The 144,179-nt window shown below is 47.1% G+C and overlaps 1 protein-coding gene across 1 annotated transcript; it reads right to left on the reverse strand.

The window, feature by feature from the left end:
- Window positions 1-23,494: 23,494 nt before the first annotated feature.
- On the reverse strand, window positions 23,495-94,390 carry NUAK1 (NUAK family kinase 1). Its single transcript, XM_084880119.1, has 7 exons — window positions 93,648-94,390; window positions 61,532-61,652; window positions 46,878-47,029; window positions 45,406-45,471; window positions 33,585-33,704; window positions 30,988-31,120; window positions 23,495-28,155 (listed from the first exon to the last, which is right to left on the reverse strand). The coding sequence occupies exons 1-7, from the start codon at window positions 93,927-93,929 to the stop codon at window positions 27,002-27,004; spliced, it is 2,028 nt and encodes a 675-aa protein (XP_084736245.1). The 5' UTR covers window positions 93,930-94,390; the 3' UTR covers window positions 23,495-27,001.
- Between the last annotated feature and the right edge of the window lie 49,789 nt (window positions 94,391-144,179).

Raw genomic sequence — 144,179 nt, forward strand, 5'->3', positions numbered from 1 at the left:
TGTGGAGATGCAGCCGAGAGAAGGCGGGAGCCAGTGGAGAAAGTTCACTTGTGCCAAAACAGGAGAAGCAGATTATGCAGATAAAAAGCCAGAGCCGTTAGTCATTGAGATTGAGAATAAATCCCAAATAATACTCACAGACCTGACTTAGCACTATAATAAAAGAAATAACAAAAATGATGAAGTAAGACATCTATGATTGTAATGTATTTACATGAACTTATTCAAAAATATTTATTGTATTACTTGAACACTTACTCTTTACCAGTGTAGTATTGGTTCAAGGACAGAGCAATAGAGCAAAATAAATGGATAATCCCACCTACAAACGTATTAATGGGATAGGTTTCAGAGCTAGACCCATATATCTAGGACATACTCTAATGATAAGTGACAATATTTGGGGCCCCACTTCTAGCATCATGCAGGCGTTATACCAGAAGGGAGCATAGGAGAGTATTTTTACAACCTTGAGATGGGGCCAAGGCCTTTCTATGCAAGACACAAAACTCAGAAGTAAAAAAAAAAAAAAAAAAGCTGATTGATGTGAACATCAGAATTCCAAGCCCTGTCTAGTTAACACCAATATCAAGGGAAGTTCAAAGACAAAACACTCCAAACAACTCAAACCATGTTCCACAGAGAAATCATTTATAAATTCGGTAACATAATTTATCATACAGCCATTTTATGGAAACTTAAGCAGTAGTTATATATACACGGGTGTGAAAAAATTTCCAAGACATAGAGCTAAGTGTCAAAAATGAGTCATAGAACCGGCTAGATGGGTAGCTACCATTCCTGCTTTAAAAGTGTGTGTGTGAACATTGTAATAGAGCTTCGTAAAAAATGGACTGCACTCATCCACAATGAACTGTTAATGGTGGTTATCTCTGAGGAGGCCAATGAGGTCAAGAGGTGAATTTCACTTTTCACTGCATAAGCTTCTGCATTGTTGGGTTTTTTAAGAAAAATAATGCATTTGTGCTTTTCATTCATATGATATATGAGGCAAAGGAAGTTGTAACATTTGGAATCAGATAGGCTGTCCTCTTGGTTCCGATGTATATTACCTTGGTGACCTGTGGCCATTTGCTCAGTCAAAACGGGGCAACAACCCCTACATAGTATGAGTACCAATGTGGTGAGCACTAAATAATGTTAACTTATAACTACTGTTTATTGAGCACCTATATTATACCAGGCTTTTCCAATGCACTACTGCCTCTTAAATACACTCTCATACTGAGCTGTAGTAACAGCCTCACAACGCAGCTAATATTGTGTTTTGCTTATAAAGAAATTGAGGCCCAGAGAGGTGAAGTAACTTGCCCAAGGTCACAGAGCAAGTAAGTATCAGAGCTGAGGGAAAACCTGGGTCTTTTCACTCTAAGATCTACACTGGTCCTTCCCATGCTTGCCACCCACTCCAGGTGGTTCGCTTTTCTCCCTCAGAGGGGTGGTGCTTACAACTCGGCTATAGGCAATCCCCCCAGAATAAACCTTAGACCAGCACTAGTATTGCTCCCCGGGCCCAGACCCTGCAGTAATCGGACCAGGAATTATTGACTCACAGTCACAGCCTATTGCTCACAGACAGTGTCTGGAAGCACCGTCTCCCACTTCCTCTGAAAGAGATAAGGACAGCTATTTTAGCCTGAAATGTCATTGGTATAAACACACAGAGTAATAAATCTGAACTAGGGGGGGGGGGGAGAACCCCTAAAGAGCCATCAGAAACTTGTGTTATAAACCCCCCACCCTGCAACAGCCAGCTAGGATCCCCCATGTGGCAACCCCAGCCAAGGAGAAGAGAAGAAAGAGCTGGGAGCAGGTACCACATACAATAGGGGGCCTCATTAGAGTCTTCAGTGGCAGAAGCTGAACAGACATTTAAGACCAGGAATGGCTCACCGGAACACTGAAGTGTTTACAGGAGGGCACACAATCTGATTTCTCTCTGTGAGCCCCAACTGTTCAGTGAAGTCTAAACGCCTACAAATATTAACTAATTGCTTTTGAGGAATTATTATATGCTAAGAACTATTCTGGTGATCTCCACTAAATTAAGTAGATTAAAGCAACCCATTTAACAACTCCAGTATTATTCCCATTTTCCAGGTAAGAAAACTAAGGCACAGAGAAGTTATCTAAGTTGTCCAAGTTCCCAAAGCTAGTAGGGGCCAGGCCCTGGGCAGTCCGACTTCAGAGTCTATGCTCTTTTTTTTTTTTATTGATTTTTTACAGAGAGGAAGGGAGAGGGATAGAGAGCTAGAGACATCAATGAGAGAGAAACATCAACCAGCTGCTTCCTGCACACCCCCTACTGGGAATGTGCCCTCAACCAAGGTACATGCCCCTGACCGGAATCAAACCTGGGACCCTTCAGTCCGTAGGCTGATGCTCTATCCATTGAGCCACACCGGTTTCTGTGAGAGTCTATGCTCTTAACCATCTCTCTACACTGCCTCTCGAACACTTGGCATGGCGGAGGTTTTGCATTGAGATTCATGAAGGAGCTGGTCAGGACTGGAGAAAGACTTCTCTCCACACCACAACACATACCCAAGGCCTCCCCACCCCAATCGGTCCTGGACTGACACAGCCAGAAGAATGATAAGATCTAAGGTCCCTCTCCAATTACCATCATCCCTGACAACTGGCCCACAAGAATGTCCTGTGGGACCGGACTTTCCCCCACCATGAACCTTATCCCACCGCCCTTAACGAAGAGGATTTGTCATTTTAGCCACAATTTTCCCCTCTTCCCAGTGCCGGTAAAGAGCAGAATTTCTCTGGCCCCATCTCCGCACTGTCAGGAAGCTCCAACCACCATCAGATTCCCCAGTGTGTTCTGAGGGTCCCCAGGCTTGGTTGTGAAGATTAGAAATAACATCACTAAAATGTCTGAGATTTCACAGATGCTCAAATAAAAATGGTAGTGGCCCTGCAATGGTAAGCACAGAGAGAAATCCATTGCTATTTCATTTTATTATTTTTGTATTTTTATTGATTTCAGAGAGGAAGGAAAAGGGAGAGAGAGATAGAAACATCAATGATGAGAGAGAATCATTGATCGGCTGCCTCCTGTATGTCCCACACTGGGGATCAAACCCACAACTTGGGCATGTGCCCTGACCAGGAATTGAACCATGACTTCCTGGTTCATAGGTCAATGTTCAGCCACCAAGCCACACCAGCCGGGCCATTACAATTTTAATTAACTCTTGGAGAGAGCCTACTCCATGCCACACACTGGACTAGTGGCACCTGTCATGTGTGGTCATGGTGATCATTTTATGATCAGGACAGAGGATTGTTTATTCCCACTGGGCAAATGGATAGGGTTGTCCAATTTAGCAAATAAGAACATGGGGTGCTTGGTTAAATTTGAATTTCAGACAAACATTGAGTCATTTTTCAGTATACGTGTGTCTCATGCAATATTTGAGACATACTCCTGCTTTAAAAAAATGAAGCACAATGAAGTAACTGTGTTTTACATTGAAATGTGTAGTGTGCATTAATACAATAGATGCCAGGCATGGCCCAGTAAACGAAAGTAATAAAACAAAATTGCAGCCCGTGAGAACATTCTGGGTCAGGGGTCAGTCCTTCAGAAGGAAATTTGGTAATGAACATCAAAGGCCTTAGAAATATTCTAATTCTTTTACCTAGAAATTCATACGACTTTTGGCTATATTCACTAATTTTCTAAGTCTTTAATATATGTCATAATTTTTTGCACAGCAGGTTACAATTGCAAAACATCAGCACTTCTATCAGGACAAATAAAAAAGAAATTACATGAACTAATGTCTTTATGGTGATGATTAGGAATTATTATGGAATGAATTGTGCCACCCCACCCCACCCCAAAAAAATTATGTTGGAGGCCAAACATCTAGTACCTCAGAATCCTATATAAAAAAAGGGCAATATGCAAATTGACCCTAATGGCAAACCACCTACCTGGAACGACCAGTCGCTATGACACACACTGACCACCAGGGGGCAGATGCTCAATGCAGGAGCTGCCCCCTGGTGGTCAGTGCACTCCCACCAGGGAGCTCACTCTGCTAGAAGCCAGCTCATGGCTGGCCAGTGCAGCGATGGTGCCTGGAGCCTCTCCAGCGGCCTCAGCAGCACTAAGGATGTTCAACTAATGGCTTACGGAGCAGGGAGTGGGGAGCAGGCCTAACACCTTAGTCAGACACCCCATGAGGGGTCTCCGACTGTGAGAGGGTGCAAGCCAGGCTGAGAGACACCCTCCCAGTACACAAATTTTTGTGCACCGGGCCTGTAGTGTGATGTTATTTGGAGATAGTCTTTATAGAGCTAGGTACTCAGATTAAAATGAAGTTGTCAGGGTAGACCCTAATTCAGAATGACTAGTGACTTTATAAAACAGGGAAGTTTGCCGATACCGGTTTGGCTCAATGGATAGAACAACAGTCTGCGGACTGAAAGGTCCCAGGTTCGATTCCGGTTAAGGGCATGTACATTGCTTGTGGGCACAGCCCCAGTAGGGGGTGTGCAAGAGACAGCTGGTTGATGTTTCTCTCTCATCGATGCTTCTAGCTCTCTATCCCTCTCTCTTCCTCTCTGTAAAAAAAAATCAATAAAATATGTTTTTTAAAAAAACAGGGAAATTTGGATACACAGACAAATATAAAGAGAGAAGATAATGTGAAGCGACAGAGAAGATGGCCATCTACAAGCCAAGGAGAGAGGTCTGGGGAAGATCCTTTGTTCACAGCCCTCAGAAGAAACCACCCCACTCAGCCCAGTGTGGCTCAGTAGTTGAGCATCGACCTGTGAATCAGGAAGTCACAGTTCAATTTCCTGGTCAGGGCACATGCCCTGGTTGCTGGCTTGATCCCTAGTAGAGGGCGTCCTGGAGGCAGCTAATTATTGATTCTCTCTCATCATTGATGTTTCTATCTCTCTCTTTCCCTTCCTCTTTCTGAAATCAATAAAAACATATTTTAAAAGAAGTTGGAGGAAGAGAAGAAGGAGGAGGAGGAGGAGGAGAAGGAGGAGGAGGGGGAGGAGGAGGAAGAGGAAGAGAAGGAGAAGGAGGAGGAAGAAGAGGAGGAGGAAGAAGAGGAGGAGAAGGAGAGGGAGAGGGAGAGGGAGAGGGAGAGGGAGAGGGAGAGGGAGAGGGAGAGGGAGAGGGAGAGGGAGAGGGAGAGGGAGAGGGAGAGGGAGAGGGAGAGGGAGAGGGAGAAGGAGAGGGAGAGGGAGAGGGAGAGGGAGAGGGAGAAGGAGAAGGAGAAGAAGAAAGAACCAACCCTGATGACACCTCAGTTTGGGGCTTCTGGCCTCCAGATCTGTGAGGCAATAAACTCTGCATGTAGCCACTTGGTTTGTGGTGTCCTGTTAGAGCAGCCCTAGTAATCTAATCCAGGAACATTTTAGCTCGCTTTCAGAGTTTGGAATGAAACTGGTCATGAGTTTCTGTTTTTTTCTTCCTTTTTTTAAATTTGGCACATGGTTTGAAATCTGTCTACCAGCCTGAATTGTGGTGCATTAGAAAACTTTGCAGCAAAATCTATAGAAAAATATTAGAATGGCAAGCTATTCCTATCTATTGCTAAATGAAAAATAGTTTGGAATCAAACTGCCTCATTCAAATACTGGCTTCAGCACTCACTGCTGGACCACCTTCTGTAACCTCCATGGGACTCAGTTTTCTCATCTCTAAATTGGGCATGACCATGTTAATTCCTACCTCATAGTGTTATTATGAGGATTAAATTAGAATGTGTAAGACATTGGAATAACTCCTGCACATAGAAGTTCCTCTATAAATATTAGCTATTAACAGTTTGTAGTGTAATTTGATTCCATGTTTGTAAAAATCACTTACAGGCTTATATGTAATTTATTTCTATCGTATATCTATAAATATTTTCAAATCCTAGGTAAGTAATGGTGACTAATTCTGGTTGGTGATTTCCATTTACTTCCTTTTGTTCATATTTATTAACTATTCTACAAGAAATATATATTACACACATAACACATCTTTACAGTTTCTATTATTTCAGAAATGTGTTTTCTGACATTCCTAAAATTATATTGCAGCACTGTAACATATAAGGAGTTGACTGACAGCCAGTTAACAACAGAACATCTTTATCCCTGTGACCTGGGCTGGGGGTTTTGGTGTCAGGAAGAGATCCACAAGTTTGCCATTGGTAGGTTGGGCTCTTCTTCCTGTTCATGGCCACGCTGGCATGGGGAAAGGGGTGTGAATAAAAAGGAGAAGGACCCAAGTAGATCACAGCCCATGAACAGAAGGAAGACTCAATCTCTGTCAATAGGTGATCTGGCTTATGATGTGAGTCTACACTAGGAAGGTCTCAAGTATTCACTTACTCTCATTCTATTTGCACTCAAGAAACATTGATTAAGCACTTACACACAGCAGTGCCAGTGTTAAGGACAAAAAGATGACTCAGAGGTAGTCTCTGACCTCAGAAAGCTCAGAGTCCAATGCTGAAGACAAATGGCAGCTGCCAGGACAAGACGTAGAGCTAACACAATGACACGCAGGAACACAGAGACCCTGAAGAAGGCCAACCGAGCCTCAGAAACTGTGGGTAGAATTCTCTCGAGAGCTCCTCTAGAGCCTGCTGGTTGGATTCTGAGACTTCACCCTCACATCTAACCTCCAGTACCCCCAGTCCAGGGAAGAGTCGAACACTGCCCTGGAAATGTTGTTCTTTGACATTTATAAAACCAGCAGAGGAGATAAACCCAGACATCTGAGAATGAAAGCATTCCAGTTCCACAGAACGTAACTGTTCCATTTTTCATGCAGGTGCACCCCTGCCAGGTCCATAATAGCTAATAAAAAACAATTTGAAAAGTTCTTTGCAAATTCAATAAGAGGCATTGCAACAGATCCCATCCAACGTTGAGGGATAACGTAAATGTGCAATAGCAAGCAGTCATACCTGGATAGCTTTCTGTAAACTCACTCCAGCGCCTCAGGCCTCAGGCCAAGAAAACTGTGCTGCTTCATGTCATTCTCTCCCAAGGGCCCTGCCTTCCTGAACTGTCTCCATCCTCAAGCCCTGCACACCCTACTGTCCTCAAGACACAGCAAGACACAGGGAGGGGCTCTGAAGCTGAGGCGGGTCCGAAAAGAAGTCCAGAAGGAGTAGATTAATGAGTCCCAATCACCAACACTGTCATTACCGTGGTCATTTTCTCTTTCAGGAGATTTTCTTGAGCACCAACTACTGTAGCTCCGTGCTACCGGAGCTACAACATGAGTAACTTAGGCAGAAGACATATCGGCCCTCATGGAATTTTCATCCTCTTGGAAAAGAGGCAATGAAGTTTTTTCAGAAAATTTCAGGTAATGATAAATATTATCACACAGAGTGAGGTGGTAGAGAGGAGTTTGGACGAGGGAGAAGAAGATAAGCCGATGAAAGGTAGTACCCTTGGAAGTGAGAATTAAGTCATCAGGAGAAGCCAGAGTTCTCCACATAGAGGGAAGGGCACACCCAAAGACTCTGAGCTGGGAATGAGCTTGGCATGTTTGAGGAGCCTGAAGAAGATTGGCATGTTTGCACAATAAACCACAGGAACAGGACAGGAGGCGGTGAGAAACATGAGGGCCCCGATAGTTATTGGTGGGGAGCTCTCTGTGTTCCCACCTGTTGCTGGGGGAAGTAGGCTTCTTGCGATGTCAAGAGAAAAGGAATTTTGTGAGACCCACACGGAGGAATAGTGGCATTTATTTGTGTGGCTTTAAATCCCTGAGTTTCCAGTCCCACATGGGAGAAGTGTAGCTGTGTCCTTAGCAGAGCCAGGATGAAAGCCAACGCCCAGAGGTTCCATTCCATATTTGCACAGTCCAGTCCAGCATCAGGCTACCTTAGCATGTGTTCCAGCTCCAGTCTATCAGTCATTGTGTGTGAGATCTGAAGGGCTGTGGGTCATACGACTTCTAGGACCACATGGGTATGGAGGGAACACAGTGAATGCAAGGAAGCAGAAGCAAAGCAGAAGGAACAAGAGAGGAACCAGAAGAGAGAATTCCTTTGTCTGGGGATTTTAATTTTCTAACATTCTATGGGCTTGCGGTGGCTCTACCCTCTCTGGCTAATGATCCAAGTTCCAGGTGTGACTGAAAGGCATCTTCCCTCCATCACCCGACTTTGCTGTGTGTGCATCCACCTCTCCTTTGTTGGATCTGTTCCCCCGGTAATATGCAGGGAATAGACTAGTGGTTCCCAAAATGTCTCTAGACCTTGACAAATGTCCCCTGGGTGTGGGGGAGAGGATCATCCCAATTGTAAACCACTGATCTATACCAAAGCCATAAATGTCCAACTCATTGAATAATCTGTGGTAAAATGTGAAAACCAAAGACCCCAAAATTTTCAAGGACACAAGCAGTATGAAGTTTGGAGAATCCAATGGACAGCTTGGAAATACAAATTACATGATTGTGGCGAGAGCAGCAACAAAGGTAAAAATTAAAACAGCTTCTAGAGGCATTTTCATCATCATCATCATCATCATCATCATCATCATCATCACAAGGTAGCATGTATATTGTGTGCTACCAGGCACTTTTCACTTATGATCTCTCTTAAGTCTCACAACAGCCCCAGAAGAGGAACCTGTATTGGGGATAAACCTCAGGTAGATAAACAGAGGTCTAAGGAAGTTAAGTAACCTGCCCAAGGTCACAGCCAGCAAGGGGCAAGGAGAATGTCTGGGAATCAAAGATAGGTAGCTTGACTTCACAGCCCAGACTTTTAGCCATGATCATATACTGCGTTTGTATGAGATTCCATCAACTGAGTGCTGAATTTATTTGATAATAAATCATAGGTGATATCAAAGGAATTCCTGAAATAGACAGATAGGTGATAGATGATAGTTAGATAGATAGATAGATAGATAGATAGATAGATAGGCAGAATCAGAAATATGGAACCAGAAAAGGTCTAAGAATGTGGGTCCCATTCTGAAGACCAAGTCCGCCAACTCTGTTTCCCAGATGCTGATCAGAATCTGTGATTGGCCATCCATAAAATTCCTAAAGGCAATTTTATTACATAAGCAGACATATATGTCTGAATCATAAGTAGCAGGAAAAGAATATCCGTTATTATTTAAGAAATAGTTTGTTGAGAAGAAAATATCTTTCAAAACATGGGAAGAAGAGAAATAAGAAAAATGGTCCCAGCACAACCTCGTTGCTTTTGATGAAAGTGGGATAATGAAAGCCAACCTGGACAAGACTATAAAAGAAAACACTCAGTTTTCCTAACATCACAGTCCTGAGGATGCCATCAGAGGAAGATGTGCCCACACAAACAGTTTTTTCTAACTGTGTGCGGGTGGAACTTGCTAAAGACTTTCTTACTGTGGCAGACTAGTTGGCCAACCTTTCTAGATAGAGAAACATTCACATAGAGCCTCTTAAAATGAGCGTGTGACCAGCAGGGAGATTGGAGAAAGCAGAACAAAACCACCAGACTAGTTCATATGCTCAGACTTGGGCAAGAGGAGGAAGGCTGGAGTGGCCAGATCAGACAGACCATCCGCATGACTCATGGGCACGGGAGATGGATGTATGTAAATACGGACCACCGCCATGTGCTCATCTGCTGATCTCCCCTCCAAGATTATATAACCTCTTCTGTGTATCTGCTGTGCCCAGTACCTTTCTTGCCATGCGATAAGTACTCCATAAGTGGTTGTTGAATTCATTCATTTGTATGGGCTAAGGCATTAGTTAATAATGATCAATATGGATTTAAAGGACCAGAGTTCAAATCCTGACTCTTACTGGCAAACTTTGTGACCCCATCCAGGCTTCCTTGCCTTATCTGTAAAATGAGTCAATTCAAAAGTGAATACTCTATGCCATGTTGGTGGAAAGGTGAATGGTTACAGACATTTCAGAAAGCAACCTGTCAGCCCTGAGTGAAATTAAATGTGTGTGTGTGTGTGTGTGTGTGTGTGTCCTGCTGGATACATATAGCCCATGTTTATGGTAATGGGCATAGCCAGGGGAAGTAACACAGTTAACTATAATGAATGAAGCCTCTAGGATACAATGCAGCAGAAGCAACAAACTACACATCGTGGGTAAATTCCAAAGGTGCAGTGTTAACACACAAAATGAGCAAACAGCCAGAAACACATGAAAAGATCTAAAACCTAACTCATAAAAAGAAACAATGCAAAGTAAATCTATACTGATAAGCTGTTTCACATCTATTAGATTGTTAAAAATATAAAAATTTGCCAGGCCAGTGTGGTTCAGTGATTGAGTGTCAACCCATGAACCCAGGACATCATGATTCAATTCCCATAAGGGCATATGCCCAGATTGTGGCTTGATTCCCATTGGGGAGCATGTGGGAGAATCAATCAATAATTCTCTCTCATCATTATTTTCTCTCTCTCTCTCTCCCTCTCTCTCTCTCTCTCTCTCTCTCTCTCTCTCTCTCTCTCTCTCTTTCTCTCCTTCTCCCACTCCCTCTCCCTCTCCCTCATCTCTGAAATCAATAAAAACATATTGATTTTTATTTTTTTTTGGTTTCATGCTTGGCAGGACTGTGATTAACTGGCATCTCATATTTTACATCCCATCAATGCTCCACTCCTGGCAGAAGGAATTTGAAAATTTAGCATAAAGGAATGTAGCATTTGTCCTTTGATCCTATAAGTCTATTTCTAGGAATCCACATTGGAAATGAACCCCTTAAATACAGCACATGTGCAGGGTGGTTGACTGTGGCATTGTCTGTAATAATAAAAGAACAGAAGCACCCTAAATTTCCAGCAGTAGGAAGGGGGTTGAGGATATGATTGTGCACTGTCACAATGGAATACTGTACAACTGAGGGACATTGAAGAAGAGCTCTGTATACTGATTGGAGGTAACTCCAGGATATATTATTAAATGAAAGGAAAACAAGGTGTAGTATGCTTATTTATATAGGTACTACATTTTGCATAATAAGAAAGAGAAAGAAGAATATATGTACATATATGTATATGTTTATTTTTGTACCTCCCAGAAACAACCAGTACAAAGACCAACCAGAAATAAATAATAATGGTTACTCTTACGAACAAGGGGGCCAGAAATGGGATGGAGGAATAGGGATGGAAGGGCAATATCTCTGAGTGGAGTTTTTAATTTAGTTTCATCTTTTGAACGATGTGTGTTGCATACTCAAAAAATAAATTAAACCAAAAAGAGGGCAGAAAAGGCAAACCTCAAAATTGAAAACAAACTTTTGAACACAATATCCTAACTGTTTATCTTTAGTGGGATAGAGTCTGAGAACCACAATAAGAACACCAAAATTTTGCAGAGAAATCTCAAACTTCACTCAGTAGCTTTACTGTTAATAATATTTGTGTGTGTGTGTGTGTGTGTGTGTGTGTGTGTTTAAGACAACAAAACAAAACATAGTATAGAGTGAGAAAATGAGGAAAGAATAAGGTTTATGGCACAATACCACTTGTGAAAATTAAAAACACACATTGTGAATATTCACAAAGCCACACCTATACTGAAGGACATCTATCTCACGTTAGGATGAGGACCTACCTATTGTAGGGAGAGAGAATAGTCACAGGCTTAGGAAACAGGGGGGAGGGGAATAAAACGGAGAGAGTCTTTGCAGGGACGAATGATGATAATGTGCAACCACACATTTAGAAGCTTAAGAAACAACACCCGCTTGTTATCTCACAGCTCTGAGGTTCAGACGTCTGGCTTGACCTGGTTGAACTCTGCTTCTGGGACTGCTTCACGAGGCCGAAACCAAGGTGCCAACAGAGCTTCCTTTCTTTCTGGAAGCTCTGGGGAAGAGCTCACCTCCGAGCTCACTCAGAGTGTTGGCGGAATTCAGTTCCTTGCAGCTATAGGACTGAGGTTCCCATTTCCTTCACCTGTGGCCCCTCAGCCTTAAAGCCGGCAATAGCCATTGAATCCTCCAGGTGCTAAGAAGTTTCTGACTTTCCTTTCTGCCTTCTGTTGCTGGTTTAAGGGTTCCTGTGATTATACAGAGCCTTTCTGGTAATTTACCAAGGTAATTTCCCTCTCTTGAGGTAAATGGATTCTAACCTACTATATGACACTTATAAAGTCTTTTTGCCAATAGGGCTGGAATCATGTTGGGCTATAAGTATGCCCACCCTCCTCCCCAAAGCCACCCTGCAAAGCCTCAGATTTTTCTCCGAGCTAAGATTGTTGCTCTCACCTAGAAAATGTTTTGAAGGAAGGTTTAATCTGCGTTTTAGAAAGACTCGGGTGTCACTGAGAGGAAGGAGTGAAGAATCAGGGAGATCAGCTTGTGAGAGATGATGAGGGTGAAAACCAGGGCCATGGCTGTGAACGCAGGCCTGACACTGAGAGTGGCTGAGACACCAGCTGGGGGCAGAAGGAGGGCCAGCGGGAGGCGAGGCAGATAGCAAGGCCTCTCGCCCTGGGTTTCCATCCTGCCCATCTAGTGCCCTTAAGCAACATGGGCAATGGGTTTTGCTGGGTCAGAAGGAAGTGATTTTGATTTAAAGGCCTGGCATTCGAGAGACCTAAAGATCATCAAAGTGAAAATGCATCCCCAGCCCTGGGAGGAGGCGGAGGGAACTAGAGAAAGCTAAAGCCAAAGCAAGAAGCAATGAAAGCAAAGGAGGGAGAGGGAGGAGGAGGCTAGAGGGAGTGGGAAGTACAGGCAGGCGAGTGAGAAGCTTCGTAGACATCTGACAGCTCTGTTAGGGGACAGCGTGTGCTGGCTGCGCCCACGGCCACATGTGCTTTTACCTTCCCATCTGCTGCACAGTCAGACGTGTGGGCCTTGCTTCCAAAGCTCCAGGCTGTCATGCCTCCCAAGAGGCTCCAGCCCAGCACAGGCCTGCTCTCCTGATTTCACGGCGATAAAGCTGCTTTGGGACTTTATGGAACTCCAGATGGCACTCTGGGATCCCTGCCCACGGGCCTTATGCTTCCCAGAGGGTCCCTGCACCTGAATTCTCCTCCGTTCCTGCCTGCCATCACCAAATAACCCACCCAGCAGCCTCTTCCTCATTTCCCTCACACCCCCCCACCTTCTCCAATCTGGCCTTCCTTATGCCTGAGCTCCACAATCCAGTGGAAGAAATCATGACCCTGGAGGCCAACAGACCTGCATTAATACCTTAACCAGCTGTGTGGCCTCAAGCAAGTTACGTAATCTCACCAAGCCTCAGATTATTCACACGTGGAATAGAGTAAGTCAACCATTGTTGTGAGTCAATTGCCTAGTACCGTGGTCGGCAAACTGCAGCTCACGAGCCACATGAGGCTCATTGGCCCCTTGAGCATGGCTCTCCCACAAAATACCACGGCCTGGGCAAGTCTATTTTGAAGAAGTGGCATTAGGAGAATTTAAGTTTAAAAAATGTGGCTCTCAAAAAGAAATTTCAATCGTTGTATTGTTGATATTTGGCTCTGTTGATTCATGAGTTTGCCGACCACTGGCCTAGTACAGTGCCTGGCATTGTAAAGTAGAAACTCCATCCTCCAGCCTAGCGCACTTCTCAGAGGCAAGAAGGTGCAGCCAAAGACCCCTAGCAATAAGGGGGGAGCGTGGTGGCAGATATCCCAATTATCACAGGCCGTTCCAACCCAAAAACTACATCTGTGACCACTAGGGCTGGCCTGATTATGTCTCTGCCTGGTAAGTTCTACAGCACAATTCTGTTTCTGCACCTGTAATCTCACCGTCTGACCCTCCTAAAGGTTTGGTGCTCACCAAATAGCCTTCCATCATTTCTATTTCTGCATAGAAGAGCCAGAACTTGTATCTTGTGTTGGAAGCTAAGAACCCTGAACTGATGTAGCCATTGAAATGGCAGCCCCTTGGACCATGAACCATGTGTCTTGATCTTCACTGTAACCACTGAGTTTTGGTTGGCGTTTTATCCCTTGTTATTCTCAGAAACTGTCAGTCAAGAATCCCTCCATTGCGCCAAAACCAGTTTAGCTCAGTGGATAGAGCATCGGCCTACAGACTGAAAGGTCCCAGATTCGATTCCGGTCAAGGGTATATACCTTTATTGAGGGCACATCCCCAGTAGGAATGATGCAAGAGGCAGCTGATCGATGTTTCTCTCTCATCGATGTTTCTGCCTCTCTATCCCTCTCTCTTTCTCTCTGTGGAGAATCAATAAGATATATTTTTTAAAAAAAGAATCCCTCCGTTACAAGTGACAGACACCAAAATCCAACTACTTAAACCCCCACAGAAGGTACTAACTCATAAATGGCGATGTCTCGGGTTAGCATTTACTTTAGGGACAGCTGGACCCCAAGGTTCAAATGATGCCACAGTACCCATTTCATTTCCTTCCCTAGTTCTGCTTTTCTCTCTCATGGCTTCCTTCTCAGGCCACCTTTCTTATCACTTGGTACTGAAACAGGCCACCATCAGTATCTCTAGGTTTGCATCCTCCTCCTGGTAATTCCACAAAGAAGAGAAAGAGGAAGGGCACAAACCCCTTGCCCCCAACATCCACAGCGGCCACCCACGTGGGACTGATGGGCCCTGTTTGGGTTTTGGAGGGACCCTGGGGCCAATCTTTGGGTCCAGGAGAAAGAGAAATGCAACTAGTTAGAGTGGGTGGAGATCTCGGCCCTGCAGGGCAGAAGGTAATTACAGCGAGGAGATGCCCACTGGAGTCCCATTGCATGGGGAGGGGCAGTTCCCCAAATCAAGTGATGCAAGCAAGCAAAAAGAATAGAATTCTAGGTGGCAAGGAGTAGATATATTTTTTTAAAAGCTACTAGGCTTGTCCAGTGTGGCTCAGTAGTTGAACACTGACCTCTGAACCAGGAGGACATGGTTTGATTCCCAATCGGGGCTCATGCTGGGTTGTGGGCTTGATGCTCAGGGTGGGGTATGCAGGAGGCAGCCAATCAATGATTCTCTCTCACTCTCTGAAATCGTATAGCAGTTTAAAAAAAAAAAAAAAAAAAGCTAATAAAATTAAAACTAAAATAAGGAATAAGCAGTTCTCCTACAAATATTAATGCATTTATTTGTCTCCCTCCCTCTCTTCCTTCCTCCATCTTCTTCCTCTCTGTCTCACATACACACACAAGAAAAAGGTTTCAAACAGTCCCTAGGGCCCTAACAGGAAAATGGCCATAAGGATATACCTCAAGATTACTAGGGGATCGGTGGTAAGGTCTCTTATTACATTGAGTGAAAAAAGCAAAACGGTGAACTGAAGCATAAACTTCCTAATTGTGAGAACCATAATTGATGGGCAATAAACACCTCATTGTTCTCCAATAGACTGCAGCTTTAGGCAGCCTTCATTAAGTCACCTATTATGTAGACATGAAGAAAGTTAAGGAGGAGTGGGATGGACTGAGGCAGAACAGACTAAATGGGGGTGGGGGAGAGGAGGCAGCGGAGAGGTTGTTTCTGATGCCCCTTTGTATCTCACTTACCCGGATTCTAACATTGAACCACCACAGTGCGCCAAGTATCATATTCCCAAAAAATCTGCCAGACATTCCTGCCATTTCAGCTTTATTGAATTACTATGTAGTGCAGGCTTAGAAATATAAATCATGGAGAAGCAGGAAATGGGTTTATTTCATTAACCCGTTCTAGCCTTCATGCAAGGCCGGCTGCTGCCTCTCTTAGCGACAGCCCTGCTCCCTCACCCTGCAAATCCGCTGCCTGTTGCTTCCCAGAGCAGACTTAGCAATGGGATATCATTTTAACTCCTGCTTCTCCTGCAGAGGCATTTCTTTCTAATGCAGTTGCCCAGATGTAGTGCAGAAGGTTCAGATGAGAACATCTGTGTGTTCATTTGTCATTTCTTGGTCTTCCAGGCGGTAGTTGGCCAGACTTGCATTTCACTTTCATTCCAATCAACCCTCCACGAAGAAGAACCCGTCTCCGGGATTGGCAGCAAACATCTGGATGACATGCAAGGACCCAGATGACCTTTGGCACAAAAGCTTGGTGCTCAGTGGAGGGGCTGCACGTGCGAATGCTTAATGGACGGCATGAGGAATGAAGACAGAGATTATTCGGTCACAGCAATCCACTTCCCGTGCTTAGATGACAGAGCTGAATTAGAATCGGAAGCCCTGGAGTCAGGTGGCCTGAGTTCAGATTCAGGCCACGCACTTCTCAGCTGGAGGACGGGAGCCCGTGACTTCCTCTCTCCAAGCATCCATTTCCTCAGCAGTATTACTGTTTACCTCCAGGGCCTATTGAGCGGCAGCTTCTAGGAAAAGTGAGTTGGAGGAGGGACTATAACCTACAGAACCTCACTCAATTTTGTTATTATTATGACATTTCACCAAAGAAGGAAGGAGACATATTTAAGTGGCTTAGCTTGAGACCAAAGTTCAGAGTCTGTCCTTTCTGCCTTTCCTGTGAGAATGACTCTGCTTTCTCATCCTGGCCCATTTTCCAAGGGGCCTATGTTGTTCTCCTTTCTTACTCTCAACTAACACTTAATAAACCTCTTCTGGCCCTAGCTGGTTTGGCTCAGAGGATAGAGCTTTGGCCTGTGGACTGAAGGGTCCTAGGTTTGATTCTGATCAAGGTTATATGCCTGGATAGTGGGCTCGATTCCTAGTAGCAGCCATGCAGAAGGCAGCTGATCAATGACTTTCTCTCATCAATGATGTTTCTATCTCTCTACCTCTCTCTCTCTCTAAAATCAATAAAACTATATTTTTTAAAATAAAGCTCTTCTGAAACATTAATGGCTGGCTAAGATTGACCTGATAATGGTTTAATGTGTGGTTGCTCCCAGGAGTATTGGCATTTGTTTTAATAAGGAAGGGGGTCCTAACTTCTCTCTTAACCACTCAGATGCTCCACGAGGGTGTAAGGAGGCATCCTGAAGATGTCACTATCTGGGCCTTTCCCACATGATCATGAACATGAAGGTTTGGAGAATGAGCAAGAGGAGGATGAAGAAAATCTGTTGGGAGTTAGTTACTTCTCCCTCCCTGACATGAAGAAAAGGCTGGAACATGCGAGGGGCTCCACAAGTAATCTTGAGTGGATGAATAAATGATAGGATTAAATAAATGAGTGAACAGATGAATGTTCCCACACACTCTCCTTGAACCAGATGAGTACACTTTAACATGATTCTAAGAACACAATATGAAAATGCCTCCCTTTGCAGATGAGAAAAACGAAGTCCAAAATGAGAATACAACTGGATCAAGATCACAAGCACCAAGAATAAGGTCTCTGAACTCGGTATAGGCGTCTATGTTAGACTAAGACCCCTGACTTTCCTTGGCTTGAAAGGATGATTCCCAATTATTTATTAGGCACTGGGTCAGACAGCAAGGTCACCTACTGTAGGTAAAGGGTGAAGGCTGATCCAGCGGTCCATGCTAATCCATCAGTGCTCACACTTAAGGAATGAGTGTGAGGATAAAAACAAAGGTAAGCAAGATTCTAAGGGCAGGAAAAGGCAAACATAGTTCGGCAGGAAAGAACAAAGCACTGAGGGTCAGAACATTGGCCAGGAGCAATGTGGTTGACATTGGCTTTAGTGGCAGAATCATGAGTAAATTGGTCAGAATGGAAGATGCAAGGGCAGGAAAGGCTTTAGGTATAACACCAAAGCATCAATGTGCAACTACACTGGAACCTTAGAGGATGACTGGTCTCTTTTAATCTGTTCCTCCACTTTGGAATCCTTTTCTCAACAAAGGCAACATTATCTCACTATTTTGGATCCCCAATGGACCTGAGCGTGCAATTAGGAGGTGTTTTTCTAAAAGGGAGACAATTTTTCCAAAGCCGCCCCCCCGCCCCCCATGTCTCTTTACCTCATCATGATGCCCAGATATATGTGTTCATGAGAAGCCAGTCTAAGCATCAACTGCTGCCAGGGACCATGTGTACTTCCTAGGGACTAACCCACAACCATGGCCTCTTAGGTGCTGACCAGCGGGCCTAGTTCTGAGGTCTGCATCTGGCTTTCTGCTTTGCACACTTCCTTTTTCTGGACTCCAAAGCCTGATGCCTGAAACTTCTGGAATGCCCTCGGCACTGCTAAATCTGATGTTTTTCAGCGTCAGTGATTCACAAATTCCAATTTGCAGAACTTTCTCAGAAGAGCTATATTTTTGGAGCCGCTTTTCTCCAGCTGCCTCCAGAATGAACTGTTCCCCAGCCTCAGTCTTTCTTGACTGTGAGATGTTCCTATGAAGTTTAGTTTGGGACCATGCCCATGCCATCACCCTGCTCTGGGCTTTGAAGACGTGGCAATACTTTCCTTTTTTTATGTTCGAAGTTGCTGTTGCAATGCCTGACCCCAGGCAGGTCATGCAGCCGGGCCTGGCATCCTGTATTTCCATATGGCTCCAAGCAGTGGCTTTGAGCAATTAGCCCTCTAGAAGCAAAGTCCCCTGAGACCCAACAGCCCAGGAAATAGCATGTGGAGCCCTATTGGGGAATGAATGTAAATACACAGCTTTGGACAGAAGGAACCCAGACACTCAAGGTCTACTAGCCTTCTGCAGTGGTTCTCAATCTTTCTAATCCGCAACCCTTTAATACAGTTCCTCATGGTGTGGTGACCCCCAACCATAAAATTATTTTTGTTGCTACTTCATAACTATAATTTTGCTACTGTTATGAATCGTAATGTAAATATCTGTATTTTCCGATGGTCTTAGGCGATGGTCTTAGGCGACCCTGCTAGTTGAGAACCACTGCTATAGAGCCTAAGGCCAAGAGAAAACACAGATATTTACATTATGACTCATAACAGTAGCAAAATTACAGTTATGAAGTAGCATCGAAAATAATTTTATGGTTAGGGGTCACTACAACATGAGGAACTGTATTAAAGGGTCGCAGCATTAGACAGGTTGAGAACCACTGCCTGAGTTCTGAACCATAGCAGGTGCTCAGAATGAAGACTCGCTTCTCCTTCCTATTCCAGGAACTACAAACCCTGAATCAACTCCATTAATTCCATCTGCGGAGCCTGAATCTTAGAACATAAAACCACTGAGGTTCTGGGGGCCAGATGCTCTTTCCATATTTGTTTAGAGAGAGCATTGACTTGGGCCGGTGTCTTCATTCCTGATGGTGTCTGCTTAGCTCCTGCAGGAAAATGCCATTTCCATGAACAGGGATGGTAACAGGATGGGGCTTATGATCAAGGAGCCCAACTTGAAGAAGGACCATCTCAGGAGCACAACAGAGCAATTAAAAACTTAGGCTCAAAAGCCAGTCAGCCAGGCCTGTACTTGAATCCAACTCTACATTTAACAGTTGGGCAACTTGGGCAAGTTGCTGTACATTCCCAACCCTCAGTTTCCTCATCTGTAGAAAAGGGCACATGAGGAGCATTAAAAGAGATAGACACACTGCCTGCAGTTCAATAAGAACTCAGTTAAAATTAGCAATAATTATATTTAGGGATGCTGGGACCTTCCCATGGGAAGCAAACATCAGTTGTGCCAGACACTGTTATGTGTCCATCTTATTCTATTTTATTTTCCACTTTTTAAGTACTATAGACTTGAAGACTATCCATGAAGTTAGCTTGGGGTCAGGTGACTGAGTTCTGGCTGATGGGATCTGGACACAAGTGAGATACATCTCCTCCAGGCCTGATTCTTCAAAGCTCTTGTGCTTTCTCTCTCTGCTGCACAACTGGAAGTGAAGGACCCTCTGATGGCAGAACCACTAGATGGAAGAAGCTCAGATCACCAAGTGTCTGCATGGAGACCACACAACGCAGAGAGCTGCCCAAACTACATTGAACTTGGTGAGAGTAAGAAACACCATTTATCATATCGAGCCATTTCAGGGCTTATTGGTTACTTTGGCATAACATGGTTTATGTAGACAAAGTCACAAATGAAAACTAGCATGGGGAGCAGGTGAGGAACCGGTGATCAAAAAACAGTGGCTATTCCCAGCCAGGTAGAAATGGATAGTGTCAATTCTTCATCAGTAGAAAAAGATTGTCACAATTTAAAAACAAAATTGATGCCCTAACAGGTTTGGCTCAATGGATAGAGCGTCGGCCTGTGGACTGAAAGGTCCCAGGTTCGATTCCAGTCAAGAGCATGTACCTTGGTTGCGGGCACATCCCCAGTAGGAGGTGTGCAGGAGGCAGCTGATTGGTGTTTTCTTTCTCATCAATGTTTCTAATTCTCTATCCTCCTCCCTTCCTCTCTGTAAAAAAAAAATCAATGAGATATATATTTTTTTTAAATTGATTGCTAATTTTGCACACAGCTCCCTACCAGAACCAGACAATTGTGATAGCATGGGGCAGGTTTTATGACTTGGAAGCCTTAGTCTGCACTTCCTACGGCTCCACATCCATGTCCCAAACTTTGCAAGATTCTGTGGCTTAAAAACATCCTCGCCATAAATTTCAATAACTTGACAGTGGATTTCGGCAGTGGAAACATATTCTCATTTAATATGCACGTCATGGCATGTCTCTCGTCTGGGGACCACCTGTCAAAGGAAGCAGCCATTGGTAATTAAGGGTACACCAAGTATTAAATGATTACAGCCAGTCCACATGAGAACACGGCCACATCTGGTTAGCAAAACAATCACAATCCCTGGACCATGGTAGTCCTATGCCACTGGACCAGAAATTAACCCTGTAAATCTCTGTTTTGAAGACCCAAGGGCCTCTAGAGATACTGTGCCTGCTGCCTGGAACGTTCATTCTTCATATAGCTGGTTCTTTATCTTCAGACCTCTGCCCAAAAGTCACCTCTCCAGAGATGCCTTCCCGGAATACTCTTTCTACAAGAGATAACACTCCCTGGTTAATTCTTATAGCATTTATTACAATTCATAATTTGAAGGGGGAAGGGAGCTATTAACTTGATTATTATCTGTTTCTTCCACCAGATCCAAGTAGTCTTGAAATCCACCCTCTTGCCGGAAACCAATCATTGTCTCACTAATAGAAAGATGTAAAAGGCTGGTCAACCTTGAAGCTCTGAAAGGTCAGAGCCAACCACTCCCTATCTAACTGAGACAATGGTAACTGAGGCAACTTCCCCATCTTGTAATCATGTAAATCCTTACTGATATGATAATCTGCTTATTACCTGCCTAAAGGCTATGGGTGTCTCCCAAACCTGCTTAAGGGTAATGGATGTATCCCATAGCCTCAATAAAAGGGATACAAGGCCAGAGCCTAGTGGGGTAGTCTTCCCACTAGAGGTTGACTCCCGCCTGGCCCCCCATTTTCCCAAATTAACTCTTTTCCAGTCTCTCTCTTCATTTTAGTGTGCAGCCTCCTCCAGAAACCGGACCCTGAGTGGGCCCTGAACCACGCAGGTCCTGTTAAGGGATCCCACACCCTCTCTCTAGAATTCCAAATAGATGAGCTAATAAAGCCCTTATAGTGTGTAAAAAAAGTTTCAGCTGGGTTTTCTCATATTATAGCTGCTTTTACAAATATATTTCTTCTCTATAGCATTATATTGTGTCTTCCTGATGCTAGCTGTATAAATTTTAAATCTCCTATGTGTCCGGCGCTGTATTAGGTACTTTATTACATTTAATATCCACAATAACTCTGAAAGTTAGAGCTGATTTAATGTTATTTTGTAAATGCTGCCCAAAAGATGTAACTTTTTTTGTTGTTGTTGGCTCTGCATCCCTTCTACTGAGAGCTGCCCTCCCTCACTGTGCAATTCTGAAGGAGCTGTCATTCAAGTATACCACAGGGGTGGGCTCAGAATTCAGACTAGCCAATCAGGGCATCTCTCCACCTGGACTCCGTGACTGGGCCAGTGGGAAATACATGATCCCAGCAAAGCCAATCACAATCTTCCTTGGCACATAAATACTGGGATATTAAGATTCTCTCTCTGACTCCAGGATCACACACTAACAGGATCTTTAATCCTATTACTTCCAGGAGCTACCCTGTTTCCCCGAAAATAAGGCAGTGTCTTATATTGATTTTTTCTCCCAAAGTTACGCTAAGTCTTATTTTCAGAGGATGTCTTATCTTTCCATGCGCTAGGTCTTATTTTCGGAGGATGTCTTATTTTCGGTGAAACACGGGTATCTTGCTGCTATGCAGAGAAAGCCTGCCTAAGAACAAAATCCACATTTAGTGAGAGTGGAAAAGAGGCCAATGATATCACTTGAACCCCTGGATCCAGCTGTGCCTGAGACCTAACATGAAGCGGTAAATTTTTCTTATTACCTCACATGGTCTGAGTTGAGTTTCTGCCACCTCCCTTGACTGATGTAAGCGCCATGTAGAAGCTCAATGAATATTAATTCTCAAATTTCCCCCTTAAAGTGACCACTCCCAGTAACCTCACCAACTTATCCATTGACAGCAAGTCATCTGTGCTACTCCAGTCACCCCTCTATTCCTCACTACCCTTTATATGTCACATTGGGTCCAGCTCCAAGGCCATGCACATGCTAGTCTCTCTACGTGACTGCAGAAGTATGTCTTTCCAAAGGGACTCATTTTTAAGCAGACTTCCTCTTAGTCCCTTGCCCTGGAAATGACTGACAGGCCCATTTGCTAACAGGGGCAGGGACCACAGCAAGAATGAGCTTCCAAGCCAGGCAGATTGCCTTTAAAATGTCCAACGTCAGTGAATATTGCCCTGTAAAGAAGGACTATGGTTTCCCACCCATGTTGAGTTTTACATTCAAGGAAACTTGAATATAAAGTGAAAGTTGCCGTTTCTTTGGAAAGTTAAGACTTTCCTTGCATGGATCCCCTAACACTGCTCTTCCGTACAGAGCAGGACTCTCAAGGTTTGATTCCAGGACAGGGCATGATGTCATTTGGTCTTGTGACTGGGTTCCAGGAACGCCCCAATCTCCCTCATTCTTCATCCCTCTTCCCAAGAGCTTCCTGAAGGGTCTGTGAGCAGAAGGAACAATGAATGGCACAAAGGGACTCGGGTGCCACTTTTTTCAGGCAGAGCAGTGGCCTGCACCACTGGGAAGCATGGCCCATGGATCTGGACTCTGAGCAATCAGAGTAGGAATGTATCTGCCCTTAGAATAGAAGAAGGTGCCAAGGAGGGGGGAAGGCAGAGGAAGCTGAGGCTCAGCCCAGAGCGTGGCTGTTAACCTCTGATGCTGTCTCTAGTCCAGGTGGAAGGAATTGGGTCAGGAGTCTCCTTGGGAACCAGAAATGAGAACACGTCAATGTGAATGTTATCTGATAAGCCAGGATGGGTCGTAAAATCAAGGGAGGGGAAAGCCAGGCTACAAAAAGGGAAGAATGAAGCTGATATGCAAAGAGGAGCAGAAAAGAGAACCTGTCCTCAAAGACCCCACTCTCCACTGCCAACTGCTCTCCACCTTCTGAGAACTTCGAATAAATCCCCCATTTGTGCTTAAGCTTGAATGGTTTTCTGTCAGTTGTACCCATTCTATCACTTAGTTAACTAAACGAAAAACAAGCAAATAAAGAAGCGAAGTCTCAGTTCAGTTCATTGCAATTTATTTAATTTAAAAATAAAAACAGAAACAAACAAAAAAAAACAAAACAGAAATCAGTTTCCAATGAAAATACAAACACTTTGGGTGGTTATCCAGATTTTTTTTTTTTTTTTTTTTTCTGTTTTCCTTTTTTCTTTTTTCTTTCCCCCTGTAGGCTATTCTGGGCTCAAACCAATCAAATGAGTGAAAACCAATTTTGACTGGAGCCATCGAGCATGTTGCACCAATTAAATTACACCAATATATTATTATAATACCTTTGAAATGCCTTTCAGACCAATAAATAAGAAAAGACAAATTCAAATAAAAAAGTCAACTTTTTATTACCAAAACAAAACAAAAAAATAGAAATTAAATAAAAGTCACAACTTGGATTTTTTATTTTTTTTAATGTGCAGTCAAGTTTCTCTCTCTCTCTCTCTCTCTCTCTCGATTTTCTTCTAGGAATGATACCATGCCAGTTAATCCCTACAGAACATTTCCAGTTTGGCAATAAGCAGTCAGTCGATCATTCACATTTGTACTCAAGACAGCAGGCCTGGGCAAGCCTCACCTGAATCCCACCCTGAAAAGTGCTCCCTGTCATCTGAAGCAGCAGCACCTGACAACAGGGATGGGAATTCAGTGAGTTCTCAGCCTTTTCATTACCCCTGGGGTCTTGAAGCACTTCCTGAAAACTGATCATGCCTTTGAAATTTACCTGTAAAAAGAAGGATCACTCTACTCCTTTGGCAGATGTGTAAACTAAGACACTGAAAGGCCCAAGAGGCAAGGGAAGGACCGGGAGAGCTGACGTTGAACCTCCTTCCTGGTCCACCGGGTTGTGTCTCTCACTCGTGATTCCGTGGAAACGAATCAAGCACGACCTGCTTGGCCAGGGATTGGCAGGTAGGGGTGGTAGGACTTACTCAGAAAGCAGGGAAGTGGCTTTTCTGGCTTTTCCCTCTCTTCCAGGGTTTTCCTTAAAAAGCAGTCAACATCCCATCTAGCACCAGAGGATCTAGCAGAATGTCAGAACTAGGCAGGGCTTGAGAGACCAGCTAACCCACCCCTCGAGCTCTCACCGAAGAGGAAACTTAGTTCCAAAAACTCTGCAGGTGCCCAAGGCCACCAGCTCGTTAGCAGCACACCAGGACTCAACCTAGATTCTCGGGGTGGAGGACTGTCTTTGTCACAATCCAGTCTGGGTTTACGGACAACAGAGAACATACACGTGTGTTTCTCTTTGAGGGGGGTAGGGGAGGAGAATAGCTTTTCTGAATAGTGTCATTTTTATTTCAAGATTAGAAGGTTGGAAAATACTAAACCGAGGTAATCACTTGGCAAAAGGAAAAAACAGCAACACATCAAACGGTAGGTAGGTGATATACCTAAGTCATACTGACAGCTACCAACAAGGCCGGCTGCCATGCATGGGGACCAGCAGTGTGGCAGACAAGGGAACTCCCAAAAGGTTGTGGAAAATGAGATAAGAAAGAGTAGGGAGCTCAGAGGCTGCAGAATGCCCTCCATGCGCCCACACACCCTCCACACACTCTTTGCCACCTACAGAGGTTTTAGTGGTGTGTTTTTTTTTTTCCCCCTTTGAACCTTTATTGGAGCTCAGGAAGGAGGTGGAATTGAATGCAAGGAAACTGAGAAGCTTCCCACAATACATGACTCAGCTGGACCTGAAGGAACACAGGAGACAAAACCCCAGAGCTGGTGGCCAAGGAGAGAAATGCCGCCATCTCCTTAGGGAAAGGGTGGCTTTGTCCTAATGAAATGTTCTTCATGCTTTAGGTGAATTCTTTCTCATCTCCCCAGGAGCTATTATTGCCTGTTAGATTTCCCAAAAAGACTTCCAAAACCTAGTCCTCCTTGTGTCTCTAGGTGGCTGCCTGGAGTCAGCCAACTTGAAACAAGGGTTTCAATTCCCCCAGGCCAGTAGAATCTGAAGTCATCCCAAATGCAAAAATAAGACCATGAATTTCAAACCCAGAACCTGAAGATGTGGGAGTGACGTCTTGTCGCCTGCAATCTGAGTGTCTTTTCAAGGTGAGAGTCTTATCACACCGCTTCTCTGCCTCCTCCAGAACCACCTGGGCTTCCCGGGAAATGTCTCCTCTTCCACATGCTTCCTCCCAACCCACCCTGCTCTTTCAACACCTTATTCATTTGGATGGATGAAACATTCTTTTTTCTCCCAAAGCCTAGGAGTTCAAACCCATGACACAGAATACCTAGCTTTGGGGGAGAAACACCTTCTGCCTGACTTTCCTTTCTTCGTCCAAATATCCCACCTACACACTAACTCCCTACAAGCAAACTCACCTACTTCTGAGGATTCCACACGTGGTGGATGGGGAAACCGCCTGCTATAGCTAGACGGGGTCAATGGGTGAGCCAGTTACTCCTTTGGAGACTATAGACAGTGTCACATCCAATTCCGAGCATTCATGCAAATGAGAATGAACCCAAGAGGCAGCATTCCAGTTAATATTGAGATGTTATAGAAATTGACAGGTTGCCCCCTTATTGGTGTTGGGTCAGTTTCCAGTCATCTGTGCAAAAAAAAAGCACAGAGGGTCCCAAGATCTGTCATACACCAGTTTTAACCTTTGATGCCACCATCTTTTTTTCCCATCCACCTTTGGGAAGTTGTGCTGAAGAGCAAGATAGACATCAGAGAAGAAGCCAAAAAAGTCACCATGGGCTCTAAGTCCTTGGCCGAGTTCAGAGCATCCTCTCTCTGACCAAGGCCCTATCTTCCATTCAAGATAGAGTAGCAAATGAACAAGTGCCACTCCGGTAGCATTAAGAGATAACATAGACCCCACAGGATACCTTAACCTAATTCCCAGGGCTTAACCAGGTCAATGATGGCATGAGTGCTACTGCACCTCTTCTCATACCCATGGCAGCCATGACTAGTTGATCACAGCACTCCTTCCCATGTGCCTGGGCTACTCACACCAGCACAGCCAGCAGCCACTACCAATCAACCACCGATTCAAACTCAGGTTGCTGAAATCTACTTGCCAACCCCATGCAATCAGACCACACCACGCTTGCTAATGTGAGAGAAGGAGCAAGCTCTGAGCTCACCCAAAGCAGATGTCCCCAATCTCTCTCATGCCTCTTCCAGGAGCACTTGGATGACTTCTAGGGAAATGCTCCCTCTTCCATATGCTTCCTCCCCACCCTCTAAGTGCTGGCCAATGCCACCCTCCCCCACCACTGAATAGCTGGGCCTCTAGGAGGTACCATAAAGCTGATGCCAATTAGGACCCAAATTCTGACTGGCAGTTGACAGGACTGGCAGAGAGCCCACTTCTCCCTTTTAGGTGCCGGCGCAAGGTTGGCAACCTTGGCCAAGTGAGATGGCACCGATCCTTTTTCAGTCTATCATCGTGGCCAGCAAAGAGGTAACCAGCTCGTTAGCACAAGTCATTGCTTCCCTTCCTCCCTCGTACCCACCCCCAACCCGCCCCTGCACCCCGGGTGGGGAGCTAGTTGAGTTTGTTGCAGATCTCCAGCGCTTTCTTGTAGACCTGAGTCACGTCATCCATGTCCGTGAGGAGGGAGAAGCTGCTGTCTCCCAGCCGGTTCCGGTACCGCTTCGGGTACTGAGGCCGGGGCCGGTTCTGGAGCCCCTCAAAGTCCTGGATCTGGAGGAAGTTCTCCGCCGAGACGCAGCTGCGGATGCGCTGGCGGGCGGGGCGGTTCTCCTGCAGATCCAGCAAGTCAAAGGAGTCGTTGGACAGGACACTGTCGTCGCTGATGACGCTGGAAGGCCGGCTGTAGCTCCGGGAGAGGCCCTCGGAGGAGACGCTGGGCTCCAGCAAGGATTCCAGTGTGGGCATTTCGGGGCTGGCGAGGGCCGGGTCCATGGCGCCCGCGGAGTACTTGCTGCTGTGTTTCAAGATGCCCTTCCTGCGGCAGGACAAGCTGTGGACGGTCACCCTGGCCGTGTCCGGGGGGCTGGGGGACGGGATGCCGCTGCCCATCCCGTCGTTGCTGTCCAGCAGCTCCGAGGACTCGCTGCGCTCCGGGGAGGAGTAGTAACCCGATTCCCTCTGCTGCGTCTTTTTCAAGATGCCTTTCTTGGGCATGGTGGCCGACTGTTTGGGGCCAAGCTTGCCTGGCACCTCCGCCTCGGGGGAGCTCGGGAGGGGCACGCCAGTCCGACACGGGTCCTGCTCCATCTTGAAGGCAGAGGGCAGGGCCGGACTGACCACGCCCTCGATGAAGCCGGTGCTGTGAGAGCGATGCTCGCTGTTGCTCCGCTTCTTGAGGATCCCTTTGGGCCTCTTGGAGCCCAGTTTGGACGGGCTCTCGGGCACCGCGTCCTGGCCGGACTGGGCAAAGTCGTTCTCCTTCTTGGACTTCTTCAGCGAGCGCTGACGCTCCAGCATGACGTCCGAGGCCCCTGGCTTCGTCAGGCTCTTCATTTTGGCCTCCGCCTCGGCCTGCAGCCCCGTGGAGCGGTGGTGCCAGTCGATGATCCGGGCCAGGAGCGGGGACTCGGAGTTGGGGAGGGCGTCGCAGTCGCAGACGCTGCTCTTGTAGCCCCAGTTCACCCACCAGTGGTTCGCGATGTCCTCAATGGTGGCCCGGCGGTCGGGGTTCACCATCAGCATCCACCGGATGAGTCCTCGGGCATCTGCGGGGCAAGAAGGAAGAGGCCTTAATGGGAGCCCCCGGCTTTGTGACCAGGATGACTAAGGAGACACGCTCAGTTTCCGAAAAGTCCAGTCGGAGCCCCAGTCTAGCCAAAGCCTTCCAAACTGTACCTCTAAAACCTCATTGAGACTTAGAACCACATGCCGAAACCGGTTTGGCTCAGTGGGTAGAGCGTCAGCCTGCAGACTGAAGGGTCCCAGGTTCGATTCCGGTCAAGGGCATGTACCTTGGTTGCGGGCACATCCCCAGTAGGGGGTGTGCAGGAGGCAGCTGGTCGATGTTTCTCTCTCATCGATGTTTCTACCTCTCTATCCCTTTCCCTTTCTCTCTGTAAAAAAATCAATATAATAAAAATAAAAAAAAATAAAAAAGACTTAGAACCACAGGCCAGTTCACCATCACAGCCTGGCATGTGTTTGCATGTGAGGGGAGGGATGTCACGAACTACTGTACTGAGCTTTCTATCAACTCTAATCTTTATAAAATGGGCAAGGCCGGGTACCCCGAAAAGAATCCAGACCCAGTCCCAGCAGGTGAATGTCATTTCACGGAAAGGGAACACAGCTGTAGGTTCCTATGGCTCTCTTTAGTCCTCCGGACATAGGCTTGCATACGCATGCAGTGCTCAGGGTCATCGGGAAAGTGTGTAGCGATGACAGGAAATGTGGGGCCGAGATGGCGAGAAAAAGCTCTTCGTCAGAGAGGGAAAGGATGGAGAGGAGCTCAGCCCTGGCACAGCTGGGCAGTGAAGGGGCCAAGTGCAGGGGCCACGCCCATGGCTGGCTTCGGCCAGGTCCTGAGGCTCACACCCCAATAGCTCAGCTCCTCTCCCTCTCCGACAGAAACCACAGCATGCGGAGCTGTCGGATCAGCGAGCTGATCTGTCTGCTGTCAGCTTGCTGCCTGTCTGACAAACTCCATTTGCAAATTTCTGCTGCCAGAGAGGTAGGGGGAAGCCGCACAGGGAACCAGCGGCCTCTCACAGCTTATACACGGACTTCAAAGATCATCTGTGCTTCCCCATGGGGGCTGAATTACGTCCTGGGAGGCGCCCCCTCCCCCGGCCACTTATGTGGGCTAGTGAGTAGCTGGCAAGGGGGCCAGGGGTGAGCCCCACCCTGAAAAGTGACAGGACGGTGTTCATTCAGTCATTCCGCAAATATTCCCTGAACTCCTGCAATGTGCCAGGAATCCCAGGTAGCTGGTTGAGGCAAATAAGACCGCCATCAAGGTCACCCTGAAATTTCTAAAAAAAAAACCCAAAAGAATGAAAAGAAAAAAATCCCTACCAGGTTGGCTTATTGAAAAAAAAATAAATAAAAAATAGATATGACTCTATCCATCTACACACGTGAATGGTCAATCCTCATTATTCACAGATCCTGTGCTTGCAAATTCACCTACTCATTAAAATGTATGCGTAACCTGAACATCAGTACTCAGGGTGCTTTCCTGGCCACTAGTGTTCAGCAGGGAGAGGTAAAACCCCGAGCTGCCCAACACGCATGTGTGTGTCCAGCTGAGGCCCACCGAGGGCACGCACTCTGCTCACTGTGTCTGCACGCGTGAGTCGCCCAGTGTCCCCTTCAGTCTATTCTCTATTCTCTATTTTCACATTGTTCACATTTTTGCACCTTCTATAGATGTGGCTGTTTCAACGGCCCCAGGTGCAGTGCTGAGGTGCTATCTAGTGATCCCGAGGGCGAGAAGGCTGTGATGTGTGTCAGGTGAGCTTGTTCAGGCATGAGTCACGGGCCGTTGGCCCTGACTTTGATGATAAGCAATCAGCAGTGTATTTTAAGCGCGGTATCTTTAAACAGAAACACACAGGGTTTGTTTAAAACAAGGTTGCCTACTGCTCAGTGACAAAAGCACAGGCACTTCAGAGGCTCACAGGAATCGAGCCCTGTATCTCACTGAGAAGCAGCACCTCGGGACTCACTGACCAGTGCTCACAGCAACGTTACAGAATGTCCCTCCATAAATAATGAAAATCGCCTGTGTGTGTCCATGTGTGAACATGTATGTGTACATATGAAGTGCCTGTGTTGACTGTATAAAAAGGGCCCCCTGTGCATACCCTTTCCACACACACAGGGCACTCTCCCATCAAGAGGCAGAGCCCATGGCCTCGGTGGCTTTGACCAACGGGACATGGCAGAAGGGACTTTGTCTTGTTTCTAACACAGACATTAAGAAAGCCTGTCAGCTTCTTCTTCCTCCTTCTTAGAAGTGCAGGCTCCCTCCCAGACTGAGAGGCCCGGGGAGGCACCTCACAGACAGAGAGCCCACAAGGAGTGCCCCCACATCAGCCCCAGCGGAGCTTTACCCAGCCCGGGTGCTCACCATGGTTACGTGGTTGTGTGGGGGAGGGGACAGAGCCCCGATGCGGCCACAGACCATGAATCAGTGCCCATGGGGGCACAGTGGTGAAAAGGGGCCGCTGCCACGCTCATGACACTTACAGTCTAGGCAGGGTGGTCTGTGTGTCTACATGGACCAGGAGAAGCCAAAAATACCTTTCCCAAATTTTTAATCTTCAGGGGAGAAACTGAATCGAAACAGGGTCAGGGGTTTGCCCAAGTTCACACAGCAAGTGACCGGGACTCCCCCTAGCCTTCCTGCCGTGGAGAAGGCTTGTTGTGAAATTCTCATTGGGGAACGCGGCCTCACCAGCCAGCGTTGCCAGAAAGCAAAGACCTGGCGGGAAGAAAGAGGAAAAGCAGGAGACTCCCTTCCAGACGCTAAACCAGAAGCAGGGAGCGTGCGCGAGGGCAGCTCCCGCCCCACCCGGACCCTCCCGGGCACGCACCTGAAGGCTGCGTGGGCTCCCGGTACTCTCCGCTGCTGATCTGCCGGATGAGGTTTTTGTGATCGAAACCATCGAAGGGCATTGTCCCATAGACCAGGGTGTAAAGCAACACGCCCAGGGCCCAGCTGTCCACCTGGAGCGGAGAGACAGGACAGTGAGGAGCTGGGAAGTCGATCGGGATGCCGCCCAGACCATTAGCATCACAGCGTGGGAGCAGCCACCCCCGGCGACCCCGGAGCTGAGTTTAGCACCTGGCAGGCAGGTTGCCATGGCAGCCTGACAACCGATATGCAGCGCAGCTGGGCATTTCTACTTCAAACCAAGACCCCGCAGTCCCGACCCACATCCCGAAAAAGAACTTTCTCCAACAGACTGTCTGCTTTGGTCCTCATTGTAACTTTGTGCAATCGGTAGGGTCTGGATGACTTTCACCCTCCCCACCCCCACTTGACAGATGAGACTACTGAGGCACCAAGGCCTACATGGTTTCTGGAGAGGCCTCGCCCCAGTGACGGAGGTTAAGCCTGGGACATAGGGCTCCTGGCTTCTCACCCAGGAACCCATTCCTCCCTGTACCTTCCTTCAAATGGACCGGGCGGCAAACCCAAAGGCTTACAGGAGCCAGGCAGACAACAAACGTGAACGGCGCGAGAGAGAACTGGGGGACCAACGATCCTTTGGTTTTTCAAGAGAAGTCAGAAACCAGACTTATATGGGAAATCTCCCAGCTATCAAATGTTTGTTCAATATATATACATGTTTTTCTTTTTTAGAAAAAACAAACGTGGCCAAATACAGCACGCTCGCCGGCCGGTTCGCAGGCTGCCAGCTTGTAACCTCGGAAACAGATCCTCCGAGATCAAAGAGGCGTTCATTATCGGTGATAAATGTACAGTGTCGAGTTTCTGCAGTTTTGTAAATGGAATCCCGTGCTCCTCCCTTGCATCCTGACTTCAGAAAGACTTTCTCGGCACTGTCATTGGCAGAGGCTGCTGGCATCCTTCTCTTCCGCCTCCAGCCCGGCCCCAAACACTCTCAAGCAGATAAATATTTGGAAGGAAACATTTCAACCCAGTGAACAGCTGCTATTTAAAGAATACTGAGTGGATAAAAATTTCTATGTAAAAAGAACCATCTTTTTTTTTTTTTTTTTTTTTTTTTTTAAAGAAAATAGCCACTCAAAAAAATAGCCAGCCGCTTTTAAAATAACATTTCCACCTAGCACATGGCCCCCAAAAAGCCTTAGGCATGTAGAGCCATGCATTGCTCATGAGTTCAAAGATACAATTAAAATGTATTTCTTTAATTAAAAAATACAGGCTATCAAAATTATTCGTGGGGGAATTGGTAAGATATGTACACATATAATACCTTAATTTAAAAAAATGAAAAAAAAAATTATTTGTGAAAAGGCAGTCATTCCCAGAACTAAGGGGTTTTTGGTTTGATGTTTGTTTTTTTGTTTTGTTATAATGAGGAAAAACTGAAAGTGATCTGACTGTCTAAATCTTGAGGAGTGAGTAAATTATGCTGTTTATTCCTACAATGAAACTTTGTGTTGTCATTAAAAACTGTTTTAATAACAAATTCAGAATATGTCCTAATATGTTAAGTTAATAAAAGGCAAAATATATACTGTGTATATACATATATATATACACATACATACGTGTATATATACAGTATATATATTGCCTTTTGTATATATGTGTATATATACGTGTGTGTATATATATAAATATACACACACATACATTTATATATACAAGGACCTCAATTACTTTTTAAGACTTTTTTATTGATTTTTAGAGAGGGAAGGGAGAGGGACAGAGAGAAATATGTGTGAGAGTGGAGCATCAATCAGTTGCCTCCTGCACGCTCCCCATCAGGTATTGAACTGGAAACCCGGGCACATGCCCGGACTGACAACTTTTAGGTGCTCAAAACAATGCCCAACCAACTGAGCCACACAAGCCAGGACTCAATTATTTCTGAAATGCAGAGATTTACACTGGAAAAAAGGTCCTTTAAAAAGCCACAAAAATATCAACTGGTTATCTTTTATGGGTAGATTGCAGGTAACTTTATTTTCTCTTTTAGGCTTTTCTGGGTTTTTCTATTTTTCTCCCAAGTTGTGTATGTTATGGCTTTTATAATCATACTAGAGGCCTGATGCACGAAATTTGTGCATGAGAGGTTGGGGATAGGGGATTGTCCCTCAGTCAGGCCTGCACCCTCTCTAATCTGGGACTTCCCTCTCGAAATCCAGGACCACTGGCTCCTAACCATTCACCTGCCTGCCTAATGCCCCCAACTGCCCTCCCCTGCCAGCCTGATCTCGCCCCTAACTGCCTCTGCCTCAGCCCCCGCCACCATGGCTTTGTCCAGAAGGAAGTTGACATCCAGAAAATGGCTGGTTGACCTGGTCTAATTAGCATATTACCCTTTTATTAGGTAGGATAAGGAAAAGTTTGCTTTGCTTATTTTGTTGGGATACTTTTTAAAGTATTTTCTGGATTAAGCTCTTTGCCCTCTGGCCTTTTCTCCCCCCCAAGACCCGCCACCCACCCCGCCATCCACAACAGGCAGCTGCTCACCTCTGGCCCTCGGTAAGGCCTCCCATTGACAATTTCAGGAGACGCATAGAGTGGGCTCCCACAAAACGTTTGCAAGAACTTGTCCTTCTGGTACAGGTTGGAAAGCCCAAAGTCAGCAATCTACAAAGACAAGCAAGATCCGGGAGGCTTGTTAGTGTCGCAGTCCGTGTCTGCATTTGGGTCAACTTGCACCACCCAGCACTAGAGCAGCTGAGGGCACCTGGGGGGGTCTGCCGGCTGAGTCACCCTCTTCTCTGTAGCCCTGAGTCTTCAAAAAAGGACCAATCAACACGACTGGGCCCGTGGCTTCTGGCGGCGGTCACTGGCATCCAGCACACGTACTGCCCCATCTGCACACTACCTGCTCTGTTACTTAAAATTACTCCTTACCTGGACACTCTACCTTGTTTAAATATATATATATTTATTGATTTCAGAGAGGAAGGAAGATGGAGAGAGAAATAGAAACATCAATGATGAGAATCATTGATTGGCTGCCTCCTGCACACCCCCTATTGGGGATCGAGCCCACAACCCAGGCATATGCCCTTGACTGGAATCGAACCCGGGACTTTCCAATCCACAGGCCAACGCTCTCTCCACTGAGCCAAACTGGACGCTCTATCTTCACTTACATTTAGATTTGCCTGAGAAATCCACAAAACCACAGGCTTCATGTTTCTGATGAACACTGAAGTGCATAACTATTAGTTTGAGAAGTATTCACCTGTGGCCTACTTAAAGTCACACTGCATCATGGTGGTGTGCACATCACACTTGGGAAAACCCTCACCTGTGCACCTGACACCACCACCTCTTTATCCGGTCGCCCCCAACTGCCCTCCTCTGCTGGCCTGGTCGTGCCCCCAACTGATCAGAACTGCAGTTTGCCTAAACGGTGACCCTAGAAGAAATGGAGTCAGGGCACTGGGTTTTGTTAAATGAGTTCTTAATCCTGTTTCAGCCATCTGTGCGACATGGAGCAGGTCCATCAGCTACTCTAAGCCTCGGTTTACTCACCAGAAAATGGGAGTCCATGATCCCTGTCCTGTTCTAGCTCACAAGATAATTGTGAGAATAATTTTTTAAAATCCATCCAGAGGAGACCATGAATGCAAAAGTGCTTTATAGTCCTAAGCAAACGCTTTACCTAACCTTGCTGCTCTTGTGCTGCACACCCCTTGAAGTCATTCTCTGTCCCTCGAGTTTCTTTAGTGTTTTATTGATTGTTATTTATGGCAGCATTCTTCCATATATATTTTTTCCACATGGATCGCATATATACCAACACATACAATGTACATATATATATAGATGCATATATATATATATATATATATATATATATATATACATATATACATTAGAGAATTCACCTTGCCTGTTAGACTTACGTCCCCTGAGGCAGGTGGGAGGTCCCACACCTTCCCCTCATCTTTGTATCCCCACCGCTTAGCACCTGCTTTCGCCCAAGAAACACTGCTCACCAGAATAAGCAGTACAGTTTGAAAAGCTCGAGATAATTATTAGATAATACAAAGGGATAATAATAAACTTAGCTATCACTTTACTGAAAGACGTCCAAGTACCTAATCCTACCCAAAACCCCATTTACACAAAAATGTGACTGTACGTTATGGCACCGAACTGTACATCTAAAAATAGTTAAGATGGTGAATTTTGTTTTATGGATATTTTACCACATTAAACACACACACACACACACACACACACACACACACACACACACACACAACAGATGAGAAAAATGAGGTTTAGGGAGATGAGGCTGTTCATTTCAGGTGAACTAACTGGTAGGTACAAATGTAAATCTGTGTCTGTAAAGTTTCCAACCGTGTTCCTTCCTGCCCTGGGGAACAGCAGGTTTCACTCCACTCTCAGCCTTTCCCGCCAGCCTTGCAGCCTGGGCCTCCGCGGGCTTCTGCCATTCCCCAAGCTGATTTCCACTGGAGGCTTCAAAACAGCCTGAGTGCCTCCTATGCCCAGTCTGACCACAAATCAGCTAGGGCTCTGCTGTGAATGCAGGACCCCGAATGAATGGAATCAATGCAGCCCTGAATGAATGGAATGTCATTGCCAGTAGCTGGGGGAAAACCACCCTTACAAAATGCATTTTCGGGGTTCAGATTGCACTTCATTGTCCTGAGCTCCACTTTATTATCAAGGCCCCTGCCTGGCTTGCTTGCAGGAAGCTGGTTGGAAGCTCTGTGACATGTGCCCTGTCCATGAGATGAGGAATGACACTGCTGCAGTCCTGGGACATAACGAGAAGTCACAGTCTGCGTCCTCTCCAACCACGAAGGCAGAACTGTCCCAGCAAGTGCGCATCCTGTGAAAAATACCTTCCTTCCCGCCCCACAATGGCAGCGGCACCTGGGGCACCTAGGAGCTTCCAAACACACACACGTGTGAGAGGCAGCCTCCAGCTCCGCGTGTAAAACCGCACGTGCACACACTCCCCCGTGGAGTTCTCCACGTCTGGGCACCCTTGCTGTCTTTGCAGCCTTGCGGGAGTGTGTTTATGTTGTACCCACTCCCGTCCTCATAGACTGATGCTTATCAGCCTCTGCCCGTAAAGCTGTCAGGGCTGCTGACAGAAGATGAATAGAGATCTAGATTAGTCCGTGTTCTTGGCCCTTTAACGGAAAAGCAATACTAATCAACACACACACACACACACACACACACACACACACACACATCGTTCTCAAATCTTGAGCCACTTAAACGTGGGCTGTGGCTCTAGAACTCATACCCTGTGGAGCCTACAGGAAGTCGCCACTGGGTTGTGAAACTTCTCAGAGCCTCAGTTTTCCCATCTGTAAAATGGAGGTCGGGGCAGTGACTACCCCCACAGGGTCATGGCGAAAATTAAATAACATAATATACGTACAATACTTACAACAGAAATTGGTGCAGAATTGAAGCTCAAGAAATAGTGGTTTCCCACCTTTAAATCCATGTTGGATACTCAAAAGTATATTGGATTTCCATTTAAGAGAGTTATATAAGGCTTCTATTTCAAATAAGTATAATTTTTAAAAGTGAATTGCACTAAATATACTAAGTAAAATAGCACAGGAGATACTAGGAAAAGTCAAAATCCAAGAAGAGAGTGGAAGAAAAGACATTTGAGCCCAGCTGGTGCAGCTCAGCGGTTGAGCATCGACCCCGGAACCAAGAGGTCACAGGTCAGGGCACATGCCCTGGTTTCGGGCTCAATCCCCACAAGGGGGCATGTAGGAGGCAGCCAATCGATGATGTTTCTCTCTCATAGATGTTTCTCTCTCTCTATTTCTCTCCCTTCCTCTCTCTCTAAAGAAATCAACAAAAAGCATTTTTTAAAGAAATTTGGGAAAAGCTAAAAACATGTGGAATGATGATTTGGAACATAATGAAACAAAAATAACCAAATCTCCGAAATGGTTTCAACCTGAAAGAGCCTTAAGGGATGAGCTGAGCCTACCCCTCGTTCTGTAAGTGAAGCAAGTGGAGGTCAGAGGACCTCAAAGCTTGGCTGAAGGCCAGGAGAGCCAACCCCCCAGGCATCAGGTTCCTCCCAGTCTGTGTGCATCCTCTGTTTCAGAGCATCAGGCATGTTTCGAGGGTGACTCCGCCAAGGAGGCATCTGGGCATCGCTGTTAAAGTCGTCTTTTGCTGACGCACTGGTCACCTTTGGGGAAAGGTAACTAGCTACTTTGCATTTCTCTCCGGGTGGCGGCCTGTTCCCCTGGCCTGTGCTGGTTCAGAACCACCCTCTGACCAGAGAGATGGCGCCCACCTAGCGCCCAGCTTGAATCTAATAAAAAAATAAATAAAAAAACACCCTCTGTCCCCACCCCGGGTTCCGTTCAGCCTGGACTCTGAAAAGAAAACGGGGAAGTGAACCCTTGTGTCCTTAAGGTTTGGAGTTTTTGTTGGTATAGAGTCTTTCTAGACGTGTGCCCTGCCGGATGGAAGTCAGAGTCAGAAAGATCAACTAGGAAAGGACAGTTCACATTTCAGAAGAATTCACCTCACTTACAGGACGAACCTTGAAGACAAGCCAGACACCGAAGGATAAATAGTATGTGATTCCACTTAGATGTGGCTCAGAGTAGTCAATTTGGGAGAAGCAGAAAGAGAAATGATGGTTTCCAGGAGCTGGGGGGAGAAGCACTGGGAAATTGTTTATTTCTTCACTGGCTACAGAGCTTCAGTTGGGGAAGAGAGAAAAGCTCTGGAGATGGGGAAGTGGTGATGGTTGCACAACCATCTGAACGTACTTAATGCCACTGAACCGTACTCCTAAAAATGGTAAACTTTATGTTACATATATTTTACCATTAAAAAAAAAAGGATTAGGTGGGTGTATGGGAAGAGATCACCCAAAGAACTTGTATGCATGTATGTGTAATCCATTGGATGTAGACAATAGGGTGGTGAAGGCCTGGGATAGGGGGGGAGGCGGGCTAGAAGAGGTCAGTGGGTAATACTTTCAATAATAAAGATTAAAAGGAGAAGGGGAAGCAGATTGGAAAAAAAATTTTTTTAAAAAGGATTAGCCTCAGATCACATGAATAATCGCTGTGCGCTCACCCGATGAAAAAGGGAAGTATCAGCTTGCTGGTGATTAACCGCTGGGAAAGGATGCTGATGACATTGACAGTGTAAGCAATGGTCTGACGGTCAGGTGAGGAAGTCAGTGCACTGAGCAGATCAGAGGTGAAAGCCAGGAGAACCTGGGGCTAACCCTGGGCTTAGCCCTACTAGGGGCTCAGTGGGACCTGCCAAGTTCCTCCATTTCCTCACCTGCAAAATGGGATGATAACATAGCCCACCGCATGAAGGTGTTGTGAGGATCAGAGAACCTGCATGGAAAGCCCTGAAATAACCCTGGTTCCAGAACTCTATTCATTACAGCTGTTTCGATAATGCTGATGATTCCGTTTCCTTAACACTGCTAGCAGGCAAAGACACAGGACTGAAAGCATTATGCCGCTGTCCACCCAGCAGCCAACCGAACTGTCATCCTTCATTTCGGAAATAAGCACGAGAGGCTGCGCTGCATGAGAGGAAGGGGAAGGGATGGAGAGCTTGAGTGTTTGAGTTCAAATCCCGGCCTCAGCTCTTCCCAGCTGGAATCTGAGGCATGTTGGTCAACCCCTCCTGTCTCCACAGAAGTCTGAGGACCAGCAGCATGGCCACTGGCTGGGAGCAGGTCCATTACAGAACTGCAGGCCCCGCCCACCTCAGGCCTACTGAGTCCGGTTGCATCTCAGCAAGATCTCCAAGGGATTCGCCTAACATTAGCCACTCTGAACCTGTTTCTTCATCTCTACAATAGGGGATGATTACGATAATGTAACCAACCTATTTTGCAGGACTGATGTAATATCAAATCAATGATAGATGAAAACCATGCCTCACACGGCCTGCAGTAAATGTTAGCAATCACTACTTCAGCCTCTCTGAGTCTCAGTGTCCTGGGCTGGAAAATAGAATGCAAACAGCACCAACCACAGGATGCTGTGAAAACCAAAATCAGATTCAATGAGACGATAATAACAACCATAAACAATAATAACAGCAGCACGGCTACAGGTCAATCACCGTTCTGTGAGCACTACATATATGCATGTATTTGAGTCATCACAACAATTATGATGAGGGTGTCATCACTACCCCATTTTGTAGATGAGGAAACTGAGGCCCAGGGCGGAGACATGGCTGGCCTGAGATGTGGAGGAAGAGCAGCTTTGGCTGAAAGCGCCACATAAAGAAGAGTTACTGCTCTCAGGTGGCTGAGAAGGAAATGGCCTCCTGTGGAACTCTGCGGGAAGACAGCAAGCCCATCAGGGAAGACACACTCCGCAGCTCCTTTCCGGCCAAGAGCTCATGGCCGCGGCTTTCCCCGTGACAGCCTCCCTCCCGAGCTGTCAGGAAGTGGAGGCAAGGAGTGGAAGCGAGCAAGACAAGAACGGGGTCGGCTTTCATCTTCAAAAGATCCACGCTCACACTGCCTCTCGGAAGAGCCTGGACATGACTGATTCCACGGGATCTGGGGAAGCTCTTCACCAAGGGCGCCTCCGAGAAGCAGCCTCTCGGGATGCTACTGAGCAACCCGCCCCGGCTCACCGCTCCCTCAACGCAGGCATCCCTGTGCCTGGACAGTCTCTCCCTGGACAGCTGGACACGAGCTGCTACAGACTAGGAGAGGCGACCTGAAGCAAGGGCCAGAAAATGTCTTCAGGGTCTTAACTGGATTTAGGGCAAACCTGGGTGGGAGCAGTCAAGGTTAGAATTTATCAAGTGGCTGGTCTTTAAGGTTAAAGACCCGTAGCTGTCGCCAGGCCCATCGCTGATTGGCTGGGGGAACCTCCTCATCTGTCAAATGGCAGTAATCAGACCCACCCCAGTGGAGATATTCTGCTATCCAAGGGAAAGAAGGCGCGTGGAAGGTCTGGCTCTGGGCTCTGGCTTCTAGCAAGGACTCGATAAAGGTTGCTTTTTTCTGTGCCTGCATATGAGCCTAACCAGTGGTCACAGACAACAGGGGGGTGAGGGCATCCGTGGTAAGGAGTTTGGGATGGGAATGGTGGGGATGAGGACAAATATGTGATACCTTAATCAATAAAGAAAAATTTTTTTTTTAAAAAAAGGTTGTTTTATTTTCTATCCTCCATTCCCTGTTCCTGTGCTTGCTGCTCCTTCACCTTAAAAGACTATCACATTCCCTTCTGTTGAACTCCTACCTATCCTTCAAAACCCAGTTGAATCAAAGGCTTTCTGGTCCCTCCAGCTAACAGACCCGCCACTTCCTGCTCAGCATTCCCACAGCATATCACACAAGGCACCCTGCGGCCGATAGCAGGGCCACCAGGTCCTGCCAAGGGACAAGGATCAGAAAAGGCTTCCTGGAAGGAGGAGCGTCCCAGCTGAGACTCGACAGACAGATAGGCAAAGAGCAGCGGGATGAGCATCCCACGCGGAGGGAACCGTGTGTGCGAAGGACAGAAAACCAGAGAAAGCTGGGTATATTTCAGGAGCTTGAGTCCTATGCAAGGGCCTTCTCTGACCACCCTCACTAAAATAGCACCTGCCATTCTCAGAGTTAACCCTGAATGGATTTTCTTCACTGCAGGACGATGACATTATATATTTCTGTTAATTGCTTGTGTCCCGAACTAAAATTCTAAGTCCATCAGGGCAGGTACCTATTCTCCTCATTCACCTCAGTATCCCTCTCCTGACTCATCTTGACCGATGGTGCTAGATTCTGAGCTCCAAGAACACAGGAGCCCAACCATCGGGTTCACTGGTAAATTCCCAGCAGCCAGCACAGGGCCAGGTACCCAGTAGAAACATAGTAAACATGTGTGCTTGAGTCAATATTGTCCACTGAAGAGACTGGATTTGCTGAACGAGTAAGTGCAGGAATGGATGAGTGAACGCAAGCACACATGAATACATATGTAAACACCCACCCAAATGGATAGGCGAACAAATGAACGGATTAGTGAACGCATGAATGCACATTCTCACATTCATATACTCAAAGCCCAGAGGCGAGGATCCTGAGCCGCTTCCCCTTGGTCTCCTTAAGCCTCCAAGGGCTTCTATCTCGCCTGAGCCCCAGCCATTCAAAGCTTCTTTTCTTATCCCCAGCAGCTGGGTTTCCATTGTCATCAGGGGCAGCAGGCCATTTCCCCTCTGCCCTTGTACGCTGAGTGCTGGGAGCTCACCAAATTCTCAGCCCTCTTTGAGGAGGTCAGCTGACCCTGGTGCCTAGACCTCTTCTCATTGTAAGGCGGTTTTTTTTTGTGTGTGTTTTTTACAGGAGCCTCCCATGGGAATTGTCGGCATTCTATTCTCCCAGAGAATGGGATGTGAAATCTGGCCTGTTTTTTTATTAATTGCAAACTAATGCTATCCTGGGTGTCTATTTTGGTAGACATGCTTCTTCTCCTCGGAGTACGGAATGCAACCCAAAGAAGCACATTGCTCTCATTCTTTCTGCCGACCGACTGTGTGAATATTTTTAGAAGCCACACTCTCTCGCGCACTGGCCAGATAAGTAATTCCCAGTGCCAGATGTGCTCTCTGCAAATCAACATCAGGCAGGGAAGGGACGGGGAGCAGCTGCGTGGCTCCCACTGAAATGGCATGACATGTGACATGTTTCAACCGGTAGCATTTTCCTAGTCTTCCTGGGCAATGGCCCTCTGCCCTCAGAATTGGGAAGATGCACCCACAGTTAGAGAGACACGGGAGGGGGCACCGAGAAGCATCTCGCTGCTCGTGTCCCATTGGTGGGTAAGAGGCCATCCGTGTCAATGGTCCCCTTGTCCAGATACCGATGGCATGGGCTCTCTTGAACTTGGAGCCCAGCTTGCAGCCATGTGTCTGTGCCTGCCGCCTTTATCACAAGTGCCCTTTTATAAATATGTTTTCAGCAAAATGCTGACTTGGGGAAGAGCTGAGCCTATCCAGCCGGAGACAAATCAACACCAGCTGAAACACATTTTTTTAAAAAACCTTGGAAGTGGGTGTGAGATGATGAAAAGAAAATTTGTCTGGAAGTCAAACATTTGAATTCTAATCCTGGCTGTCATCCCTTCACTCCAATCAAACAGCTGAAGAGCACCTACTGTGTGACAGGCACTGTGCCACACGCTAGGGCAACAAAGACACAGGCATTTCATCTGCACTGATTCACTGCGCCTGATCCTGGGCACATCACTCAGACTTTCTGGACCACAATCATTAAAACAAAGGGTTTGGAAATGACCCTCAAGTTTCTTTCACGCTTTAGAGGTCTCAGATCCTAGCAGCTTTCCTTGAATAAGCAGAAGGAAGGATTCATAGCAGAGAATGGGAAGGTTTTGTTTCTGTTCGGGAGGTGTGTGTTGTTTTCTTCATTAGTAGATACCAGAAACAAAACAAAAAAATCTTAAGGATTAAGAATCTTAGCCCAACTGATGTGGCTCAGTGGTTGAGCATCAACCTATGAACCAGGAGATCATGGTTGGATCCTGGACAGGGTACATGCCTGAGTTGCCAGTTCGATCCCTAGTAGGGGGAGGTGTGCAGGAAGCAGCCAGCCAATGATTCTCTCTCATTATTGATGTCTCTATCTCTCTCTCCCTTCCTCTCTGAAATCAATTATATATATATATATATATATATATATATATATATATATATATATATATATATATTTTTTTTTTTTTTTAAGAATCCTAAAGCATAAGATATGGCCCAAACCTTAATTTCTATAATGTGCTATATCTGCTATTTCCCCACTCATGGACAGGGATCCTAGATTGAAGGACTGTGTCCCGGGAAGTGGGAGGCCCAACGCCATGGCACTATTGCTTATGCCAATGAGCCATTCTCCGGGGCTCCTGCCTATTGTTCCCAGCTCAGCTGCATTCAGAATTCTAACCATTCTTTTCCTCTGGGCAAGTCTATGACTCCCTAGGAAGCTATGTGCCTTATCACTGCTGGGACTACATCATGGGAGCAAGAGGTCACCCTGTACTACAGAACCCAACCCCCAAGTGAGAGGCTCACATTCCAGGCCTTGTAAGACTACATTTAGTTTGGAGAGCTCTGGGGGCAGGTGGGAGGAAGAATCTGCAGAGGAAGTTAACAGGGTGGATGACACAAACCCTCAGAATGTGTCTCTCAAACCAGAACCCAATTCTCTCACCGTGGCCAGTCCACCAGTACCTTCAAAGCAACTGGTGTCCTGTCCGGTTTCCTCCCGGTGGCCACCCATGTAAGGAGGCACCTTGGACATGAAGCGTGAAGTGCTAAGTGCTTTGACTCTATACTGTCTAAAATCCTCATGTCTGTCATTGCCAGACTGGGAAGAGGCATGGCACACAGTCACTGCTCTGGAAACACCGAGTGAAAAAGTGAACAAATCCACAGCAATCATCAGAGGTGGCCTGGCAACCCCAGTGGACAAATAAGGAAACTGAGATTTAGGCAGGCAAGTCATTTACCCAAAACGCTGCCATTGGTAACAGGCAGAGCTGCCATTCAAAAGCCAGGCGAGCCAACTCCAAAGCCACCGCTCTTCCCTGGCCTCACTACCCAGTGCTCAGCAGTGTATAAAGCTAAACACAAACTATCTCGTTTACTCCTCAGAACAAGCCTGTGGGCACGGCTGTTACCGCATTTTCTAGTTCACAGGCTGTGAAGCGCATTGCCCAATGTCAAGGAACTAGTAAGCCACCCGGGACGGAGTGTTCTAACTCTGCATCTAGCCTCCTGCTGGAATTCTCCAGCCACTCGGCCAGAATCGGAGATTTCACTTCCTGTTCCTAGAGGAAAGCTGCTCTGACCAACTCGTTCCTCCTCATTCTAAGGACTACGCAGAACTCTGTGACCACAGTCAACCCCTCGCAAACACAAGATGTCACCGGATGTGGCTTCCAGGAGCCTCTCGAAGGATGATGGTGACTAAACGGTGGTCCGATGCCAAAGCAGCTCCATCCTTCCAAGCAAGGAAAGAGTCCCCCGTGATACCCCTCCTCAACTCAGAGCAACTTCAACAACAAAAGGGGGCGACGCAAGGTCATTCCCAGGCTTGGTCCTGGGACGAGGGAGGAGGCACTCACGTCACCAGCGGCTAATTAGAGGGATCCCCCGGTGCCAGGAGGACCGAGGCCATTTCATAATGAAACCCACGCAGCGAGCTCCGTTTATTTTGAAACCGTATTTGCTTATGTTGCCGATGTGATCAAAGGGACGTCCCGAGTGCTCTGCAGGAGGCACTTGAACCCTACTGGCCAGGAGCACTTTCTCCAGCTCCAGCAGCAGCCAGCAATAATACTCTCCGTGAAAGTAAACTCCATCACCGGACGGGCTGCTCCTTCCCAACAGTGAGCACCACCTCCCTTTCAATCAGCTGCCCAGTCCCAGGCAGGTCTCAGGGGTGGGAGGGAGGGAAGTGGCAGAAAGTGGCAGAGAAAGGGTCCCAGCTCTAAGGTAACTCGGGGCCCTGCTGGCAAACCGAGCACAGTGGTTCGAACGAGGGCTCACGCGTCAGAAAGACATGGGCTCAAATCCCAACTCCACTACCTGCTACTGTGTGGCCTTGGGTAAGTGACTTAACGTCTCTGTGTCGCAAGGTCCCTAGCTAGGAAATGATGTGAACAAGAGGACCTATCTTCTAGGGCAATGGTCGGCAAACCACAGCTCGAGAGCCACATGCGGCTCTTTGGCCCCTTGAGAGTGTGGCTCGGCATTAGAACCACTTCTTCAAAATAGACTCGCCCAGGCCGAAAACCGATTTCTGTGGATGGGCCACGAAGTTTCAATCGCACTATATGCATGTGTGTGTGTGTGTGCATGCATGTGGTATTTTGTGGAAGAGCCACACTCAAGGGGCCAAAGAGCCGCATGTGGCTCTCGAGTCTCGGTTTGCCAACCTAGGGTTCCTGTAGAGATCGAATTTAAATGCTATCAGACACAGATAACTTGAAATACATAACGTAAGTGTTATTGTACTAAACATTTTTATGGCAATGACTGTAATGATTGCAGACCATGAACTTGCCTAAGACAGAGACTGTATTGTAGTCACCTAGTTATCCCAGCATGAAGACGAATGTCTGGCGTGTAGTTGAACATGGGAAAATGGCTTACGGAGTTTGAATGGAGGACGCAAGCCCAGTGACGCTCCCCGCCCGCCTGCTGGGGAAGGAAGTGGCCACCTTATTCCTAAGCTGTAGTTCGGAGCAGCTCAAACCCCCACCGGATGCCACCCCCAGGCCCTGCATATCCATCATGGAGGCAAGAGGTTTACCTTAATATTGCAGTTGTCATCGAGCAGTATATTTTCCAGCTTCAAGTCCCGGTGGACCACACCGTTCTGAAATGAGAAGACAGGCGGGGAATTGAATGGGAGTGGATGGGATGAGAGAGAGAGAGAAAGAGGGAAGAGAGAGAGAGAGAGAGAGAGAGAGAGAGAGAGAGAGAGAGAGAGAGAGAGAGAGAGAGAGAGAGAGAGAGCGGCAGAGGCACAGCAAAGGGGAGCATCTGACAGATGAAAGATGCACCAGCCCGGTGGTCTTCCCTCCCTCCTTCAGGGCCGCTCTCCCTGTCATGCAGCTCCCGCCAGAGCCCGGGACAGCAGAGCATTAGTCACTTGCTGTGTGGTTAAGGGAAAAATGACTGGAATCTGTTCTCCCCCAGAGCCTGTAAAACAGCAGGGGGATCCTTTGTCGGAATGTCATTCCACTGTGTGAAAGCAGCGCAGTCCCAGGCGGCGGCAAACCGTGTCTGTCTGTGATGTGATTCCCAGGGAAGAAGCAGACTTCTCTGCTGGGGACTCAGAACACAGGGCTCCCAGACCGTGCGTGTCTGTCTGTCTGTCTGCCTGCCTGCCTCCTCTATGCTGGAAAGAAGCCTGGTTCTATCTGTTCTATCTGTTCTGATAACAAAGTTGCTACCATGGGTGTTTCCTAAGCAGCTGGGAGGGAAGGTTTTCAAAGTCCCCTTCAACTTGGCGGGACTCAATGCAGGTGAAGGGTGAAGAGACCATAACCACTGGGTTCACCATAGCAGGTCGGCAGGTCGCTGCCACACTGGATGACCTACCCATTCAGGTCAACTCTGGGAAGGCAGGAAGCTGAGCTGCAGTGACAAGCAGCCAGCCCACCAACAGGTGAAAAGAGTCATCAGCCAATAGGCTGTTGGTCTATATGCATGGTCAGCAAACTGCGGTTCTTTGGCCCCTTGAGTGTGGCTCTTCCACAAAATAGCACGGCCAGGATGAGTCTATTTTAAAGAAGTGGCATTAGGAGAAGTTTAAGTTTAAAAAATTGTGGCTCTCAAATGAAATCTCAATCGTCCTGTTGATAGTTGGCTCTGTTGACGAATGAGTTTGCCGACCACTGCGGTAAGACGTTACCACAGGGTCAGCTGAATCAGGGGTATATGGGAACTCTCTGTACTATTGGGAAACTCTACTGTAAATCTAAAATTATTCTAAATAAAAAATTCAAATAAAAAAAACAATGTTGAAAGTAGGAGGAAGGAGATTAGAAAAAAACAAAAATGTCAACAAGGAGTTATTGCTGGATTCTGGAATTATGTATGGATGGGGGTCATTTTCTTCTTTTCATTTTGTAAATTCTCCATGAGTACTATAATGAACAGACATTACCCTTAAATGTGAAAACATACACACACACACACAAAAAAAACAAAAAACAAAAAACAAAAAACATGTGACGCCATCGACACCACCCGTGGCCAAAGCTCTGCCGCCGGTACCTTGTGACAATAGTGAACGGCCGAGACGATCTGCCGGAAGAAGTGTCTGGTCTCCCTCTCGCTGAGGCGTCTCCGCTCGCTGATGAAATCATACAGCTCCCCTTTGCTGGCGTATTCCATGATGATCACAATCTTATCTTTGTTCTCAAACACTGTGGGGGGGGGGGGGGAGCAGCAATATACAAACACCCTGTTAATCCAACAATCTCACTCAGTCTGGGACATCAGAGATGTCGCTGAGCGAGGGGTGGGGCAGACAGCTGCCGGGCAATTCTACATCACGAAGGGTTGGGCGAGTTTTCTAGCCAAGAGGGCTATATCATCACAGTAGCTACCAGGACCTCATAAGCTCCTCTGACCCACAGTTGGTGACCGATATTGTCATCTCTTTGCTTAAGACCTTCCAGACTTTCCATCTCACTCAAAAGAAAGCCCATAAGTTTCCAATGTGGCTCACCAGGGCCTATATTAGGGGTGTCGAACTCAATCAGAGAAGGGGCCAAAATCTAAAATCCAGCCTAAATCGCGGGCCGAATGGTTTACTGAACAGTCATAAACTGACAATGTCATAAACTGACAGCGGAGTGCAGTGATGACAGCGCGGTGCGGGCCACATTGCAAGGCCTGGCGGGCTGGATTTGGCCCGCGGGCCTTGTGTTTGACACATGTGGTATATGATCCTGTGGACCCTTACTTAAGCTTATCACACAACAATTCTGTATATTTGTTTATTTTGTCTCCTCCATCAGACTGCAAATGAGGGTGGTTCCAGTTCATTCTCTAATGTATCCCCAGCACCTGGGGGCTCAATTAATATTTATTAAATGAGTGAATTCAAACCTTCATAAGGGCATTCTGCACAATCACATATAAGTAAATAATTACCTATCATTAAGTGCTTCTCTCTCCAAACCCTGATATTCTCAAACAGTGAAATGTTCAAAACTCTGTGCGTCTGAGTTCCTGGAGTTCCAGGCAGATGCCCGGGCACCAGGCTCGGGGAGGCCTCAAAGGATAGGCTCTGGTCCTCGGCACTGCCTCAACCAGCACTGCTGTTTCATATTTGGGCTTTCACATAAAATGCCCATTGAACAAAGACAAAATAATAATTGTTTTTTAAATCCTTCACACCCAAGATATATGTTATAAAAATAAAAAATAAAATAAAAACACACCTTTGTAGGCTACCCAACACCCTCCCTGAAAGACCTCTGATTGCCTTCCTCCATCTCACCAGCTTCTACCAATCCCAGTAAGACACTGTATGTCCAATGTCCATCCATGCAGAACTCCTTGCTGTCTCTCTCTCTCTCTCTCTTTCTCACACACACACACACACACACACACACACACACCACAAGCACACACCCACATGCATACACACATGTTTCTCACCTCCATGCTCTTGTAACTCATCAGTTGAGAATGAACTCAAATATGGCTTCCACTTTGCCCTCCTCATTTTTTACTGTACTTGCAATCATAGGACTTTCAAACTGCATGAATTTATTTGCTAGTTTATATATCCAGTGCCTCTGCCTGCCTGAGCTTTGAGACAAAAAAAAAAAAAAAGTATAGTTTTGAAACCAGACACTGGCAAGTAGGATTCCTGGATCTCCCTTTTACTTGCTGTGTGACTCTGGGGAAGTTGCTTGTCCTCTCTGAGTCAACTATAAAATGTGCATAATATTAGGATGTACTTCTTAGAACTGCTGGGAGAGTTCATTGATGTGAGGTATGCTAAATGCTTAGAACAAGGCCTATCCTTACGGCATGCACTCAAGGTTAGCTATTACAATTGGTATTATTATTGGAACCTAAGGGCTTACTACACAAACACACACACACACACACACACACACACACACACACACACTGAGGACTGAGTTAAACTGGAAGGTGCCCAGGCCTGGGTCCCCTGTCCTCCCACACCTTGTCACTGCTGCTAGAAACTCAGACCCCCTCCCGTTCCTTTTTGGCTCCTTCAAGTCCAGCCAAACCTCTCTGATAAAACTAAGGGGGAAGGAGGAGGGCAGAGAAGAGGAGGAGAGGAGAACAAGAACAGCCAGATAAAATTGGCTGCTCCTGCATGTGCTGGCCTCGGTGTACCCTGCGGCTCCAGCCGTTGCCAGGGATTTCAGCCTGGTGTGCACTTTTCATTAACAATAAACTTTGGGAACGGGAAAAGCCGCCTCAGGATGCCTGGCTCGGGCTCCAACAATGAGAGAGTGATATTCCCAAAAGCGGGAAGAGGTTTTCCTCATTCTGCAAGGGGTGGGGGGAGGGAGGGAGAAGGAAATCACTTCAACAGGGAAAGAAACAAGGTGCCTCACACCCCGAAGAGTCTGATGCCAAAGACTAAAGGTCAAAGCCAGCAGTCCCTGCAGTGTCTATCAGGTGTGGGTCAGTGCCCCATGCAAACCAAAGGGAGGCCTCAGCCACTGGCTTCTTCCCTTCCCAACGGGCTGACATGGTATCAAGGAGACATAATCGCAGTTCAGTTCAACACACTTCAATATGCCACGTATTTTACTAAGCAGATTGCAGCAGTAAGTCCCGCTGGTCCTAAAGTATATCCCAATCCTGCCCACCTGTCCCAGGTTCCCATCCTCTCTGATTTCCCACAGCTCACTCTCGCCCGGCTGCTGGCTGCATTTGGAGGGGGTTGGGGAACAGTTCCAAATGCATGTTCCATGGAGCACTGCAAGCTATTCTGAGGAAAATGGGGCTCCGCAGTCAAACTGAGGCAACCTATTTGGAAACGGTTAATATCTGATGGCCCTCGGAGAGTCTGTTTTCTTTAACTCAAGAGTTTTGCAGGTGGATTTGGCCATTTCAGTATTCTTATTATAAGCCAGAGGAACTAACCAGGAGCCAGTGTGGAAAACACTGGATGAATGAGATGGTACTCAACTGATAAAATCAGCCCCTCACTGCTGCAGGCGGGGCAGGGGGACAGCCAGGTGAAAGAAATGTCCAAGTGGCCAGGCCTGGCTGGCTCTGGAACCCTACCCTCAGCCCTGGAAACAGCTGGAGTCTCGTGGTCATGGGCCTCCCTATAACTCCAGATTAGCTAAAGGCAAACAACCATTCTAGACTCAAAGCATCAATGCTTCATCAAGAAGGCAACGTGGTGTCCATTCGTGCAGCTCCTTGAAGGAAGGTCTCTCCTCAGTGAAGGTCTACCATGTACAGGCACTGGCCTAACAGCATTCTGCATGAATTATGCCCTATGGCCTTGGTCCTATGTGTATCCCTCATGTAACAGATGAAAAATCCTGGATGTAGAGAAGTTAGTAACTGCCATGGCCACAGAGCTCGGACGAGGCCAAGGCAGGCCCGAGCCCGTGGTCTGACTACACACTCCATGCTCTGCACTATTATTCACTCTACCGTTATTCACATGCACTAAACCCCCTGACCCTCGGTTTCCTCATCGGCCGAGCAAGGTTAACGACTTCCTCACACAGTGACGTGGGATTCCGTGAGCTGCCGGGGCCAGCATCCTCTGTGCAGTGCCTCGGCCAGGGCTCAGCAGATAGGAGTTACTCTCCTAATTACTTCATCTGCCTCTTAGGCAGCTTCTGGCAAAACAAAGCCCTATGACTGGCCTCTCCCCGCCAACAGAGCTCTTTAAAACATGCTGTGGCTGCCGCAGAAGCAGAGGGTTTTCAAGCAAAAAGAACCTTAGGGATCAACTATTACTTTTTCCAGGATTTACAATGTATGAGAGCGAGGCCTTGGGAATCTGCTCTAAAGAATGACTGGCTTCCGCAGCCCACGGCCCGAGGCTCCTTGCCCGCAGCCAGGCCACTATCAGTGAGGTGACAGGACCGCTCTTGGCCATTCTTATGGCAAAAAGGGCTGCTTCCCTTGGGCACCCTTACAGCTGGTTATTTATAAGCCCAGAAATCTTGTCTGTGTTTATGTTATTAGTCACTAAGCAAGGGCTTATTTTCCACCAGTTGGGAAGGGTTTCCTTTCTGAAAAATGAAAGCCTGTGTCTCTTGGCCAGACAGTTTTACCCAGAAGCCCGGTGGCTCCAGAGTGGTAAGGAAAACTATGGCCCCTGACATGCCAGGCCCACCAGGAAAATCAAAGCCCTGAATAGAAACCTAGCTCGGCTGGAGTCAGCCCACAGCGCTGGGCCCGCGTCCATGTGCTGAAGATCTGGGTTTTAGCACAACACATTTTTATGAAGCGCCCACTATGTGGACGACACGGGGGACACTAAAGGAAGTCTTTACCAGGTTAAGAAGGGGAGGAAAGGCTGGCTCTGGAGAAGGGAAAGTGAATGAGGGCAGAAAGGGGAGCAGAAACTACCAGGGGGCCAGGGATTAAGAGAAGAGGTGGGCTCTGTGGTTGAGCAGCGACTTATGAACCAGGAGATCACTTTTTGATTCCGGGTCAGGGGTCAGGATATATGTCTGGATTGCAGGCTCAATGGGGTGTGAGGTGGGGTGGGGGTCGGAGGGGCAGGGGAATGGGCCTGCAGGAGGCAGCGGATCAATGATGCTCTCTTACCATTGATGCTTCTATCTCTCTCTCCCTCTCCCTCTCCCTCTCCCTTCCTCTCTGAAATCAATAAAGGTAATTAAAAAAAAAAATAGAAGAGAAAGAAGCCGGCCTTGAATATAACACAGGGGCCTTACGGCCCCAGGGAGCTCTGTGGAGGAGGAGTCAGACACAAGCAACCAGACATCGCAAGAACGATAAATACATGGAACAAAGGACAGGGTAGCATCCAGGATCCTGGACCTATGAAATAGTCCAGGACTCTTCTCCCCAAGAGCCTCCCTGGAAGGCTTATTCAGAATAACAATAGCTAACGTTTATTGAACCATTACCTCATGCCCTGGATTCTCACAGTTAATACTAACACTCCTATGAGATACGTATTAATGTTATTCCTACTTCATACATAGGGAATCGGCATTCAGGTCAAGAAACAACATGGCCAGCACCCTGCAAACATCCCACCCACACCCCCAGAGCCTCTTTCTGTCACTACCCATCTCCCCAAGTGCGTGTGCTCGTGTGTGTGCACATATCTGCATCAATATTATGAATATCATAAATATAAGCCAAGAGCACAGATTAGTTTGGCATTTCAAGTTTTCTAAAAATGAAATCATGTGGTACCTATTCTTTTGTGTCTGGCTTCATTCCTCAGCATTCTATTTGTAAGAATAATCCATGCTGCTCCACGAAGTCAAAGCCTGTTCACACCCGTTGCTTGCAGAGTTCTCCATGTTGTGAATGCATCATGATTTAGTTATCCATTCTACAGCTGATACAGACATTTGCATTGTTCCCATGCGGGAGTCCATATGAGCAGTGTCGCTGCGAACATTCTTATACATGATTGCTGACGCTCATCTGTATGCATTTCTGTTGGGCAGATCCTTGCTGGATCTGATCCCAAATCTCTGTGACTCAAAAGCTTATGTTCTTGCCACAGACTCCCCACCACGTTATGTAACACTCAGTAGTGTAGCAGGATAGGATATTAATATTCAGATATCAGTTGCATTTTTATACACCAAGAGCCAATTATTGGACTCTCCTTACATCATACTCAGTAAAGATTCTCCTTCACAAAAGAGAACCAGCATCGCTATCTCTTCTAAAAATGCTCTTTTATCAGCCTGACACATATTTCTGAGCGTGTTGTTATGTGTTTAAAAGAATGCAAACCTAAGTACAAGGCATAGTCTTTGTCCTCCAGAGTTGCTATCCAGTTGAATAAAACTAATACTTCACCAATAAATCAAGACTTCACCTATACCATATCGGCTTTATGTACCCCGATGATCAGACTGATGAGTGAGGTCACTTGAACGGGCCTGAAAAGATTCCTAGAGAAAGCAGGCGGGGAACTGACCCATGTCAAAGGGCTTGGGCTGTGTTTGCAGGAGAGCGTGTTACCATTGTTTCAGAGTATTCTAAACGAGTATTCTAAACTATCTCCTCGCTTTCTTCTACTGTTCCACAGAAGGGCCTTCTTCCCAGACACCAACTAGAATTGTTTTTTCTTGTTTTCTGTTTATTTTCCATTTCAAAGGAGAGTGGGGATTGGTCGCTATGGCAACGGAGACTTCTCCAAATTAATTCTGAATTTCATCAGATGTTCAGTTTTGACAGCTCAGTTCTGCCTCCTGATTTGTCTGGCTTTCACAACCACACTAATTACCCAACTCCTAACCATTCCCTCCTGTTGCCCTCGGGGTTAATAACACAACTGTATAACTTGAGACTATGCGTATTATCAAAACAATGGCTCTGGCCTGGGAGAAATGCTGATGCGTGAGGAGATCTTGGGGCTTTAACCATCCACCAGCCATTTGAGAGCCAAATTCGGGAGGCCATTTAGGAAGATGAAGTTGCTTGGGAAGGGAGAGGGTGGGAATCGACTTACAGGATACACTGTGAAGAGCAGGTTCTAAAAACTGGAGGATATCTTTCCATAACCTCAAGAAAGGAAGATGAATTTGTTGGTTTTTTTAAGCAAAAAGGGCCAAAGGCCTAGAGTGGGCCAGTCTGAATTCTTTTCCTGCCTTTGCCTTCTGTCAACTTCGTATCCCAAATTAGTTCTAGGAAACTGCCGTGCCTTCCATGGTGTTGCCTCCCCACAAGGCAGCATTTTTATTACTTTCTTAAAACCTCAGACAGAAGTAATATTTCATTTCTCAGGGACGCTCTTTTCTTAAAGGTCAGTAGAATCCTCACAGAAAATGGCTTGTTTTCCATTTCAGAAATGGAGACATCTTTTTTTGGCGAGAATTGTCTGCAACCTGATTACATCAGTTAGTCAATACAAGAGTCACGCTTCAAGAGTTTCCTCTCCAGAACTAAATTTCAAACACCTCATGGGCTCATGCCTTCACAAAATGGTCTTCTGGTCCCGTAAGTCCAAAAGCCCAAGGCAGTGAGAGCGAGAAAATTAAATTGGACTGGCAGCTCCCCATTGTCAATGCATTGGTCAGAGTTGAGTCAATGTGTTTCCTGGTTTGGACAATGAAAAGCTCTTTAGTTCACTTAAACCCAAGCTTTTTCTGGATGTTGGCTGGCATGTCCAAGGAGAGCCATAGCCAACCAGGCCACCCACTGCCAGCAGTGGACTCCATAGAAGGCAAAAGAAATGGTAAGAAAGTATCAGACTCGCAGAAGACAGAGATGCAGAAGGCTTACCAAGAACCATTCACTCCTGCCAAGATTAACAGTGCTATTTTAGGGCCCAATATCAAATCCAAGGAGGACAGAGGACAGACATGGTCAGGAAAGAGAGAGGAGTTGCATGGAAGAGGAGATCAAGTGCACCATGTTGGACCAGCCATTGGACTCCCCTCTTTTCACAACCATCCCCGGTGGTGTTTCCATGAGGGGATGGGCTCTGTCAGCCATCATCACACACTCATCAGCCACGCCCACAGCCTCCCTGATCATTTTCTCCATTGCTCTGTCTCAGCCTTTTTGTCTCACACACACACACACACACACAAACACACAAACCACAAGCACACACATTCATTCACATGCACACACCCACTCACACAATCCTGATTCTGAGAGAGCAGAGACAATTGATCAGAACATCTCAGAATCCTCCCAGACGGAAGCTAAGGCTCTTTGATGTGATACAATGAACTTCTGAAAAAAAGCATGCTCCCCTAATTTGGGCAATGGAGCCAGGCCTCTGGTTATCACGCCTCGGCTTCTAGCACTGCTTGACCCACCATGTACGGCTCATCTCGTCAACTCTAAATTCCAGTCTCCCTCATTGGGCAAGACAGAGCAGTAATTAAGACCCTGACTCCCAGAGCCAGGCTACCTGGGTTCAAAACTAGGCTCTGCCATGTACCAGCTGAGTGACCCTAGCAAGTTCCTTGACCTCTCTGTGCCTCCATGTCTTCGCCTGTTGAAATGAAGACTATCCTTATTGTAAATATTATCATAGCTCACAATAAGCATAAGTGTTAGCCTGGTATTATTAAGCAGCAAGTATTAGTTGAAGAAAGAACAAATAAAGATATGCCTGGATTAAATCCAAAAGTATTAAGGATAGGTATTGGCAGAAGCTGCACCTGGCATTATACATGTGGCGTTGAAGGATGGGGAAGGCAGGAGGCAGAATGGAGGAGATAGAAAATGAATAATAAAACAAAGCCTGAGGTGGAAGCAAGCCAGATCTCTTCACGAGGGTCCATTCCTCTGAAGCGTGGATCTCAATCTCAAGCCATACCGACCAGAGGAACCTCCTGTCAGAAATCACCGTGGTCAGTGGGACCTCCTCTATACCCTATGAGCCCCCCTAAACGCATTGCCTGGGGCCAATGAATAGAGCCATCCCAGCTAATTCCCAAAGACCCCATGCTAAATCTCAACGCGGTTCCAGTTTTCTCCTTAAAAATTAGCTTCACGTCCAAGTGGCATTATTTGAGGCCCTAGAAAATACTGAATTCCAGGAAACCCAAGAGGGTGAGGCAGGACAACCAGGGAGTAGCGTTCATTTGCAGTTGTTTTATTTCTAATCTCCGGCCTTCAGGGGGGAAAAAAAAAATGGCTTGGGTGTAATCAAAAGAAAACAATGAAAATAATACACTGGAAGGTCAAATAGCTAACTTAATAGGAAACTCATTAGAAACGTGGCTGGACAGACGCGCAGCCGAAGCGCCGGCTCACAGGATCAGCGGTGAAGACAGCTCTCCGGTGCTGTGTTCTGAGCGGGGGCGAGTCCTTCCTTTGCATCCAGTCTGCAGAGACTTCGTGTGGAGCTTGTGGGTCTGGCAGCAAAGGCAGCCTGTTAAGAGGCTCAGCCATTCGCCATGGGTTCAAAAGAGTAAACACAAGCATAATACGCCCCGTTGCCAAGTTCAACAAACTGTTTCATGGGGCTCTGAGTCCCTGATGAGGGCAGCAACCGAATGGCTAAGTAAGTAAACCCGAGCCCAAAGGTATCGCTCACTGCTCGCTAGACACACGGCTGCCAGACACACGGTCTTCTCTGGAATTCACTGATGACAAATGATCCGGCCAAGACGGGGTCCTAGAGCAGGGCCCTCGTTTCCCCCTTAGTTGTAGGACTAAGTCCATATTTCTCAGCCTGGGCAATTAAATCTAAATCTAAATGCAGAGCATTTTTTACAAATGCCCCGTGAGATCCTAATGGGTGTCCAGCATCCAGAATCACTGATCTAGGCTATCTGGTCTCAGCCTTCTCTTCCAGCACCTCCCAAGAGAAGTTTCTACTCTACCAGAAAGGACCTCTCACAGCCTTAAAGATCGGTCACAATGGGAAAAATCAATATCACTTATTGGGCATGTACCCAGCACTGGGCTTAGCTATTTTACATAATATCAGCATTATTCTCCACAATCTTATCTGTATAGAAGCTAGCTATTGGCCGCATCTTACAGAAAGGATTACTGAGACTCAGAGAGGTTAAGTCACTGGCCTACGATCTACACAGTAAAAATTGGTAGGGCAATTGGCTCATTTCAATCTAAGCCTATTTGGACAATAAATATATACTCACCCTAGTAGAACAGTACCTGGAACATAAGTTTTCAATGCATTTTTGTAAAAAAGAAATGAATGACTGAATAGGTGAAAGAGTGAATGAGAACAGACCTTGTTGGATCAGTTCAGCCGATCCCTGCCTTTGAAAGGGCCTAAATCAGGGGTTGCTTGCTGCCTGAGAAACCTAAATTAGAATGAATACTTGAGCCTAAGAGGAAAAATGTCAAACGGCTTGCTCTGTGTGTATTTCCAAATAACTGATGCTAGCAATACAGCCCTGCGTTGGTGTCTGACCTCCTGAGCAGGGGTTTCTCCAATACAGCGAGTGCTTCTCACACTTCGGAGTGCGTGGGAACACGGGTCCCACCCCGAGGGCTTTGGATTCAGTAGAGTTGGGTGGGACCAGGTGATGCTGACGCAGCTGGTCCTGGACCACCTCTGAGAACAGCAGTTTCTGACTCCGGGACCTCCGGTGGGTCCTGTGGAAACATCAGCCCCACTGCCCCTGGCCACAGAGCAGGGGGAGGAGACAGCGGGAGGCAGGCAGGAGGCAGAATGCCCTCTACGAGCCTGCAGTCAACAGCACAGGCCAAAAGCCGTGGGCTTGTCCTCAGATCCTATCTTTTGTTTTCTCCTCTTCGTCTCTGGCTGAATGTTTGGAGCAGAGGGCAAAAACAATATCCCCTTCCAGAAAGACCCAGCAGAACCTCAGGAGGCACAGGTAACTCGAAAAAAAGGGAGGTGTAATGTGTACTTCTAGGAACAAGATGCGAGGCACGTGTTCTGATAGGAAACTCGTCCAGAGTGACTTCGTGGTAAGAATTTGGAGAATTTCCTATGACCCAGACTCTTTTGCCATCTTCTTGCAGACAGCAGGTGTGAGGGTCAGAGGACAAGGGCTCACGTGAGACTCATGTGCTTATCAGAGAAGGCGTGTTTGTTTGTCTATTTTGTTTTGTTACTTTATGATTGAGAAACTCTTCCGAAGGCGACTGATGACAGCTGACCAAGGCCACACGGGCCTCCTCCTTCGTCCCAGAAAGCCAGCATCACCCTTCCTATGACAGGAGCTGTGATGAAAGCAGATCACAATGCCAGGGGCCAAAAAAGAGTCCAGCTGAAACCAGTCTGGCTCAGTGGATAGACTCGTAGGGGTGTCAAACTCAATCAGAGAAGGGGTCAAAATCTAAAATCCAGCCTAAATCGCGGGCCGAATGGTTTACTGAACAGTCATAAACTGACAATGTCATAAACTGACAGCGGAGTGCAGTGATGACAGCGCGGTGCGGGCCACATTGCAAGGCCTGGCGGGCTGGATTTGGCCCGCGGGCCTTGTGTTTGACACATGTGGAGAGCGTCAGCCTGCGGACTGAAAGGTCCCGGGTTCGATTCCAGTCAAGGGCATGTACATTGGTTGCAGGCACATCCCCAGTGAGGGGTGTGCAGGAGGCAGCTGGTCCATGATTCTCTCTCATCGATGTTTCTAGCTCTCTATCCCTCTCCCTTCATCTCTGTAAAAAATCAATAAAAAAATATATATATATTTTTAAAGAGAGTCCAATCGTGCAGGGCCAGGAAGAGAGATTTCCAGGAACAGAAACCCGGGGCATAAAAGGGAAGGCAAGGCCCCAACCTCCCCGACTCCCTCGCCTTTTCCTCTTTCCCCTCAGGACTGGTACCAGATGGGACGCTAAGGTTCCCTAACGTACAACATGTGCATACTCTTGGTTATGCAGACGGGGTCTCCTAGGCTTTCAAAGGGGAAACGGGGGTGGGGAGGGTGGGTGGTGGGGGGGACCTCGGGCCTTTGATGTTTGAACTCAGATCCTGAAATCAGAACCTCAGGCAAAAACTGTTTTTATCTCTCCCATCCTAGGCAATCCAGTTGAAAGCTCTGGCGGGCACTTCCTTTTCAGCTGCTCTTTCCATTTTGTCAATCACCTCCCCACTGAGAGGATGGAATTCCTTTGACTGGAAACAGGGGTCCAGCTAGCGATGGTGCCAGAGATTTCTTCCTTTTCTCCCTCGATTAGGTTACCCTTCCTATCCCACACTGGCAGGTGTATTTCCATCCTTTTATCGGCTTTAGAAGCCAGTCACGGGTCCAGTTGGCAGTTGACAGATTTGTGGGTTAATCACCTTCCCCCACGTGGGTCAACAGGGGAGCAACCCCAGGGGCTGGTTTGAGAGAGAAACATTGGAAGGGATTATTTTTGAGATCTGGTGAACAGCAGCGCTGATTCAGCCGGGTCACAGATTTTATAAGCCTGCGGGTATGATGAATAATATATAAATAACTGACATTTCCATGCTGTGCAGAAATATCTTCTAAAATACTCGCAAAGCTGGGATTGAATGCTCTCTCGTATGTAAGACAGAATTTCTCGGCGAGGGCCAGAAATTCCCCTCATCACAGGGTCTAGGACAATACTCCAATGGGGGTCGCTGCAGACCACCAAAAGCCTGGTTAGTTTTATGAGCACCAGCTTCCGAATGTCCCTGAGTCTGGGCTGAACTTTCAGACCCACCATCTATTAGTTCAATGGTCGGCAAACTCATTAGTCAACAGAGCCAAACATCAACAGTACAACAATTGGAATTTCTTTTGAGAGCCGAAAACCGACTTCTGCGCATGGGCCACGAAGTTTCAATCGCCCTGTACTCGCGAGCCACAGTTTGCTGACCACTGTATTAGCTGATGTAAGCTTGGGAAACACTACATTTTCCTTACCATGAAGTTAGAGATGTTAACAGTTCGTATGTCATCGGTGGAAGGATTAAACTCGATAATACATGGCCCATTCCAGGGCAGGGTAAACACTTAACAACTCCTAGTTTTATTAATATTATTTTAAAGCACAAATTGAAAAAAAAAAATGCTATTTCCCTCATCAAAATCGATGGCTTGCCCTCATTTCCGGTGTAAAATCCACACTTCCTTCTTTTGCCACTGTGACCAAGATCTGGCCCTCTCCAACCTCCTCTCTCCTGCCACCATCCTACTCACTCACCACTCAGCCTCACAGGCCCTCTGTCACTTCCACCAACACAAGCTCCTGGCGATCTGAGCATCCACACAGCCTGCTCCCTTTGTCTGGAAGGCCAAGCTCTTCCAAGGACTTAGACTTACTCCCTGCTCATCAGGTCTCAGTTCAAAAGCCACTTATCTACTCACTTGCCTACTCCCTGAATGTCAGTTCTATGGGGCCAGAGCTTATCTTGCTCACTAGAACAGGGCCTGGTACATATTAAGCACTTCCTTGATATTTTTTATGAATGAATTACTTTTTCTCTGGAACTAGTATTTCAATATCACCAGATAATACAGCCAAGATGGTGCCTTCCCCTCATGAAATCCCCCAGTTCCTAAACATACAGGGAGGTACACCATTGCTTTGTCGTGGTGCTATTGTTATTGCTGCCAACGCTACGTGTGTGTACGTGTGCATGTGCGTGTGTGTGTGTGTGTGTGTGTGTGTGTGTGTGTTTAATCATAAAGGTCCTTGCTGAAAAAGAAATTACAAAGTTCCTTAACAGCTTCTATTCATTTGGCTGTTGTCCAAACAGCCACTTAGATGCCTTGGCATTGGTTTTTCATTATGCAAATTAATGTGTCCCTGCACTCAGTTAAGACTCTTGACTGCCCAGTCAACCAATCAGCTTCCAGAGAGGTTTCCTTTCTCTCTGTGAAGGGATGAGAGACCAGCCCATCAACTACAGACTCGGGTCCCACCACCATTTTTGCCACTCACTGCTCCTACTAGTCCCAGCATTGAAAAGGATAACAAAGGCCAGGTTGAGGGGGATGCCTGAGGCAGAGAGTTCAGCCGCAGAGCCAGCAAAACAAGACATAAGGTCAAAAGCACAGGGCTGAGGTCTGGCAGAGGGGGAAAACCAAATGGGGTCAGAAGGCTCCTCTGCTAAGACCATCAACTAACCATGATGCAGTTTTATGAGCTGAATCGGGCCTTCCGAAATTTACATAGTGCAGTCCTAACTCCCAGTGCCTCAGCATGTCACCCTATATGGATATGGGGTCTTAAATGAAATAACTGAGATTAAATGAGGTCATTAGGGTGGATGTTAATCCAATGTGACCGGTGTCCTTATACAAATGGGAAATTTAGACACAGACACACGGAGGGAAGATGATGTGACAACACAGGGAGAAGATGGTCATCTAAAAGCCAATGATTCAATAAATGATGGCATTTCCATAAATGGAATACTATAAAGCATGTTAAAATGTCTTTGTAGGGAAATATTTAATGACATAGAAAGAGATACATAACAGAAAAACAGAAAAACAATCAAACTAAGCTGTATGATCCAACTTTGGGTGAAGACACATACAGATACAGAGAAGTAGATAAAAATATAGCATGGATAGAGAGCTTTTTAATCAAACTGGGAGTTCGAACAGAAAAGTATTTTTTAATTTTAACCTTAATATTTTGATCACTTCCGCACTAAACACATATTGCTTGGGCAATATTTTTGCAGGATATTTTAAAAATGAAGATTTGGGAAATTTATCCTCTCCGTTTCTTCCAATGAGGGAGCAAGGAGGTTGAAGCATGAGCAGTTTTATAAGCTCTGCCCCACCCTGCCTTCCTATGAGGACCGGCTACAACCTTGACTCCATTTGCATCATCAGATGCAAATTCTTTCCCAAAATTAACTGGATCTGCCCAAAGGTACTTCCTAACTCAGAGAGCCTAACTTTGGGTAACTCACGCCACCACGCCCTGAGCATCGGTTTTGGGGAATGATGTTTACAATTTATCCACCTCTCCTTGGTCCCCCACCAAACTGCCATTTTTCAGAAACCAAGGCTGTCTCCCCTACTGGTGTTCCATAGGGTGGATTGCTTAGCAACCACCAAGGCCCTGGGAAACCGGAAGAAGGCACCCGCCAGAGGTATTTTATGACCAAAATGAGCGGCGCTACATGTGTCCGGTTGCATTCAAGGTAACTAAATGAGAGATAGCACCCGGCTATTTTTGCATGGTGAGGAAAAATACTTGGCTCCTGCCCAGAAGGGCAATTACCTAAAAATCTTGGCAGGCCCCATGGTATGAGGAATGGTAACTGATACGAGGATGAAAAAAAAAAAAAAAAAAAAATCACTGACCTTCATAAATACTGATGATATGAGGATGGTTGAGGGATGACATAATCTCAATCTCCCGTCTGATGTGAACCATGTCCTGTTCATCCTTAATTTTGTCCTTACGAATGGATTTTATAGCAACCTGTAAAGTCAGGAAATGAAATGTTACTCAGAGAACTAAACAGATGCAAATCAGCCCTTTGTGGGGAGTTTGGAAAATAAATACAGATGTTACTTGCTGGCAGAACTGACAATAACAAAACAAAGCTTCGAATACCCCCTGTCATGTCTTTCATTTATAGCAGAAACACCCTTCTCAGGACAACAGAAAACATCAGGTTTTAACAGCCTGGGGTTTGGGAGGGTCTTTTTTTTTTTCCATAAAGCGGTGGCAGCTTCACGTGTCCGGATTCATTTACTCTAGGCATCCTGATCCTTTGAAAAGAGAAAAACGGAGGGCTCGGTTTACAGGGTATCGATGAGTCCACGTGGATCCGTGAAATTAGTATCACTCAGCTCCTCCAGCAGCTGCCACGGCGCTGGCTACAAACAGCTCGACTGCATGTCCTATCTGGAGGCCACGTGTGCTCCAACCTTGGGTTTTAAGACTCCAGGTTATGCTTAGTGTATGCACTTGCTGAGAAGCCAAATCCTTCCTCTGGCCTTCCTCTGGCCCAAGGCACCCCCATAAACACACATCATGTGACCAAAAGATGCGGCCTGGGGGGAAATGAGCCTAAAACCAAGGGAGTGACAGCCAGACTCCCTGCCCAGCCCCAGTTGATTCCCTGGTATCAATGTTGCCTGCAAATCCAAACTGTTGAGAAGTGCCAGGGCCAGGATGCAGAGCGGTGACTCAAAATAAATTCATCAATAAAAAGGCATTAAATGTCATGGGAATCTAATAAGGAAAAATATGTTTGCCAATGGATTCGTCTTTGCTCATGAACAAGTTGGTTGGTAATTTCGTTTGCCTCGGCTCTCCGGGGGACAAAAGCTACTTAGGTGGGGGAGGTATCCATGGTAACGAAGAAGCCTGCCAACCAATTTGCTGCGGGTTCTGGAAGCCTGCTGAGTCACCTCCATCCGGGTGCGTCTGTGCCTTAGCATCTGTGCCTCCGTGTACCTGTCCCACCGTTTCCTAGTAACTCAACGAGAACTCGGGAGCTATTTTTATTATTGTTTTTGCTATTGACTGATCTCCCCAAAACCGGTTAAATGGACCAGCAGCTTCTCTGTACTTCTCGTTTGCAGAACCTTCCCCAGTTGCAGTTAAATCAGTATTTGGATCATTCGTTGACCCTCTGCTAGTGGAGATCTCACTCCCTGCTTTATCTGGGTGCTTAACACCATGCCTGCCATGTGGCTGGCCTGAGAAAACACTTAGTGTGGGCAGGCAGGCAGGTAGACAGATAGAATGGGAAGGAGAGGAGAGAAGGAGGGAGGGCGGGAGGGAGGAGAAGGGGAGGCAAGGGTTGATGCTATTAGGTGATGAGTGCTCAGCCGAGAGAAGGGATAGTGAAATTGGAGCGAAAAAGAAGGGAGTCTCCTGCTGATGGGGAAAATAAGACATTTGGGGGGCGGTGGGGCCCTGCTGGCAATCTGACTCTATGCCAATAACCTAATGTACCTTCTTGATATATAATATATAATTAAGTCACTGCCCCTTTCTCCACAATCTGGTCTTGCAAGACCTGTTTACCTAAGGACTCCCATTTTACAGAGGCCATAAACCATGAACAATACACAGCCCCCGGAGGGAGTTATCAGGGCTGGCGCCAGGCCAGGCCTTTAGGTGTGGTCTCACGGCCCCGCCCCCATCCCGACACCTGGGGCTTTGAGTCCTCAAGTCCCATCCATATTCAGGGGACACAGAAACCAAAGGGTATAAAGGGAGAGCTTCCTCCGTATTGGTTTGCTCAGGATTTGGAGAGCAACAGTTCCCCTGAGTCACTGTACCAATACATGCGAAACGTCTGAAAATAAATGGGTTTTCCCCCCCCCCCCGTATCCCCAAGTACTCCTGTGTATTTTTCGGTCGCCCGGAAAATTCTGTAACACTGCCAGACAACACCACCGCCAAGACTCGGCAGGAAGGTGACTTAGGGTTTCCTGGACATCCTACCTGCAGGGGCGATCGAGGAATGAAGGAAGCAGATAGAAAACACGAGACTTCCTGCCGGATAAAAGGCGGCCACGCGGGCGGGCGAGATTACGCTGCCAGCTACAAGGCCCCTTTTCATCGGGGGTCCAGGCTCAGAGCTACCCCGGGTCCTCCTCACAGCCCCCCATTCAGCACCCAGCAAGAAAAGCCTCCGCGTGCTGACGTCAAACGTAAGGATATGACTGGAAAGCTTTATTTCATCTGAGCCGGGCTGGCCATCCCGAGAGCTGGCTCTTAGAGGAAGCGGACAGTGAGCGCACACAGGCCTGGAGGATGTGGGCGGCTGTTGGACCAACCGCCACATTCCTCCGTGAACTAGGATGGGAAGAGGGGAGAAACCACCCCTTGGAGTATGCAGTAGGCTGAACTTGCCCTTGAGAAGGCCCTATTGTCCAATGACAATAGGAATACATTCTTTCACCAACCAGGGTCAGGGGAGGGGAGTGACATTGGGGGGGTGAGGGAGAAACAAGTCCATCTGTCAATCCCCCCAACAGGAGCGGGGCCCACATTTGCCAGGGGGATGCTTCGGGCCCAGTGTGAAAGGGGAGTGCCCACATGCCCACTGAGGACAGAAGAGGGCTCCGCCATGTCCATAAGCATGGTGGCTTCCCTCTTCCAACAATGAATCTTCTGTTGAAATGTAAAAGAGGGGTCATTCTATCCCCGGTTTCAAAGGGGTGGTGGGAGCCAGGCGGAGACAGATGCTAGGAGTCACTCAGAACTGGGCGACTGCCAGGGCCAGAGGGAAGGCTTTCGGTTCAGCTCCCAAGAGCAGCGAGAGGACGACCCAAGGTCACAGCGAATAGCAAACCACAAAAACGAGGACAGTCATAACGGTAGGCATTCACATTCGGCACAGACACTGTGCTAAGTGCTTAGCCCCCTCCAATGGTCACAGGCTTCTCACCACTCAAGCTTCAGCTTCACACCACCCCCTGAGGGAGGACCCCTCTGACCCCACTGGTTGATAAGGCCGTTCCTCATTTTATCTCTTTGGGGGTGTTTCGCACTATCTGAAATTACCCTGCTTCATGGTTTGCTGCCTATTCATCCAGCCTGTGGGCCAAATTCAGCTCGAGGCCTGTTTGAGGCCTGTTTCTGTAGGACCTCCGACAGCTGAGAGCTGAGAATGACTGTCACGTTTTTCAAACAGTTGTTTAAAAAGGAGGAGAAGGAGGAGACCTATACTAGTGAATGTAGCTTCTGTCATGGAATATAGTGCCTGCTTCATGGAGTTGAAGGAGGAACCGAGCCAAGTGTATAGTGAAGCAGTATGGCATCATGGCTAGTGACATAGCTTTGGGGTCCTAGCTAACATCCCTCGTTGGCTGTGTGACCTTGGGCAGGTTACATAACCTCTCTGTGCTTTGGTTTCCTCATCTGTAAAGTACAGAAATAACAGGACCAGCTTCATGGGTCCCTTCCTGCGAGGATTACACGTCAGGTGCTTAGAATGTCCCTGGCCCAGGCAGGGTAGGTGTTCGATAGTGTCAACCATGTTTAACCCAGAGAGAGTGTCCCAGAAATAGGACATTCTTCCTTCCATCCACCGAGTAAACTTCAATTCCACCTGATTCCTCCCGGGGCCATGAGTGAAGGCCTTGAGAAAGGAAACATTTATTCCCCAAGGACACAAAGGGCTGGAACCTCTCTCTCCTGGGTCTTTACATGGTAGCCTTGTCTGACATGTCAGGGAGCTCAGAGGGGCCGGGGCCCTCGAGGGCATCATGGCACCTGAGTCTGCGCACCAAACAGGAAATGAACAATTTGAACCTAGGACCGTCTTCCCCGTCTCCTTCTTGGGGTTGTCCATCCAGGGGAACAAGGCGATAAACTCTTCCTCCTTAGAATAAAAAATGTGGCCCACACTATCCAGCTCAGCTTCCCTGGGTTTGTGTATCCACTTATTCCTTTGAGCGCCTGCCGGGTACCAAGCACAGAGCTGAGAGAACACGAGAGGCAGCCAACGCGACTCTGCGCTGACCCTCCAGGTGGAGGGGGGGTGGGGGGGACAGGGACAAGACGGAAAAATTGCACAGATAATTACATAATTTCCCTCATGGCCAAAAGCTACCGAAGCCATGCACAGAGAGGCCAGCTTTATAGAAAAAAGGAAAAGAAAAAAAAAAGCCCTTCTCCAGTTTTCCTCCATCCTCACCCCATCTACAAAGATAAGTAAAGGGGCCAGCAGGAAGAGATTACCCAATGTCTGAACTGAAACCATACACCCCCAAAAAGAAGGGGGGGAAAAATCCAATTTGTTCCTGCACGCGTCGGATTTCACTCCGCCTTCGAAATGACTGGAGCCAGGAAGTCAGGTGTCTGAGCCCAACACGCCGCACCGCAGCCTTCATAAATGTCCCCTCGTCTAGACGGCACCGTGCGCCTTATAAAACGGTCTGTTCTTAAAGAAGGCCACCCCCCAGCTTAATGTTTAAACCGTATGCAGCCGCGGGCCTGGCCAGGGACCCGCCGGTGCTGCCCTGTGGTGCCTGCCTGCTTCAGAGGCACGCTCGGCCCAGCCAATCCCCAGCCCTTGTTAAACGTAACGAGCTCAGCCTCCTCTTCTGCAGAGGCGGGTTTGCCTTGTGTGTGAATAACCACCCAGAACCACCTGCTCTGCCGCTTGCCACCGTGGCTGCTATGCATGAAGAGAGCCCGGTGATTTCGGGCAAGGTAGTGTGGGGAAGCAGAGAAGGATGGTGGTGAAAGCGTAGGCTTGTACCGGCTGGCCGACCTCAGGCAAACCCGAACCTCGCAGGCCTCAGTCTTCCTATCTGTAAAATGGAGTTATTAGCGAGTTGTACTTCCTGAGGCTGTGGTAAGGAATAAAAATAATTTAAGTGCCTGGGACACTGTATGTATCACTGAATCGCGGTGACTCTAAATGAAGCCTATCAGGTACAGCGTCCTGGAGCAGGTGTTAGGGGTGATGAGCCCAGAGACCTCTCCCCTCCCCGTTTCCCCCCACACATCTTCTCCCCCCACATGCATCCTGCAAGAGAGCAGGTGGAAACCATCTCCAGCCTGCATGCCCGCACACAGCAGGCAGCCAGCTGTCTTCCCAGCCTGCTTCGGGGAGTGGGGACCTTCTGGGAAGGTTGAGTGTATGTGAGGCTCCAGCCAAGAGAATCCCTGCCGTATGTCAGCCTACAGGGAACGCTCTAGAACAGGGCCGCTCCTCAGAGGTCATGGGCACACCGTTGATTAAAACGCACATTCTGAATCCAAAGGTCTAAGGAGGGGCCTGGGAGTCCGCATCATTAGCAAGCTCCTGGGTGATGCCATGTGATGTAGGTGCAAGGACCCACTTTGCATAACCAGAGCTTAGTGCTCTACCTTCGGATATTTTAAAATCAGTGACAGCATTCTTAATAGTAACAGCAACTGACATTATACATGACCATGTGCCAGCGGACCTTAGCTCATTTAATCCTTACCACACCCCCATTTTAGAGGAGGAGAAAGTGAGGCTTGGAGGACATAAGTATTACCCGAAGCCACCCAGCTTGCGAACAGTTGGAGCTAAGACTCCAACCCAGGCAGACCGAGCCCAGAGGCTGCTGCCGATCCTTGAGGCTGTGCATAAAGTCGGGATGATGGACAGCCAATGCGGTAGCTGATAGAATCTCTCACAATATTCCCCCAAGCTTGGGGTGATGGGCCCCTCCGAGCATATGGGAAGTTTTACAGGGTCCCATGTCAGGTGCTAAGGGAGGGCCTGGGGAGTGAGGAGCAGGAAAGACACACGCCACGCACACGGCATTAGCATCGCTTAGTGAAAACAAGGCTGCGGTTAGCTGGCAGCTTCCCCGCCATTCACAAGGTGTGATCTCACACTCAGCCACGTTCCACCAGCCACGTTTCACCTTCCACATTCCCTGGGGAGCCACGTTGGAGGCCAGTGCATGCTCCCGGTCCTGCCTGGTTGATGACCATCAGAGTTTGGGCGAGGCAGAGCTCCACCAGGCCACACGGGTCCCAAGCCCACAGGATCACCCACTGGCTTTCCCTCCAAAAGCCTGGGGCCCAGCCATCATCCCAGGGAAGCCACCCAGGAGGCCATCTTGCAGCCAAAGCCCCTAATTAACTAAATGACCCCCAGCTCTTCGCGAGCAGCCTGGACAACTCAGGAAAGCACTCCCGCACGCACGTCGCAATGATGCAACTGGCCCCCCACAGGGACCCGAGCCAGCTCCGCCGTGGGTCCCTCAGGCCTCTTCCTCTCGGGCCTGTTGACTCATGCCGTTACATGGATGTTTTCTCAGACAGAAGCCGTTTGGAAGCCAAGAGTTGTATCAGCAGGCTCCGAGGAGAGGCACCCTGATGCCAGGGAGCACGGCAGGGGTGAAAAGGAGCTGCTTCTTCAAAGAATGGCATCCCGCCACTCGCCACCACCAGCCCTTTCACCTTGTAGGAGGCTCTACAAATACAACCCTCCGTAACTCAGTTCTCAATCCTCTAGTTCCCGAAACTCCCCATCCGTGATGCTGTTTCCTTGGATGAGACTGATTTTTCTCCTGCTATGAAAAAAAAAAAAAAAAAAAAGTGTTCTATTTCCAGAATGGAAGCAGCAAATCAGATTTTCATTGGACGGTGCCAGGGCCTCCTCGGGCGGACTTCAGAAAGGCCGGGGACTTTTTTTTTCTACACGTACAGTCAGTCCTTGATCTCCATCGCCCTCCCTTCAAAGACTCGGAGCTCAGACTGTCATCGTTGCACATAGTGACGCCACCAGGGAAGTCGAATGAATGACGGAGCAATCTCGGGCAGATTTACACTCCCCGCGTGGCGGGCACTGGGGTTTGTAAACACGAGATAGTGGCCATGGCTGACCGAGCAGCGAAGAGAAGGCCAAGGGGAAGTTAGCACCCGTAGCCATGCCAAAAGCAAGCAGCAAACCAGCGCGGCGTGAGCAGTTAGGTTCTCAGAAGCAGCAGTTTGCAAAAGGGTGGTGAGCAAGCCCCCGGCACGGGCTCCCCTGGTTGGGGGGCAGATGGGGGAAATGGTCAAAATGCACATTCCATGGCCCATCCAGATCTACTGAATTTTCAGGGTGGGGGCCAGCTCCTGTCAGAATTCTGCTGCATTCTGCTGCATTCTGAAATTTAAGAAATGCCAACTTAAACCAAAGTAAATGTGGCCAGGATGGCCCTGATGCTTCTGTACCTTAAAATACAGATGATTAGGTGGTTAGTAAAAATTGATGAGCTGCCCATCGGTAGAGAGGGAAATTACAAATAAGCTGCTTCCCCGAGGGGACTCGGTGACCCCGATTAATTTACCCCTGGCACAGGGAAGGCTGCTTCCTCTCGCCCTCACCCTATGCGGTAAGGGCAGGAAGCTGGCTGCTGAGGGGTGACTTCATGCCCAGCATACACCCTGGGGCTCCCACGTCTGGTCCAAGTGGATGTGTCCAGAGGAGGGGAGAGAAAGGGAGCCCTGGAGCCTCACGTCCCACCTGCCAGGTGAGAGAAAGATGGTCTGGCAGCCGGAGGAACCTTCTCTTAACAGGATCCCCTGGACGTCTTTCCGGGCTCCGCTCTAATAAACACCCCCGCGGCCGCCTGTGTGAAAAGGCCTCCAGGAGCACAAGAGACGGGGTCCCAGAAGGACTGAGAAGGCAGGCTGTGTGGCTGGGACTCCAGTGACCAAGCAAGCGGCTGTTGATGGACTTCCGTGTCAGCAAAAGCCAAGTGCAACGGCAACTCGGATTCTCACGCGCCACTGCTCTGCTTTCAGGTTGCAACTCCCCTGGGGAGGCAGAGGCCCTGCTGGGCTGGAGGACTGAGGCCTTCACACGTTGGACAGCTGCAACTGGTGGCGTCCGATCACGCTGACTCTGTTTACAACACGGCTTGGGTAAGCTTAGAGACGTGCAACTTTTACAGATCAGCCTCCACGCCCAGCAGGGCTCCAGCCAGAAATGCTAAGAAACCAGGCATCAGCGCCCCCGCCTTGTCATCCAGCAAAGCCACTCGGCCCCCCCTACACAGAGGGGTCCTCGGGAAAGCACATCACAGGCTCCGCTTCCTCATCTGCAGTGAGGATGACAAGAGTACCCACAGTTTGGTATATGCAGGAATCCAATCAGCTTGTGCATATGACAGAGGGCGGAGGCCAGGAGTGACTATAGTCGAGGCACAGTGAGGACCATTCTCACCTGCAGATGTCAGAGTTGCAAGGACCTCAGGATGTTCTATGCCGCCCCCCCTCCCCTCACTTTACAGATGAGGGAACTGAGCCACAGCAAGGCTAACGCACAGGCCCCCACGCTAACAGCAGCCCTGGGACTGCAGCAAGAGACCCGAGTCTCACTCCAGTCCTGGATGATTATTACTCCGGGCAAAGAGTCCTAAATTCCCAGCCACAGCCAGAGGCAGTGCAGAAACGGCCACACAGAAAGGGTCAGCGCGGACCTGGGAGGCGGGCTCTTGCACAGCGAAGTCCCCGGAAGAGCTGCATTATTAATGCACCGAGATAAGGAGTGACAAACGCTCTTAAGGATGCTGGCAAACGATGACCCGTTTCGCAGCACGATGCATTATTTCAGCTCCATCGAATTCAGGCACTCCGGGGACACCGTCTTCAGTCCGATTCAGCCCAAACACTGCTCCAGTTCCTTAAGGCTGATTTGATATCACACATGAATGGGCATGCTTGGGAGGTTTTCATCCCATTATTTCGTAATTCACTGAAAACACTGCTTTTAAATATTAACCTCGGGCTGCTACAGAATCACTGACCTCCGGAGCAATGAACAGGGGAACACAAAAGGCCCGAGAAACAAAATCAGTTTTCCAAAGGAACAGAAATCAGTCCATTGAATGTAGCTCATCCAGGTGAGCAGAACAAAGAAGTTTCTAATTTCTTATGATGATAAAATACATAGGACATGAAAAAAAAAAAAGGGGGGGGGGGTATGGCTTTAAATTTTATTTTGTACTTTAACCCTGGGTAAGTTTACAGTCAAGGGAAAGAGAAGATTCTTTTAGAAGTTATTTTTATCCCGACAGACTCCCTCTTGGTCGGAAAACTGATTTATGGCCATTAGAGTGAGCAGAGACAAATCAGACAAGTATGGAACAATAGCCCGGCTGCAGCCCGTCCCCCTGGGGCCCTCATTCATCATCCCCCTCACAAGAAGCTCTTTGCTTTCCAAGGGAAGCTCTTGTTGTCCATCCACCTAGAGAGTCAGCAGGCTGGTTCCTGCTGCACAGCCCCGCGGCCAAACCCATCTGGATGCTTATCAGCCCGCTAATTATCTCTGCAAACCTGCCCGGGGTGTGCTGGTCAAGGCAGCACCTCCGGCTACAAAAGCACAGCCCCCCTCCCCCTCCAGGCAATGACAGCCCGACCCCCCCAGGAGCATGCTCAGTTCCAGGAAGGTGTTTCAGGACCTCTGCCAGGATCCCTGTCCTCTGTAACTTCTTCAGCTGACCATCTCCTCCACACCCATCCCCTGTAATGAATCCCATAAAGTTTGCATGGGTTGCTTTTCATAACCTCGCTCACCCTTGCTGGTAGGTTTCAGTGGCACAGAGACCGCACAAGTCCAGTGCCCAGCAGGTGCCTGGTGTATAATAAATGCCAAAAAAGCGGTTGCTGAAACAGACCTCAAGTATTTAAAAAGGACCCTTAACATCATGCTAAGTCAGACAGAAAAGGACAGATACTGTCTGATGTGGAATATAAAAGATCCAAACTCATAGACCTAAGAGAAAGATGAGTGGTTGCCAGGAGCTTGTGGGGGTGGGGAGCGGAACATCATACTGGGGGGATGTTGGTCAAAGGGTACTAACATTCAGCTATAAGGTGAATAAGTTCTGCCAAAACCGGTGTGGCTCAGTGGATAGAGCATCAGCCTACAGGTCCCAGGTTCCATTCCGGTCAAGGGCATGTACCTTGGTTGTGGGCACATCTGTGCAGGAGGCAGCTGATCGATGTTTCTCTCACATCGATGTTTCTAACGCTCTATCTCTCTCCCTTCCTCTCTGTAAAAAAAAAAAAATCAACAAAATATATATATATATTTTTTTTAATGAATAAGTTCTGGGGATTTAATATACAGCATGGTGAGTATAGTTAACAATACTGTATTATATCCTGGAAAGTTTTAAGCAAGCAGATCTTAAATATTATCAAAAACATACAAAATTAGAAAAATGATACGCTATGTGAGGGGATAGAGGCATTAACTAACCTTACTGTGACCATCATTTTGCCACATATATGCATATCAAATCATCACCTTGTACACCTTAAGCTCACATATGTTATATGTTATATGTCACTAAAGATGCTGGGAAAGACCCTTATAAAGCCATAAAACCATAGCAGAACATCTTATCCCACCCGAATCTGTCACTGAGTCTTTTACTTACTAATTGCTCAAGTGTTGAATCCAATCCGTCCTTGTCCTGAAATCCCTTAGCCTGAACTTGCTGGTCTTTAAAATGGAGCCGGGCTGGGAGATAATTGACAACAACAGCTAAAGTCCATCATAATAACTACCTGTCAAGCCCTTCGTACAGGTCAAGCACTGAGCTCCATCCTGTTGAATGCCTCATGCTCTCATTCATTAAATTCTTACAGAAGCAGTATTGTTTCTGCTTTCTTTCTTTTTCAATTTTTTATTGATTAAGGTATTACATGTGTCCATATCTCCCCATTGCCTTCCCACCCCACTCCCATACCTGCCCTCACCACTCCCCCCCCCCCCCGCCCCCCAGAGTCTTGTATCCATTGGTTATGCTTATATGCATGCATACAAGTCCTTCGGTTGATCTCTTACCTCCCCGCTTGATAAGTGTAAACTGAGTCTGGGGGAGGTTAAGTAAGGTGCCCTGGGGCCCACAACTAATAAATAAGTAGGAGAGCTGGGTCCTGCTACACAAACAAAAACCCAAAGACTATTTCTTAGCCTCTGAACCATTGACAAAGCACGGCGCCCTGTCCTGGCACACAGCCGGTGTGTGATGACAATGAGCTCCATCAGCGGCTCTGGAGATGAAGGCCCCACCAAAGCTACATGGCCTTCTCCCCACCCTAAGTCTTTTTTCTTTTTTTTAAGCTAAAATTTAAACCACTTCCATCTTCAAAAGCACACCCACTGGTGTTCCTTGCTGCTCTCTGCAAGGCCAGCCAAGACAGTTGGCAGAATCAGACAGCAGGGTCTGCGAGGCGTGTTTCCTAAAAATGATGCAATAATGAGTCAATTCTCCAAGCAAACAATTTTGGGAAATCTCCTCTGAATGAGGCACTCACCCAGGTGCTATAAAATATGACCCAGACTCATGCTTGACGTGGCGTACAATCCACTGGACAGGGGCTCCTCCCTGTCCAGTAACCATTCAGCCTTCTAGTAGGAACTCCCTGGCTTGACTCAGGGGACCAGCCCTACCCCATTGGATGCAGTTTTAAAGAATCTGTCAGTCAAGATAAGTCACGCCAATGGGTGGATCCATGCTCCTCGGGTTTGACTAAGGAGATGCTCTTTCCCCTGAATTGAATTTTCAATGGTCTGCAAGCGGCTGGGCATTCATCCCAACAATCTTGGAAGAGATCATCTGCTAGTATTTTCTCTTACCGAGTCCCATGGGGCTTCCTAAGTTCTTGTCTTTCTTTCCCAATTTGGTCCTGTAGGATATGTTGACTGGAGGTTCAGTAAGGATCACTACGAACCATCTTGCAGAAAGGTATAGGAAGTCTAGCCATATTTTCTCCCAAATAATGTCCACACCAATAAAATATTTACCAGTTATTATTGACTGAACTGTGTGTATGTCCACACACAAATACACACACACACACACACACACACACACACACACACACATCCATTTATTGAATCCCGAATCCCTGGCATGACTGTATTTGGAGATAGGACCTTTAAGGAGGTAATTAAGGTTAAATGAGGTCATAGAGTGGGGTCCTGCTCCAATAGGGTTAGTGTCCCTAAAAGAGCAGGAAAAGTTACCAAAGCATATGCATACCAAGGAAAGGACATGGGAGGAAACAACAAGAAGGCGGCTGTCTACAAGCCATGAAGAGAGGCCTCACAAGAAGCCAATCCTTCTGGCACCTTGAGAGTGGACCTCCAGTCTCCAGAACTGTAAAAAAATAACTTTCTGTTGTTTAAGTCACTCAATCTGTGTTATTCTGCTGGGACAGCCCAAGCCGACTAATATACCAGTCATTATCCATTCTACCTAAAACCCAGTCAACATGTAAACTAACAAAAGGGAGGGCCATCCATGGCCAATACCAGGCATAGCAAGCAGAGCATGCAAAACAGCAGCCTTAACTGCTTTGTTCACCCCTGAGTCCCCAATATCTAGGAAAGAGTCTGGCACCAGAGCAGACATCCAATAAAAGTTTATTGAGTTGAGTTGAAACAAACATGATAAATAGCAAAAGTCTTCATTTTCATAAGGATGATTCCTTTCTCACTCATCCACCCACTAGTACCAACCTGGCCCAGTGTCTACAAGTTGCTGAAGTCAGACAACCTACCCAGATGATTTCCCTGATTCCGCTCTGGTCCACGCTGCTCCTGTACTTGTGGGTAAGATAAGGTGACCAGACGTCCCGCTTTTGGCGGGACAGTCCGGATTTTTAACAGTTTGTCCCGCGTCCCCTGGCGTTTCAAAAAAGTCCCGAAAAAGTGGGACGCGGGACAAATTGTTAAAAATCGGGAGTGTCCTGCCAAAAGCGGGATGTCTGGTCACCTTAGGGTAAGACCGCAAATCCCTGGGTGCACTACCACGGTGTAAATGACCGACTCTATGTACACATGGCCGCCCACTTAATTTTACTCCCCCATCCCATGAGACAGGCAGGAGAGGGAAGCAGTAACAGAGGAAAAGAACTCCCCAAGGCCCCACAGGTCATCAAGTCAACACCCAAGTTTCAACCCAGGTCCTTGGATTCTGTCGCCAATGCCGCTTCCGCTGAACCACAGCTGTTCCCACATTTCGTCAAATCGACGGAAATGTGGGGTCCAGGAGAAATACTCTGAGTCCTGGCGTGGCGATGCTTCCTTTTTCTGGAGCTTAAGCCTTGGGGAAAACGAACTCAGATCTCGGACAGTTCAAATGCTGTGGGCGACCTGGCCAGGGAAGCTAATCAGAACAGCTTGGGGAGTGCGGCGAAACAAGGACAACCCCTTCCTGGATCCAGCATTGTCTTTATGGCAACACTTCATAAGAACCGTTCTCTTACAACAAAACTGTCAAACCCAGCAACCACAGGCCAGAAAGATCCCAGCTGAAGCCCGCCAAGCTGCTTTCTGATGTACTGTACACACAGATACCAATATTCCCCAGATGTTCTCCATGTAAAACATTTGGTTTGAGACACAGCCCTTCTTTCCCAAAAAAACTCTTACATTTGTTTAATGGACTCATACAGTTCAGCTAAAATATCCTGGAGCAGACATCTGAAGCCAGCCCGGCTCTGATGCAAGCATCCCATCTGCAGAAAAGACAAACAAGTAAATAAGACAAACCTCCCCAAGACTGATGCCGCCTGCATCTTTTAAGCAGGTCCTAAAATGTAAGCTATGTATGGAGAGCAATGCATGTGGCTTTCAAGTGTGTTTCTGAATCCATTTCCTTGTTAATCTAAGACTGATGTTCGAACAGAGAGAGGGTCTGACATTGCTGAAGAGGCGGTGACATTTGCTCTCTACTGCCTCAGAAAAGGAGTTAAAACATCTGTCACTTGAGCAATGTAGAGGATGGAGGTAAAGGTAGGTTTTTCCTGAATTTAGTTATCCAAATACAGCAACAGTTCCTTTATTCCAAAGACCCACAATTGAGAACACACACTTAAGAGGTGGCAAAAGATTTGGAAGTGCCCATCAGTAGACGAGTGGATTAAAAAAGCAGTGGTTTATTTACACAATGGGATAGCACTCAGCTGTTAAAAAAAAAAAGAAAATCTTACTTTTTGCAACAGCAAGTATGGACCTAGAGGTCTTATGCGAAGTGAAATAAGCCAGTCAGAGAAAAACAAATACCGTATGATTTCACTTATATGTGGAATCTAATGAACAAAATAAACAAACAAAATAGAAACAGATTCATAGCTACAGACTGACAGCTGTTCGAGAGGAAGGAGGCATGAGGGCTAGATGAGAAAGGTGAATGTTTTTTTTCCCAAAAAAAATCTCATAGATTCAGACAACAGTATGGTAAGAGGAATGGAGGGAGGTAGAAGAGAGCAAATGAAGGTTAAATGGTGAGGAAAGAATATTAGACTTTGGATGGTGAATACACAATACAATATCAGATGACAGACTATAGAATTGTACATTTGAAACTTACGTAATTTTATTAAACAACTAGAGGCTCAGTGCATGAAATTCGTGCATGGAGGTGTGTTTCCCTCAGCCCAGTCTGCACCCTCTCCAATCTGGGACATCCCTCTCACAATCCAGGACTGCTGGCTCCCAACTGCTTGCCTGCCTGCCTTCCTGATTGCCCTTAACCAATTTTGCCTGCCAGCCTGATCACCCCTAACCACTCCCCTGCCAGCCTGATTGATGCCTGACTGCTTCCTGCCAGCCTGTTTGCCCCTAACTGCCCTCCCCTGCTGGCCATCTTGTGGTGGCCATCTTGTGTCCACATGGGAGCAGCCATCTTTGACCACATGTGGGAAGCCATCTTGTGTGTTGGAGTGATGGTCAATGCATATTATTCTTTTATTAGATAGGATTAGATAGGATAGAGGCCTGGTACTGGCTGGTTTTCCCGGATCAGGGAGCGGGTTCCCTTGGGGCATGAGGTGGCCTAGGCAAGGGACCTGTGGTGGTTTGCAAGCCACCCACTCCCTCCAGTGACCCAAGCGGAGGCCCTGATGTCTGGGATTTATTTATCTTGAAACTTTGTAGCCTTGAGCAGAGGCCAAGGTAGGCCACGATGTGCGGAAAGTTTGGCTTCCTCCATCACGGGGGAAACCCAAGCCTCCTGTTCACTCTGTGGCCACAGCCATTTTTGTTGGGATTTACTTATCTTCTGTAATTAAAACTTTGTAGCCTAGAGTGGAGGCCTGGGCCGGCCAGGGTGTGTGGAAAGCATGGCTTCCTCCATTGCCGGGGGAAACCCAAGCCTCCTGTTTGTAGCCATCTCGACTGAGTTGATTTGCATAGTCGCTCCTGATTGGCTGCTGGGTGTGGCTTGTGGTGTAGCGGAGGTATGGTTAATTTGCATATTACTCTTTTATTAGACAGTATGTAACCCCAACAAATGCAATTAAAAAAGAAGAGATGATGAATGGGAAATGCATTGTAACTCCAGTCAAGGGTTCCAGCTTGGCCACTACTAACTGGGTGACCCTGGCCAGCCTGACTACCCCACAGTGGCTCAGCCTATTACATGAGAAGAAAAAACTTCACTAAACTCACTGCCAGGGAAAGTTCAGCTATACTCATAAGAGCAACAAAACCTTAATAAAAGCCAAGAAACGTCATCAAATTCATGTACTGGGTCCCCACAGTTGATCACCCGTAGTTTTCCTACTAACAGTCCTGACAAGCTTCGTCACGGCCCATCTGTGGGAACGTGGGGAAATAGGAACTAGAAAGTTGCTAGAGACAACCTGACTGACAGAATCAAGACAGCACAACTAACTTCACCTTTAATCTTGTCCTATGAGTTTTCAGCATAAACCATGCATTCTTTTCACTGTAGGGAAAAAGAAATTTCACTGCTTAAAAAAAGGTCACAAAAAGGAATGAAAGTTGATGAGGGAGAAGATAGAAAAACTATAAATAGCAGACATGAGAATTCCAAAACACAGTACTGAGGACTATTTAGAAGTTCCCCAAAGACATCAAGACAAGGGTAGCCTCCCTTCCAGGTACTTTGTTTTAAGGAGCAAGAAAGTGTGCATGTTCTTAGAAAGATTTTCACAATAAATGGATACAATCTTTAAAAAAAATAGCTCTTAAATTAGTGAGCTTCAGTTCCCTGGAAAAATGTATTTAGAGCTTTGTATTATACCGTGATCTCTCCACTTAACCAGGAGTCATATTAACCAGTGTTCTCCTTTTCCTTGACCGAGGTTCATGCAGGTTGAACAGTATTGGTTCCTGAGCTCCTCTCTCTGCCTTTCCCAGACACTTGGGTTCAATCAACCAACCTCCCACCGCCATCCCAGCCAAACCAACGGCTCCAATATGGCGGCCTCTACAGTCCACAGAGCATCTCATTCTCCAACAAGGCCAGCAAATTGTGGCAAGACTGTAACTTCCTCCCTTCTAAGGATAATCCCCGATTTCAGACTTGAGCTTACTCATTACTGCCAAGAAAAGGCAAAATGCAATGAGATAACATATAGAAAATGCCCAGTGGTGTGGCCAACATACAGCAGATTCTCCAAAACTGCTTTTTGAATCACTACCACCCGCGTTTCCCCGAAAATAAGACATCCTCCAAAAATAAGACCTAGCGCATGGAAAGACAAGACATCCCCTGAAAATAAGACCTAGCGCAACTTTGGGAGAAAAAATTAATATAAGACACTGTCTTATTTTCGGGGAAACAGGGTACTAACAAAGAAACCTTATGCAGAGATGTGTGCAAGTATGTACATAAGAACACTCCAAGTGAGAGCCTCAAAATATGAGCCTGAGACAGGGCCATGTCAGAGGGCAACGTGGGGCAGGGGTTGGGAGGAAGGGGACAGCTGTTGCCTCTTTTAAGAAGTTACTTCAGGTCACCCCACGAAAAGAAGTCCCTCCGAATGTACTTCTGTGGCCCCTAGGGAATCAGATGGAATTATTTCCCTGAAATAAACAGACACACAAAGGTCATGACAATAGGAGCCTAAAAGGAAAACAACCCGACCGCCGATGTATGGCTCTGATGCAAGAGCTGAAGGCCCCGGCCCAGGCCCCGTGGGATGGCTTCCGACACACCAGTCCCCACGGAGAACACATCCTGGGGGGCAAGAGGTGGGGGAGGGGATTCGCCTTCCTATGAACCAGGCCCCAGCGTGACCAGACATGGATGGGGACACCTTCAGGAGTACAGATGCTGGGACCTCCACAGTCAGCATGCGTCAGCCAGCGGCTCTCAACTCCGACAGTGCATTACAGCAACCTAGGGGACAGTTTAAAACTACGGATACTGCCGAAACCGGTTTGGTTCAGTGGATAGGGCATCGGCCTGCTGACTTAAAGGTCCCAGGTTCGATTCTGGTCAAGGGCATATATCTTGGTTGTGGGCACATCCTCAGAAGGGGGTGTGCAAGAGGCAGCTGATCCATTATTCTCTCCCATCGATGTTTCTAACTCTCTATCCCTCTTTCTTCCTCTATGAAAAAAAATTCAATAAAATATATTTAAAAAATAAAAATAAAAAATAAAAAAACTACGGATGCTTATGCCCCCATCCCAGAGAGCTTTATAAAGCTCAGCTAGGACTGAGAACCCACCAGTGGGGTAGCGGGAAGAGCCTCAGGGGGACCTGAGTTTTGACCGACTGGGATTACTGGAGCAGATGGGTTACTCGTTCTGAGCACCAACTTCTTTAACTGCAAAGTGGGCATAACAGTCACTACATGTCACAGAGTTTCGGATGAAACAAGAGGACGCATGTGTCCTGCCTCATTCAGTGTCTTGCAGAAGACACACTGTGTTCCATAGACGTTCGCTCCTCTCCCTTCCACTCTCCTCTGTCCAGGTTCTTCCAAGTGGGTCAGGAGTGCTGGGCACGCCCCACTCTACGGGGTTTCCTGTCTTCTGAGTAGTTAAAAAAAGGGTGGAAGGCAGACACATCCTTCCTTGCCTTGGACCCCCCTCCACATACACAAAATAACACACACAATGAGCCCCTGCCGGGTAAAACAGGCCTATTCTACGGCAACACTGTAAAAACTGAGTCCCAAGCAGCAAAATGAAGGAACTCCTCATTTTTAAGGTTTGCTTTGCTTTTCCTGTCTAGATGACAGACCTAGCTTGGGTGTGACACTTTCTCAGGAAGCCCCTGCCTATGTCTCTGTCCCCCCGTTAGGCCAGAGCTAAGAACCGCACGGGCCTGGTGCATAGTAGGACCAAAGGAATGTTCACTGAATGAATGAATTATGCTTCTTGAGGTCAGTGATGAGCATTTGTAGATCCACAGAGCTCATACTGACCAAATGCATTAATGCCCTAAACAGGCATTTCAGAAATATACTTGCACGTGGATTCTGAGCAACAGGAAGAAGAGGAAATAAAGGCCCATTTGGCATTTGGAAGGCAGCTGCTTAAAGCCCAGTAACCGTGAGCAGCACTTCATGGGCAAGTGACTTAAATTTCTGGGCCTCAGTTTACCCACGGTAAAATTGGGATAATAATGGTACGATAATAAGACTACCTTGAGGAAGAATTTAGGTCAATGATTTAACAGGCTCAGATTCTCGACTGGCACCATTACTGCATGCCACTGTTTGTTATTTTTGTTATTGTCATTATTATTATTATTACTCCATGGAAGGATAATAGCAAAGAGACCTCAAGCTTCAGAGTCTTCTGGTTATCACAAGAGAAGGGGTGGGTTAAAGAAAACGGAGTGGTGTATCCCCAGATGAATACAGCAACTAGCTTCCCGCTGCTGTGTTCCTTTAAGTACAAACTATGCACCAACTCCTCACACTCACTTGGGTTGCCTGGTGAAAGAATTTCAGAGGCTCAGATCACCCTGAGTCCCAGCCCAGACTCGCTGGATCAGATTCTCTGGGGTGGGTGCTGTGGAGGGTATATCTTAACAGGGACACCCAGAAGATTCGCACATCGCCGCAAATTTAAGAACAATTGATTTGGATAAGCTCCTTTACTAGAGAATCATGTCTGTTTGCTCATCATGGTATCTCCAGCGCCTCGTACAATGCCTGACACATATATGTGCTCAAGGCCTATCAGATGAGTCCATTCAATGGTTACAACTCTAGAAGAATTCGTTCAATGTTCTGAAGGCCCACTGTGTGCCAGGCACATGCCAAGCAATGCTGGATCAGACAGCTTCATTCATTCATTCTCAATGTCTTTCCTGGGCGCTCACTACCTACCAGGCACGGTCCTGGACACTGAGGTACAGAGAAGAAGACAAGTGAGGTTGCTTGGAGATAATTTGCAGATGGTGACAAGGGCTACACATGGAGCTAATCAAGCACAACAAGGGGTGGAGTGTGTCACAGAGATGATTAAACTCAGCATCCGGAGCAGTTCTGTCCTTCCTCACTCTCTACGATGACAGAAAGGACCTTCTCTGCACTGTCCCATGGTAACCACTGGCCACAAAGAGTTATTACGCACTTAAGAACGTGGCTAGGATGACCAAGGCACTGACGTCTTCATTTTATTCAATTGCACTTAATTTTCATTTTAACAGCCGTGTGTGTCCACCTAAGACAGTGCGGGGCCAGAGGCAGAAACAGTTCAATAAACTGGAAATTAGAACACAAGGCAACACGTGCCAGGGGCAGCATGCTGGCGGGAGGGGGTGCGGGAACAGAGCGCCATGTATTATCAAATGCCTCTCACCCAATTACCAGATGCCCTAATGTTCTCAGGCTCCGGGATCTGAAGAAACAAGGTCAGGTACAAGGTACTGTGCTTGGGCTGGAGTTTTTATAGCCCGTGATCAGTTGGAAGTGGTATGCAGCTTAGCCAAGCCCCAGAGACTGTGTGGTTCAAGAGCACACTGCCGTCCGAAAGGCCTGCTCTGCCACAGCTGCTAGAGCTCTCCCTCTCTCTCCCTCTCTCTCTCTTCCTCTCTTTCTCTCTCTCTCTCTGCCCCGTCATTCCGTTGATGGTCATTTTGTCCTTGGCTAGAACGTCCCACTGGGCCTGAGACACTGCACGGATTTTATGAGATTTCTTCACTTCCAGCTTAAGTACAAATACAAGCCTCCCAAATTCCACCGGAAAATTGGGGGCTAATCCAAACATTTCATAAAATTAGAACTCGTTGTGGGGCTGAAAGGAATTCAGACTGTGCCGCCACCAGAGAAATGCAAAATATTTGTTATAATTTTTCCCTTCATGGGCTGTATTTTAAGAAGCAAGTGCTTTTTCTGGCTTGAAGCAGAAGGGGTAGGGGAAAACGGAAGAGCTTTTGTGTGTGTGTGTGTGTGTGTGTGTGTGTGTGTGTGTTTTTAATCTGGTTTGCAAAAGGCATCACCAGATGAAAATAATCGAAGAATTCTGCCCCACTTGCTAATTCCTCAGCTAGGATAACAATCCTTCCCAATCTCAACTGCATCTTGCCTTTAAAATAAAAAATAAAAAAATTTTAAGTGTTTTTCCTGGAAAATGGCACTTTGGAGCCCTAATGTTCTTGCACTTTAAGCGCAGAATTTTTATAGCTGAGATTTTGTTAGCAAGAGAGGCACTGAAATCATTCATTCAGACATGCCTGCCACGTATCACCAATATATACTTGCCAGGCACTGTGCTAGACACTTGGGATGTATCAATCAGTAGAACTGATGGGCATTATCCTGTCCTGTAGGATACGCCTCCCAGCGAAGAAAAGCAAACAAGAAAGGATTCAGCTGAAACCGGTTTGGCTCAGTGGATAGAGCATCGGCCTGCAGACTGAAGGGCCCCAAGTTCGATTCTGGTCAAGGGCATGTACCTTGGTTGCCGGCACATCTCCTGTAGGGGGTATGCAGGAGGCAGCTGATCGATGTTTCTCTCTCATCGATGTTTCTAACTCTCTCTCCCTCTCCCTTTCTCTCTGTAAAAAAAAATCAATAAAATATATTTTAAAAAAAGAAAAAGAAAGGATTCAGCGCCTGGTGCTTTGAAGCCATTGGGGATGAGACAGGAGGCTTCACCAAATGCAGAATCTGAAAGCGGCTGGAATGCAAGCTCTGAGCGAGAGAGCAGGAATCTGTCTCCTCGTCATTGTCGCTCTCTCCGTCGCCCAGAGCAGGACCGTGTTGGACACATAGCAGGCATTCAGCAAATACTTGTTGACTGAATAATGAATCCCAAAACAAACAAAAAATCAGGCCCAGAGCTCTCATCTCCCAGATACGCTGGCTGAAGTCACAGAAGGGACACATCTTGCCCAAGGTCACGCAGCTGACGTTGTGGCAATGCTGGGACCAGCTCCCAAGCCTCCTGACAGCATCCCCAGACACAGAGCACTCCACAGCCATTCAACAAATGTTTCCTGCATTCTTCTCATGTGCCGGGCATTGAACGGACACTAGAGGAGGAGAAGAATGAGTAAGACACAGAAAAATCAAGATTATGGAACCAAGTTCCTCAAATTGCTACCTCACAGCCTGGAGACAGTTTTCTCTAAGCTTTAAGCCTGGGTTCAACGAACCAAAGCAAGGAGCTTCAGAGGCTCAGAGGGATCCATACCCATGAGAGGCCATGGGGTCCAGAGGTTACAACCATGAACCCGAGGTTAGACAGCCCAGCCCTAAGTCCCGTGACCTCTTTAAGCCTCTCCTTCCTCGTCTGCAAAATGAATGCACTAATAATACAGGCTCAGAGGATAGAAGGCATGTGAAGTACTTAGAACAGTGCCTGGCACACACTCATCTCTCACTAAATCTTTCCTGCTATTAGGGCTGTTAGGGGAAGGAACACACGCACGCGCACACACGCACAGGCACGCACGCAGGTGCACACACACTCTTGACCTTTCTACACATTCAAGAAGGTGGATACAAATCAGTGGAGATTTCCACTCAATTCCTCCCCTGCCCAGGATTCCTGCTACCAGCTGCTTGCACGCCCACACGCCGGGTCCCTCCCGGAGCATTCCATTGGATTCTGGCAGAGAAACGTTATCAATTAACCTTGAGGCAGATGCAAAGGGGACTTCTCCCTGGAGCGGAGCGAGCGCATCACTGCCCTGCCCTGCCCAGCCTTCGCATCCGCACCCCGTGCTGGGCTCTGCCCTCAGCAGATGGCCGGACTGTCAGCTCCTTCCCTCCCACTGCTCCAGCGGCTTAGAGAAGAGTTCACTTTCCAATCTACCCAGAACCACTCAGCATCATTACGTTATGGACTGCTAAGAGCTTCTCAAAGTTTGTTGGCATCTTTTTTAATTGGTTCTGTGAAAATCAAGGCTGAATAAGGGATGTGCTTGAAGCAAAGGAATGAATTCTAAGAGATTAAAACATACACACATACACACACACACACACACACACACACACACACACATCAGGGAATCAGTTTCCTTAACCAGCAAAGAAAGGTAAGTGTGGACCACCAAGATGGGGATCTGGAAATGACCGGTAGGTACACCTTCTACAACCAAGAGGTGACTGAGCTCCTTTGGGACAGAGGTCATATCTTGTCCCTTATTACCCCCCTACCCGCCCCCCCCCTCCCCCCCACCTCCCGCCAGTAATCTCAAGGTTGCACAGGAGGTTTGAGAGAGACTTTTAGAATCCCTTTTAGAATCCCTTCCACCACAGCTGTACAAGACCGGGATCTGAGAGTCCTCAAGGCCCGTGGGGTGAATCACAGGAGAAATAACCTTCTAACCTGCCTAGATCTGATGGGTGCCTTGGTGGCTTTTGAGTCAGCTAGAAGAGATGGGGAGGGAAGGGCCATCGGAAAATCCTCAGAGAAACAGCCCCATTTTTTTACTGTGAAAAGAGATTCAAGCTGCACACCCCAAACCACTTGAACACCATCCTCTGGTTCCAGGGAAGGAGGGGAACCTACCGCAGAGGCCTCTTAGCACCTTCTGGCTGGAAACCTCAGGCTGCCTCTGAGTATCTCTAATGAAAGTAAACAAGTGGAATTCTTCTCTCCGGTTTAAAAAGGGGCAAATCACCACGGTGCTTCTCGCAGACATGCATTACCTCTGCACTCCAGCCAGTTTACAGTTCTTTAAGTGCTTGATTTACAACCGGGATACAATGTTTTGAAAGCCTTGCAAATGCACTTTGCATCTAAAGCCTGCCTAACTCTGTAGAGGGGATGGCCAGGGTGTCTGGGAGGGGAGGCTGGGAGGAGTCTCAGGAAGCAGGAAAGCAACCCAAGAATGCAGTGCTTTGGGGAGCAGCGGGCAAGGGCAAGGGCAAGGAGCAGGTTCGCCCTGTCTCTCTGGGCCCACAGGGCAGTCAGAGGCGCCTGGCAATGCTGGGCTGTCCCCGGATGTCCTCACAGTGATGATGAGGAGAGGGGTGACTCAGGTCTCATCGGGCCTTCCCCACTGCCTGCCATGTTCACAGAACTCCCCTGTCTCCGGATTGCTGGTGTACTCTGCATGCACTTGTTCATTTGTTCATTCACTCCTTCCTTCATTCATCTTTACGGAGCACCTATTACATACGCCTGGCACCAGGCTACAGACCAGGATGCAGTTTACCTTCTAATGGGCAACAAGAATCAAAATTTGGATACACACAAATCACCAAAACCACACGGTTTATGTGCTCTGAAGGGAATGGATTCGGGTCCAAGACAGAGGAATTAAGGACGTGAGAGTTCAGCTATCCAGGAAGGAACCTCAAAGGACACGGAAAAATCAGAGTGTAGTCCCCTCGTAATCATGAGAGGGTTTTCAGAAGGGGAGCCGTGATCTAAGATGAGGGGGTCACCAGGTGCTCAGCGCTAGTACTTCTCATCACAATAGCAATGCTGGCTCTAGTTCTCAGGGGCCTACTGAGCACCAGGCTCCAAACCCCATTTCCCACTCGGTAGTCGCATTTTTCTAGATGAGCATGCAGAAGCTCGGACGGAATGGGCAGCTTGCCCAGATCATCTAGCTGCCCAGTAGCGGGGAGGAATCGGAACTAGAGTCTGCCCGATTCCACAGCCGTGACTTCTTCCTCCGCCCCTCGCTGATATACTACCTTGCGTTGCTCCCAGATGATTCCAGATGTGTTCACTTCACATCCCAACAACTAACTTCTCGGTATCCTGTCGGCAAGGCTCCTCATATTCCCCGAAATACCCCCACCGTCCTGGGCCCTTTAGTAAGTGCTCATTAAAATGCATCAAGTTTATTGCTAGAGTGACAGGAAGAGGTGTGTCAACCCCCAAAGTATGTCGTGTCTTCATCACGGGGAATCTTTTGACTTTGTCATACATTATATATGATGATCTTATTGCCCATCTACTACGTACTTAGCACAGGGCTAAAAGCTTAGTTAGCCAAAGCACCTGAACCCTCTCAACCCTCCATAAAATCAGACCTATTAGGAACAGCTGAAAACAGGTTTTAAGGAGGCTGGGGGACGAGCCCAAGGTCACAGGACTGTCAAGGGCTGGGATGGGATGTGGACCCAGGGCATTCTCCCTTGACCATGGTGCATAGGACAACGCTTTCCACTCAGCACAAAACGCACATACTCGCTCCCTGGACCCGCAGGTTGGAGTCTTGCAGGCCTGAGAGATAGGGGCCTCTACCCCCAATCCCACTCCCCATCCACCTCCCCGAACTACAGTTGTTCTTTGTAACAGATGTATTGGAATCTAATTCACATACCATCAATTCACCAATTGAAAAATGTCGCCCTAACCGGTGTGGCTCAGTGGATAGAGCGTCAGCCTGCAGACTGAAAGGTTCCAGGTTCGATTCCGGGCAAGAGCATGTACCTTGCTTGCAGGCACATCCCCAGTAGAAGGTGTGCAGGAGGCAGCTGATGGATGTTTCTAACTCTCTATCCTTCTCCCTTCCTCTCTGTAAAAAAATCAATAAAAAATATTTTTTTTTAAATGTTTAAGTCGTAGCTTTTATAGTATATTCAGAGTGGTGCAGTCCTCATCACGACCAACTTTCCAACACTTGAATTCCCCCAAATAAATCCCGTGCCCATTAGCAGCCACTCCCAGCACTAGGCAACCACTAATCCATTTTCTGTGTCCATGGATTTGCCCAGTTCAAAGAAACTGAACCATACATTATACATGATCTTTCACTTAGCATAATGTTTTCAAGTTCATCTACGTATCAGTACTTCATTTTATTCCTGAATACTATTCCAGAGGTATTCCGTAAGTAAAAGAATGGAACTGATCATAAACAATATTCATAACTAAAATGAACATCCCCTATCGGGTCCATCCATCAGCCAGTGGATACTTGGGTTGCTTCTATGCATATTGGGGGCCCTTCTGAAGAATGCTGCTGGGAACATTTATGTGCAAGTTTCTGTGTGGACATGTGTTTGCACTTCTCCAGGGCAGACCTAGGAGTGGAGCTGCCCAGCCCGGGGTGAACATGCAGCGGAACGTTTACTGAAGAGCTTCGCCGTGAAGTCAACATCTGGCTGCTTCTGGGCCGCTTCCAGAGAATGTTATCAATACCGCCAGACACCGCTCACGGGTGGGTCATCTGGCCGGGCCCCTCCTGTTCTGGGGCCTGGGATCTTCTCATTCCTGCACTGCACAGCGTCGTCTGGGCCGGCGTGATGATAAATGCATTCTGCCTTAAAGCAGATACTTCACAAATCATAACTTACAGATGCTCCAGGACTTTCATGTGGGAAAGACAAATGAGACTTATGCTGTCTGACTCCGGAGCCACTGAGGACAGGAAGCCGTGGCCAGAAAGCTGACAAGCCCTGGGTAGACCGATCTCTCTCTGTCTCTGTCTCTTTCTCTCTCTCTCTCTCTCTCTCTCTCTCTCTCTCTCTCTCTCTCTCTCTCTCGCTCTCTCTCTCTCTCTCTCTAACAAGTGCATGAACACATGTAACAGAAAGGGAATTTGTGCAGGGGAGGGTCTGCCTGGCTTTGCAAACTATGCTACGTATCGGCCATTCATTTCCAGCCATCGTCTTTTCTTCCCAGCACATCAAAATGCTGCGTGAGGTCAGAAATGATGACCTCCAACCTCCACGCCTCCTAAAATATTCCCTGGCTCAATGTATGCCTCTCAGTCCATTCTATAAGCCTCTGTTGAGGACTTACTACGTGCTTGGCATGATGTGAGGCATTGGCAGCGAGTTCAAGACGGTTAGACGGGGCTTACCGACAAAACAGACAAGATACCTGACTCAACCCTTATCTCCCGACGCTTCCCAGGAGGAAATGACGTCACGAAGACCTGGCGCGCGGTGTGTGTGCCTTTCTGCCTCCAAGCAAAGAAGTGAACGGGCTGACCTCCCTCCCGAGGCCCCCTAGGGCTTCCAGAATCTAAAGCAACAAAAAACTCAGTGTGTGTCCAGGTAGAGAGCTTTTTGACCTGACTCATTAAAACATACTTGTGGCTCAAGAGCAGATAGTTCGCCAGCAGTCATATCTTTCTCTCCCAGCGCAGCCCGATTCTTATCTCCTCATACCTTAACTCTTGCGAAAACCTCCAGGCTGGCCTCCCTGCTCCGAGCCAGCCCTCCAACTAGATGGATTCAGGGCCCCCCTGCCCTGATCAGAACCCAGCCCAGCCCCCAAGAGGAGGGGAGATGGCCAAGGTCTCTGCATTCACACGACCTGTGACCTTGGCAGGCTAGTGAACCTCTCGGTGACTCAGTTTCTTCACCTGGAAAATGAGATCATTGCGGAATTATTAGGAGGATTGAATCAGTTTACATGTGCCTGGTCTGTTATAATCACTCAAGAAGTATTACCTGTTGTTATTATATTATTATTATTATTATTATTATTATTATTACCCCCATCCCATGTTACCCATCTTGCCTCCCCCTGGGTCCCAGCTCACCCTAGAACCTGCCCCCTAGCTGAAACCCCCCATATTTCAGTTATCTGAAACTCAAATCAAAGGTCATCTTCAACAGCATTTGTAGTCTCTGATTGTACAGTATTTCATGGCCTCTTCTCTAAATCCCCTGCTAAACATCAGCAAGAACCCCCCCCCCCCCACACACACACACACACACACACACCAGGAAAATAATCACCCCATGGCTGGTCTTCTGGCACCATGAGCGGAGCAACCACGCCCAAATCCAGAAGTGACCAGCTGGACAACATAAGGGAGGTTCTCCATTTCTCTAAAAGCAACAGGTTTCAAATCAGATAGATGCATTTGACACTGTCTAACTGTATAACCCTGGGCAAGTTCCTAAACCTTCCTGAAGCCTCGCTTCCCCTATCTATTCAATGGGTCTAACTAGAGTACACACCTCTTAGCGCTGACGAGAGGATCGGAGAAAATGTCTGTGAAGTAGACACACGCCCGGCTCTCCAAGGTATCAGCTGGTGGTAATACAGCTGGGAAGGGGTGTTCCTCTCCAAGATCAAACTCAATGTCATGAACTAAGCTCCAATGAACTACATTCCGACTTGAAAATCACCTGAAATCATCAGGTCCTGCAGAGAAGAGGAACTCAGGGCCTAGCCCCTGCTCAATCCTATCTCTCCCGCCAGACACTAAGTTCTTTGTCCCAGCATTTACCATGGCGAGAAGCATATGGCCGACGGCAATAAATCTGCTGCACTGAGCTGAATTAGTTCAATATTTGTAAGTACATTTCATCTTTGCTACCAGATTATAAGCTCCTTAAGAGTGAGGATCGTGTCTTGCTCTGGGAAAGATTTATTAAATGAGTGATGGAAAAAATACCAAATCAAGAATCAGGTTTCTTAGACCCAGCCCGGTCCCTCAGGAGCTGTGCAACCGCAGAAAAGTCACCTAGCGCTCTGTGCCTTATTCTTCCCATCTCCGGGATGAGAAGTCTGGGCCACGAGTTTGCCGAGGCCCCTCAATCCCTGAAACGGGAGCCGGGTCTTAGCTGCAACATGACACGTGCCTATGACAGCCACACACGCCCTGCCCTGGCTCAGCAGGCCAGCCTCCTAACGGACTCCCTCGATCTGCAAATATTCCGACACCAGGCTATGAGTAATGGGGCCAATGCTTACAACACCCGTTTTGGGGGTCAAATCAATCGCTCTGCCAAGTGAGGACGGCCCATCACTCCAGCTAGTGCTCTAGGACCTGGGGGCACAGTCTGCCCACCATCCTGTCACTCCCGTGCCAGACCCCTCCCACAGCTTAGACAACAGCAGGGACCAGAGATAACCTGGTGCCCAGGGAAAGTTGAATTTGGCTCTTGGCAGTGAGGTGATCATATGACACCTCTCTCCAAAATGTTTTGTTTTGTTTGTTTGTTTGTTTGGTTTTGGTATTTCTTGTCAATATTTTGTGCTGCCCGAAGGTCTAGGGAGTTTGGCTCAAAGGAAATGCATACCGTGTTTCGACACGGGGACTCACTCGGCAGCGTGGCCAAAATTGTAGCAAAACAAGAATTCGGCAATAAACAAAGCCTAAATTCAAGGCTTTGGAAATAATTCCAGAGCCTACTGAAATATGGCTGCCTTGGCTTCTACGGGCACACTTCCCTAGCATTCCTTAATTAACCTAAAAAGTTGATTATTTCTTCTCTCTCTCTCTCTCTCTCTTTCTCTCTCTCTGAATGATATAAGGCTTTCCAGAGCATCATACCTTTCTGGCGGTCTTAAAATCTAAATGGAAGTCTAAGTAAAAATGAGGGGAAAGAGGGAGAACTTGCTAAAAGAAGCAACTGACACTGGCTTTTGTCCCCATTTGAGGCTTTCTATAGATAATTTTACTGGATTCTCACAATAAGCGCATGAACTTAATACCATTATTTGCCCATTTTACCAATGAGAAAACTGAGGTTTCAAACGGCTATATAGCTCGCACAAGGTCACAAGGCTAGCAAGGATGTGGATGCAAGCCAGGGCTCTGAGTCCTTCTCTAAGAGCACCTCATTGCTGGGCTCGTCACCTTCCGGAAGAAGCCACTTTGAGGCCCTGTCTGGTGGACAGGCTCAGGCAGTGGCCTCAAGACCACATTTGGGATCGAAAAGGGGAAGGTGCCCGGACCATGCGGAGGGCTGGACTAGCTGATCCGGTTTCCTGATTCTGCAACACTTTTTGGAAGTGCCTTCCACAGGAGATGATGCTGTGTGGTGTTCTGTTTGATTCGGAAGGCCCTCCAGACATGCAATTAAAAGCCACAACATTCTTGTTTTTAAACACTTCTCTGTCTCAGGAGTACTGATTGCACAGCATCTCCTGCCGCCTGACACCCAACACCCGACTCCAGCCACTCGCATTGGCAAAGCCGCTTAAAACCACCCCACCTCAGGAGAAGTGCTCTAAAAGGCAAGGCTACAGCCCTCACCTGCGTGGCTCAGTGACTAGAGCTTTGGCCTGAGGACTGTAGGGTCCCGGGTTCGATTCCCAGCAGGAGGTGTGCAAGAGGCAGCTGATACTTCTCTCTCAATCCACATCTCTAATTCTATCCCTCTCCCTTCCTCTCTGTAAAAAATCAATAAAATATACTTTCTAAAAAAAAAAAAAATTTTTTTTAAGGCAAGGCTACAAATGAAAACAAATCACTGCAGAATTCTCCCTGAAGATTGAAAAGGCAGAATTGAGACAGTGCTTGTCAAGTCTCCTCCATGGCACCTTACAAGTAAAACGTAGCTGTTTAGTGCATCCTGGGAGCCAGAAGAAAAATGCCAGTTTAAATGAAAATTTCTTGCTCCTCTTGACAGATTCTGAGTCACCAAGCGCTGTATGACAAGAACAACTCGTTGACCAAATTGTTTTTTATGTTTGTTTTATTTTCTGTTCAGCCAAGCACTGGGAATTTTCCACCTGACAATTCCTGCTTCTCACTGAAGTTCTTACACCGTCTGTGAGCAGGGTGCTGGGGGGGGGGGGGGGGCGGGGGACTCAAGGCCAAGGAGGCCTCCCATTCATCCCACCTCACCCACTAGTTTTCCCACCTATTTAATGCCCGGTTTTCACCAGATGCTTTTGCTACCCTTGCAAGCGCATCTATCCAGTTGAAAGCAGTTTGGAGATTGCCAGTTTCTGGGTCTGGGTCTGCTACCAGATTCAAGATCTCTACATTCCTTTTTGAGTAAAACAAGAGATTGAACTAAAATAAACAGCACAATGGGAAACTGAACCCGGGCTGGACAATAACATCAGGACTGAAGTCCTGCCGCTGAGAAATGAGCCTCTGCCGTTCTCAGGGCGCCCCCTAGTGGGCATTCAGTTAAATCCAGACGGAATGCTGTTTCACCCACGGAAAGACAAGGGCAGACTCCCCTCTCCTGATGCAATATCCCTTCCACTCTGACTTACTCTGTGGATCCGACAGCCAGACGAGTGCCTGACAGGAAACGCCAGTGGAACTCAGAGAGGTACCTGCCACAACACAAGGTTTCATTCATCCTTTCCGTGTGCGGCAGCTCCCCAGCATTCAGGCTTCTGTGCCACCTTCCCGCCCCCCCCAGACACACCCTTCCCACTCAACCCCTCACACACATCCTCAACCTGCAGCCCCAACCGCGTCTGCTTTTCATTACCCCACTTTCCAACTCCCCAGCGCGATTCTTCAACAGCTACTAGGACAGCAGGAGCAAGGAGCTAAGCTTGGTTTTTGCTTATTCAACCTCCAGCCTGGGGAATATCTATCTCCGAAGAAAAGCATGAATGAAGTGCGCGTTGCCCAGCCTCTCCTGCCGCAGACCTGGAAAGGTGTTTGTTCCTCCCAGGGCACCGTTACAAACACGTCCTATTTACATGTGTCAGCCTTCAAACATGGCACCTGCCCGGAGTGACTTCTCCACGACTTTGGCTTGCTGGAGGATGTTTAAAAGTGGAGACAGCTTCAAATACATAATGGACAAAGTCTCATATTTCCAATTAACCTTCAACAGACTTTTTTTTTTTTTCAAGCTATAGGATAAAGTTCTATCAACCCAAACAGGGACGCTTAGAAGGAGGGAGTTATCCAGGAATCCAAATCTTTGAGAAAGGGAGGGGGGTGGGGGGGAGAGACTGAACTTTCTGATTGGTGCCCCTCTTTTTTTATTTTCACAGAACAATCTCTGCACAGATGCAAGAGAAAAATGCCAACATCAACCTACCAATTCATTCACGGATTCATTTTGCTTCCTCCCTTCCTCTCCCCCCTCCCCCAATCCCCCACCCTCATTTGTTAAGTTTATAACCCACCCTGGGCCACGAAACACCCCGAAATGTGCACACAAGGAGTCTCAAAATTAGTCTGGCGCTACATCGATGAAAATGCATCAGCTATGCTTCAAATCAAAGAACCCTGCCCCTTTTCTGCCGCACACCACGCACAATCTTTCTGCAACCGTCAGTCCCTTTGAACCCAATCCTCCAGCCACAAGCTGAGTGGATTCCTGGGCCTGGTCTGCAGAGAGGAAAATGACAACACACCACCGTCTAGAGACCCCAAGGCCCTCAAGGACCTCTTGGAGGCTTGTGTCTAGGACGCGGGGGCGCTGGCAGGGTTCCAGCTGTCACCCAGAGGGGCGGCTGGGCTAGACTCCTCAAGCAATTGAGTAGCCCTGCAGCCAGCCGGGACCCCAAGTGTAATTGCGTTGGCTGCTGCGACTCAGCATCTGTGTGGCTGTTCAAGCCCTGGGCGTCTCAGTCCTCCTCCCAGAAGCCGGGCCGAGCTGTCACAGCCCTCATGCCTGCAGCAGCCTCTCCTTTTTGGCTCCCTAACCTTCTCTCTGCAAAAGAGGCAGGAGTGCGCCTTCCTCCCTTGCAGGGACAGTGGCATCAAGGTGATAGGGGGGATGAGTGGGAGGGGAGGATCGCATTCATCTGCAGGACTCAGGGATGTGGGAGGGGGACCAGCTCCGAGCTGAGAGCTCGGAACCGGATTGGAGATGGAGCCATAAGGCATTCTCCAGGGCATGGTCTGAGCGCGCGCCCTGAAGAGGGGAGACCCCGACCGGCGGGTCCCAACCTTTGCAAAAGTGTTTGCAAATCGTAAACACTACTTTGCTGTTGGGATCAAACCCCCCGAAATATGCGCAGGCAGGATGTAACAAGTGTTTCAGGAGAGAAACACGCCTGAGTCACGGGGAGCTGGGGCGGGGGGGAGTGGAGCTGTCTGGGGGGTTCCCGGAAAGCCCCCTCTCAGACCAGACAGGCTCAGCACCCAAAGCCCCCGCCCCTGGCGCCCTCCATCCCCAGTGCCCCCCCCCAACCCCCAGGGGGGTTCCTGCACTCACCACTCGGCCCGAGAACCGCTCGGTAGCCCTCTTGACTTTGCCGTATGTGCCTTTGCCCAGCGTCTCCTGCAGCTCGTAGCGGTGCTTCAAGTTGTGCTTGTGGTGATGCCGCTTCACCCCGTGCGGCTTCCTGGGCTCCGGGGCGGCCGCCGCGGGGGCTGCGGGGGCCGCGGGGGCTGCGGGGGCCGCGGTCGCCCCCGCCCCCGCCTCCGGGGGAGAACCCGGCGCCCCGGACCCCAAATCGGGGCCGTCCCGGGCCGCGGGCGCAGCGGCCCCCTCCATGTCCAAACTCCGCCGCCGGGACGAGTGGATGGATGGACACCGGGCAGGACCCGGCACGGCAGCACTCGGGGTGTCTGGGTACCCGCCGAGGGAAGTCGGGGTGCAATCAACGCCGCCCAAGCGGCATGGACGAGGGAGGCGGCGGGATCCAGTGGGGCTGCGGCGGGGTCACGGGCGGCGGCGGGGACCGCACATCGGGCGCCCCGGTCCGCGCACCGCCCCCGGCCGCGCGCACTGAGAGCGGCGGGCGAGGCGGCGGCGGCGGCAGCGGAGGCGGCGGGGTTTGCTGGCGGGAGGGGAGGGGAGGGGAGAGAAAGGGGGTGGCTCCGGGCGCAGGAGGGGAGTGTTATGTGGGCGCCGCGCCCCCCGAGCCCTCCCCTCCCCGGGGGGACGGGCAGACGGGCAGGGGCGGGGCGGGGCGGCGCGTCGGCGGGTCCCGGGGGGCGGGGGGTGAGGGGGGGAAGGGGAGGCGAGAGGCGGGGCGGCCGGGGCTTCCCCACCTCCCTGCCTCCCCGCCGCCCCCGGCCCGGCCACCCCGATCTGCGATCTGGAGGGGGAGGGGAGCGGGCGGCCACTCGCCCTTCTTTGTGCCGCGCGGGCGGCGCAGGCCGCGGCAGGGGCCGGGGCTTTGTCCTCGCTGGGCCGGGCTGGGGGCCGGGGGACGGAGGGATCCAAGCTGGGGCGCCCCCTCCCCGGACTCGCTCGCCGCAGCTACCGGGGGCCCGCCGCCGCCGCCGCCGCCTGCAGCTCCGGCCTCCGGGCCCGCGCCCCGGCGGCGGCCGCCGCTCGCCGAGCCCGGGGCCCGAGCCGCCGCCGATCGCGCCCCGCGCCGGGGGCCGCCGGGGCCCGCTCGCGATCCGGCCGGGGGCGCCGCGGGCCCGGGCGCCCCCTCATTCTCTTCGGTGTCGCGGCGGCCGCCCCGCCGGCCGGAGCTGGGGAGCGGCGGGGGTTGGGGGTGGGGAAGGGAGCGGCGGGTGTTGGGTTTCGGGCGGTGAGTCACGGCCCCCTCCCGCCGCGTGCGCACCCCCCCTCCCGCCCCGGGGGCCCGGGGATGGCTGGCCGGCCGCCGGGGGATGGAGCGCGACCCCGAGAACCCCAAAAGGAGCGCTTGGATCCCGGGCCTTCTCTCCCTCCGGAAGATCGGAGGAAGGCAGACTCGGAGGCGGAACCTGGGGCCTCCCGTCACCATCCAGGCCCGGGAGAGGAGGAGAGCTGGGGACGTGGAAGGGACCGTGCAGAGCTGGGCGCCCACCCTGCCCGCCGAGGCCGCCCTCGGCGGTGGGCGAGCCTGGGATCTCGCATGGAGCAGGGCCCGCGCGCGGCCTGCAGAGCGGGAGGCCACTGGCCGGCCTCTAGGCCCCTCCGGCCTCGGAATTTATCCTGAAACTGGAAGGACCAGATCCCGGAGGTGGGAACAGGGACCTCACACCCCAAGCTGGGAGTCTGGCAGGGAGGGAAGGCCTCCGACCGCAGCCAAGCCAGCCGCAGCCTCCCCCAGCCCCTTCTTAAAGGGGCATAGGAAAAGAAGGAAGCCGACCAGAGAGAAAGAGGCCTCAGGGAAATGTTTAAAATGGTGCAGCAGCACACCAGACTGGGGATAGGAAGGGTGAGGCAGGAGGAATGTCTGGTGCGACCTGCAGCTCGCAGGGTGGTTCTGTATTTTTTTTTTTTTTTTTCACCCCGTGAGCCGGGCTGGACCTCCTGGGCAGCTCTCGGGTTCATCCCTCCTGCATTCCTGCTGTCTTCACACCCGTCTACCCGCTGGACTCCCGCAATAGCATGTCCTCTGCGAGAGCCCCCTCCCTGCTGCCAGAGTCACGGCCTAAAACAAGGCAGGCAGCCCATCCATCCTCCAGGCCTGCCCCTCTGCCACGTCCAGTGCTTGGTATTATCTGTCCACGCTTCTCCTCCAGTGCGGCTCCACATGACCCCTCTGCCCCTTCCTGCCTTCCCCGGGAGCACGCTGGTTATTGCATAAGACAAACACAAAGGCCATGTTTACTTCATCTGACTTCATCCCTATTCTGTCCTCCACACTTGCAGCGCCTCCCCGTCCCCATCCTGAGCCTGTGTTCTGCTTTCAGACCAAGTCTGTAGACAGTGGGCATGTAGAATAAAGTGTCAGCATGAGTAACGGGGAGGGTTGAGCCAGGATCCCCAGGGACTAGGACGCGGGACCTTGGCCAAATGACTACACCTCTCCAGGCCTCAGTTTCCTCTTCTTAAAATATGGATTACCCACCTGTTTGACAGGTACACAGACTATGTCTGCTGTGGTCATTAAAACCGTTCCCCAGCTCTCTTCTGGTTCTTTCCCCTCCTGGGGATGTGGTAGGAATCCACTACCCCAATCTCTTGAAATGAGATGTGGGCCCATATGCCTTGCTTTTGGGGCAATGGAATGAGAGCACTGTTTTCGTGTAGAAACTTTTCAGATCCAATGGGCAAGTCCTCCTGTCTTTTGACAATTCTGAAAGTACAGTCTTGGCGATCCTATCCTGACAGCGGTGGGAGTACCGAGATGGAGCCTCCCCCGGCCAGCCTGGGTCTCTGTAAAGATGGCAAAGCAGTCCCAGGGAACCTGTGTTGGGAAAGTAGTGTGAGTGGGATTTCTGGAGCTAAGGGGGTGTTACAGCAGCATAACCCAGCTTATTCTAGCTAATAGTTTGCTCACGAGTGCCTGGGACATCGTCCGTATTTATTGAGTGACTAGCTCCTACCACAGGCTGGTACCATTTCACGACAGTAAGCCCTTCAGGGTGGTGGTTGTAAATCGGTATTTTCCATTGAGGAAACCACATCAGAACACTTAAGTCATTTGCCTGAGATTTCACAGGTTGTAAAAAGCAGCACCTGGATTTCAACCCTACCTGTCCAGTCCCAAGCCTTGTGCTCTTCCTCTTCCATGAAGCTGTGCTGCCTCCCCTTAAATGGGCGGGATGGAAACCCCCAGTACAATGCCTGGCACACAGTCCTACCCGAGCACTGGGAGTTCCTCTCCAGACTGAATTCCTATAGCATTTATAATTGGAATCACACTTCAGCACAATGTTATCACGCATAGTATTCCGTGTTTTCCACAGATAAAGCTTTTCCTCCCACAAGACGCCTGGATTTAGATAGAGCTTGCATTCTGGAGTCAGACTGCCTGGGTTCAAATCCCTGTTCCCCCACCCGCGATTGACAATCTTGGGCAACTCTGTGCCCTCTCTATGCCTCGGTTCTCTCATCTGCAAAATGGTGATGGTAATAACATAGGTGATATTGGTAGTGGTAACAATAATATGTCCCTTGGGGTTGGTGTGGGGATTAAGGGGTATAATATATACATTCAATAAATCATGGCTATTAATAGACTTACTTTTCATCTTCCGTGAGCTCCTACTAGAATGCAGACAATTCCAAGCAGTTTAATCCTACTGCTTGCATAGACTGATTTCTGGGATCATCCCGGATACAGGATAGTTGTTGTAACATCTATAGTTGGAAGTATTACATCCACACGGTCCTATAACTTAGATCTCATAAGACTCATTGCTTGTTTTTTTATTACACTTCCTTTCCAAACCACTTAAAAGGAAGAAGGTATGTGTGCTTTCTTGAGACTTCTTTGTTCAGAAAACGGTAATACCAATTATCATGTATCTAGTATCTTCCAGGACCTTTATAGTATTACTTCTAATCACCATAAAGCTGCCATATGGGTGTTATGATCCCCATTTGGCTGTTGAGGACATTGATTCTCAAAGTGAAGTTAAATAGCTTGTGATCAGACAGCTGGTAACTAGCTGAATCAGGGTTTGAACCCAAGTCTCTGACCAAGATTTTGCCCAGGCCCCTAATCCAAGCTGCCTGACATCCCAGCTCACATCAGTGAGTAGCTGTGCTTTGGTTGACACTAGTCTTCCGATTTTCTAGATGAGGTTTTGGAAAGTTACTGAAAATTGTGACATTTCCAACTTCAGTATGTTATCTGGTAGACATCTTGCATTAAAGAGCAATCTAAGAAGCTGCTCCTTCTTCACGGAGGCAGAGATTGCTAGCTGTCCACCAAAAATTCATAGGGGAATTGATGAACTGCTGCTCAGCTGAGGCTATATTTCCCAGCCTCCCTTGCATCCACACATGGTCACGTGATTAGTTCTCTCTAATGGAACATGAGCAAAAATAATGGCCAGGATGTTTAAAACTGGGTGTGCCTTCCCCATTTTGCCTTGCTGGAAGCAAAGGATCCCAAGGCTCCAGTAGATGTTGGAGTCACTAGAGAAAAGGAGCCTGGGCCCCTGCATCACCCTGAGGAATGAAGCCACCCTCTGATCAGGACATTGGGCTGGTACATGAGTAGGAAATAAACTTGTATTCTGCTAAGCCCCAGACATTAGAGGGTGTTCTTGTTATAGCAGCAAGTACTGCCCTCACTAATACATACAGCTTATACTAAGTCATATTTACACATAAAAGCAACATTGAAGATTATAACAACTATCTGAATAGGTGAAACCAAAAATGCCTTTTTTTTTTTTTCCTGTCTACTTACTTATATAAGGAGACAGCAGAGTCGGTGGGCCAGTTTTTCCTTTAATTTTTTCTCCTCAGTTACTTGTATCAGAGGAGTATAGAGTGGTCATAAGACGGTAAACAATAAATTTACTCATTTAACTATATGTCTTATTTTCTGACCGCATGCCAGGTATCTGGGGCTGAGGGTGTCCCAGGACAACACAAGAATGGTCTCATCTTCGTGAAGCTCCCAGCTTCAACACAATTAACAGCAGTCATCTGACCTCTGGCCACCAGACTTCTTGGGAGCACTGAGGCTATTTGAATGTGAAATAGATACCTAAAATAAAAACTAAAATTTACTCACAAAACAGAAAGCTATACTGCCCAGCTGGTGTGGCTCAGTGGTTGAGTGTCAGCCTATGAACTAGGAGATCATGGTTCAATTCCCCATCAGGGCACAGGCTGGGTTGCAAGCTTGATCCTCAGTGTGGGGCTTGCAAGAGGTGGTCAATCAATGATTCTCTCTCATCATTCCCTGTTTCGCCTCTCTCTCCCTCTCACTTCCTCTGAAATCAATTTTAAAAAATACATTTTTTTAAAAAAAATAGAAAGCTATGTTTCTTCCTCTGCTAAGTGACTAAAGAAGCAGTAAGAATGGTGGTTAAGCGTATAGAATACAAAATCAAAACCACTGAATTCAAACTCTGATGTGACCACGTTTAAGCTGAGTAATCTTGGACAACTTCCTCTTTGTCTCCCAGTTACTTCCTCTTTAAAATTGGGACATTAATAACACCTGGCTCAAAGGGGTTTTGTTGAGGCCCAATTGAGTTAATGCAAAAAAAAAAAAAAGAAAGAAAGAACTAAAAACAGCATGAGATGTATGTTGCCATTAATATTATTTGCCACCTTCCCACGGGTATTATATTTTGTGTTTAAAAGGATACAAGAGGAGGCCTCTTCACAGGAGTGGACAGATGACATCAGGAAACAGAATTATTAATAGAACCAGCGGATGTTACAAGGATTCAACTGAAACAATCCAGACTGAGAGCTTCCTTTTCGTTTTTCTCATCCACTTGGTGATGAAGAGGGCAGAAGACTCCCGTTTGGGAAGAGCGCCAGTTTGAGTGGCCACCATGGTATGGGGACAAGGCCAGGGCTTCTAGCCCTGCTGCACACAGTGGCGCCAACGGGCAGGTGTCCCTGCCTCTCTGTGGAATGATGTCATCGGGTGAGGTGAATTATGATGACTGCAGTGCTGACCATTCTGGCAGATTTCGGTTTTACGTTTCTCGAACATTCCTTACGTTTCTCCCTTCCTCCTCTGTGCCCGAGTGCAGAGGATGGGGCAAGAGGACAGTTGGCAACAGTTCCATCTGCTTTGTTTTCTATGTCGTGAACTTTACACTGAAAAATAAGATAGCTTCTTCCTGAGGGGAAAAAGCCAGCGGGGTTCGTTGGAAGGCTCTGTTATAGAGAACAGAAACTGAAATGTGAGAAATTCCCCGTCAACAGGGAAAGCATTCCAGAAGCAGAAAACAGCACGGTGCCAGCCTGGGACCAGCAGCCGCCAGAAAGCAAATGTGTCACATGCAGGAATGTGCTGGAGGAGGTGGCGGAAACCTCTGATTGGCGACAGTGGGAGAGCCTTCAGGTTCCACTGAGGGTAAATGAGGGGTCCTGGGCAGGCTGGGGAGATATAAAGACATCAGCTCTGCATTTGCTACCCCAATGGGCAGATGTATTCAACCATAAAGCACTTAGCTTTACCATGGGCCCATCTTGAGCCGAGGTACTGGGGACACAGTGAATAAAAACAAAGTCCCATACCAAAACCAGTTTGGCTCAGTGAATAAAGCGTCGGCCTTCAGACTGAAAGGTCCCAGGTTTGATTCTGGTCAAGGGCATGTACCTTGGTTGCGGGCAAATCCCTGGTAGGGGATGTGCAAAAAGTCCCTGCCTTCATTCATTAGGTATGCAGGTAGACAATTTACAGATGGACAAATAAATGTATTAATGTCAGGCTGGCATGGCTCGGTGGTTGAACATCCACCTGTGAACCAGGGCGCATGCCCAGGTTGTGGGTTCAATCCTTAGTGTGGGGCATGCAGGAGACAGCCGATGGGTGATTTTCTCTCATCATTGATGTTTCTATCTCTTTCTCCCCATCCCTTCCTCTATGAAATCAATAAAAAAAAAAAAAAAAAAAAGTATTTTTTTAAGTGTTAGATAATGCTAAGGGCTGGTAAGAAGAACAAATCAGGATGAAAGAGGTAGGGAATGATGATGGTGGTAAGAAGACTTTCTGATGATAAGGTGACACTTGAGCAGAGGTCCCCAGGGAAACAAGGGAGTGTACAATCTGGATATCTGGTGGACAGAATGGATACCATAGGACACAGTAAGTGCAAAGGCCCTGGAGCATGGATGTCCTTGGCATGTTCCTGAAACAGTGAGGAGCTATAATAAAAGAGCGGCATGAAATAAAAAGTGCAGTGGGAGTGGAAGCCAGAGGTAATGAAAGACCAGATCCTGCAGGGCTATGTGTAATGGGTAAGAACTTTGGGTTTTATTTTGAGTCGGGCAGGAGCCACCGGCCAATTCTGATTAGAGCAGTGACATCATCAAGCTTGAGCTGGAAGTCTCCCTCTAGCCACTGTATTGAAAATAGACTTGGGGAGAGAAGGATGTGATTTGGGGGCAGGAGGAGGGGCTGTGACAAGTGCCAAGGAGAGACACCTATAAGAACTACAAAGCAAGAACCACAGCACTTTAGTCAGTCTCCTCAGTGCCATCCTTTCTTCATGCCGTCACTGTAGTTGGTTCCTAAAACACACATCCCACCTTGTCTCTCCCACCTCCAAGATTCTGCTGATCTTCCATGGCCTTCAGGACAATGTCCAAACCCCTTAGCCTGATACAGCTCGACAGAGTCATGAGAGAATTGACTTCAGCATTAGAAAGACCCGGATTTGAGTCCTGCCCTGACCTTCACCAGCTGGGTGACCTTGCCCAAGTCACTGGACCTCTTAGACTTGGGTCTGTTCTCTCCTTCTTGTCCTGACCTAGTTGTCAGCTCCATGAGGGCAGGGGCTTTGTCTTGTTCTCCGCTGCATAGTCAGCACCCAAAACAATGCCTAGCACATAGTAGGCACTCAACAAGTATGTGTGGAGCCAATGAATGAGCTAATGTAGGAGGAAAGTATGGAGCATAGTGGCTGGCACACAGGTGCCCAACGAATGTGGCTTGCTCTTGCTCGGTACTGCCCGTGGCCCTTTCCCTGGATGGTGAGACTCCTGATTCCTGTCAACACCACCTCCTCCCACCAAGACCCTGCATTCCAGGGTCACTTCTCACTGCCTCATGCCTCTTCTGCCTTTGCACGCACTGTGCCCTATGCATGGTATGCCCCATTTCCTGTCCACCAGATGACAAACTCCTACTCACTGTGGAGACATGGCTTAAGATGTCACCTCTCCTCTAATCTCAGAGCCGAAGGCTCAGTTCTCTGTCCCCAGCGCACCCCGTTCTTGGGTCTATTATAGCGCTTGCCTCACGCTATTACAATTATTCCACCATGTGCCCAGCTCTGCCCAGTTGCCTGAGAGCTGCAGAGTGGTCATGGCTAGAGCAAAGCTGTCTAATAAAAATATGTGAGCTACATATTATCACTTTAACTTTCCTGCAGCCACATTAGAACAAGAATAGAACATAAATTAATTTTAATCATGTATTTTGTTTAACCTAGTATATCCAAAACATTACCATTTCAATATGCAATAAATAGTAATCAATATGAAAATCAGTCGAACGCATATTTTTACATTCTTCTTCTTGTAGTTTTCAAAATCCGTTGTGAATTTTACCCTTAAAATAAATCTCAATTCAGAGTTGAAGTTTCCCTGGTTAAACTGAAATGTAACCCTAGTAAAACAGTAAAGTTGTAGTTAAGAGAAAAATATTTTGCATTGCTCCAAGGTTTCTTAATTTAAATTTTAGTCAATTGCATAAAATTAAAATGTTAGTGCCTCGGTCACATTTTAAGTGCTCAGTAGTGACCACTCTATCCAGTAGTACAGGTCCAAATCTTATTCTTTTCTCTGAGGAAAGTACAGATCTGGTTTGTAACGGGTGCCATATAAACATTAAATGGAGGATGGAGGGTGGATGGATGGATGGATGGATGGACGGACAGACGACGGAAAGCACTGGGCTTAAGGGCTGGCACACGGGCACCCAGTAAATGTGACTTTCTCCTACTAAGTAATGCTCATTCCCCTTTCCCTGCAGGTAATGCTCAAAGCATGAATTTTTCTACCTTGACTTCCTCCTTAGTTTACTTTATTTCTTACTCGGGATTTGCAAAGTCCAGGAAAGAGAGAATAAACTTAAAGAAAAGGTGAATCCATAGAAATTCTCCTGATCCTCCTAATTCTCCAATTTGCCCCACTGGGAAAAGTTCAAATGCAGCAAAGTTCTACTCTCTAACCCAGGCAGTTCAGCAGCCCAACGCCATCAGCTCTCTGTTCAGATGCCACCATGTCAGGGGCTTTTTGCTGACCATCCGGGGTAACGTGGCAGCCCTCCTTCTCCTCCCTGTCCTCACTGCTGGTGCTCCTAACCTCCTTTCCCTACTTTATTCTTTAAAAAAAATATATATATATACATATATATATATATATATATATATATGTGTGTGTGTGTGTGTGTGTGTGTGTGTGTGTGTGTGTGTGTGTTTATTGATTTCAGAGAGAGAAAGGGAGAGGGAGAGAGAGATAGGAACATCAATGATGAGAGAGAATCATTGATCAGCTGCCTCCTGCACACCCCACACTGGGGATTGAGCCCGCAACCCAGGCATGTGCCCTGGATAGAAACATGACCTCCTGGTTCATGGGTCAATGCTCAACCACTGAGCCACACTGGCTGGGCTCCCTGCTTTATTCTTTACTGTAACATTCACCAGCATGTAATATATTATATAATCTACTAATTGGTTGTATTTGTCTGGACAACGCAGAGGTTTTTATCTATATAATCCACTCTTGAATCCTCAGTACCTGGTATATAATAGATTCTCAATAATTACTTGTGGATGAATAAATGGGTGAATGAACAGTTTGAGTTCCAGCTCTTTTATCTACTAACTCTAAAACCCCAGTAAGTAATTAAAGATTAGGCTTCAGTTTCTTCATCTATAAAATGGGTACCATACTTACCCTATAGAGTTGCATGATATGACCTTACAGGGTTAATGCTTACCTTCTAGAACTAAACAAGATAATGGCTATGAAGTGTCTAGCATAGTATCTCCTTAGGCATGTGGTAAGCACTGACACAATGGTAGCTGCTATCATTACTTTCTATTTTTTTTAAAATATATTTTACCGATTTTTTTTACAGAGAGAAAAGAAGGATAGAGAATTAGAAACATTGATGAGAGATAAACATCAATCAGCTGCCTCCTGCACACCTCCTACTGGGGATGTGCCTACAACCAAGGTACATGCCCTTGACCAGAATCAAACCTGGGGCTTTTCAGTCTGCAGGCTGACACTCTATCAACTGAGCCAAACCAGTTAGGTCATTACTTTTTAAATAATAATATTATTTGATTTCATCTATCAGGTCTATAACACGTAAACAATATCAGATGAATAACCATACAAAGCAAATACAGTTTCCGTCCCAAACAAGAAAGCTAGGTCAGGGGAAAACTAGCCTTGAGATCTAAATTTCCTACCTAATTGCCTATATTTACCTGGCCTGCTTTTATTTGTATCTCTAACCATGGGATACGGGCCCCTCCTCCCAATGTTTTCTGTCACCAGGGACTTGGGCTCTGAAAGCAGGCACAGGAGGTAAGCATTCCGGGCGCATCACCAGTCTGTCCCTGACGGCAGAAGCCCTGCTCTGGAACGGTCACATGGGCTTTGCATGGCCCGGGGCCTGGCAGCTGGGCACAGATGGAGCCAGGCTGCCCAGGCAGCCAGCTGGTGGGGGACAGGGAGCTGCCTTCCTGGCAGAGGAGGCACACGCCCCACATTCCTCTCCCGGGCCTGCTTCTCCTGCTCCCTCTCCAGCCTCATCCTTTGAAACCCCTCGTGGAACAGGCACGTTTTCAATCTGCCCTTCGCTTTACGACCTCTGCGTCCACCTGTTCATTCATTCATCCAACCAGTGTCCCCTGCGCATCTATGAGAAGCGGCCGTTGTGCAAGGACTGTGGCAGTTTCCAGCACCTTCCGTGGGTATCAGGCTCAACAGTTTACAAAACACTTCCACCAGGAGTCTCTTTTTCTTAATTCTCCGTGATATCTTACTTGAGATTAGATACGGGTATGTTCCCCACGTTTCACTTGATGCACTAAGAGACTGAGTGTCTTACCTGAGGTCTTGTCGCTCACAAGTAGGGAGCCAGGACTCAAACTCCGGTTTTTCAGCTACACCACCGGCTTGTATCCAAGAGGCACCACATCGCACAAACAGCTGCCCTTTAAAAGTCACAGGAAAGCTGAAACCAGTTTGGCTCAGTGAATAGAGCATCAGCCTGCGGACTGAAGGGTCCCAGGTTCGATTCTGATTGGGTGCATGTACCTTTGTTGCGGGCACATCCCCAGTGGAAGGTGTGCAGGAGGCAGCTAATTGATGCTTCTTCTCATCAATGTTTCTAACTCTCTATCCCTCTCCTTTATTGATCTGTAAAAGATTAATAAAATATATTTTTAAAAATAAATAAATAAAATAAAAGTCACAGGAAGTCAGCTCTCTGAAAGATAAAGGCCATTTGGCTGTGTACCAATGTCTCAAAAAAAATTTTTTTTTTCTGCATGTTACACCTGGGGTCTCTCTCCCCAGCGGGATAGAAACTTCCAGGAATTTGGATGAATGGGATGCCTGGCCAGATCTGCCTTTCCCTAGCCCCTCCAATACAAGCACCTCACTCAGGATTCCCAGAACTGCGGAACTCAGACACCCAACTGGCCATAGTAACAGGATGTGGACAAATGCTGCAAACACACGCACAGGTGTGAGCCACGCCGCGTTCCCCCCGCAAACACCGTTCTGTTGTCACTGCCTGTAAACCCGAATTCTCCTGGAGAAACTTCCAGCTGTCATGATGAAAACAAACGTCTCCCCACAGCACCACCAAGCGGCCGAGTGTCTGCCTGCTGAAAAACACAAGGAAGCAGAGTCCAAAGCAGTCCAGCTCGCTTCAGGGCGAGCCAAGGCACAAAATACCAAGAAAAGGAACTTGGCAAAGAGGAGGTGGGGTGGAGAAATTTAGGGGAGATTTAGGAGGTGTGGACAGGCACAAGGCCAGCAGCCAAATATGTTTATTGAGAAGCAATTTGGGCCGAAACCAGTTTGGCTCAGTGGATAGAGAGTCGGTCTGCGGACTGAAAGGTCCCGGGTTCGATTCCGGTCAAGGGCATGTATATTGGTTGTGGGCACATCCCCAGTGGGGGATGTGCAGGAGGCGGCTGGTCAATGTTTCTCTCTCATCGACGTTTCTAGCTCTCTATCCCTGTTCCTTCCTCTCTGTGGAAAATCAATAAAATATATTTTAAAAAAGAAGAAGAAGAAGAAGAAGAAGAAGAAGAAGAAGAAGAAGCAGCAGCAGCAGCAGCAATTTGGCAGAAATGTATTGACTATCAGGGTTACCACTGACCAATCCTTCCCTTTAATTTTTTTTTTATTTCTATTACAGTTTAGAAATCAATCTTATATTCGTTTCCGGCTTACAGCATAGTGGTTAGACATATTTCCAGTGCCCACCTGGCACCATACAGTTATCGCAATATCATTGACTATATCCCTTATGCTGTGTTTTACATTTCTATGACTGTTGTGTAACTACCAATCTTTCCTTCTCAATCCCTTCATCTTTTTCACCCAGTCCCCCAGCCCCACTCCCATCTCAACCCTTCCCTCTTTATAGAGGGGGAAATTGATATTAGGGTCCTGATCTCCCGACCCCTCATACTGCATACTGCCCCTCCCCCATCATACAGTCTCTCTGGGATTTAGATTTCCCATCTATAAAATGAAGATAATAATACCTTTCATCATAGGGATATTGTCAAAATAAATTTTTAAAAGGAATGTATGTGCCCGGCCAGTGTGTCTCAGTGGTTGAGCATTGACCCACGAACCAAGAGGTCATGGCTGGATTCTCAATCTAGTCAAGGCATATGCCTGGTTTGCAGGCTCCATCCCCAGGAGGGGGTGTGCAGGAGGCAGATGATCATTGATTCTTTCTCATCATTGATGTTTCTCTCTCTCTCTCTCTCTCTCTCTCTCTCTCCCCCCTTTCTTCCTCTCTGAAATCAATAAAAAAAAATATTTTAAAATAATAATAATAAAAAGGGTACGTATGTGAAAGCCACTTGTAAAATCTTTGGATGTTGTTAGTTATAGGGTGTCCTTTTCATAATGGAATGCATGGGGTTTTCAGCCTCCAGATTAGAAGAGTCTTTTAAGCCAAAAAAGAACCAGAAAAAGGACAGGACAAAGAACTCCAGCCTGACTCCAGCTTGGCCTCCTGGTCTTTCACAAAGAGCAGCCGCTTCAATGTCCTTTCCAAGGGCAGCTGATTGGATTCTGGGTGCCTTCCTGATGCCAGAGGGACAGTTAGGGAAATTAATGTGTTCTTGGGGTATTTCCAGCCCACAGTCCCCTTCCAGCCTTGCTCTCTGCTTCTCACCTCTGGCCTTCTCGGGTTCCCATCTGGCAGACCACAGGTGATGAGTGGGTTCTGGCCGGAGGGACAAGATCCCTACGAGGACAAAGAATGGACTGGGACAGTCACCCAGGCAGTCCCTGAGGGGGACAAGGATCTGCTGCTGAGGCAGAGACAATGGTCAGCCCACTCTGCCTGATATGGCCACAGCAAGACAGCCATTATCCACAGAGTCTAGGCCCCCAATTCTTTTTTTTTTTTCTCCTTAATATATTTTATTGATTTTTTACAGAGAGGAAAAGAGAGGGATAGAGAGTTAGAAACATCGATGAGAGAGAATCATCGATCAGCTGCCTCTTGCACAGCCCCTACTTGGGATGTGACCACAACCAAAGTACATCCTCCTGACCGGAATCGAACCCGGGACCTTTCAGTCCTCAGGCCAACGCTCTATCCACTGAGCCAAACCAGTTTCGGCTAGACCCCCAATTCTTTTACCTAAAATCTCCCAGGAGCTCTCACCATGTTGCTTGGGTCATGGGCCTACCTGCGGTTTCAGATCTCCATTTGACTGTGTGGTTCCTTAGCATCGGCTGCATCTGCCCAGAACAAGCCCAGCCAACGTTGAAAGGAGTAAAGCACAGAGGAAATCCAATGTAGGTGAGGCTGTGGGTAGTGAGAATGGAAGCTCTGAACCCTGTTCTGGGTCAAATCCCACTCCCTCCGTTGCTAGCTGCGTAACATTTGTGCAAATTGCTAAATTTCTCTGGGCCTCAGTTTCTGCATCTACAGAATGGGAACAAAACCTAACAAATATAATTTGGTGGGGATTATATTAAAGTAGCCACCAAGACATATTAAAGTAAAGTTTATTCCCCAGTAATGAATGGGACTCATTACGGAGGTAGAGAAATCAGAATGAAAGGAGTGGGGAGAGGAGAAAGGACCCAGCGGGGCTGCCTCCACAGATGGAGAGGAAGAGAGCAGCACTTGGAGGGTCGGGGGACCCTTTTGAGGGGAGTAACAGGAAAAGGGTTGGGCCCAAGGTGGAACAGGAATACGAGGGCTCAATTAAAAGTCTTTTATCCGTCCAATCAGAACAACTAAGACTCTTGCTAATGGTGACTTAATAAGTGAATGAATGAACTGACAAGTGCAAGAGCTGTTTGATAATGTCTAGAAGACTCATGCTATTGCATCATTGTGTCCAATTTCCATATGAGCAATGTGAGTCTTTCCCCTCCATGAATCAACTACCCCACTCCTTGAATCTGGGCTGGCTTTATGACTTGCTTGACTAATAAAATGCAATGGATGTGATGTCTGACCAGTTTCAAGCCTGGACCTCAAAACACCTTGTTCAGCCCTAACCAGTTTAGCGTAATGGATAGAGCATCAACCAGCGGATTCAAGGGTCCCAGGTTTGATTCCGATCAGGACATGTACCTTGGTTGTGGGCACATACTCAGTAGGGAGTGTGCAAGAGGCAGCTGATTGATCTTTCTCTCTCATCAATGTTTCTAACTCTCCATTCCTCTCCCTTCCTCTCTTTAAAAAAAAAAAAAATCAATAAATATATTTTTAAAAATTGTTCCATTCCTCTCTCTCTCTCTCTCTCTCTCTCTCTCTCTCTCTCTCTCTCAGCCTTGAGTCACTACTACAGGAAAAAGCCTGAATGGGGCCAGTCTGTTGGAGGATGGGAGATCACACGGACCAGCCAGCCCACAAGCCATCTAGCAGCTGACTACAAATGTATGAACCCAACAGCCAAAGTCCTACCTAGCCCAGATAAGAGAAATAACCAGTTACACGGTCTTAAGAGCTAAATAAATGGTTGCATCAGCCTTCTGACTGAAGGGTCCCGGGCTTGATTCTAGTCAAGGGCGCGTACCTTGGTTTCAAGCTTGATCCCTGTGCAGAAGGCAACCAATCAACCAATCAATGTGACATTGGTGTTTCTCTCTGTGTGTCTCTTCCCCTCTAATCTCTCTAAAAATCAATGGAAAAATATCCTCAGGTGAGGATCAACAACAACAAAAAATGGCTGACATTTCAATCCACCGATTTCTGGAGTCCTTTGTCACTCAGCGAAAGCTAACTAATAGGATTGGCAATCTGGTAAGCACAGGATGGTAGTGAGAGTTAGTGAGAGCTGCAGTGACTGTGCACAGACTCTCTTAGGGATGAAGTGGGCAATAACCAGCCCACCTGTTGCCCTGGTCAACTAGGTCAAAGATGGAAGCTGTACCTCTTCCTCTTTGCTCTCACTCCAAGACAAGTCACATGATCTGCAAGATGAGAATGAACCAGGGTGGTTCCAAATACTCCGAAAGTAAGCCCAACAGGCAAACAGGTCTTTCATTCCCGTCCCCAAGGGTTTTAACATACCAACTCTCAAACCCTGACATGGATCTTGCTCTACAGAGAAGTGACTATTGTGTATCCCAGAATTAGAACATTTCAAAGGAATGTTCAATGAATAAAACCGAGTGCCAGGAAAACCTCTTATGTAACACAAAGGAAATGAAATCAAGTCCCTTTGGAGGTGACTTGGATCTTGGAGAGGACACTGGTCTGTTTTTCTGGTTAGTGGAGAAGGACTCAGCATTTCTAGAAAGGGATGAGAACCTTGCTGCCCTCTCACCAAGTCCTGGCTCCTCCGCCCCAAAGCTGGTGATTTCCCATTTTTGCTTAATGGGCTCTATCTCACAAACGAAGATGGCTCTGAAGCCCCTGGGAGAGAGGAGCTGTCTTTTCAATTAGCTTCTTAATTGCTCTGCTGAGTTAATATAACCCACGTCGAAGCCTCAGGATGCATCTCTAGGAGTGTGAGGAGGAGGACGGAGACAAGCTTTTTCTAGGAAGAGCCTTTGTCATTTAGTCATGGGGTGGGGGTGGGGGGGGGGGGGAAGAGATCTAGTAAGCTGGCACTGTGCTGTGTCCTGGAAATAAAAGCGTGAAAAGACACAGGACCTGCCTTCCAGAGGAAGAAGGAAATGGAAAAGGAAGACAAAGATGAGAAGATCTTATTGTAAGGTTTGAGGCGCAGGAAACTGACCGCCAAGACATATTAAAGTTTATTCCCCAGTAATGAGCGGGACTCATTACGGAGGTAAAGAAATCAGAATGAAAGGAGTGGGGAGAGGAAAAAGGACCCAGATGGAGATGGAGAGGGCAGCACGTGGAGGGTCGGGAGCCTTTTGAGGGGAAGAACAGGAAAGGGGTTGGGCCCAGGGCACTTTGGCACGTGCTGATTGGTGGTTCAATGTCTTGGGGATGTCTCTGTGGCAGATGCCAGTGATGCCATAACTCCGCCCACCAGTTGGGGGGAGGGAGGATCTCACACTTACAACAAGCATGGGTTTTGTTTCTCCAGTTAGTGATTTTTCTTTTGTTTTGTTTAATGCTTTCATGTATTGAGAGCCTGGGCTTGAGAAAAAAAAAAGAGTATTAAGAAAATACACACAATAGTATTATGGTAAATAATAATATCATTTTTATAGCTTCCTTGGTTTCATTTTGTTTTGTTACTTTGTGTGGCTGAATATACAGATTATAACATTTACCATTTTAGTCATTTTTAAGTGCTCAGTTCAATGGCACTAAAGTGCGCTCACATGGTTCTGCAACCAAATGCCAGAATGTTTTTCATCTTCTCCGACTGAAACTCTGTACCCATTAAGCACTAACTCCTCACCCCCCGAAGCCCCTGACAACCTCCATTCTACTTTTATGGTTTTGACGGGCTTATTTCATTTGCATAATGTCTTCAAGGTTCATCCGGTTATAGCTTTTGTCAGAGTATCACTCCTCTGTGGGGCTTAATAATGTTCTAGGATGTGTATGTACCACGTTGGGTTTACCCATCATCCATCAGTGGGTACTTGGCTGCTTCCACCTTCGGGCTACTGTGAATAATGCTACTGGGAGCATGCGTATGTAAATTTCTCTTCATGTTTCTGCTTTTCGTTTATTTTCAGCAGGTACCCAGAAATGGAATTGCTAGATCATATGCTAACTTTATGTTTAATTTTTTTAGGAACTGCCATTCTGTTTTCCACAGTGGCTGCACCATTTTACATTCCCACCAGCAATGCACAGGGATCCATTTTCTCCTCATTCTCACTAACACATTATTTTCTGGGGGGTTCTGTTTGTTTGTTTAATAATAGCCATCCTAATGGGTGTATGGTGATATTGCGGTTTCGATTTGCATTTTCCTAATGATCAGTGATGTTGATTACCTTCTCATGCGTTGATTGGCCACTTATATGTCTTCATTGGAGGAATGAATGTCTATTCAGGTCTCTTGGGTTTGTTTTCCTGACCGTATGCTGCTTTCATGTTTTGTGCCCGGCACTCTAGCAAGCTCCACAGATACATTATTGTATTGCATTTAATCCCCCGAATTCAGCGATTCTTATTCCCATTTTACAGGTGAGGAAACTGAGGCTCCTCTCATGACTTGCCACCTAGAAAGGGCCCAGAGGGATCTGAGGCTGGCCTGGCTGACCTCCCTGGCCTCCTGGCATTTCAGGAGGCAGAGACCTGAGGGAAGACAGCCAGGAGCGCATACCTGTGGGGGTGAGGAGGAGCTGGTCTTTGTGCCTCACACATTCCATTGGTGCCTTTTTCAACACTTGGCTTCTCCTCTTTCTTCCTTCCCCTTTCCCTTCTCTCCTTTCAGGTCTGAGCCACTAAATGTCTCCTCCCTTCCTGCCAAAATCTGATAAATTCTTAGCACCTCAGTGAGAATGGCTCCCTCCCCAGGAGGATTTTCATTTTCAAAGGCATGAAACTGGAAGGAAAATGCCAGAAAGATCTTCTGGAGGGTCAGCCCTGGGGCCCTGACTGGGAAAACTAACTCTAACCTGAGGTGAACAGATCAGAGAAGAGGAGGGCAAGCCAGCCCCACCCCCATGACCTGGTGACCAGAAAGTGTTACCCAACTATTCCCTAGTTCCTGCAGCGATGAGCTGTTGGCATGGCTATAAAGCAACTGAGCAGCTACTATATGCCAGGGACTGTTCGAAACACTTCACATATAGGTATTCACTCATCTAATCCTCCCGACCACCACGGGTCCCACTGAGAGATGAGGAAACTGATTCCTCCCAGAGCTGAAATAACTCCCACCGCTGTCAAGTGGTCCAGCCAGCAGTCCAACGCAAGAGTCTGTTCCAGAGCCTGTACTTCGCTGCTACTACACACTGCCTCCAATTTTCTCCTGGGAGTATTTAGAGACAGGGATACTTGATGTTAGATCACATGTGTCAAACACAAGGCCCGCGGGCCAAATCCAGCCCGCCAGGCCTTGCAATGTGGCCCGCACCGCGCTGTCATCACTGCACTCCGCTGTCAGTTTATGACATTGTCAGTTTATGACTGTTCAGTAAACCATTCGGCCCGCGATTTAGGCTGGATTTTAGATTTTGGCCCCTTCTCTGATTGAGTTCGATACCCCTATGTTAGATAGATAGATAGATAGATAGATAGATAGATAGATAGAAGATAGATGGTAGATAGATAGATAGATAGATAGATAGATAGATAGATAGACAATGGATATATAGATGATAGATGGGTAGATAGATATAGATGATACATAGATAATAGATAATAGGTAGATAGATAGGTGATAGATAAATAGATAGATATAGATGATACATAGTTAATAGATAGATATAGATGATACATAGATAATAGATAGATATGATACATAGATAATAGATAGATAGATAATAGATAGACAGATAACAGATAGATAAGCTACTAGATGGGGGAAGGCAAGAGAGGGGCTTTTTCTCCATCCTGCCTGGTTTTACTTCATGGTGGAGTAGTGCCACCATCAAAATGAGCCTCTCTCTGGCTCCTCACTCACTCCTCCCCAGGGAAGGAAGTTCTGTGGTCTGTTTGTCCTTCCCCTAACCCATGCATGCTCCTCTTTGTCTGGCTCAGGGAGGCTGACCCCTGTGGGCCACACCAGGGCCCCCTCGACCTTCGGCTTTCAATGGTAGGCAGCAGCAAGGGCCAGAAGGTGAGAAGTGTCCTCCTGCTGGCAGTTTCTGACCCATCCTTCCCTGGCATGGATCCCTGCCTGCCCAGTGGCCCCCTCCATGGCTACAGCTTCTCCAAATTGTAAACCTCCGCCGCCCTGGCATCCTTCGGGAGGTACGTCCTTCCAGTTGCTGGCTAGCCTTAATGCCACACCATTGCGTGTTTGCTCCTTAGCCCTGCCCGCTCTGCGATGCTCCCTTCTCTTCCTTAGATCAGTGTTTCCCAAACTTCTCTCATGATGAGAATCACCTGGTGGAGTTGTTAAAACACAGATTCCTGAATCCCAACTAAGAAGTGCTAAACTAGAATTTTTGAGAACATATAGGTAAAATTGCATACCTAACTTAGTGCTCTGTATATAAAATCTGTCTTAGAGCACTAGTTAAGTATACAATTTTACCTATATGTTCCCAAAAATTCTAGTTTAGCACTTCTTAGTTGGGATTCAGGAATCTGTGTTTTAACAACTCCACCAGGTGATTCTCATCATGAGAGAAGTTTGGGAAACACTGCTTTAGATCTTCCCTGCTGGCTCTTCAGACTCTCTCAAGAGGTTCAGCCATCAGATGGGAACAGGGCTGTTTTTGTTGGACCCTACATACACACACACACACTATACACATGCACACACATAAACACATGTGTGTGCACACACATGCATGTGTGTGCATATATACAAGTGTGTACGTATATACATATACACATACTTATATACATGCACACATGTATGCTTATATTGCCACGTGTGCATACACATGTGTACATGTATGCACGCATATGTGCGTGCACATGCATATACATGTGCACGTGCTTATATACATGTGTGCGTGCACATATACACAAACGCGCACATATATACATGTATACAATATACACACACACACACGCATCAAATACTGGGAGAACACAAGCCACAATGCCCACAGTGAGTTTCTCTGGGCAATAGGATTATAGCTGATTTTGTTCCTTTCTTTATCTGTTTCTATATTTTCTATGACTTTGTTTTTGTAATGTTCTCCCCACCCCCCACAGAAATGCTGACCCTTGGTGAGAAGGCAGAGCCCATGGGGCTGTATGGGAGAGGATATTTAGAGGGTGGCAGGTTCCTCTCCTTTCCCCTGAGGTCACAGTAGGAAGAGAGGAGCCTCCCCGGCCTTTGCATAGGCCCTGGCCCAAGCCCTCCGCGGCCATCCCTGAGCACTGGGCCTCCTTCAGCTCTCACCAAGGCCACCCTGAGGCCCTGCACATCAGAAAGGTCCTTCTGCCAAAACTGGCTTGGCTAGAGCATCAGCCTGCAGACTGAAAGGTCCCGGGTTCGATTCCAGTCAAGGGCATGTACCTTGGTTGTGGGCACATCCCCAGTAGGGGGTGTGCAGGAAACAGCTGATTGATGTTTCTCTCTCATCAGTGTTTCTGACTCTCTATCCCTCTCCCTCTCTGTAAATCTCAATAAAATATTTTTTTAAAAAAAAAGAAAGAAAAAAAGAAAGAAAGAAAGAAAGAAAGAAAGAAAGAAAGAAAGGAAGAAAGAAAGAAAGATCCTTCCATGTCCCACAAATGGCCAGAAGTGTTAGCTAGTCATATGCCTGGGCCCTTGCACCTTACTCCACACCCCCAACCCCCACTGTAGCCTCTGCTTTCAGGTGCAAAGCACCCCCCCCCCCTTTCCCCCGTGTGGAAGGAGCCACATCTGAGGACAGCCTGGACTTCCCAGAAGGCCTATAGGAAGTTAGGATCAGGTCAAGATAATCAGGCAAGAAGGTCAAATGCCCCTCACCCAGGCAGGGGCTGGGCCACAGCGCCCACCAGCCCTCATGGCCATTGTGCATGAGAAAAATGTGTTTCCCACGACCCAGGCCTTCCTCCACACTCTCCCGGCCACCCACCCCACTCCACATGGGCTCAGTCCGGTTCTCTCTCAGGACCTGCCCTGAGACCCAGCCACGCTCAGGCACAATAGCAGGTCAGATGGAAAAGTGTGGCCACTCCCAGGGTATTTACATCTCAAATGGAGGGATCATAGAGAGGCAATCCCAGGGGGGGGCCTTGAATGGAGGGATTCCAGCAGTGCTTGGCGCAGTCTGTTGAGAAGTGGAGGGTGTGGTGTGGCCCTCGCATCAGACCACAATCAACTCGCTACTGCCTTTCAAAGGAGGGTCAACTGGGGCTGGCAGGGTCAGCACCCTTGGCTGCTTTGGGGCAGTGGCATGTCTAACAAGGATCTAGCAACACCAGAGGGAGGAACCAGCTATTCCGAAGTGAAATTGGGTCCAAGCAAATGCATCCAATCCTTCCACCCAACTTCCCAGCTGTGCTAACGTCCACACAGCCTCCATAGGGGGGAGAAGAGGGGAGAGGGGTACAGAGAACAGCCCCTGGCCTAGAAGTTTGAAAAATCCTGTGCTGTGCACCGAGCTGTGTCCTAATTTACTGTGTGATGTTAGGCAAGATACTAAACCTCTCTGAGCCTTGTGTCATGGCTGGCAATATGAAGAGACTGGATTAGATGGCTCTAAATTTCCCTCCAGCTCCAGTACTCTATGGTCCTCTCCCCTTTCACTCTTCCTCCCCCTCCCCTTCTCCCACTCCCTCACACACACATACACACACATACCCTCGCCCCAAAGAATGCATATCAAGACAAAGGCAGAGAGTTCGGCTCAATTCTGTCTGTCCGGAGGCCTCTGGGAACTGCCATAGGCCAGAAGCTCACATTTGGTCAGCCGTGGCCAGCTGTCTTCGGGACTGAAAGAGCTTTTCTTCCCAGGTCAACCAAAGGTCCACATCGCGATAAAAGGCCTGCCCCAGGCTCAGCTGGTCGAGTAGCTCAGCCCGCATCCAGGATTAACCAAGGTTCCTCACTGGCTCTCCAGTTTCAAAACAAAACTCTGAAAGAGAACTGCATTCACTGGAAAATCCCCCAGTAACAGGGCCACTGGGAGCATTATGGGAATACCATCTGTCAAGCATTGCTTTGCTTCGCACAACCTGTGACCAAAACAGCCTTTTCATGTCCAAACCAATCATGATAACCGCACCTCGTGTGCTGAGACAGTGCCACTGACTTTTCAGAGCCCTTCATCTGGGCTCAGTCTGGCCTTGTGCATCTTTCCGAAGGAGGAGGAGCAAGGGGCGTTCAAATAACTTAGTCCTGTTCAACAGCAGGGGTGGGAAGAGAGATGTTCGGAACTGGAACGAAGTCCTCCTAATCAGAGTTCAGCAAGGTCCTGCCCTCACCACCACCCCGCCCCCATACCAGGTCATCCCAAACACCATCTGCAGATGCTGCTCAGCCAGCTGCCTCACAACCATCAAAACCATCACAACCACTCCAGTGATGTTAGAAGTCTTGGATATAACCCCAAACAAGTGTTTGTTAGTTTCCCTCGTGATGCACATGCTTGGAGGCCACTACCCCCTATGCTGGGAACTCCAGGTCAGAAGGACCACCTGAGCTCATCGAGCATAGTCACCTGCTCAGCGCAAACCACCACTCTGAGCCTCCCTGAGGGCGTGGGATATAGATCCTGCTGTAATGACAGAGACCGCAAATAGTAACACCTTGAATGAAGGGCAGTCTATTTCTTTCTCACTTCACAATCCGGGGGTAAAGGGTTACAGAGCTGAAAGGGAAGTTCTTGGGACCGGGGTCACAGGACTCCTCTCTGCTCTGGGTTCTTTAGGGTGTATTGCAGTTTGGGCCTCCCAGAAGGCAGACTCGGAGATGGAGGTTGGCATGCAGAGTCCACACCTCTGGAAAAGGGTGGGTACCTGCTGGTTGGGCCCAGGGGGGAGCTGGGCTGTGATGTGATCCATCATCATCCCCTAAGGGAGCCCTGAAGCTGTTGTGGCCTTTCAGAGTTGTCCAAGTTGAGGCGAGGACTTATACACACCCAGAGAGACTGGTCATTGGATATTGGCTGCCCCCAAGAAGGGGTGTGACCTTGAACTAGAAAACTCTCTTCCAATGAGAGCAATTCTCTGCAAGGGCCTTTAGCTGAGGGCTGTGGGCATAAATCCTTTGGTCCTAAAAAGTAATCTGTGTGGTACAGCACAGCATCCACTCTCAGACTGTTAGGGGTTGAGTTGTGTCTTCCCCCAAATTCATAGGTGGAAGTTCTAACCCCCAGTACCTCAGAATGTGACCTTATTTGGAAATAGGATGATAGTTGCAGGTGTAATTAGTTATATTTAGATGAGGTCATACTGAAGTAGGGTGGGACCCTAATCCAATGTGATTGGTGGCCTTTTGCAAAGGACAAATTTGGCCTGGAAATGCACACAAAGAATGCCATGAAGGCACAGAATGGGTGACACTGCTACAAGCCAAGGAATGCCAAAGATTGCCAGCAAGCCACCAGAAGTGAGGAGACAGGCACCGGAGATTCTCCCTACAGCCCTGATAAGGAACTTGGACTTCAGTCCCCATGAACTCTTTCTAAAGTGTGTAGTTAGCCCTAGCTTGCTTGGCTCAGTGGATAGAGTGTTGGACCACTGACCAAAGGGTCCCAGATTCGATTCCAGTCAAGGGCACTTACCTTGGTTGCAGGCTCCTCTCCAGCCCAGGCCCTGGTCTGGGCACATGCAGGAGACAACCAGTTGATGTGTTTCTCTCACATCGACGTTTCTCTGTATCTTTCCTTCTCTCTTCCACTCTCCCTAAAAATCAATGGGAAAATATCCTTGGGTGAGGATTAACAACAAAAACAAACAGACAAACAAATAAATAAACAAACAAATAATTTCTTTAAAAAAAATAAAATGTGTAATTAGTTCTCAAAAATTCTGTTTCTTTTCTGTTGGTGCTTGAACACAGTTGACAGGTAAGAGCTGAGGTGGCCATTATATGTCCTATATCCAGAGAAGCATAGAGGGCTGTGGGAGAAGGGAAAGAAGAAAACAGGCAGAGTGGGAAGGAGAGGTGAGAAGTCATGGGCATGTAAAGTATAGCACAGGGAACCCTATATAATAAAAGGCTAATATGCAAATTAACCAAATAGCAGAACGACTACTCGCTATGATGTGCACTGACCACCAGGGGACAGACGCTCAATGCAAGAGCTGCCCCCTGGTGGTCAGTGCACTCCCACAGCCAACCCCCCCCCCCCCCCCCCTGGCCAGCCAACCTCCCACAGCCCCTCCCTGCTGAGAACCAAGATCAAGAGGGGCTGTGAACCAAGATCAACAGTAATTAATATGAATGTGAGAACTCCTTCAGAAGGCTGAATGGGGCTCTTTGATATTCATAGAGTGAATATCAGCATTTCATTACCTATGACTCAATGGCCTAAAGCAAAGTCCCCTTTAGTAATCTTACTGTTTAGTAATCTTAGTGTTTACTAAACAATCACCTTTGATATGTCTGTTTCCATTCCTGAAAGGCAATTGTGTATTCTAGTAAATAAAAGCAGATGGGAATGGGGATTCAGTGGAACTTGGTCCCTTGTACCAAGATCACAGCTGGCTTCCCCCATAATTTCCAAATTTATATTTCTTTTTAAAAATATATATATATATATATATATATATATATTATTGATTTTTTTTTTTTTACAGAGAGGAAGGGAGAGGGATAGAGTTAGAAACATCAAAAGAGAGAAACATCGACCAGCAGCCTCCTGCACACCACCTACTGGGGATGTGCCCACAACCCAGGTGCATGCCCTTGATCTGAATCAAACCTGGGACACTTCAATCCACAGGCCGATGCTCTATCCACTGAGCCAAACAAGTTAGGGCCAAATTTATATTTCTTGTCTTGTGTATTAATTTGTGCATCAGCCCTTTCTCCAAGTCTTTGAACCCGAGGCCATGCAGGTCATAGCTTTATACCTCCCCCTGGCCGGCCAGCCAACCTCCTGTGGTCCTTACCCCCAGCCTCCTCCCCCGGACTGGGCAAGATGACCATGATCGTCCCCAATCACTAGCCAGCCAGGCCCAGGGACCCCACCTGTGCATGAATTCGGGCACTCGGCCTCTAGTATTGTAATAACTGTGTATGATGTCAATTAGGTACTAGAAATATCAGGGAGATCACTTTATAAAGTATATAATTATCTAACCTCTATGCTGTACATATGAAACTAATACAAAATAATATAAATTGTAATTGAAAAACAATTTTAAATAAAATTAAAAGAACCAATGCAAAAAATTAAAGGAAACCCCAGGATCCTTCCATGGCATCCAACTTTTTCTGAAACTACTTGGTGAGCCTGATCTAAGACATCATTCTTTCAGGTGTCTCTTCAGCTCACCAATTCCTCTCCTGTCCCGCAGTCATATGTATCCCGGTTCCTCCTTTGACAGATGAAGACATGAAGTTCGGAGAAGTTGAGTATCTCGTCAAGGGCACACATCTCCAGAGTCAGAACTCAGACCCATCTGTCTCCCTGAGGAATGAGCATGGACCCATGAACCAGAAGGCCTTAGAAGGAGGGGTAGTTCTGCCACTCACCAGCCATGTGGCTTAGTCCAGGCACCGAATTGCCTGAATGCCCCCACTTGCCTATTCTGTAAAACGGGAATGACAATGTCTCTTCCCCTACCCTCCAGGGTCATTGATGAAATTCTCTGTGAAAAAACACTTTTTAATTGTAAAACATTGTACAAATGCTAGCCATTATTCATTTATATATCTTTGCTCATCTTACGAGATTTTTCACATGAAAATCCCCTAGAAAGGGACCGAGTCTCCTTGAATGGCCAAAAAGCACCTGGAAGTCTGCTGGCCCTTGGAAAATGTTAAATAACTCCAAGTTGAGAGACCACAAGCACATTCATTTCTCTAAAGCAGAGGATACAGGTTTTATAAGGAAAGTAAATATGTTTTAAAAAGTTACTCAATTTCGGGGGAATAGAACCTATGTAATACTTTCAACAATAAAGATTAAAAAATCCTGTATAATAAAAGGCTAATATGCAAATTCTCCCTTCCACCAGGAGTTTGACCAGAGGCAGGGCTGGCTGGCCAATTGCCCACAGCCCTTCCCCCTAGCCAGCCCGGCCCAATTGGCCCTGATCTGGGCGGGCCAGCCAGACCCCACCTATGCACGAATTCATGCACTGGGACTCTAGTAAGTAAATAAAAGTATATAAGGTAAAAAATACAAAAATTTTTTTAAAAGTTACTCAATTTCTTAACGCGTGTTCCCAACTGTTTTTTAAAACAGTGGATGGCATTTGAAATGATGAATAAATAAGAAATAATTTATGTGCGTGCCTGTGTGTTGCGTCTTAAAGGAGCTATTAAAAACACAACTGAATAGCACGTGTTTTTCCATTCTCTGGAAAGCAAGAAATATAGAGCTGCTTTGACTCAAACATTTCCAAAACAAATCACCTTTGGTGATGGAAAAATGTTGCCCTAAGGAGAGAAATTTTCAGAAAAATTATGAGTGAGTGAAAAAAAACAAACCAACAAAACAGTACATTGAGTAGAAGCCCTATTAACGAGAACAAGAACCCTGGCAGTTAAGCCTCAATCCATTTGCAGCCGCTGTCACTCAGCTGTCTCTCATCTGCATGAGCATTGAAGACAGACAGACCTGGGTTCAAATCCAGTCATGATTCTTATCTGAATAAGGGATAGCTCATCACCTTTTTAGAGCTCATTTTTCTCATTTGCAAAATGGGGACGAAATACTTTCCTCACACACTTCTGGAAAGCTTAAATTAGGTGTATATTTAAAGTACCCACCATGCTGTAAACTTTATTTTTTTAAAATATATTTTTACTGATTTTTTTTTTTTTTTTTTACAGAGAGGAAAGGAGAAGGATAGAGTTAGAAACACTGATCAGCTGCCTCCTGCACACCCCCTACTGGGGATGTGTCTGCAACTAAGGTACATGCCTTTGACCCGAATTGAATCTGGAACCCTTGAGCCCGCAGGCCGACACTGTATCCACTGAGCCAAACTGGTTAAGGAGAGTAAACTTTAGATATATTGTCATTTCTGTAGTTGCACTGGACACATCTGATCCCATTGAACGTATAACATGGCCCTGTTAAGCAGCATCTGGGACTTAGAGGTACTCTCTTCCCAATGTTGCCTACTAGAATATTCTAGTCTCCCAAACTGAGATGTTAGGCCTCTCATTCTGATATCTAAAAGAATAGAGATTGTATATATAGAAAGATAAAATTTTTTCTCACTTTTTATGTTTTCAAAAAACATTGCCAAGTGTAAAAGAAAGATGGGAAGGAACCCACTCAACTCAGGGTACCAGTGCCTGTAGCATGGGAGGTGGGTAACATGGAGAGAAGAAGATGGTAGGGAAGAAGTGGACCGAGTAAGAAAGAAAAAAAAAAGAGAATTTCAACTTTATTTGTAATTTTAAATTTTCATTCATATAAAGATATTTGAGGGACATAAGATAAAATGTTAGCAGCAATTCAAAATGGTGGGTACAGGGATGTTTGTTATGGTATTCTTTGTACCTTTCTGCATTTTTCTCTATCAAAATTATGTCCAACTGAGCAAATTATTCATTATAACCATAATAAAATGTTTAATGGAAAGAACTTCTCCATATCCTGCTACCCTAACAAATTATGTCATTGACATCCTGTTTCTTTTTCTTGTGTTCACACATGAGCATAGCTATTTTCCAGAGTCAGTGTGTAATCCGTCCCCATTTAGGAATTTGCAAGGATGGCCGCATAGGACAGAAATTAGACTGTTCACATTACAATCAGTCTGGCACCTGTTATCTTAAATATGGCCAGCTTGAGGGATGCTCTTTTTCAACAGTCTGGTCCTTGAGTTTGCAAGTCCTGCTTCAGCTCATCAGTCATTGATTTATCCATTCATTCCAGATGTCTGCTGAGCACCCTGTGTACCTGGCCCTGTGAGAGGCACATGAGTTGGGCCAGGTGACCACCCTCAAGTAACTGAAAGGCAAGTGGGAGAAATGAACAGGTAAGCAGCCATGAGAGGTTATGCAAGGTGATGAGGTGTGATGATGGGGAAAAGCAGAAGGTGTGGAGGGCACCAAGGAGAGTGAGGGGGCTGGGCAGGGACAACTCCCCAGAAAAGGTGATAGCAGGAAAAAGTCTGGAAGGAAAAGTGAGAGTTTGCTACCATATAAAAACTTGGGAGATTACTTTGTCTTTTTAAAATCCAGATGTGGTGGCTTATCTTTCAAACATCAGAAGATCTGGCGATACAGGGGATGCGTCCTATAGGAGAAAATCAGCTGGACCTCCATGGAGGGCTGTGTGTGTGATCAGAAGAGAAAGTGTAAGATGAAGGGCCCCACCGCCAAACTTCATCAATTTCAACTGACACCATGTGGGCTGGGGCCTTCAGATTGGCTTTTTATTTATTCACTTGTTTTAATATATTTGTATTTATTTCAGAGAAACATGGAGAGGAAGAGAGAGAAATATCAAGGATGAGAGAGAATCATTGTTTGGCTGCCTCCTGCACGCCCTCTTGTCACTGGGGATTGAGCCCATAACCCAAGCATGTGCCCTGACTGGTAATTGAACTGTGAACTCCTGGTTCAGAGGTGGATGCTCAACCTCTGAGTCACACTGACCAGGCACATGCACCTTTAAATGCTCTCAGCTTTGCAGGGAAGGGCATACTGGCTCCACCAGGGGGAGGGGCCTGGAGTCAGAGAGGTTCCATGCCAGGGTCTTGCAGGGCGGAGACAGATTCCAAAGTGCACTCTCCAATAACAAGTCCAGAGCTCCTGTCCAGGCCAGAGAAGTCCCCCTCATGGAGAAGATATTAGGGACGTAGGCCAGTCGGGAGACAGTTTAGGGGGTCAGATCACTGGTTCTCTATACCTCATAGCCTACTCCCTTCCCTGTGGCCTCTTGGAGAGGTTCCTGGGAAAATTAAGAGAGGGAAGAGGCTACTTGAGACATTCTGAGGCCCTCAGGCAACTGAAATGAGATGGAAGCTGAGAAGGGTAATCAAGACATACCTCGACCTATTATTGAGAAAAAGTCTATAGACTGTTTGAAGTGTTCATACACTGACTCAATAATATACATTGTTGTGGTGGTTGCTGTTCAGGTTAATATGTACCAGGCCTCATTCCAGCCCTTGCCACGGAAGCCTTAGCAAACCCTGGGAGGAGGCTCTGAACCTAAATTTTAGAGACGAGAAAGCGAAGGTGAGAGAGAGCATGACTTGTCCAGGACCATTCCTCAACAGAAAGGTGGAGCTGCTTGTCTAACTCAGAGACCTATGGCTTTTCCACTAACCATAGTCAACTGCCTCCAACTTCTGGGAATCTAGCCTAAGAAGATAATCTCAAACTTGAGGGGGGGGGGGGGGGACGGGAAATATTATATACAAAGTCATTTGCCCTAGGTCACAGTGGTCTGCAAACTCATTAGTCAACAGAGCCAAATATCAACAGTACAACGACTGAAATTTCTTTGGAGAGCCAAATTTTTTAAACTTAAATTTCTTCTAATGCCACTTCTTCAAAATAGACTCGCCCAGACCATGGTATTTTGTGGAAGAGCCACACTCAAGGGGCCAAAGAGCCGCATGTGGCTCGCGAGCCACAGTTTGCCGACCACAGCCTGAGGACTGTGTATACTATTAGAAAATAGACATAGCTTACTTAAGTGTCCAATGGTTCACATAATGCCTGACCCAGTCTGGGCCCTCAACAAACATATTTCAGATGAACAAAAGGTAATAGTTAAAGAAATGATGGGCTACCTGACTTGATGGGGTATTAAATGCACTTTACCAAGTACACTTAAGAAAAGTTTGTGATAATATCTTAAGTGATTGCTATATAAAATGTTATAGGAAAATTCCAAGGGCACAATTATGTATATTATAGGACCGAAATTATGTTCAAGTACATTACATCTGAACAAAAAAATGCAAGAAAATATGACCTGCCCTATCAGTGTGGCTCAGTGGTTGGGCGTCTATCTATGAATCAGGAGGTGAAGGTTCAATTCCCAGTCAGGACATATACCTGAGTTGCTGGCTTGATCCCCACTAGGGGGTGTGCAGGAGGCAGCCAATCAATGATTCTCATCATTGATGTTTCTCTCTCTCTCTCCCTCTCCCTTTCTTTCTGAAATCAATAAAAAAAAAAATTTTTTTAAAGAAAGAAAATATGACCTGAGAGCTTACACTACTGTATTTGGTTGTTAGTTTTAGACTATGAGTATTATGAGTTTAATTTTTTCCTTCCCCTCTTTTTCAGATTTGTAGTTATAAGTATGGATCACTTAAAAAAAATTTTAAAAGGAAACACTTTGTTTTATTTAAAAGAAACCTTGACTTTGAAAATTCCAGCCTCAGGCAAAGAGGACATGAAACAGGAATATTCAGGGAAAACTAGAAAACAAACCCTGCCAAATGGCCAACCCATCAGGCAGGTGGCAGGGAAAGGGACAAAGGAGAAAGCAGAGTGGACAACAAGGACATCTGCAAGGGAGAAGGATATTTTGGGGGGTGAGGAGAGGGTGCAGAAAGGGCCTAAGATTAGACAGGAGTGGGCAGCCACAGTACCACACACAGTCAGCGGACGGGCATTTATTGAGCACCTACTTACCATTTTCTATGTTCAGGTACTGTTCACATATGATGCCACTGAACCCTTGTTGTGAGTCTGTACATTATATCATTTCACTTTTACAGGTCAAGAAAATAACTGATTTGGAACCATTTTAGAGGTGGAAAACACCTGTGAGTTGATCGATACCAGAGATTTCCAGAACCAACAGTGTATTACAAACTCTGGGACATTTGTTAAAGTATGGTAATGTCATTTGGCCAGGCCTCTGTGCTAGCAAAGTGGCCAGGCTGAGATGAAAACCGTCCTATAACCACTTTGCCAGCTATGGCATAGGATCCAGGGTTTGGGGGAGTCCCTCTAATCCTCAAGGTTGATGTCATGAAGGAGATCTAGCTTGCCCAAAGACATCCCCCCCAATACTCCCCAAGACCAGCACCCCAAGCCTGGTCTCACCAGCAGTCCTATTTTTATGGTATATTTATTTACCCCATGCCTAGACAATAGGCTCACAGTTACGGAATATTAGTCAGAAGACATCTGAGAGATGACCCGGTTCAAACCTCTCATTTGACAAATGAGGAAATTAAGAAACTTGCCCAAGGTCACACAGCATGCTGCCTCTGCTCCTGATTCTCCTAAAACTGGAACCCAAATGCTTTGACTTCAAGCCCACTTTCCACTCTTCCCTCTTTACGCTTCGAGCTCCCAAGCTCCATGTCATTCTTTTATGCAAACGAATCATTAGTCCCCAGTGGGAGAGAGGCAAGCCTTTTTGTCCCCTAAAGATTTTTTTTCTAATATTCAAGCAATTGTTGCAAATGACAATAAGCAGCCCCGTATAAAAGACAAAGTCATTTCTCAGAAACTGGCTTCAAAGTCATTTTTCAGAAATTAGAAGGAAAAAAAAAAAAAAAAAAAAGACAAAGACTAGAAGCAGGGCAGGAAAAAGCACAATGGATCCAAATGGAACACATGTAAGGTCTGCGTAGGCTCAGCCAAAGGAGGCAGAAAGAGCCCGTTTCTTCCAATGACCCCCGTTTTCCATCCTCTAATCTAGATGAGGGCTGTCGTTTTATTGGCTTGTCAATATTTAGGAAACTTAGCTCTGTTCTTCACTTACCCAGTTATCTCCCCAGCCCTGGCACTCCAGCCAGAGGTAAGCCTGTGGCCCAGCTAACGCACCGGGGGCTCCTTTGTTTTCATTTTATTGCCCGAGTTGCTACTCATCTCTCTACTTTTCTCTGTTCTGACCTCCTTAGCGTTCATGCTCATCCCGCCACTCCAAGGTGTGGTTTGGGAGACAGCCTGAGAATGGGTATTAAACCCAAAAAGAGCCCTCATTACCTGGGTAGCCTTGAATATTTGAGCCCTCTGAGCCTCCCAGTCAATCAAATTACACGTGAGCCGAAACTGGTTTGGCTCAGTGGATAGAGCGTCGGCCTGCGGACTTGAAGGGTCCCAGATTCGATTCCGGTCAAGGGCATGTACCTTGGTTGCGGGCACATCCCCAGAAGGGGGCGTGCAAGAGACAGCTGATTGATGATTCTCTCTATCCCTCTCTCTTCCTCTCTATCCCTCTCTCTTCCTCTATCCCTCTCTCTTCCTCTCTGTAAAAAAATCAATAAAATATATATTTTTTAAATTACGCTTGACTTTTATGAGAAATAAATTGGATTGATTATATGGGTAGAGTCACCAGCATATAGTAAGCATTCAATCCTTAAATGCTGGTTTTATCCCGAAGGACACCTTGTGTGACACACATGTCATGTGGCTCAGGATACTTGGTTAGTTAACATTCAAAGTATCGCAAGATTCCAGATACTTTAAGACTTGGGGGACTCAAAGGGGAAATAGTTACGCAAAAACAACTAGAAAAGTAGTTTTCCCTTTTCAAATAAGTCAGCATTGGGCCCTGGCTGGTGTGGCTCAGTTGGTTGGGTGTCATTCCATTCTCCAAAAGATTGCTGGTTCGATTCCTGGAAAGGACACATGCCCAGGTTGCAGGCTCATCGATCCCTGATGTTACACTCTCACATGGCTGTTTCTCTCTCCCCCCCCCCCCCTCTTCTCTCTCTAAAAATCAATAAACTATTCTTTTTTTAAAAAAAAAAATCAGAATTGGTAATCCTAAGAAACATGACTGGAGGTGAAGTTGGATTAGAAATCAACTAAAGGCACTGAGAAGTCCTGCAGAAAGAAATCTGTGTCCCTGGCTTAACTAAGCATTTTCTGAACTTATTTGGCCACAGAAACTTTTGTCAAGTAATATCTATTAATCCCTACAAAAGCCCTGGATACACAGAGCCGCCTCCAAAAAGAGCTCACACAACAGGGGTTCATTGCTGCATCTGGACCCCGGGGGAGCTGGCAGGGGGGAGGAGGGAGCAAAGTTAGGAGAGAGGGCAATAGTTAAACACGCTAGGATTTGTGCCATCAGCTGGACTCTCCACACAATGAGAAGTGAAACAGGTGAGCTCAAATATGACCACACCATTGTGCCACCCAGCACGTATGCATGTCACGAGCTCCTCCATGCCTCAGCTCACTGAGAGGATCAAATGAAATGATACATAGAAAACTCTGAGAAGACGTGATAAACTCACAATAAATCCTATTATTATTATCTACTATTATTCCTTTATTTCTCACAATAGTCCTCTGAGATAGAAATTATTACCATTTCCACTTTTCTCAGGCTCACAGAGTTTGGGAAGTTGGAGCCTGGGCTCAGATGTAGCTCTGCCCCCAATGTCCACAGTTACAATGTCACCCCTGCCCTGGGGTTTCAGATTCCCTGTCTCTAGCGCATTCCTGTCTCTTTTCTGGTGGAGACAGAGTTATAAAGTTTGTCCATTCAGCCAGTATCTGGGATGTGGCAGGCCCTGAATCAGGGTCAAGGAACAGTGGGAAGAAGCCATGTCTGCCCTGGTGGGGCTTATGGTCTATGACTGAGACACAAAGATCAAATCAGCAGGAGCAAGGGGGCCTAATTCCAACGTGAGACAAATGCTCTAAAGTTGTGCCATCCAATACGGTAGCCACTGGCCACATGAGGCTAATTTTTTATTTTTATTTATTTATTTATTTATTTTTTTTGGGGGGGGGGGGTTATAGCAATCTTTTTTTTTCTTTTTTCTTTTTTTTTTCTTTAAATGAATCTTTATTGTACATATTATTGCAAATGTTCCTCATTCCCCCCCTTCCCACCCTCCATTGCTCTCCTCCACCAGGTTCCCATCCCACTCTCTGCCCTTTCCCCACCCCCATTGTCCTCATCCATAGGTGCACAGTTTATGTTCAGTCTCTTCTCACGCCCCCCATCCCCTTTTTCCCTGAGAATCGTCAGTCCACTCCCCTACCATATCTCTGATTCTATTATATTCACCAGTTAATATTGTTCATCAGATTTTTTTTTTAATTCCCTTGGTTTTTAGATTCACTTGTTGATAGTTACGTATTTGTTGTTCATAGTTTTTATCTTTATTTACTTTCTCTTCCGAAAGAACCCCCTTCAGCAATTCATATAATTCTGGTTTGGTGGTGATGAACTCCTTTAGCTTTTATTCACTAGTAAAGCTCTTTATCTGGCCTTCGATTCTGACTGATTGCTTTGCTGGGTAGATTATTTTGGGCTGTAGGTTCTTGCTATTCATCACCTTGAATATTTCTTGCCATTCCTGTCTGGCCTGCATGGTTTCTGTTGAGAAATCAGCTGACAATCGTATGGGTGCTCCTTTATAGGTAACTACCTGCTTTTCTCTTGCTGCTTTTAATATTCTCTCTTTGTCTTTTGCTCTTGGAATTTTAATTATGATGTGTCTTGGTGTGGTCTTCTTTGGATTCCTTTTGTTTGGAGTTCTGTGTGCTTCCTGGACTTGTAAGTCTAATTCCTTCACCAGGTAGGGGAAGTTTTCTGTCACTATTTCTTTCAGTATGTTTTCAATATCTTGCTCTCTCTCATCTTCTGGGACCCCCATAATTCTGATGTTTGTTCGCTTGAAGTTGTCCCAGAGGTTTCTTACATTATCTTCAATTTTCTGGATTCTCTTGCCTTCTAGCTTCTGCAGAGGAGTGTCTTCTGGCTCCTTATGTTCCAAATCTTTGACTTGATTCTTGCAATCTTCCATTCTGTTTTTAGGACTCTGTATAATATTTTTTATTTCAGACAATATATTCTTTATTTCTTGTTGGTTCCTTATTAGTTCTTGTTGATCCCTTATTAGTTCTTGTTGATCCCTTTTCATCTCCTCATAGGTCTTGTCGACCTTTTCTAGGAAATTCTTGAAAAACCTTATAAGCGTGGTTTTGAACTCTATATCCAGTCTCTTCTTTTCCTCCATTTCTTTTGTTTGTGCTCTATTTCCTTGTCTTGGCATTTTCACAGCTTCCCTTAGTTGGTAGGGCGGCTTTGTGTGCTAAGGTGTCCTATATGGTTCAGTGAGTCAGCCTCCCAGTTACCTGAGGTGGACAGTCTTGGTGTAGCCCTTTGTGGGCTGTGTGTGCAATCTTGTTGTTAAGCCTTGCTTGTTGTTGGTATCACTGGGAAGCGCTGATCTCCAAGCCAATTGGCTATGAGGATCAGAGGTGCCTCAGCTAGGAGGGTTTCTACTTGGATCGGTGGAGTCTCGGGGTGGCACAGCCAAGCTTTGTTGAATCCGGCACAATTGGTTGCAGGTGTGCGCACCTCTTTGTTATAGGCGTAGACAAGCTTTAGATTCCTGTCTGCCCCTCCCTAGGAGAGTCCTATTGGCAGCGAATGAGGAAGCTAGCCACTGGAAGGGCTTCTGTGCTCCGCATGGATGGGGCGGAGTCTCGGGTGGTGCAGACAAGCTTTATTCAGCCCCTCCCTATGAGGGTCAGGTTTCTGAGTCCCGCAGTAATGGCCGCTGGCTTCACACACCTCCAAGAGATCTCTGCCCACTGCCCAACAGTCTGGCCTCTCCATATCTGGGGCCGTCTATCAGCGCAATAGGGTGGTTTTGGTTTCCTCCTGAACCAGAAAGCCAGCCGCGCATTAGCTGTCCGCCCTCTCCTCGCACAGGGAGTAGCGAACTCGGCCCGCCCTCTCCGCAAGCAAGCTGGGGGCGAACTCTGTGGCTGCCTTTTTGCGTGCACAGTTTTCCGTACCTTCACAGTTCCTGAGGTTCAGCGCGCCTTCTCTCTCCTTCCCAGATGGTAGAGCCTCCCCTCAGCCAGCCATCCGGCACCTCGGGGTGATGTTTCCCCTGTTTTTCAGTTCTAAATTCGAACTTGTTGTGGTAGGCTGCATTCGGGTGTCTGCGCTATGCCGCCATCTTGTTGAGTCCTCGAGGCTATTTTTTTAATACATACACTGAGTGGCCATATTATTATGATCTCTGAATGCATAATAATCTGGCCACTCAGTGTATATCCTATATAATAAAAGGCTAATATGCAAATTGTCCCCTTGAGCAGGAGTTTGACCAGCAGGCAGGCTGGCCAACCACCCATGTCCCCTCCTCCTGGCCAGGCTGGCCAGACCCCACCCATGCATGAATTCATGTACCAGGCCTCTAATATATATAATAAGGAAATTAAGAAATTAATTATATATATAATTACACACACACACACACACACACACACACTGAGTGACCAGATTATTATGCGTTCAGAGATCATAATAACCTGGCCATTCAGTGTATATTTTATTGATTTTTTACAGAAAGGAAGGGGAGGGATAGAGAGCCAGAAACATCAGGTAAGAGAGAAACATCAATCAGCTGTCTCCTGCACACCCCCAACTGGGGATGTGCTCGCAACCAAGTACATGCCCTTGACTGAAATCGAACTTGGGACCCTTCAGTCCACAGGGCAACACTCTATCCACTGAGCCAAACCGGCTAGGGACACATGATGCTATTTTAATTCAACTTTGAATTTATTAAAATTCAACAAAACGGATCATTTAGTTCTTCAATCACATGAGTCAAGTGCCCAACAACCAGTGTGGCCTGTGGCCACCTTGCCGCTCAGCACAAACATAGACCATTCCCATCATCACAGAATCTTCTATTGGAGGAAGGCTTCAGAGGGAAGGAACCAGAACTATGAGCTCTGGGGCCCAGCCATGAAGAGGGTTCCCCGAGGAAGTGGCACTTGAGCTGGAACTGAAGGATGAGGGAAAACCCAGCCAGCGGTGGAGAGAAACCCAGTTGGCGAAGGGCAGGAAAACATACTAGCCGGCCTGTGGTGGGAGGGACCCAGGCAACTGGAATGCAAAGAGAGCAAGTGGTTAAGAGCAAGGGGGTTTGAATCCCAGCCCCAACTCTTCCTAGCTGTGTGTTATTGGACCAGTTACCTGACTTCTCTGTGCCTCATTTCCCTCACCCCTCACCTGTAAAGAGGATAACGATAGTACCTCTCTCCCAGGGCTGGCCTGAGCACTGAAAGAGCCTGGCACAGCTTCAGCTCTGTCGTGTGTCTACTGTGCTATTCCTGGAACAAGATGGGAGAGGCAGGCTGTGCGGGCCTTGTGGCCACGGAAAGAATGTCGGTCTGCATCTTAAAAGCAATGAGAAGCCTGAAAGGTTTTAAACTGAGAGGGCGGAACGTGTCTGTGGGCAACGGAGAATCGCAGCCATCTGAGGATGGTGGCAGCCACCCTCCACACCAGCCAGGCACTGGAAAGTGGGGCAGTGGAACCACGATTGCCAGGCCGTCCAATCGTCCAAAGGAGTCTGGAAATTGAGATTTTTTTTTTAATGTAAAATCTCCCAACTTTTTATTTTCCAAAATTTTAAAAATATTTTTATTGATTTTTTACAGAGAAAGAGAGAGGGATAGAGAGTTAGAAACATCCGTGAGAGAGAATCATCGATCAGCTGCCTCTTGCACACCCCTTACTGGGCATATGCCCGCAACCAAGGTACATGCCCTTGACTGGAATCGAACCTGGGACCTTTTGTCCGCAGACCGATGCTCTATCCACTGAGCTAAACTGGTTTCAGCTATTTTCCAAAATTTTAAATATTGTGAGGGATAAACCAGCCACCTGCTAGGACTTCTGGCAGATCAACCCCACAATCTGCAGATCCCCAAACCTCAATAAACTGAAGTGTATAACCGAAGCCAGATCACCTGGCGAGCCAGGTGGCTCTGGGAAGAATTCCAGAGATTGCCAAGAACAAAAGTGAGACATCAAAAGAGTCGACAAATTAAATCTCAACCAAATTGCCAGGCACACAAATGGCTAGAGGCCCTCGGGGCCTGAGAAAGGGCCCCGTGATGAAAGCACAAGCTGTGCAGCCTTTTTATTTGTTAACCTGTTGGTAGTAAAAAGAAAATATATAAAAACCACTTTCTCTTCGCTCAGGGGTTATTAAATGAATGCATTCTCAGCCCCTCCAGAGAGCCCGCCAGTTCTTTCTCGGACAAAATATAGGGAGCAGGTGCTCATTTGGGAGGTCTGTGGTTCGTGTCATTCCCTGGTGCAGGATTATAAAACAAAACCGTTTCATTATTGGGTGGAAGCGAGAAGATAGAAAGAGGAAAGACTGGTTTGACAAATAAGAACACTTGAATGAAAGACTTAAGCCTGAGCAAGAATCAGGTATCTTAGGTTCTCATTCTTGAGAGCTTCATCTTCATTAACCTTTGTTTTTTCAAAGAAGTTCTTCTTCCAAAAATATTGAATATCTAATGTCAGCCAGGAACTGGGATACAGAGCCCTGGGCCCTGTCCCCAGGCAACCAGGCAGTGACTAGTGTTCCACCGGATTTAGGAACAGACCCAGCTAAGCAATCGTTCTAGGTGGACAAACATTTGTAGCAAATAGAATAAAGAAAAATCTGACTGCCTTTAGCATCTTTTTTTTTTAAATGTATTTTATTGATTTTTTACAGAGTGGAAGGGAGAGCGATAGAGAGTTAGAAACATCAGTGAGAGAGAAACATCAATCAGCTGCCTCTTGCACACCCACCACTGGGGATGTGCCTGCAACCAAGGTACATGCCCTTGACCGGAATCGAACCCGGGACCCTTCAGTCTGCAGGCTGATGCTCTATCCACTGAGCCAAACCGGTTTCAGCTGCCTTTAGCATCTTATTAAGCCCCTCCGTCCCCATCCAGTCCCCCAATCAGAAAGAAAATGTGGGCATTGATTTCTTTAGGGGATATTTTATGAATACTGGAGACATGGAAACCACCTCTGAAGAAAGAAGCTTCTAGCACTTCCTCCAAGGGTCAAGCCCAGGAAACATTGACTTAGAAACACTAGATTGCTCTCTAAGAAGGGTGGGGATTTTACTGGGTGAAGCATGTCAGTTTGGGCTGACATGATGGAGCTGGAGATTGGCCCTTAGGCTGCAGGCTGCCAGCAGAGGTCCAATCCCCTTCCCTTCTTCCCCCATCACCCCACCCAGGAGTAGGGGATGCGGGCATGGTAGTTTGAAGAACTGATTGCTTGAATTTAAAAAGCACGAATTAAAGCAGGTAAAGGAAAGGGGCAGGGGAAAGGCATTTTGGTCTAAGGAACAGCACCTGAAAAAGCACATGCTTTTCAGACACTGTAACTGTTTGGTGAGGCTGCAGAGGGCTCCAAATTCAAGCTTCTGGTCCTAATCATCAAAGGAGATGGTATCGCCATTGAGTTTTGATGCACATGTTGAAAGTTCTACTTAACCAAAATATTTAAAATACTAGAGGCCCGATGCACAAAATTCGTGCAATAGGGCCTTCGCAGCCCCGGCTGCCTCAGCCCTCACAGCCACAGCTTCATCTGGAAGGTCATCCGGAAGGCCGCTGTTCTGCTGTTCAGTCAATTTGCATATTATGCTTTTATTATTATAAATACCTCAATATTCCTAGCCCTATTTTGACATGTCTTTATTTTTCTTTCAAGGCACCTCTCTTAAGGGAGAGAAGCTGGCTAAGAGGAAAGGATTTCCTGGAGGTAGGGAAGCAGATGAGATCAGCAAAGTACACAGGGGCCAGATCAAACAGTTGAGATTTTTTCCTGGGATTTGTTTTTTTTGAAAGTTTCTTTCTTTTTTTAATGTCATGCAAGTGACAGAATCTACATAATGTTCATTTGCTGGTTTCCCTGCCAACATCTATCTCTTTTCTCTTGGCAAGAATAGCTCAGATTTCAAACTACCTATCAACAACTCTTAGAGGTAGGGGGAAGGGCATGTGACCCAGTCTTGGCCAATCAGAGCACAGACTTCCCCAGCCCATAGTGATTGATTTAGAGGCAAGCCTATCACAATAATTCCATCCTTATGCCTTCATAGGGATAGTTTCAGGGGTCGGTCCTCTTCCAAGTTGGTCCAATCAGAATGAATTTTGGGATTTGTGTAAATACTGTTGGTGAAAAGGTGTCATTTTTTTAGATTGGATTGGAGTAGTAGGATTTAAACCTAAAGAAAGAAGCTAAGGTAGCTATCTTGATAGCCTGCTAATGCCTAAGAATGAAGCCAAAAATGGGAACGCAGAATCAAGAGATGGAGAGAGATGAAGTCCTGATAGCAATACTGCACCTCTTGATAAACTGGCCAAACCTATACTGGACTTTTCAGTTAAATAGACTAATAACCTTTTGTGCCTGTTGTGTTGGCCTCAACAAACAAGCTGGTTTTAGAACAGGTGTGCCATCTGCTGGGAGAGGAATGCTGAAGGGGGTCCTACAGGGGAGAAAGGGAGACCCAATTCAAAGTTGGAGACTGTGCTGGTCCACTTTCCCCAGGAAAGGTTGCAATAACAGACAGCCCCAAGCTGCCAAGGGCCCACCATGTCTCTCTCACATTGTTTATTGGCTGCAATTGGTTTGGACTTGGAGTTTGGCATTCCTTCCTTTTGTTCTCATTGCTGACTCTGGCTTTGTGGCTTCATTCTAAATGTCCTCCCCATTCCAGTATCCAGGTGGGAGAAGGGGGCAGCTCCGATCATAGTCTCGTGGCCAAAAGCAACAAAAACGGTAACTCAGCCACATGATGACTCTCAAAGCTTCTGCCCACATTTGCCCACATTCCACTGGCCAGCGCAAGTCAAGCCCAACATCAAGGGAAGCACTGAAAGCTGTGTGGCAGCGGGCAGAGATGTACAATCCTCTTATGAGAGAGGCAGACTGGTTGGAACAATAATAGGGTCCATGGCCAAGACTTTGGAGATGATTTAGTTCTAGTGCATCATTTTATAGATGGGGAAACTGAGGCCCTGATTAATGAAGTAACTTGCTCACAGTCACATGGGTCATAGTGGCAGACAAAGGGTGAGGACCCAGGCCTCCTGATTCCCCTTCCAGAGCTCTTCCCTGCAGATCCACTTAGACAAGAGATTGCTCAGGGTCCTCTGTCCTCTCCCATTGGCTCACATGGTGTGGTTCCCAGCACAGAGAGCTGGATGATAGAGCAAAAGAGAAAAGTCTTCAGAATCATTATTTGAGCTTGTTTCTCCCAGGCATCCAGTGAAAACAGAAAGTTGATTTGGGGGTGATCGGCCAGAACCTTGGAAAGAAGCACAAGAAATTATGATTCTGAAACATTTTTGAGCATATAGACTTAGATTTGAAATTTGGGATTTGAGGCTTCTCCCTTTTATTCTGATTTTTTTAACCAGTTTTTAATCCCACAGAAGAGAACAAAAAGTAATGGTTATTAAATATCCAGAAGATGTCAGATACTGATAGATTTCATATGTATTTATTTTATTACATGAATTTTCCTAGGTAACTGGGAATTTTTTTTTAATGTTTCTCAAGTGACATGTTTCTCTCCCTTCTCTACCCCTTTTTATAGCACTCCTGAGAATACACAAAATAGTCACATGCTCTGCTACCTAGACTTTTGAGCAGCAATGCTCTATATAATATATTTTGAGCACTAAGTATCTAAATTGGTTATAGTGACTAAAAATTTTGGAAAGGTCAGTCTGAAAAAACCACTCACATCAGTGCAACTAGGACTGGCCTTCCAGATCTGAGCATTTGGGTTTGGGCACAGTCCCCCGGTCTCCTGGGATTCTACTGGACCCAGTGCCTCAAGTCCTAAGACCACTTCCTACAGAGACTCCCCCAGTGGAGTCAGGGGAGGGTCTATGTACCCCAAGCTGAATATTACAGGAACCTTCTCCAGACTTCTTAGTTGGACCTCTAAGTCACTGATCCAGAAAGAGAGGGTAGACTAGGCCACCACCAATAGTTAACGATTAAGGGAAATGAATGAATTCTATATCCTGGCTGGCCAGAGTCACCATCAGTTCTCCGAGGGTCTCTCTTTGCTGAATTTCTCTATTAATTAGTACATTAACCCATCCAACCCTCAAAACAAGCTCTGTGTTATAGATTCTATTATCTCCCTTATGCAGATGAGGAATGTGAGACTCAGAAAGGAAAGGAATCGATTGTGGTCATCTGATTACGAAGCCAGCATTTGACACCATCTCTGCCAGACCCCAAAGCCATCCATGTTGAAATCCATTCATTCACAAATACATAAAGCACCTACCATCAGCAAGTCCTGTGTGAAACTGGAAATAAATAGTGCACAAGACCCAGTCCTCATGTAGCTTATTCAAAATTCACTCAACAAATAGTGTCTGTATGGCCTGGTCCATAGTAGTTTATGAACTACTAGCAAATGTTGACAAATTCACATGCAACTAACAGTGCAATTTGCTAAATCTGTAATAGTGGTTGGTAAGTAGAGGGGTCGATGAGAACAGAGAGCATGAGAGCCACATGTTCTACCATTTGCCTTGTACTGGGTTTGAAAACCCTTAGAATAAGCCTACCCAACCCCTCTCTCTCCAATCCTAATCATTCCCTTACTTAACAGCTCATCAAAATCAGAAACCTGCAGGGATTTAGGATATACCGGCCTTGGCCTATTCTTTGCAGCTATAGAAAAATGTACTGGAGCAGTGCCTTAGGCCAGAATCAATTTCCGTCCAAGAAGCCAGGCAGTGTACTTGCAGCTCAGTAACGGGAGAGTGCGGGGAGAACGTCTGAGGTGGTTCTGGAGAGGTCCAGAGATAGCTCTGCAGTCAATTACCGATGGTGAGTGAAAAATGAGGTCAGCTCCCTGACAGCAAGGCCCGGGAGAGGCAGCAAAATACCACAGAACCCTCGTTCTCTGTGGCCCGAGGACACAGCATCTAAAAATAGACACACAATAACACTGGATCTGCTGTGGATTTCACAACTGCTGGCCCAGCACAAAATGTTTGGCTTTGGCCAAGTCAGGATGCAATGAAAACCAGCCGGGAAGCTGAGCATGACCAAGATCAACATTCACCGGGACAATAGCAACCCATCTGTGCATCAGGCCTTGACCATGAAGCTACATCACCCACGGCCCCAAGTCCTTGTTCAAGTTGCTCCATAACTTAACAGACAACTTGCCTTGCATGCCAGGGACTTTCTAAGACTTTTCATTGCAGGAACACCGGGGTGGAGGAGCTTGTGGACGATTGCCTGAGAACTAGAAAACGCGTGAAAAATGTCCATGCTTTCAGTGGAAGGGAAATACAACGGCAAGCGTGGGATGTGGGTGGAATGGGGTAAGAAAACATCTTAAAGAGAAAATAATTGCAAACACATGAGAGGGGGAAAGGGCATGGCCCAGGCTAGGAGAGTGTAAGAAAATGAAATGAAAACAAGAAGAGATTTGGCATTATGTTTGTGGGTTTTAAACCAATTTGAGAGTTGACAATTCTACTCTCCTGGAAAATGTCTACTCATAGAATTTACGAGATATTATTGACTGAGTAGACAGCGTGCGCCAGAAGCTGCTCTCAGCCCGTGGCACGTATTATTTCATCTAAGCCTCACACCAACCTGGGGGCAGGTGCTAGGACTATTCCCATTTTTCAGATAAGGAAAGTGATTTTACAACTTGAACCAGACCTTGGAAAATTATCTTAACCGGTAGTTTCTAGACGGACTTGCACATCAGAATTATCTTAGAAACCCTACAGAATCTGGGGCTCTATTCTAGACACCACACCCCAATCAGAATGGGGATCAATAACTGACAAAAGAGCCACTTTCACAAAGCACCCACATGATCCTCACATTCAACTGTGTTGGGATCCACTTCCAATCCAACTGACTTCTTTGTTTTCCAGACCAGAAAAGCAAAACCCAGAGAGTTCCAGGGACATGCCCCATATAACCAGCCTGCTGGGAGCAGAGCCAAGGCCAGAACCCAGAGCTTGTTATATGATGCTTTTGCCATGCTATCACTCATTCTTCACTGGCATCTTAAATGGGGGAAAGGTGGTTTCTTTCTCTCCCATGAAATCACTAGACTTGTCATGTGGCTCACCCAACTCTTGCCCAAACCCTTTAACTGAACTCCGTGCAATTAAACAAAGTTTGGCTGAGCACCTACTATGAGTTACACATTGTCCTTGGTGCCAGCAACCCTGTGGTGAACAAGACCATCACAAGCTCTGGCCCTCATAGAGCTTACAGTGCAGCAGAAAAGAACAACTTTATATATATATATATATATATATATATATATATATATATATATATATATATATATATATATATAAAACCAGCCCTAGCTGGTTTGGCTCAGCGTTGGCCTGCAGACTGAAGGGTCCCAAGTTTCATTCCAGCCAAGGGCACATGCCCAGGTTGTGGGCTCCATCCCCAATAGGGGGCATGCAGGAGGCAGCTGATCAATGATTCTCATCATTGATATTTCTATCTCTCCCCCTCCCCCACTTCTTCTCTGAAATATATATCTCCAGCTTCCTGAATGAACTAGAATCAGCAGAAAGCAATTTTACTTTCTTATCACTACCCCTTTAAACCTGTTCCATCTGCCAGGACTGGTTTGGCTCAGTGGATAGAGCGTCGGCCTGCGGACTGAGGGGTCCTGGGTTCGATTCCGGTCAAGGGCATGTACTCATCGATGTTTCTGACTCTCTGTCCCTCTCTATAAAAAATCAATAAAATATATATAAATATATATATAAAACTGTTCCATCTTCCTACTCCCTGGAAATCTTAGGTGTCTTAGATGGATCCTATAGGTATTCTGGCTACTCTTGGGTGTTAAAGAATAGTCTTGTGTTTCAGGTCCTTTGGAAAGTCCCATTTGGCCCAATGGCAAAGCTGCAATCCCTCATCCAGTTAAAAAGTTCTTCCCCACCCTCGGCTTGGGACTGGCTCAGGCTCAGAAGTTTCCATGGAGAAGGAGATAGGGTGGTTTCCTTCACTAGTTCTTGCCCTTCTCTCCAGCTCACTGGGCTTATTTAGGATCCTCTGGGGCCAGGATCAGGAGCCCAGAGAGCAGGAAGAAGAGACTAGAGATGTAAAGAAGGTGAGAAAGTTTTATGGAGCCAGGATAGTCTGTACCACTCAAATGTCCTCGGTCATGGGAGATGTCCAAATGCTGGTTCTTTTGCCTATGATGGCTTCCCCTCCTTTCCTCCCTCCAGCCAGTGATGGAATTGGCCTCCTGCAGTTCCCTGATGGGGGCCATGCCTCCTTCTACTGACTTCTCAACCTCTCACTTCTATCCATGTATCCTATTCAGTCACGGTCTGTTGGGGTCACCTTGTGCTTCATAAGGAATGGGGACCCCTCTCAAAATGGCTCAAGTCTGTTTTTCCCTCCCTAGAACCAGATCCAGGCCCCCCTACTATTGGAAGGACTCTTCATCCCAACATAGACCTTCTCCCTCTCTTTCTCATTGGGGCAGCTCCAGGAGGCCTCTCTCTTTAGACCCTCCAGGCATGAGTTGTGCCACAGTCACTAAGGCCCTTCAGTGCCAGGGGTTTTTCCAGATGATTCTCAGAAGTCCTCCTCATTTGGCTTAGAGGAAGGAGAGAGAAGCATGCCCTCCCTTCCCTTCTCTGACTACTCTCTCTCCAATCTCTCTCAATTGGTTCTCACACCCCATTGTATGTCCTCCATGTGGGTGATGAGCTAAAAATTTTTTAAATAAAAATCAATTTCACAATCTCTTAGCATGTATTACACAGATGTTTTCAACCCTTGGGTACTTTGCCAAAACAGCAAAAGTCAAATATAACATCCTGTTACACGAGAAATTACAAATCCAGAGTGCCAAGGGAACACATAGCAAGGCTATCTGGGGCCAGCCCATTTTAGTTACTAAGATCTTTCCCTCACAGTTCTCAGGCAAGGTACCAAGTCCCTCCTTCTATAGGCTTTCATAGACACTGGCTTTCCAGAGGGCAAATGAGTAGCTTTTGCTGTCACTCAAAAGTCACCCCTCCCTCTCCTCCCAAACAGCCACTGCTTTGCATTGTATTTAACTTTATACGAGTGGCCTCAATATACTTCTGTTCCTTTCTTCAAAAGCATTGACTGTAGCCCAGCTGGCATGGCTCAGTGGTTGAGTGTCAACCTATGAACCAGGAGGTCATGGTTCAATTCCCAGTCAGGTCACATGACCAGGTTGCAGGCTTGATCCCCAGGGTGAGTCGTGCAGGAGGCAGCCAATCAATGATTCTCTCTCATCATTGATCTCTCTCTCTCTCTCTTTCTCTCTCTCTTTCTCCTTTCCTCTCTGAAATCAATAAAAACATATTTCTTAAAAAATAATAAAATAAAATCATAGAATGAAAACTCCTATGAAGGAGTCTAAGACATCTCTAGAATAATGATGTTGATGATTGATGACAGTGATCATGTCAGTTAGCAATGCTGATAGTGATTAGGGGTGAAGAAGCAGAGAGAAATGATTGGCCCACGCCTCCCTATCTTTTCTAATGATTAATACACAGCCCAGCCTTCTAGATCCAACTCAAAAATCTGTCACTCCCATCAATACCATTCCAGAGACTGGAAATATTATATTGAGTACTTTCTACATCTAAATAGCACATTGTAGCAGCCAGCCTACAAGAGAGCCCCCACTGATCCTCACCTACTGGTATTCATATCTTTGCACAGTCCACTTTCACACTGAACAGGCCTGGCCCACGTTACCGGAAGAATGTTGTGGAAATGATGCTGTGTGACTTCTGAGCTAGGCCATTGAAATACAAAAACTGCCATTTCCACCTTGCTCTCTCTTTGAACCTGAACTCAGTAGAAATCCAGTTGCCATGTCATGAGGACGCTCAAGCAGCCTTTGGGAGAGGTACATGTGGTAAGGAGCTGAGGCCTCCTGCTGGCTCGTCAGCCATGTGCACCAACCACTGCAAACTGGATCCTCCAGCTTCCAGACAGCTTTCAGCTGACACATTGACCTTAACCTCGTGAGGGACGCTAAGCCAGAATGAAAGATCCCGAGCACCCAAGGTAAGCAGCAGCTCCAGAATTCGTTATGCATAGAAACCGTGTGAGATAATAAACATTCATTGTTGTTTTATGACCATACGTTTTTGGAGTAATCTGTGACATAGCAATAGATAACTGATATAATGGTTAAATGCATGGGCTCTGGAATTACAGTGCCTGAGTTCAAATCTTTTCTGTATCACGCACTGCTGTGTCATCTTAGACAAATCATTTAATGTCTCTGGGCCTTGGTTTCCTCATCTGAAAAATGAGGAAATAGTAATACCTGCTTCCTACTTGTGAGAGAAGATTCAATTAAATGAGATGTGCCTCTAAGGCACGAAGCACAGGGCCTGACATAAAGAAGATACCAGGTAAACACTAGTTCTTATTGCCAAGCCCCTCAAAAGCTTTCCCGGTGTCCCACGTAAAATGAGTCCTTTCTTCTCTGAATTCTGAGCACATTTGCCATTGTTTTTGCAAAAACAGAAAGAGAATAAGAACAGAGTTGACTTTGAGCAGGAGTTAGTATACTTGACAAGTGTGATCACAACTGATCTTTGCACAGTCCTGTAAGTGTAAGGAACTTGCAGCTTAAGCATCTAAGTCTTGTTCATCTTAATATGTTTACATGTGGCTTGTCCAGCAAATCGAAGGGGCTGGCCTGCGAAAAGGCTATTTGTATGAGGGAACAGGAAGCCCCCTAGGAAACATGCCACCTTAAGGGATTAAAGATTTTTAACATTAAAGATGACCGATTAAAGATGGCCAATTAAAGAGAACATGAAGTCTTTGACACTCCACACATTGAAGGGTCCCCTGAATCCAGGCTGGCCTGGGACTGTTTTTGACAAATAGAATTCAGTGAAAGTGACACTATGATAATTCTGGGTCTAGTCTTTGAAGAACACTCACAACTTCCTCTTTGGTCTCTTGGATCCTCCAGATCAGATCACCCAGCACCTCGGTCGGCAAACTGCAGCTCTCGAGCCACATGCGGCTCTTTGGCCTCTTGAGTGTGCCTCTTCCACAAAATACCACAGCTGGGCGAGTCTATTTTGAAGTGGCATTAGAAGAAGTTTAAGTTTAAAAAATTTGGCTCTCAAAAGAAATTGCAATCGTTGTACTGTGGATATTTGGCTCTGTTGACTAATGAGTTTGCCCACCACTGACCCAGCAGACAAATGCCACCAGGTGATTCTAGTTAATACCAAGTAGAGCATCAGAAGCATCCTGCAGAACCCTGCCTGAATTCCTGTGTGTAAATGTGTGAGATATAATAAAATGTTGCTTTAAGCCACTAAGTTTTGAGGTGGTTTATGATGCAGCGTAAAATATATCTGAGGTGTAGGATCCACATATCCCAAAGTACATATAGATAGAATTCAGGGAGTCCATACGTTTGAAGGGGGGAAGTTACATCTTGATTTTTGCTAACCTGTAACTGTAATATAGTGTTTCTTTTATTTAGAGTGTAGGCAACAAACCTCACTCGTATTGGCTACACCTATGACTTTGACACTAATAAGGGATTTATAGGTTTTTCCAAACTGTACACACACACACACACACACACGTGCACACATAAAACTTAAGAACACTGGAAGACAGAGCAAAGCAATGGGCCAGTATTATGGGAAGAAGGATGATTCTGATCATGAGATTCTATTTCCAACCTGTCTATGACTCATGCCTGAGCCCCAGAAACAAGGGGTCTGCATAGACAGTCGTCAAAAAGGCTGTTTTACTGAAATAACTGTGAAACCTTGAGAGCCCAGAGTGGCATTGCCACAGCAGCACAAACAGAAGCAGACAGCTCAGCCAGAGCCAGAGAGAAGAGGAGACCATGGCAACGTCTCCAGGCAGCCGGAAGGACTCGGTGAACACAGGCTGAGTGTGGGTGGGGGCTATTCAGAAACAAGTGGAAATAACTCTGAACAAGGAGGAAAGAGTACAGAGACAAGTCTGTAGGACAGTTTGGAATGGCTTGGAAAACATGGGCTGTAAGACATCAGCAAAATAATGACCTTTTGGCAGGGACCAGACGAGGTTCAACAACTTAACAGAAGACATTGAGGTGGTAAGTGGTCTAACCAGGATTCAAACTCAGAGCTGTCTGGCTCCAGGAAGTTGGTCCAGTCTTACCTGCTGGTTCTCCTTATCAAGGCACGTGATCTTCTTCACACATCTTGAGTTCCCAAACATCAGTGTCTGCTCGTGTTCTTCCCTTCATTGGTTTTCCTTCCCCAGTTCCTCCTAACCCTCACTCCACTCCGCAAAATCCCTTTCATATAAGCTTTTTCTTGTTCCATCAAAAGAATTTATCATGCTCTATATTTCCATTACCCTTTATTCATTATATATTTTATAAACATTGCAAGCTTTGGCTTCTTTGTCTCCCTGACTGGATTAAGAATAGAATTATTACTTATCATTATTATTAGCTAACATTCACTGAACACCTATTAGATACTAGTCCAAAGATCTAACATTTAGGTATTTAATAGCTATAGCCCTATTTTATAGGCACTACTATTACTTTTATTTTACAGACATGAAAACTAAAACACAGAGATTGGGTCAAGTTGCCCAAGAATACCCAGCTACTAGAAGGCAGACCTGGGATGTGAACCTATGTCTGTCTGACTAGGTTCTAAGGCAGAGATCATGCCTATGGTTCTATTATTATTATTATTATTATTATTATTATTATTATTATTGATTTTTGACAGAGAGGAAGGGAGAGGGAAAGAGAGCTAGAAACATCTATGAGAGAGAAACATCAACCAGCTGCCTCCTGCAACCCCCTACTGGGGATGTGCCCACAACCAATGTACATGCCCTTGACCGGAATCGAACCTGGGACCTTTCAGTCCGCAGACTGACACTCTATCCACTGAGCCAAACTGGTTTCGGCATGCCTATGGTTCTTTATACCAAACACAAGGGTCTCACCCTTGTGTGCACTCAGTAAATAATCCCTGAATGAATGATGGATAGACATATCATGTCTGTTTGGTCAGTCCTACCCCACGTCCTACGCTTGGTGCATGAGAAGATGCCCATTAATATTTATTAATGAATCGAATGCTTGAATATGTTTCTGGTGCCCTGTGGTGGGGAGTAGGGGGGCAGGAATCCTATATAATAGAATGCTAATATGCAAATCAACTGAACAGCGGAACCGCCGGTAGCTACAATGCACACTGACCACCAGGGGGCAGATGCTTGATGCAGGAGCTTCCCCCTGGTGGTCAGGGTGCTCCC

The sequence above is a fragment of the Pipistrellus hanaki genome (assembly GCF_964339955.1).
Source record: "Pipistrellus hanaki genome assembly, chromosome: 3".
In the NCBI taxonomy this organism is placed as follows: Eukaryota; Metazoa; Chordata; class Mammalia; order Chiroptera; family Vespertilionidae; genus Pipistrellus; species Pipistrellus hanaki.

Coding starts and splice junctions, on each gene's coding strand:
- NUAK1 (XM_084880119.1), bottom strand. CDS start 93,929: ATGGAGGGGGCCGCTGCGCCCGCGGCCCGGGACGGCCCCGATTTGGGG. Junction 61,653..93,647: donor AGCGGTTCTCGGGCCGAGTG/GTGAGTGCAGGA, acceptor CTGACTTTACAG/GTTGCTATAAAATCCATTCG. Junction 45,472..46,877: donor CCGTTCACTATTGTCACAAG/GTACCGGCGGCA, acceptor TTCTCATTTCAG/AACGGTGTGGTCCACCGGGA.